Genomic DNA, 144,179 nt, shown 5'->3' with positions numbered 1-144,179 from the left:
TCCGGTCGAGGTCACTAGTTATGAAAAGTACTCCTCGATCGTAATGGTTGGGCGGTTCTTTCGAGTATCATTTTATACTTTTTCGGGCTTGAGAGACACAAATCTACGAAAAAGGGCCCCCCTATAGTTTTCTTTTTCGTGTCTTTTTCAAACTCTCTAAACATGAAAAAGACTCTGAGTTTCACCTATGTCAGACTCGTTAAACCATGACAACATTAGACTCGTCACCATGACAAAACTCGAGCTTCTCCTCCCTAGGGCTCCTTAAACAATTACTAGGTTGGATTTGACCAACGGTCGAAATTACATTACAAGCATATGCTATCCCCTTCAAGCTTGTTTTAAAAAATAATAGGGGTACTCGCCAGCAATGGTGGGGAAAATTTGGACATCATCATTGGCGGCTAGTCACTCTTGAACATCGACACTTTTGATTCTTGTCGGGTTGGGACATCCATACATCAACATTTGGTCTTCCGTGCGTTTGGGTTGCCATTTAGCCTCATTCCATCCGATTCATGCCGTCTTCATCAAGCCTCTGATCCCTTGGTACCTGAATGCTGCCACCCTCTGGAGTCATTTCACCGACATGTTCAAAAGTATAATCCTTCTGCAGTTTACATCCTTCCCTTCTCCTCTGATACCCTATTTCGCCATCTACCGCTTGTTCCTTATCTCGTGTCATTGATGGGGGAACATTATGGCCCTCCTGCGATGGGTCGTCTCCTGTCGACATCACCTCATTATCCAGGAGATTGATCTAGGGATCCCCTTTGGTACCTTAGAGCTTTCATGCCTCAATGGCAAGTTCTTCGCACCTGACGGTTGACTTTCATCATTGATCATCGATTGGGTGATTCCACAAGTGTTCGACTTCAACTCCTTTTTCACACTTCGTGGATTGTGCTAGCTAGTACCTTGAGAACCACTGGCATTATTGGTGGTCTCTCTCGTGCTTGTTAATGATTTTCATCATTGACTGGTAATCAAGCGACTTTCTATCAAGCTCGACCTCAGCACATCTATTCGCATGCTAGAATTTGTACTATGATCGAATAGGTTCAAGACCCTGAACTCAGATTACCCATGTTCGGGATGTGTGGATTAGTTTGTGATTACATGACTCAGAGATGGATGGCTGCGACCATACCTGAGTCTTCATGGATGGCTGCGACCATACCTTTATCATTATCATGGTCTTATTAGCTGGATGGCTGCATCCATACCACAGACCTAGTTTGTATGTCTTTTGGATGGCTGCGACCATGCCTAGACTACATGTATTTCACTATCAGAGATATCAGTTGTACTTGCACCTGTAGGTCCCTCCAGATGGTGTTCCGGCTCAGTCAGTTTCGTAAAGCATTTCACCCCTCCCATTTTTGCCGGCTTCATACTTTAGGGGGCATCTGTTACACAGTAATTTGTCACTTTCTTCACTCCAGTCCTTCTACTGTGTCATGTGTCCAATTCAAACATGCTTATATTGAACAAATGCTCTCTTGTGCTGCCAAATGACCCATTTTTCCTAAGTTATCTGCCTCATCACGACTGTGGACTTAATATACGCGCTGAAGGGCACTCATGAACAGTCTAGCTGCGCTGCCATCGCAGAAGTACATCTGATTCCCGTGATGGTCAGATTTCATGATCCAACGCGAGGTTACTTATTATCTTTAGCGATGACCTGACTGGCTACATTGCTTACTAGTGATGTGAGCGCTAAATATCAATTATACCCCGCGATGATCCAGATTAGGCGAATTTGTTCCAACAGTCGGCCTTCTGGATGACTCGAGGCCTAGTTGTTGGAATAGTTTGTATCGCCCTCCTTTCTCGGGCATGGTAGTTCCATCAATTGTGCTACCTTCCTTTGGGATAAGCTCACTCTTCCACCTTTCATGGAGACTCCTTCTCCTATTTAAACACTCACCATTGCTATGCATTGCTATTTTCTGATAGTTGGCTAGTTGAGCAGTGTTGTTAGTGTTTGTGAGTTTGCTAGATAGCTGGTGTCAGTGTGACAAGTGTGGGATTGTTGATAGCTTGTGGAAGGTTATGAAGTGCCCTTGATTTTGTGTAAAACTTATGAGTGAGAAAGACTTATATATTGGGAGATCCATCTTCAAAGAGTGAATGCTTGAGGAACATGCTGGCTGGATCCCTCTGAGAAGGCTTGTGACATTAAGACTTTGGTTGTAAGCTTACTCTTATTTCATTATTAATACAATCAATAATGTTTTCCTATGTCTTGTCTGTAATGTACTTGATAGCTCATGAATTCTTGACTTTGTGAGTAAATATATCATTGTTGTTTTCCTGGTTACATGCTTTTTTTTATTTCCTTTGCGTTGTTTCAGGTTTATCACTCATTAAGGAGAAGGAAGCAGAAGCTGGAGCAACAAAACAGAACTCCATCGACCACCGGTTGAGGTAGGCCTCCAACTATGACTGTTTAAGGAAAGCTATTGTTGATCTGTCCTTGTTTGTGACTAGACGCACTCTAGGGCTAGAGGGGTTGCCTCTGTTCGCAGAGGGAACACTTTCTTGCATCATAATCAGCCAGGTTCATTTGAATTTGTATGGTGCTCTGGGTTTTTGAAAGGGGCCTCCTAATTCCAAATAGATGGGGGAATGGTCAAAGATACCCCTAGATGTAACACATTGATGGTAATTTGTCAGAGTGCCAAGAAAGTCCTCCTTGATGAGAAAATAATCCAATCTCTGATCCAAAGCAGCATCACCAACTCTTCTATTATGCCATGTCGATTACTTTTTGTTCATGGGAACATCAATCATTTGGTGCAACTCCAGAATTTGTTCCATATAATCAGATAAAGGATCCTACTGACCATTATGTCACCAGGATTCTACATGACCAATCGTGAAGTTGAGATCTCCTCCCATGATAAGATTATTGGAATTAGTTAGGGAAAGATGCATTAAATGGTTCTAAAAATTGACCCTATTAAGATAGGGTGCATAGACATGGATGATTCATAAATTCCTGCCCATCTCTAAAGAGTATTATCCATGCCTATAAATCAAGGACCCCCTAGGTTGTGATGAGATTGATAGAGCAAGTATTTATACCAAGAGCTATACCCCCATATTTACCATTGACATCAAGGGAATTAAAACACCAGGCAAGGTTCATCAAGTGCAAAATCTAAGAAAACTTCTCTAACTTCCCTAGGGTTTCTTATAAAAATATGATGTCAGTCGGATTTGAATACAGAATTCTCTTGAGGGATAATTTTTTAGTAGGGCTAGCCAACCCTCTGTAGTTGAAGGACAACCACTTCATGGATGAATACGAGGAAGGGTGTTGTTTCCTCTAGGAACCCTGTCAATAGTGGATTGTCTACCTAGAGCCACATCTGCCCCAGCAAGGAGTCTAACTCTCAAGATCATGGATGGAAACCCCCAAGTGATCTTGGTTGCTTTACGAGGGGGAATGAGACCAATTCTAGAATTATCAGGTGGAAGACATGCCCGAGAACGAATATTATATGGATGAGAAAGACGAGATGATGTGGAGGGATCTGGGGATGAAATGGTGGCTACACCAGTAACCGAGGGAGGGGTAGTAGAGAAAATATAGTAAGGAAGGTCCAGTGGGAAACTGAGAGGGAAAGTAGACATGCATGAAATGGAGGCGAATGCAACATGTAATTGTTGAGTAGTGCACGATAATGAAATAGAGGAGTAGAGAGGAGAAAGTGTACCCGAGGAGAGAGCAGCTGCTGCAACAGTCCGAGATCTCTTCATAAGCAGAGATGGAGAACATGGAGAGACAAAGCGGGTCAGTTTTGTAGCAACCCCATCCATAGCCATCGAACTGGTAGCACGAGGAAGCTATTCACCCACCGGAGATGCCTCAGGATGTGGAGCCTCTGTGCCTTTAGCAGGAGATGATGATGTCGAAGATACTAAGGGTCAGTCTTTATAGAGATACCCAACCTTACGACGCCTTCTGCATCTATAGGGCACCCCTTCGTAATCCAAGATTTGTATACGGGTGAAATTCTTCCAATGAAGTGTGATCTTCTCTTCTAGTCTCTCCTTGGTATCAAGGTGAACCAGGATGCGAGCCAATGATTTATTGCCTAATGAGGAATAGAATTTATCATGATCCAAATAGGCGCCCAGGGCATTACCAATGCGAATACATATATCCTTCGACTAGAAATGTAGTGGAAGCCCAGGTAGGCGGACCGAAATTGGTCTAGCACCGAATCTCTCTCATTTTGGATTGAAGAGAGGGCTCGATCTCTTAAGAAGAACATGGACCATTTCGATATGCCAAAAGCGAGAAAGAATCAATTCAATGTATTCTTCCATGTGGAAACTAAGAGCAAACCAACCTCGTGCCCATGTAGTGATAGTTGGAATTTCCTTAAGTAGATTGCCCATATCTCCAAAGCCTAGAGGCGAAGACGCTCTGTTGAATATTTTTTTCCCCTAACATGACCCACTAGTACCCTATTCGTTGTGTCCACCACTTCACCGATAGTGACTCCTTCCCTAAAATGTAGAGGGAGATCCTTGCATGATGCCTTGAAACACTTATTCTTCTTTGTCTTGCCTGGCCGGGGTGTCGTCAGATGGTCTGAGAAGGGATACCGAGTGCCTTGCAAGTCTGCCTGTGGTGAGAGAGAGTTCTTCCGAGGGTTGACGACCAAAATGTCAAAACAACGTGAGGGGATAGTAGACCACCCTAGAACGGAAGTAGGGTTAGAGATGATATCCAAATTCAAAGGTTGGATGGGGAGGCTTCCAGCTTGTGTAAACTCTAATGAAGAGGGATGGGTGGATGAGGAAGGTTGCAGGGTTGCATCAGGTGATAGGGGATCGAAAGATGGGGAGGGGGTTATGGAGGAAACCAAAAGATTGAGGGTGGCAGGTGAGAGTGGAGGGAAATCGAGCCCTAGAGAGGCACCAAAGAGAATAAAAACTAGATGGTAGGGCATGGAGGGTCCAGGAACCGCACTAACAAACAACGGTCCTATCCATGGTGGAGAAGGCACACATGGTGGTTGAGACCCAGACACTTCTGGCACTGCATGAGGGAGTGACCAAATAGGTTCATAGGAATTCGGGTCAACCGAATATTCGACAACATCAATCTCCATTCCAACAAGCTGCAGATAGAAACGAGGATGAGGGTAACAACTGGTGATGAGGTAGGGCAGCAGACCACAAGGCGTCACGATGATAGAGACTCAATGTAGATTGATGGTAGGTGCAACGACAACGACAAAAAAGGGATGATTGTAACCCTAACCTAAACCCTGAGGTGCTTCAGAGTAGCGTGCCATCTCTTCCTGACTATTACCTTTCATCATACATGAATCATGTCTCTAGTGGCATCCTTTAAAGTGAATCGATATTCATTATTCCAAATAATGGATTTTTTGCACTTACCTAGGATTCCGCTATGCACTCTAATGACACAAGTGGATATCTTGATTTGAATTAATTTAGTACATCTCTTTAGTAATTTTATTGAACTATTAAATCCTTCATGTATTTATCCATAGAGATGACACACCCATCCCATGATAACACTTCCTCCATCTCTTTCATCCTTGTGTTCATCCTCACTTAACTTCAGTTTAAATTCAAAGTAAAATGACTTGCTCTAGTTGATTAGGAAAAATGATAAAATGATTCTCTTGTGTCCCAATATTTAGTTTTAAAACTTAGTATATATTATAGTATTGAATTAATGTGGTATGGTATTTTTTTCTCTGGTTGGGAAAATTCCAATTGTGTGATGATAGTTACAACCTACACGATGTTACATAAGTGGTCAATGACAAATATAAAATATAAACACAAGTTGTTGAAATCAATCATGAATGAATTAGCAATAAGAGAACAAACACAAAAGAATAAGAAAATATAGTTACAAACAAAACTAAGTATTTATCATGTAGTAAGGAAATAGTGGCTTTCAAAACAAGACACTAAGAGGGATGATGTTATGTAAGGTGAGCCTTCTCTAATCCTCCAAAAGAAGGTCATGTTATCTCCTTTTTTTATTTCCTCTCCCCATCTCAAGAAGTCTACAAACACTTTTAATGGTGAGGGTTTGCTAATGGGTACTTTGTATGAGTTTCAAGGCACTCTAACAAGATTTGTTGATCCGAATTGATGAAGGGAATGAAACAATATATAGACTTATAACCAAAAAATAGAGATACAATGAAACTTGACTTATATTAATAAATGGAAAACTTTCACACTGTATAAATGAAAAATGAAAATAAACTAGCTCAAATGGTGGTAGCTTATATCAGAGAAGATATATGGTGGCTACAAACCTTTGCTAAATTACATTATAATGAGGCTCATGTGACTTTGTAACATGAAGAAGCAATGAAGAACCCTAAACATCTAAAAACCTAACCCTAGTATATGAAACACCAAATGCGTTTGGACCCCAATGGAGTAAGTTATAATATCAACTTCCCGGGGTTTGGCATTCGATCTCTATTTGGCATGCATGATAACCTATTGGAAGGTTCTATCTAAGAATTAAATGTTTATACTATTGACAAATTTGATGTTTTATGATGACCCAGTTTCCTAAAAAATGTTGTTTGGGGCCTCAATATAGCTCTAGATGTTCAGGAGCTAAAAATTGTAGAAACAAATAGCCAAAATAGAAAACTATTCTATGAGCCAATGGAATAGGTGGGTGGCCACTAGTACCCACCTAGGTCATTTTGGAAGTTTAACATTACTTCTATTCTCTTCTTCAAATGGTTTTCCAATATCATATTTACAAGATCTCTTAGGACTAGTTCATTTAATGGAGCTTGATTCCATTGTGGGCTTCTTGTGCTTGAGTGAAATATGATGGAACCTTAGACTGTCCAAGTACTCATGATTAAATGTTCAAGGGTGCAAAATAATCATTTTAAAACATAAACCTTTCCCACTGACAATGTATACTTGATTTCCCACACTATTTTTTAAGAAGGTGTCACTTTCTATAGATCTACAAAACTGCCAAAGTGATAATCTAGTACATTATGCAAATATTGAACTATGATTTTGTGCATGTGGAAAAATACCCATTTTGGAAAGTTTTATCAATTAATTCTAGGATGATTTTTCATTTCCTTAAATAATCATTTTCTTAACGAATTAATAAAGTTTTCTACTGGCCACCTGTAATACTATGTGAGAAAATTTTAGGTGGTAACTATTAATATCATCTTTTCTTGACTTATACAATAACTAGTCATAACATGTAGATAATTCTCAATAATTATATTCGGACTTGATTTTCACTTAGATATCAGTTTTAGTGCCTATAGGAATTCCGTCCTTTTGGACACACTTTGGTTTTTTGAATTCCTTGGTGTTGTTTTTGGGATTTGAAATCAAAACCCTCTTAGGCCCTAACACTTTCTATCCACATTCTTTGGACACTATGACCAAGCATGTCTACAATACCTTACCATGTGTCCATATTGACAAGTAATAGGACCTCACGACTATGTACTCAACCCTTTTCATTATCATGATTTCACTAATTTGAATGGACATATGCACGCCTGTATAGGCACCATTATGGGATATCTGTATCCCTTTTCATTTAATAATTAAGTTTATGTGTACCTTTCACATCCGGAAATACTTCACCAGTATTTGTTTTGTTTTGGAAAACTTCTTTACATGGTTCAATGAGTCCAACTTTTCGATTCATTTGCCTCATCATGATTTTACTCTAATATTTCTATGTCTTAATTCTACCATGGCATACAATAGTTCTATTAGATATAGTAGAAATCAAATAAAACTTATTTTTTATCACGGGCATTTTCTACTTGTATATTCCACCAAAATCCTTCTTTTGATTTCCTAAGAAACTGCATTGCTCAATTGAAAATTATGGGCTGAAAAATGGATTCTCCTACCTCATAGGCTTCCATTGACTACTAATTTTAGTAAATCTAAGTTCTAGGGTGGAAGTTATAACTTGTAGAAGCTTAGTCTATTTTTCCATTTTTCCCCTATAATGATACAAACACATTTCTATTATCTCCTTGAGGACGTGGATCACTAGATCCTAATTCTGACTCCATGGCTATTTTATACCATCAAAGAACTCTCCATTGAGAATGGTCATGATATAATGCTCCAAATTTGTTTCAAAGATAAAGGTGCGTAGTGGATAATGTAGTATCTCTACAACAAATGATCTAGAAATGGGCAATGATCATGATCTAATGACCTATATCTTTTAGTCTTAATGATAACCATTAATAGTGATCCTCAATTTTAAAAAATGTAATTGTAGAAATTCATCCAATCCAATGGCTCATATTAAATTGGGGCTTCAATGAATTGGACTAATAATAAGGTTTTTATAACCCAACTTAATCTCGTGCAAACACATGTCCACCACTTGTAAAACCAATTACCACTTGGTGTCCCCATGCCTTTTACTAATGTCATGGTATGAAAAGTTGTGATTTTTTGCAAATTTCCCATTTTTCACAAATTTTCTTAATAAGGCCATTTTCTAGAAATTCCCTCCACATGAAATTTGTAGCTCCACTCTATAATTCACCCTTTATTTTTATTGAATTCAAGCCTGAATTATAAATTTTATTGTTATACCTATCAACATGTTATTCTAAGTGAAATTCACCTTTCAATTCTCACCTAGAATTGGAGAATTTCACCTAATTTTGAAACATTCCTTCATGGTTAACACTATAGTTCCATAGACTATAGACTATTCCAGTAACACTAACTTTGAGGATATTAATTTAAAATCCATTCCTCTTATTTCTGATTTTCTATTTCTATTTGATATTTTTCTATATGTTGTTGAATTTCATATTGTCTCCATTTCCAAATTCACACCCATGTCCACTTAGGATTCATATGGTGATTGTACCACAAGGCCAAACCTTCCTAAAGAAAGTATCAATTTTTTCACAGTGTTAGCAATGAATGAGTATAGTGGAACAAATCATGGGAATTACACTAAACTCCCACTTTTTATATGTGTGTGTCTTTTTTGACAAGTGGCAGCTTAGGAAGTTAGTTCCCCACATTTTTGGAAACTTAGGATAAAATTTATATGCATAGTAGACATAAGAATTAATTAATATTTGGTTTAAATGCATTTCATAAGTCCTCATCAATTAATTCATAGCCCCTTTTCGCACTCATGGAGTCCTAGCCCCTCAAGTCTCTTGTTTGACTTGATCTACGATTGTGCGATATTTGTATTAATATGAGTGTGGTTGCATATTACATACTGAGGTTCATTGACCTTTTAGCATGTATTCTCTCTAGCTTAAACCATACAATAACGTTTTCCCTCCATACCCTTAGACATAGGCAAGTAAAACCCAAGGATCCTAACTCAAAAACCTAGTAACAATATGTACACTTACAATATGTAACAATATATACAATACTTGTATGAGCCTCCTTGTTTGATGTCATAGTACCTATTAACCCTGCTATCCCATTTGGCCCACCTGGATTGCATGGTCCTTTATTCTCACCTCACTTGCATCGATCTAACCACAAAAGCTCTTTATATCAACAATAGGATAGGTCAAAAGGTTAGTTATTTGAGGCTGATAAGAGTATGCACACACTTTACTTGTTAGTCCCTCACATAACGTGAAATACTTTTCCACCTTTGTATCTATTATATATTGATGACCAAGCTCTTGAATGCCACCTTCCCATGGATCAAACTTGATAAATATGGGTCCATCGATCCACCAATGGGTAAATGGGACAAGGTCACCAATGACCATAATAAACCTCCTTTGTTGTTGTACATATAATTGCTTAACTTAATGTTTTAGACATCAACCCCTTTTCTATTATGCTCTAAAAGGTCATATTGTGACTTGATTTAACTTCAATCCATTGTGAATTTTCATTTTCTAAAGATGGTAATGAAAATATAACATGGAAACCTATCCTTTTTTTAAGGAAACATGTTAATATTTGCTCCTTAATAAAATTTAAAGTTTACTTTAATGGAAAATATCATAAAAAATAAATTCAATAAATTATTACATAAATATATGTAACTATAGCACACATATATCACATTCTTATATAATATTTACATTGTAAGGTGCTCCCCTTTGAGAACAATTCCTCAATTACCACTATGTACAAATCTATCACATTAGATCAAATGTTAGACGATTGAAAATTTTTACAATAGTTAATAATTGAAACACAATCTAAAAAACTAATAGTTAGAAAGCGTAAATATAATAGTAGGAGAACATAAATACAAAAATTAATAATAAAGCCCTATAACTATTTACAGGCATTCCCTTCTTATTTACTTTAATGGAAAGTTTTCTTGTCCATGTGTAATGTACTGAATCTTTGTTTTTTTGTTTTGCAGTGCTTCTGGTTTGGTTGTGATACGTTTGAAATTCGTCCCTTTTCGGGACATGACACGCCTTATTGTTCCAGGTTTTCTTTTCGTGAGTTTTTCATTCTAATTAAACTCTCAAAATTTTCTTTTCTTATTCTTTAAACTTTACGATTGGGTTAATTTGTTTTCGGTTCATTGTTTCATGGTACAGTTGCTACATGATGAATAGATAAAGGCTATCACCATTTTGCTAGTAATTTCACCATTTTGCTCGTAATGTCACCCTTCTGCTGTCTCCATAGCTTGTGTTTTACTCACGTCGTCCGAACAAACCATAACATAAATGTAGATGTGTTCAGAAGTTTTTATTCTCACAGTGGCTCATCATCCGCTCATCATCAGGATACATCGGTAATTGTGTGGACAGATTTCGTTGAACTTGAATAAACAGAGTTAAAAGATGCACAGGGAATGGAATTCTATCTTGTCATAATTGTTTTGTAATATTTAGATTTAATTTAATTATATACTAATAATAATAAAATAGAATGATTTAAATTGAAATATTTAATTATATAATAAGATAATTAATATTAATGTTAATATTAGTAATGAAAACTAATTTAATTATTTAATTTAAAATTCTTTGTTTTGTTTATTAGTTAAAATGTAAATTAATATTTTTAATATTTAATTATATAATAAGATTTTTAATTAATTACAATTTATTGAGAATGAAAATAAAATAAAATGATCTAGATAGAAATATTTAATTATGTAATAAGATTTTTATTTATTTCCAATTTATTGAGAATAAAATAAAAATACAAATAATATTAAAATAAATTTTTATTTATAATTAATTATATTATGTTTGTTTCTACTTTATTTTATAATTAATTTTATTTTGGTTTTCTTCTTGATTTTAGAGTAAATAATTAGTTTGATTTTCATAATAATCTTAATGTTAATTAGTACTAGTTTTTAATATTAGTGTTTGTTTCTAGATTTTTTGTAATTTGAGTGAAAATTATTAATGTTAATATTAGTAATCTAAGATTCTTAGCTTTTGTTTAAGATGTAAATTAATGTTTTTAATTTTAAGAATCAGAAATTAGGGTAAGTGTTTAATACTAGTGTGAAGTGTAGAGAGAGAAGGTTGGGGAGGGAGGTCAAGCGTAATGGGGGAAGGGTTGAGTTGGGAGAGGGTGTTCTAAGACATTAAAGTAGGAATCCAATAGGGTTTCTGAGGTTGTGTTTGATGCTGGCAAATGTAGGAATGACTGAGGAATCCCTGCAACATTCGAGGAATGTGAGATATGCCTTATTCTTAGCTATCATAGATCTTATATGTTCGAATACCCGAACCTCTTTCAATTTCTCCCTTATGTATAGGGTTAAAATGATTGTTTTGAGGCTTATGTAATTAGTGCTTTGTGTTTAATACTAGTGTGAAGTGTAGAGATAGAAGGTTGGGGAGGGAGGTCAAGCGTAATGGGGGAAGGGTTGAGTTGGGAGAGGCTGTTCTAGGATGTTAAAGTAGGAATCCAATAAGGTTTCTGAGGTTGTGTTTGATGCTGGCGAATGTAGGAATGACTGAGGAATCCTTGCAGAATTGGAGGAATGTAAGATTTTCCTTATTCTTAGCTATCATAGATCTTATATGTTCGATTACCTGAACCTCTTGCAATTTCTCCCTTCCGTATAGGGTTGAAATTATTGTTTTGAGGCCTCTGTGATTAGTGCTTTGTGTTTAATACTAGTGTGAAGTGTAGAGAGAGAAGGATGGGGAGGGAGGTCAAGCGTAATGGGGGAAGGGTTGAGTTCGGAAAGGGTGTTCTAGGACGTTAAAGTATGAATCCAATAGGGTATCTGAGGTTGTGTTTGATACTGGCGAATGTAGGAATGACTGAGGAATCCCTGCAGTGTAAACTATACACAAAGCACTAATCGCGGAAGCCTCAAAACAATAATTAATTTCTTCATTAAGCACATTAAATTATAAATGTAATTAAAATCTAGTCAAACAAATATATTATGTTATTTTAATTTAAAAGCTGTAATATGAATAAAAGAATATTTTATTTTATTATAATTATCTGAAAATTGAGAAATTTTATCTTTAAAATAAACTAGAAATAACATTTTTATAAAATTATCAGAATTTTAAAAAATTTAAAATTTATAGATAATAAATGAGTTCATTAATTAGTGTGAAGTTTATTTAAATTTGTAAATTTTATATCTATCTATATATAGTCAACTATATTATTATATTAAATTCTAAATTATATAATCAAAATCATATATATAAACTATGAAGAATAATGTTTTAAACCAAAAATTGTATTCCATCACGATAAGATGAGGATGTTGGAATGGAAATAAAATATTATCATTGTGTATCAATAAAATAATCAGCTACAAAGAACAATATTGGCACGAGAAATTATAAATACAGAGCTCCAAAATATCAGCACATGCCATAATAAACCACTATAAGCATTTGAGAAATGTGCTTTGTTTCCTTTAAATTAGGATATTTACTTCCTGAGGACATTCACTTCATTAGATGGCATGCCTCCATCATAATAACATGGTTTATTATCACTTCCAAATTTAACTTGTTTCTTTTGGGTGATGTACAATTTTGTGTTTTTTTATAAAGTTTAAATTATCTTTATTATTTTTTTTATGGGTGGTTCACGGTCATTGGGTGGTCGTTACATCCACGGGGAAATCTAGGAAAATCAATCCTGAAGGGAATCTTTTAAAGCCCTTTGGCCAGACTAGCAGGGCCTATCCCCAAGGGCGTCAAGGAGACTTGACCCTATGAGCTCCGGATCGACGAGCTACTTAACAACAAGGACTTGACCAGTTGAGCTAACCCTTGGGGCTTATATTTATTATTTGTTGATTGATTGTTTTATAGAATTTATCTAATTAATAATAATATTAAAAAATATCATATCCACAAGGGTGATTAAACGTCTTTTAGTTTTTATTTACTATTGCTTTATTATGTTTTTCTTATTATATGGTTTTGAAATGTATACATGTTTATCTATATATTATATATTTTAATATTAATAATAATAATAAATTAAAGTTATAATTTAATTTATTTTTGTGATTTGTGTATTATAGAATAAGTGTTTTAATATCTAATATAAGTGATAAATATTATACAAATAACACCATATATTATATAACATATAGTTTCTAATTTCTAATCACTTAAATAAATTAATATATAAAGTAATTAAGTAAAAATGTCATTTAGAAAAAAAAGATATATTAATATAACTATTCCTCAAAACATATTGTTGAAGTTAAAACTCAATTAGATTGTTTAATCTCGAGACACGTCCTTCAAATTCCAAGAACCTAGACAGTTAAAAACCTCAATTTCAAGAAAACACAATGTACCTAGATATACATTATAACGAAGCCTCGTTTGACCTCGTTGAAGGGGTGGAACTCCATTGAGGTTCCTTAGCTCCACCATTGTATGGAAAACTTATCTTCCCTCCCCTCCTCCTTCAATGACATTTCCTTCTTCCATTTCTACAGAGAGAAAAACATGGACGTAAATGCTCTGTCCAAGTGCAGGCTCCCTCTTTGCCCTGGGATAATGTTTTTTAAATTTTTGATTGATGGTTTTATATATTACTTGAGATATTTTGATCTCTAAAATCCCTATTGGATACTCTTTGGATTGTTTTATGTTGAAGGACAAATTACATTTTTAACTATTGTTTAGGCTAGGCCTTCTTTATTGTCCTCTTAGCTCCTATGATGCTCTATATTCAAAATTTGTTTCTATGTTCTTCCTTGGATAGACATAGTTTTGTCACCCTTTCTCTAGTGCAACTTTGTACTTGAATTATGTAACTTCTCATTTCATTAATGAAGAATGTACTTGAATTATGTAACTTCTCATTTCTATAATGAAGAATGTCTCTTTTTTTTTCCTGTGATAAAAAAGAGTTTGACCTGACATGCACTTCATTGGATGACATGCCTCCATCATAATGTCAGGCTTTATGATCACTTGAAAATTTAATTTGTTTCTCTTGGGTGATGTATGCTTTTACATTCCTTCATTTGGTTTAAATTATCTTTATTGTTTGGTTATTGATTGTTATATAGAACTTATCTAATTAATAAAACATAAAAAATGTCATATCCACATGGGTGATTAAAATTTTATTAATATAACTACTCCCCAAAACATATTGTTGAATTATAAACTCAATTGGATTGTTTAATCTCAAGATAGCTCTCTGAAATTACAAGAACCTAGATAGTTAATAACCCCAATTTCAAGAAAACACAATGTGCCCACATATACATTATAAGGAAGCCCCATTTATTGATGATTTTGACCTTGTTGATGGGGCAGAACTCCCTTGAGATTCCTTTGCTCCACCATTGGATGAAAAACATAGCTTCCCTCCCCTCCTACTTCAATGGAATTTCCTCCTTCCATGTGTACAAAGAGTAAAGCATGGATGTGGATGCTCTGTTTAAGAGCGGGCTCCCTCTCTGACTTGGTAGAATGCTTTTAAATTTTTTTTTAATGGTTCTATATATTTCTTGGGATATTTTGAGATCTGAAATCCATGTTGGATACTCTCTTTGTTTTTTTGCGTTCAAGGACAGGTTATCTTTTTGAACTACTGTTTAGGCTAGGAATTGTTTCCTTTCCTCTTAGCTCCTATAATGCTCTATCTTCATAATATGTTTCTTTGTTCTTCCTTAGATAGACATAGTTTTGCCACCCTTTCTCTAGAGAAACTGCAGGCTGTACTTGAATTATATAACTTCTCATTTCATTAATGAAGAATGTCTATTTTTTTCTTCTGATAAAAAAGAGTTTGACCTTGTTGAAATTGTTAATGCGGCTTGTTGCTTGAGGACATGCACTTCATAAATGACATGCCTCCATCATAATGTCATGGTTGATGATCACTTTAAAATTGAATTTGTTTCTTTTGGGTGATGTAGAATTTTGTGTTCTTTCATTTCGTTTAAATTATCTTTATTATTTTCTCATCAATTGTTATATATAATTTATCCAATTAATAATAATATTAAAAAATGTCATATCCACAAGGGTAATTAAACTTTTTCTTACTTCCTACTTACTATTTCTTTATTATGTTTTTCTTGTTACAAGTTTTTTTAAATGTATACATGTTTATCCATATATTATATTTTTTAATATTAATAATAATAAAAAGTAAAGTTATAATTTAATATATTTTTCTAGCTAAGAAAATGGTGAACATATAAAATGTTATAAAATAAGTGTTTTAATATCTAATATAAGTGGTAAATATTATAAAAAGAACATCATATATTATATAAAATATAATTTCTAACTTCTAATCTCTAATCACTTAAATAAATGAATATATAAAGTAATTAAGTAATTAGAAAAAAAAGATATATTAATATAACTACTCCCAAAACATATTGTTGAAGTTGAAACTCAATTTGTTTGTTTAATCTCAAGACACCCGTATGCAATTCCAAGAACCCAAATAGTTAAAAACGTCAATTTCAAGAAAACACAATGTGTCGAGATATACATTATAGTGAAACCTCGTGATGAGTTTGGCCTTATTGAAGGGGTAGAACTGCCTTGAGGTTCCTTTGCTCCACCATTGGATGGAAAACATACATTTCCTCCCATCCTCCTTAAATGAAATTTCCTTCTTTCATGTGTATAGAGAGAAAAGCATGGATGCAGATTCTCTTTCCAACCACGAGCTCCCTTTCTTCACTCGAAGAATGTTTTTAATTTTTTTTATTGATGATTCTAGATATTACTTGGGATCTTTTGATCTCTGAAATCCCTATTAGATACTCTCTAGAATCTTTTGTGTTCAAGGAAATATTATCTTTTTGAACTATTGTTTAGGCTAGGCCTTGTTTCCTTGCGTGTTAGCTCCTATGATGCTCTATCTTCATAATATGTTTCTACGTTCTTCCTCGGATAGACATGGTTTTGTCACTCTTTCTCTAGGGAAACTGTAGACCATACTTGAATTATGTAACTTCTCATTTCCTTAATGAAGAATTTCTAATTTCTTCTTTTGATAAAAATGAGTTTGACCTCATTGAAATTATTAATGGTGGCCTGATTTCTTGAATCTCCACATTGTCTCCATGTTTGGGTTTTTGGTACCGATTGATATTTTCTCAAATTCCCCAACAAATGGCTAGTTCAATTTCCTTTTCAATTTCACCTTGTTTTATCCCTTTTCCGATTGCGTTTACGAGGATCTAGTGATTTTATGATTTGCAATGGTATGAATTTGGTGATTTTCACTCACCATAATTCGATGATCTAATCTTTTCTCAAATGGTAATTTTAGCTAGAGAGTGATTTAGGGTCATAATATTTTACCTCTTGTTACTTCAATGACATTCCGGTAATTCACATTCATGGATACATTCCCTAGAACTGAGAGAACGATTTCATGATTTTCACTATTGGATTTTGGTGATCTAGTGTCTGCTGAAATTCACCACTAGCAAGATTCTCATGAATTATGTTGATGAGAATGGGATAATCCAATTTTTACTGAAATTCACAATCAAATGGCTAACCCAATATTTTTATTTAAATCCTCTATCCTTAACCCTATATATATATATATATATACTCCAAAATCTAATGATCCAAGGCTTTATAAAATTCAGTATCAGATGGTTCATTTATTTTGACTAACCATTTAATTTTGCACTCATGGAAGAGAGTGTAGGTGAGTGGGAAGAGATTGCATAAGAGAGAGGGAATGAAGGGGTGGATAGTGAGAGTAAGAGGGGAAGAAGGAGAGAGATATAGAGGGAGAGAGAAGGGGGTGAAGGAGAGCAAGAGAAAGAGAGGGTGAGACGGGGAGAATTTGCATTAAAAGAGAGGGAGTCAAGGGGTGGATAGTAAGAGTAAGAGGGGCAGAGGGAGAGAAAATTGGTGAAGGAGAGAAATAGAAAGAGAGGGAGAGATGGGGAGAGAGGGAGAGTGAGAGAGGGAGGTAGCAAATAGGGAGAGTGGAAGAAAGAGAAATGGGGGAGAGGGTTAGGGGAGAGAGATGGGAAGAGGGGGGGGGGAGAGAAAGTAAGGGAAAGTGAACGAGGTACAAAGAGAGTAGGGAGGGAGAGAGGGGTAGATAGAAAGAGAGAGAGCTTGGGTGGAGAGAGAGTAGGGTGTGAGAGAGGTAGATGTGGAGAGAGAGAGAGAGGAGCGAGGGTGGAAAGGGTAGGTTGGGAGAGGCAAAGTCAGGTGGGGGGAGAGAGGGATTTGGCTGAGGGGGGATGGGAAAGGGAGAGAGTAGGGGGGGGAGAGAGAGAGAGAGGAAGACGGAGAGAGGAGATGGGGAGAGGAGGGATAGATAATGAGAGAGAGTATTATGAGAGGGATGAGGGAGTGAGAATAAAAGGGAGGGGACACAGAGAGAGTAGCTATGACGGAGATGGGGAGTGAGAGCAAGGGTGGGGAGGAAGAAAGAGAAGAGGGGAGGAAGAGGAACGAAGTAGAGGGGGAGGGAGAATGATTGTAGGTATGAGGGGGCTAGGGGGAGTTAGAGAGGAGAGAGGGAGAAGAGGGGAGGGAGAGAGAGAGGAGGGGGGGAGGGGATTGGAATGAGAGAGATGGGAGAGAGAGATTGAGAGAGGGAAAGAGAGATAGGAGGTGGGAGGGAGAGAGGTAGAGGGAAGGAGAAGAAGAGGGATAGAAAGAGTAGGGAAGAGGGGTCTTAGGGGAGTGAGATTTAATGGGGGAGATAGAGTGGCAGGGTGTGGGGGAGAAGGGAGACAGAGAGAGAGTGAGCAAAGGTTATTAATTACAAAACTTCATCAAATGAAAAAGAAATACCATTTAAATTTCATTGATGATCCTTATCCTATTTTTGTTTTTCCTAATAGAACTTTCCCTATTGTTAAGTTACATCACGAGGAATTAAGAAGAGGATGTGTAGAAAACACAATTCTAGGTAAATGTAATATAAGTAAGGTAGAGTTTGATAAAGGGTTACATTATACTAGAGGAAATAAACAACCTGCAAACATTAAGATGAACAATAATGGTGTTCCACCTAAACAATGGACTAGCATCTATTACAACCACTATGGTATATGTAAGTTTGGATCGACATGCAAGCTTAATCATCCAATGGCATGATACCATTGGCTTCATATTCACTTTTTTCTTCTATGCTACCCTTTCCTATGCTCTTGCCTTATGACGTTTCGTTTCCTTTGCAACAGAGAGTACAATTGCTAGTTATGTTTACGCAATTTCATGGATCTTTAAGAAATGGTGTATGTTATTGTCAATGGGACACCATCCGACTCATCCTTAATGAAACATTCAATTCTTTATGCTTGAAAATAAAACAAGTTTACCACATAAAAGATACATAATAACCATAAATATTTTGGAAATTCCATTCTCGGCTTCTTGCTATTTTCTAGGAAATCATAGAATAAATATTTTGGAAATTCCATTCTGAGCTTCTTGCTATTTTCTAGGAAATCATAGAATTCACGATGGACACAGGAATATTTTTCAAAACATACAAGTAACTTTTTAGCAAATTTTATGAAGCTATTGTAGTTTCTGAGATTCTCTGAGAATTGACACTGTTCGTATTTCGGATCTAACTCATTCAGTGCCCGTAGTCGCAATATAATCTACCAAATGTTGCATGTTAATGCAAGAGGATCCTCCTTCACTTGCTGCTTGCCTTATATTTTCTCTAATTTCTTTACTCTTCCTCCTCATATCTTCCCCTTCTTTGCTTCCCACCAGAAATTTGACCGCTCTTGCAATCTCTCCCCGCTCTATCACTCCATCGTCCCTACATGTCTCTAACCCTAATCCAATCTTTCACTGGTTAACCACAGACATTCCATTGGTGTATTGATCAATCTCATGTGGAAAAACTAACATGGGAACACCAAAACTCATGCTTTCCATTGTTGAATTCCACCCCCCCGTGGGTGAAGAAACCCCCAATAGAAGGATGAGATAAAAATAATAATTGCGTACACCACGGAACCACCAAACCTTGATTTTTCGTTTTCTCCAAAAACCCCTCTGGTAGAAAACCGCGATCACCATCAGAATGTAATATACCTGGACGGACTACCCACAGGAAATTCTTCCCACTTTCCAATAATCCCATAGCTATCTCTGCTATTTGACTTTTGCACATGCGAGCTCTGCTTTCGAAGGAAACGTAGAGAACAGAGGATCTGGCATTCGAATCCAGCCAAAGTGAACAATCCATTTCCTCCCACAGACTTAATGACGTGAGATTCATTGGCATCTCCTTGTAAACTGATGGAATAAATGGACCGAGTGAGTAGATTGGAGCTGTTGTTTCTCGAATTAAATCACTTGCTTCTATTTCGAGTTCGTACACTGTATTTCCGATAACCCATTCTCTATCCTCTCCATAATCAATTTATGGTATATATGATACACGTCTCTCATCTGGGTATCTTGGGGCAGATCTTTAGGCTGCAATGGAGGAAGACCAGGAATGTAGTCAATTATGTCCTTGGGATGTGTAAAAAGAAAGGCGTTGCTCTTTATATATTTCAAAACACCTAAATCTATCTTTCAATTCAGAAGAAGGGAGAATGAGTGCACCTTCTCTTTTAGGTGGATAGTGACCGTTGGATTTAATCACGGAGTGATGTCTATAGATGGTATATACGCTCACAGACTGCGACCAGAATGCGACGAAAGGAACCTCAAATTTCTTGGCCACATGAAACGCCCAGGTAAGAAAGGAGCTGCCGATAATACACGACAAGGGCTTGCCCGTTTCTGCAACGAGTTGACTTTGTATAACATCTTCCACAGAGTCTCTCATTTTGTCCCTTACACATCGGTGAAATTCCTAAGAATTGGCCTCTCGGTCAAAATCTAGCAGTAGACCGTCTGAAACCTATGCGAAGCGAATGTTTGAATTCTGTTAGGAATTTTTCTGCTAAAATTCCAAAAACAAAATCACAGAACAGAGAACAATGCTCTGTTTTTCACACACATGATCTTAACACAGCGGAAACTTAAAATTTATTTGCAGGGGATAGAGTTTTCACACACCAAAGATTTCTATTCATTAATAAAAGAAAGAAACTGCTGTTACAAAAATATGATCTTCCTCTCTCACAGAGGGATTTACAAAAACAAAGATTCTGCTGCGTCTGTTGTATATTCTATTTCGCTGTTGTGTGTTATAGATGCACTGTTGTGCTTCTCTTTTCAATTACATAGTCTACAACAAAAACATTACATATATATATGACAACCAAAAGAAATTACTTCGCGTTTTCAATCACCATGCTTCCGTAAAAGAAACAATAAAATTAAATGGTTTTACCAAATTTTATTTGTGCCCATACTCTCGCTAATAGAAAATAATAAAATTAAAATCTTTACCAAAACTTACCAGCCCACAGTAAATTGCATTTACTGTTTTACTGACAAAAACGGCAGTCAAAAATGTAACTTTCACTTCACGTAAAATTCATGCTGCAGCCCTGTACTTCAACCATTGAAATTATGTGATTTGCGATTTGCGATTTGATCGCATCACGAAATCGCATTCGGTGCAAAACAAGGTGAGGCATGACATATATAGGTGCGATCTGCGATATGCGATCGGATTGCATCGCAATCGCAGAAAACACAAGTTGTAACAAAAGGAAATCAGGCTGAGGATGCGATTTGAGATATGCGATAAGATCGCATCGCAAAAGAAGGAAAATTATGCAGTTGAAATTATTATTTCAACACTCCCCTTTAATTTCAACTGCTGGGTTATCAATCATACCCAGACATTTCCTCAGAAATTCAAAGCTTTTCTGGTCCAATGGTTTTGTCAGAATGTCTGCAACATGTTCTTGAGTGCTGCAATATTGTAAAACAATTTCTCCGTTGCTCACCAATTCTCTGATGTAGTGAAACCTTGTATCAATGTGTTTCGTTTGCTTGTGAAACACAGAATTCTTCGACAACGCAATAGCTGAGCTATTGTCACAAAAAATCACCGTTGTTGTTGCTTACTCTTGGCATAAACATCTTAGCATCCTTCTCATCCAAACCGCTTGACACACTGCTGTTGTAGCTGCCACGTACTATGCTTCTGCTGTAGACAACACCACAATTGGTTGTTTCTTGGAAGTCCATGAAATTGCTCCTGAACCCATGTGGAAAAGATAACCGTATGTGCTTTTCCGATCATCCACACTTCCAGCGCAATCGCTATCAGTATAGTCAACTAAGTCTGAACTTTCTGAAAAAGTATATAAAATGCCAAATCTTTTTGTGCCTTTGACATACCTTAGTATTCTTTTTGCTGCTTGCTAATGTGCTTCTTTTGGCTTCTCCATGAATCTGGAAATCAAACTAACATCAAACATTATGTTAGGCCTAGTTGTAGTTAAATACATAAGGCTGCCAACTATGCTCTTATATAAGCTAGGATCAAAATCCTTGCTGCTGTCCTCTTTGCTGAGTTTTAATCCCATTGTCCTGGGAGTGATTGCTGCCTTGCACTCTTGCATATTAAATCTGCCCAACACTTCATTTACATATTTTTCCCGTGAGATAAAAAATCCCGTTTTCATTTTGATCTACTTCTATTCCCAAGAAGTATCTCAGCAAACCCATGTAAGTCATCTCAAATTCTTCTTTCATGACTGATTTAAAATTTTCAATGAGGTAGTCATCATTACGTGTAAAAATCACATCATCAACATACAATACTACAATTAAAATCTTACCATCCTTTTCTTTGATGTAGACTGTGGGTTCTCCCTCACACTTTGCAAATTCATTTTCCAGTAGATAGGAATCTATCCTACTGCACCATGCTGTTGGCGCTTGCTTCAGCCCATAAAGAGCTTTCTTCAATCTGCACACTTCGTGCTCTTCGCTTTTCTTCTCATAGCCTAGAGGTTTCTCAATGTAAACCTCTTCCATTAACACTCCATTTAGGAATGCTAACTTCACATCCATTTGGTAAACTTTCCACTTGTTTTGTGCTGCTATGGAAAGCACTGCTCTCACCGTTTCCATTTTTGCAACCGGTGCGAAAGTCTCCTCATTGTCTCTCCCATATTGCTGCTTGTATCCCTTGACCACAAGTCTTGCCTTGTGCCTTTCTATCTTTCCTTCAGCATTACTCTTGGTCTTATAGACCCATTTAACTCCAATGACTTCTTTACCTTTTGGTAGCTCAACCAAATCCCATGTCTTGTTTCTTTCTATGGCATTCATCTCATCATCCATAGCTTCTATCCATTTCTTATCTTTAATTGCATCTTCGAAATGAATAGGGTCATCAACATGACAATACAAGGCAAATAAGGAATTCATTCCTTCATTATAAATGTGACTTAAGTTTCTGAACTTCTTACCTCGTTCATTCGGTGTGCAAGTGCTTGAAGATGCACTTGAATCTCGTCCTTGTGGTGTGCTTGGAGAAGCACTCTCATTTCTCCTCAAGGGTGTTCCTTGCTGTCCTTGTGTTGGCGCTGCTGTTTGGGGATGTATTTCAGCGATCTCCTCATCATCTTCATCATGAGACAAACAGTTTTTAACATTAACTGTTTTCTCTATGCTTCCATCCCAAGCTTCCTCCTCAATGAATTGAACATCTCTGCTCACAAAAAACTTCTTGGTAGATGGGATATACAACCTGTAAGCTTTGGATTCCTCACTGTATCCAATGAAGATACATTTCTCCCCTTTGTTGTCCAACTTCCTCCTTAGCTGATCAGGAATGTGTGCATAGGCCACACATCCAAAAACTTTCATGTGGGTGACTCCTTGCTTTCTCCCACTCCATGCTTCTTCCGGCACTTTGTTCATCACAGCTTTTGTAGGACACCTATAAAAAATATATACTACACAGTTTACAGCTTCAGCCCAATAATCATTTGGCAAACGCTTTGATTTCAGCATGCTCCTCGCCATATCCATAATGGTCCTGTTCTTCCTTTCAACAACTCCATTTTGCTGTGGGGTGTACCTTGCTATAAATTGCTTATGAATTCCATTTTCTCTACAAAACCGTAGGAATTCCTTTGAGATATACTCACCTCCTCTATCAGTTATCAAAACTTTGATGCGCAGCCCACTTTGATTTTCCACAAGTGCTTTGAAATTTCAAAATTTTTCAAACACTTCAATTTTGTTCTTCAAGAAATAAGCCCAAGTCTTTCTTGTAAAATCATCAATGAATGTTAGAAAATATTGGCTGCCAGCTAAAGATGGATTTTGCATCGGTCCACATAAATCTGAGTGGACTATTTCTAAGGGTGCTTTTTCCCTTATGCTTTTCCCTAATGGAAAACTTTCTCTGTGTTGTTTCCCCAATATGCAACCTTCACAAAGGCTGTCCGGTTTCTCTATCAATGGTAATCCTCTTACCATCCCTTTCTACTCAACAAGTTAAGACCTCCAAAGTTGAGATGTCCAAATCTCAAGTGCCACAACTAGTTTTCATCCTTTGGCACACTTTGGAAAGCCTCTTGGGAAACTGCTGCAATTACTTCTTTGTTTTTCAAATCTGCTCTTATTCTAAGAGGGAACATTCTATTCCTTTTCATCTTCACTTCAGCAATGCATCTTTTGCTGGGTGCTCTATCCATGATGGTGCATACATCATTTACAAAGAAAACATTGTAACCCTTTTGAACAAGCTGTCCAATACATAATAGGTTACATCTCATTCCTGGAACATAATAGACATCTGCTATGGTTTTCTTTTCACCTTGCTTTGTAAATATTTTAACTTCTCCTTTACCCATAACAGAAATTTTGCTATCGGTCCCAAGTGTGACTTGTGACTGCACACTTTGATCTAAAGCAGAAAACAAAGCTATGTTTCCTATCATATGGTTGCTGCAACCGGAGTCTAGAAACTATATGTCTTCACTGTTTGTTTCAGCCATGTTACAAGCTAGAAGCACATTATCTTGGCTAATATTTTCTCTAGTGATATTTGCACTAGATCTATTGTTCATATCATGTTGCTTCTTCCTACATTCATTGACATAATGCCCATATTTTTTACAGTAATAACATTGGACATTGGATTTTTCATACCTTTGTCCTTGAGCATGATGTTGTCTGCTTTGCTGGCTATTGCCTTCGCCTTGGTTCTGATTTGGATTGCTGCCTCTTCCTTGAGTGTTTGCTGGACTGTTCCTTCCACCTCGGTTTTGGCTTCTGCCTCTTCCTTTCTTGTTTCCTCTACCTTGACCTCTTCCTCTTCCAAAAGAGATGAGTTTTCATTTCTACTCAACCTCTGCTCATGTGTTATCAGTGATGCATGAAGTTCATCAACTGAAAAGTTTGAGAGATCCTTTGTCTCTTCTATGGTGGTGACAATCGCATCAAACTTTGAGGGTAGGACCCTCAATATTTTCTCCACAATCCTCCTTTCTTCAAGAACTTCTCCATGAGTCCTTGTTTGTGTGACCAAACCAATTACATGTGTGAAGAATGAGTCAATATTGTCTGACTCCTTCATGCACAGATTCTCAAAATCTTTCCTCAGCAACTGTAGTTTTACTGTCTTCACTCTCTCCATGCCTTGATAGGCTGTCTTGAGGGTTTGCCATGCTTCTTTGGATGTCTTGGCTGCTGCTATCCTTGGAAACACACTCTGGTCCACTGCTTGATATAAAAATAAAAGGGCTTTTGAATCCTTCTTCCTATTGCTCTTCAACAAGTCTTTCTCTGGCTGAGTTAAACTGTTAAACTGATTTTCATTTGCTGGTTCTTCAAAGCCATATTCAACAAGTTCCCATAAATCTTGTGAGGCAAACAGGGCTCTCATGGTTATTGCCCAGTAGTCATAGTTTTTCCCATTAAATGGTGGGAGCTGGGTATTAAACATACCCATGCTAGTGCTTTTGTTGGCCATTCTTGCACTCTAAACTATGCTTCAAATATATAGTCAAGTATTTAAATAACTGGCTTGAGGAATACCTTGGATTCTTTTGCGTGAGTCTTCACACTGCTGGAGAAGTTACTGCAGTAAGAATCCTTCCTTCAACTTCTTTGACTCCTTCAAAGAGCCTGGACAAGCTCTGATACCACTGTTAGGAATTTTTCTGCTAAAATTCCAAAAACAAAATCACAGAACAGAGAACAATGCTCTGTTTTTCACACACAGGATCTTAACACAGCGGAAACTTAAAATTTATTTGCAGGGGACAGAGTTTTCACACACCAAAGATTTCTATTCATTAATAAAAGAAAGAAACTGTTGTTACAAAAATATGATCTTCCTCTCTCACAGAGGGATTTACAAAAACAAAGATTCAGACTGCTGTGTCTGCTGTATATTCTATTTCGCTGCTGCGTGTTACAGATGCACTGTTGTGCTTCTCTTTTCAATTACATAGTCTACAACAAAAACATTACGTATATATATGACAACCAAAAGAAATTACTTCGCGTTTTCACTTGCCATGCTTCCGTAAAAGAAACAATAAAAATTAAATGGTTTTACCAACTTTTACTTGTGCCCATACTCCCGCTGATAGAAAATAATAAAATTAAAATCTTTACCAAAACTTACCAACCCACAGTAAATTGCATTTACTGTTTTACTGACAAAAACGACGGTAAAAAATGTAACTTTCACTTCACGTAAAATTCATGCTGCAGCCCTATACTTCAACCATTGAAATTATGTGATTTGTGATTTGCGATTTGATCGCATCGCGAAATCGCATTCGGTGCAAAACAAGGTGAGGCATGACATATATGGGTGCGATCTGCGATATGCGATCGGATCGCATCGCACCATCGCAATCGCAGAAAACACAGGTTGTAACAAAAGGCAATCAGGCTGAGGATGCGATTTGCGATATGCGATAAGATCGCATCGCAAAAGAAGGAAAATTCTGCAGTTGAAATTATTATTTCAACAAATTCGGACCAACTGAAATCCCATCGTGATAATTGCAGGCTTTCATCATTTTGGAATGATTGGATTCCATGTTGATGAAGGTGACAACAATACCTTTGGAAGAAAGCATCTCAGAGAGTTGTATCAACGGACTTATGTGGCCCTGAATTGGGTATGGTATAACCAAAACATGGGGAGCCATAGTTAACAAGAGATGGGAATTAGCTCTTTGCTTGTCAAATTAGCACAGGGCAGCAGCACGCACTCTTCCCTCTCGGACGAAGCCTTAATAGAGTGCTTACAGTAAGAGTACGTCGAAAAATCTCACAAAATCCAAAATAAAACAAAACATTCTTGAGCTATAATGCTTAACCCCACTGTAAGTGTAGGAATCTCATGCGCGAATACTGGGTACTTCTCATTTATGATGTCATTGCATATGCATGTGAAGAGCAGATGCAGGGTTTGCCACAGATTTGCCGCGTCTTTGATTCACTAATGTATTTTCTCTTCTTAGAAGAGTATAATATCACATGCAAGGAACATTGTTACTTAGCGCATCTCCGTGATTATCGTTGAATAGTGAATGAAGTTGAGGGTAAAATTGTAAGATGGATATTGTTAAGCTAGTTTAAATATCAAGTACCATGCAACACATAATGGGTTAGTAAAAGAAAACGGAAAAAACAAACTAAAAATTTAACTCAGTGGAACAGATTTAAGTGAAAAATTTAACTCAAACTCACCACACAAGATTTATTTGAAAAATCCCTTAGATAAACCAAGGAGAATATAGCAGGTCTTTTATTCATATTTCTTTCTCACTCACACTTTCTTTTTTACTGGCGTCCTTATTAAAAAAAATCATTAGAATATTATTGTATTTTTAGAATACCACATGACAATATTATGGGTTGCCAATACCATATATGCTAACAACTTTGACCTTGATTTGATCTCATGCTTAACAATTTAATGCCTAACAATTTCCCACTTTACACCAAATAGAAGCTTGAGTGAATGTTTTTGACATTTTTTTCTCTTCTCCCTCATAACTCTTTCCCACAATGCCTTTTCATCACATTTGCATTACTTTAGTGAAGGTTCTACAAAGTTCTTATCTACCTTCACGTAGTGTATAGTTTCTCCAATTGTAGTAGTCTATTCTTTAACACTTCACGAATCGAATGTGCTTTGTCTTAGAATGCTATGTTGGATATTTTTCTAAATGAATAACACTCTAATTATCACAATTCAACACATTTTTATCTAGTTTTATTCCCAACTCTCCTAAAAATCATTGCATCCATAAAATTTATTTGCAAGATTCAGTGGTAGCTATGTATTTCATCTTTGTTGTGGAGAGGGTTACCAATTTCTACAATCTAGACATTCAAGATAATGTAACACCTGCAAAAGTAAATAAATAACCAGTGGTGGACTTTCTTGTATCTGCATCTCCATCCATACTTGCATCTGTGTAACCTTGTTATTACCAAAAAGAACATTGTTTTACCAAAACATAAACAATAATTACTAGTACTCTTCAGATACCTTAAAATCCACTTTATTGTTTGCTAATGTTGGTTGTTTGGATTTGCAAGAAATTTGCTCACTACTCACACTAAATGTGAAATATCTAGATGGGTAAATACCATGGCATACATCAACCTACTAATCATTGAAGAATAAGAGTTTTTACTCATTTCTTCCTTCTTATCATCATAAGGGAACAAATCAAAACTAAGTTTGAAGTTTGATGCTAGGGGTATACCAATTGGTTTTCCATCCTTCATATTAAACCTCTCTAACACCTTTTCAATGTATTTTTCTTGTGATAGTCACAAGTTTTTGTTCATCCTGTCATGTATAATCTCCCTGCCCAATATTTTTTGTGTTGGACCTATATATTTCATTGTAAATTAACTACCCAAATCTTTCTTCAACCTATTAATCATGTTCTTATGATGTCCCACAATTAGCATATCATCCACATACAACAATAGTATAGTATACCTTTCTTGGTCATATCTCTTGATGTGGACACAATGATCAGCCTCTAGTCTTTTGATGCCATTCTCTAGCATAAATGAATCAAATTCTTGTACCATTTACGAGATGTTTGTTTCAACGCATAAAGTATATTATTCAACCTACATACAAGCTTCTCTTTACCTTTTAACTTGAATCCTTTTGGTTGTTCCATATAAATTTCCTCCTTTGAATCCCCGTGAATAAAAGTTGTATTCACATCTAATTGTTCACAATCGATGTCTAAAACAACTGATAAAACCAAATATCACTTCTATAGATGATATTTTAACAATAGGTGAATTTTTTTTTATGTAAAGTCAATACCTACTTTTTGGGAAAATCCCTTCGCCACTAGCCTTGCTTTGTATCTTTCCTTCCTCTCATCACTCTCATGTTTAATCTTGTATACCCATTTGTTTTGTAGAGAATTGTTTCTTTTGGAATCTTCACTAACTCATAAGTTTTATTTTCCAACAAATAGTCCATTCCTTCATTCCTTTCTTCCACTTTTTAGTAGTTTTTACTTCACAAGCTTCTTGAAAACGATAAGGTTCACCTTCGTAAATTAGAAAAATATAATTTGAGGGTGGATAACTTTGTGAGGGTTTATAAGGCCTATTATACATACGAACCAATTGTGGTGGTGTGTTTTCCACTTGAATCTCTTGTAATTGCTATGATAACTTTCCCTCTTCTTGTCCACCATTATCCACTTGATGTCCATCTTGTTCTTGAATTTGTTGTCCATATTCTTCGAATGGTGGGATATTTTCTGGTTGTTTCAAAAACCTGTGATCAATTTTATTAACCTCCATTTCACCTATAGTCCTTTTATCCATCTCAAATTCATTAGATATTATATCCTTGCTTTTATCAATTTTGTGATTAAATAGATCCCATAGATAGTAACAAAAATTGCCATCCACATATCCCAGAAATTTTTCTTTTCCTTGATTATATCGTCTAATTTGGTTGTGTTCTCTTTGAGAATATGCATAAATTATTCACATCCAATTTTTTTTAAATGAGAATAATTTCTCATTTTACTGGTCCCAACTTTTTTAGGAACACCAATGTCTATGATTGTAGAAGGTGAGTGATTGATGATATAATAATTTGTTCTTACTTCTTCCCATAAATGATTTTCCAGTCCGGAATTTGACAACATACTCCTCACCTTCTCCATAATAGTGCAGTGCATCTTTTTTGAAGTACCATTCTGGTCGGAAATACCAAACAAATTCTTCTCATGTTTAATGCCAAACTTATTACAATAATTATTGTATGCATTGGAGCAATAGTCTCCACCATTATCTGTCCTCAATCACGATAATCACATAGTTATGATTTGGTCGACGTTTCAAACCAGCTAATGTGGTTCATCCTCATGACAATGTGAGAAATCCATAGATCAGAAGGAATAAATAGTAAGGATGCAATATTGCCCAGAGTTAGCCATTAAAAATTAGCTGTTGGTGGATTAGTTAGAAGGTAAAGAAAATAATTATTTAGGGACTAGAGTTTAGGAAAAATATTCTATATTTAGTTAAAAATAGTTGTTAAATAAAAATAGTAATTAAATATTATCTTGTTTATTATGGGTTGACTTGTGGATATTAGAAAACTAGCTGTTACGAAAATAAATTTAATCAAAAGTGGTTCAAAAACTATTAATGATATTAATTTAATATTATTAACATGCTTAAAATTATCTAATAGAGGGACCCTTAAATCAATCAAAAAAGAATCTAAAACAAATTAAAACAAATCAGAGTAATATATATATATATATATATATATATATATATATATATATATATATATATATATATATATATATATATATATATATATATATATATCAGAATATAAAATAGAGCTGTTAAAGAAATATAAAATATAAAATAAAATAGAATAGAATAGAATAGGGGAGAATAAAAAAAATAAAAATAATAATAAATTAAAATTAATAAAAATATAGAGAATAAAGGGATTTTTTTTGAAAAATAAATAAATAAATAAAATATATAAATAAATAAAATATATAAATATATATATCTATATATATATATATATATATATATATATAAAAAGGGGAACCAGGCAGAAACCAAAGAAAATAAACTAAAAAGAAAAGAAGAGGAGAGAGGAAAAGAAAAATGATGAGTTATGATGAGAGAGTTGGAATCTAGCTCTTACTCAATTTCCAACCATCATCCTTGTTAAGAATTCTCACATGCCTTTCGATTTCAAATGCCTCCCTAAGCTTCGTGTGGTGGTAATGATCCATTTTAGTGATAACTTTGTCTTCTTCAATGCAAACAGGTGCTCCAATTTTTCTGCATGCTCAGCTAAGGCTGATGAGTGGGAGCGATTATGCCTGATCTCTGTTACATGCTCATTGGTCCTTTGTTTAATAGATCTACATGTTTCTCCAATGTAGAGGATACCAGAGGAGTAGGGAACAAGGTAGATCCATTTTGAGTCCTTAGTGTCAATAGGGTCTTTAAAAGATATAACAGGAGCAGGGAACAAGGTAGAACCTATTGACCCTAAGGAACAAAAGGGGTCTACCTTGTTCCTTGCTCTTGTGGTATCCCCTACATTGGAGAAACAGGTAGATCTATTAAACAGAGGGTCAATGAGCATGCAACAGACATCAGACACAATCTCTCCCACTCATCAGCCTTAGCTAAGCATGCAGAAAAATCGAAGCACCTTGTTTACATTAGAGAATCCAAAGTTATTGCTAAAATAGATCATTACCACCACAAGAAGCTTAGGGAGGCGATTGAGATCGAAAGGCATGCCAAAAATATTAGTAGGGATGATGGTTGGAAATTGAGTAAGAGTTGGATTCTAGCTCTCTCATCATAACTCATCATTCTTCTTTTCCTCTCTCCTCTTCTTGTCTTTTTGGTTTATTTTCTTCTGTTTTTGCCTGGTTCTCCTTTTTATTTATTTTTATTTTTGTCATATTATATATATATATATATATAATTATTTTTATTTTTTTAATTTTTAATTTTATTTAATATTTTTTTTTCAAAAGGTTTTCCCTTTATTCTCTATCTTTTTATTAATTTATTAATTTTTATTAATTTATTTATTATTATTGTTATTTTATCCCCTATTCTATTCTATTGTATATTTTTTATATTTTTACTTTTATATCTTTATTTTTTTTTAACTGATCTATTTTATATTCTCTCTCTCTCTCTCTCTCTCTCTCTCTCTCTCTCTCTCTCTGATTTGTTTTAATTTATTTTAGATTCTTTTTTGATTGATTTAAGGGTCCCTCTATTAGATAATTTTATTTTTTTGTGAACTGCGTTAATTCTATTATCTACAAACATTTATAAAAGTACATAGCTTAGGGGGCTCAGTCTGCCCCGAAGGGAAAACAGAGCTGAGGCTCCTATACTTCCAACAGACAAAAAGATATCAAACTGGACTACAGGAAACTAGAAAGAGAAGACTACCCACCACGCAGGGCGGCAAGAACCACAAGACCCCTCTATTAGATAATTTTAAACATGTTAATATTATTAAATTAATATCATTAATAATTTTGGAACCACTTTTAATTAATTTATTTTCCTAACAGCTAGTTTTCTAATATCCATAAGTCAACCCATAACAGACAAGATAATATTTAATTATTATTTTTATTTAAAAACTATTTTTAACTAAATATAAAATATTTTTCCTTAACTCTAGTCCCTAAATAATTATTTTCTTTACCTTCTAACTAATCCACCAACAACTAATTTTTAACGGCTAACTCTGGGCAATACTGCATCCTTACTATTTATTCCTTTTGATCTATGGATTTCATACCTTGTCCTGAGGCTGGACCACATTAGTTGGTTCGAAATGTTGACGAAATCCTAACTATGTGAAATCCAAAAGAATTTCTTCTACATTATGGATCACAAAAGTCTTAGATCTAACTTGAGCAATTTATTAGTCTCCATTTTAACAACAACATGAAATTTCTAAAATATCTCAGAAACCTCACCATTACTTTTCATATGATAGGCTCAAACCTTCATAGATGCATCATTTGTGAATGTAATAAAATATGAGGCTCCTCTTAAAGACTTAGCATTCAATGACCCAAATACATCAAAGTGTATTAATTCCAATAATATTGTTTTTAATTCACAACCACCTCTCATAAAATAAACTTTTCATTTCCAACCATAAATAAAATTCTCACAAATATCAAGCTCACAATATTTCAAACCTGGAAGTATATTTTTACCAATAAGAACTTCTAGGCCCTTTTCACTCATGTGGCCCAAACGCGTATGCTATAACTTCATTGAGTATCCTTCATTTGTAATAGTAGCTAAATCTGATATCTTTGTTGTAACCCTCATTGTGTACAAGGTTCTTTTCTTCAATCTTTTAGCGAACACCGCTGAAACTTTAGTGATTTTCCAACCACCTATCCCAAAGGTTTTGGAGCATCGTTTATCTTCCAATCGTCCCATAGAGATCAAGATCATATGCATCTTTGCGAAATTCCTAACATGTTATAGCAAGATACCTTTTCCATCCTTTGCCTTTATTAAGATACCTTACACTCCAACAATATTACAAAAATAATTATTTCCTAAATGTACTCTACCATGATCAACTTCGTCATATGTAACAAAATTATTTTTGCATGGGGTCACATGGAGAGTTGCCTTAGAGTCAAGCACCTAATCAATGTTATGGCTAGATGTATATAAATGTGATTCTTTTACTCAAACGATAAATAAGACATCACTTTAAGAACCTATAACAATGGTCTCACCTTCATTTATATTGCATGATTTTTTATTTTTGCTGATTGATTTTTGTTCCTTCAGCTCCTTCTGTTCCTTCCTCCAAAACCAACAATTATTTTTCTTGTGTCCTTCTCTTCCACAATGAAAATAGGTAAGTCTTCGAGTTCTTGATTTCGATCTTCCTCTTGATTTTGAATGCCCATGTATCTTGTGCTAAATTTGCCTTCCATGATCAACTAAGGTTAGAGCTTCTCCTCTTTAGTTTTCCACTATTGATTTGTGTTGCAACTCCTCATTCATTAAATAACTACTAACATCATCAAACTTCAGGGTCTTAGAGGTGTTGATGTCCTCATAGCAATTATCAGATTCTTTGAGTTGTTTGTCGTGGAACACATAAGTAAAATAACTTTAGGAGAGTTGACAGGTAATTATATCAAATTGGTTAAAATTCTCTGCAACTAAAGCACCATCCTTCACTTTCAGGTTATATAACTTCTTCATCAAGAAGACTTTATTTGAAGCATTATTGTTTTCATACAAATCATGTAATTTGTTTCATAGCACTTATATTGTCTTCTCAACGGCTACATTAAACTAGCCACTCTCTGCTAGACACTACCAAATTGTAGCAATGACATTCCTCTCCAAAGACATCCAAGCTTTATCTATCATTGTTGAGGGTTTCTTTTCCACTCCTTCAACTGGAAAACACTAATCTTTCAGAATCAAAATATCCTCCATTTTTCCATAGGGAAAAATTTGCCACATTCAACTTTTCCATATCGCTCAGTATGTTACTCTCGAGACTTCCTAGCTTACATGATCTAAAGCTCTAATACCAGCTATTAGTAAAACACAACAGAAAAATTAAACTGAAAAATAAAATTTTCAACTTAATAGACACAATATTTAACTATAAAATTTAACTCAAATTTTAAACACAAAATTTAAGTGGAAAAGCCATTAGGGGAAAAACCATGAGAAAAGGTTTAGTAGATTTCTAACAATAATGAAAAATCATATTACGTTTCACTCTCTTCATATTTCTTTGTCACGTATACTCCTTTTTAACTCACAGCCTTATTTAAAAATATTTCATTACAATACCATGAACCCAATAACATAAAACAATACCATGAGTGGAGAACGTTAACAACAATAACTTTAATTAAATTTCACCCTCAATAAAACAAAAATTGACTTATTCTCTTTTCATATTATCTCGCTTTTTCAATATTATATTATTTAAAAAAAACAAAGATAAAAATACAATGCTTAATATTTGTTTATTTAAAAATCATTTAATTATATCTTTCAACGAACAAATTTTAATTCATGTTAAAAACATCAATTGATTGGCCACGTCAACATACACATTTAATACAAATTCATTCCAAGAGAGTTTGTCATATTCATCTTGATTTTGGATATGTTCACTAAAAATTAATATAATTTAATCGCTTAAAAACAACGCAACTTTATATAAAATTATATGTATACCAGTAAAATATGGCTTCTACCTCACCAATCTTACATTTCCATCACATTAACTATTTATTAAAAAAATTGTATTTAATAACATCTCTTTATCCATATTTTGGGGATGCAATAACATATCTACGTAAATAAATTAGTTGGAGGCTACAAATGGATTATATTCCATTCACACAACATTATTCAAATAAGTTACAAAAAATCATAGAAATATTTATTTTAATGAATTACGTGGTTTAAATGAGAGCGATAATCATGGTAGTAGTTAGTTTGATGAGTGTCTTTTATATATATATATATATTTTATTAACAATGAAATTTCTAATATTAAATTTACATTACTCAATTCACACAACATTATTTAAATAAATTACACAAAAATGAGAATTATTAGAGCGATACTAATGTTAATAATTATTTCGATGTGTTTTTTCTATGGAAAGATGTTTATATATATAAATATATAAAATGAAATTTCTAACATTAAACCTATATTATAATACCAAATATCAAATCTATAAATCATAACATTATAAACCTTATATTATAAACCAAATGTTATAACCTTAATATTATGGTCATAATAGTTAGCCAATATTATTAATCATAATGGTTAGCTATAGTTGAGTATATCTAATGAGGTTTCAACATAGTTCAAAATGGTCCAAGTGGTCCAAGCCTCACTCGATGAGGCTTTGAAGCTTTCTGAAAGTGCCCTAATATACCGGTTTAATGGTTTTTGGCCGCGGCTGACAGCTCTCCACAATTGGATCTCAGAGGTATGGAAGCCTGTCATTTCTGATGAACTTAATATCTACCCCTGTGCTAGGGGTTTCTTTATAGTAGATTTTGAAAATCCTAAAAGCAGACAATGTATTCTAGATTCTGGCCCTTGGTTTTGGGAAAACTCAAGCCTATTCATGAAACCATAGAACCATCATTTGATCTCTCAACAACAGCCATAACCTCAGCACCAGTTTGGGTGAGATTGCCAAGCCTTCCCTTTCATCTTTGGAATCTCTCCTTGCTAAAAGCCATTGGAAATGCAATTGGGAAATTTTACTGCAGGTGCCCAGAAACAGAGGAATATGCCAGAACCACCTATGCACGCATCTGTGTGGAAATGGACTTCAGCGCTAGATTCCCAGTAGAAATAAACCTAACAAGTAAAGACTATGTGTGGAACAAGAAGCTCGACTATGAAAGTGTCCTCTTCCAATGTCGATCTTGCTTTGAGACAGGCCATCTAGCAAAAAATTTCCCAAAAGCCTCCCAGAAAAATTCTGCTAGAAAAAACCACCACAGATCTACATGATGGGAAGGAGCACAAAAAGAACACTACATTGTCATCAAAGAAGAATACTCTAGAGAAAACTTTGAATCACAAGAAATCGGGCAAGAAAGAAACAACTCTCAACACAAGTAGGGAGAAAGCCCCGCCCAACAACAAAAAAGTGAACTCGACAACCCCTCAAGCATCAACAGTTACAAGGATTCGAATACTGCACAAAATAAATCTTCATTTAACAGCAAAGCAGATTTCCTAGAACAAAATTCTTCTCTGATTATCTTCAAAATGACGAACAAAATAGATCGCGAAGCTAAGACACCAATGTCCCAAGAACTAGAAGAGATGAAGGAGATGCAAGATAAAGGAAGTTGGTAGACTGTAGAGAAAAAAAAAGAAAGCTACAACATCAATCTCACCAAGAAAGACGAGAAGCCAGATAATTAAAAACTAAGAAAACTATAGGTATGATAGACCAATTTGGTCTCAATGGACGGTAACCACTATCATCATCATCATCATCATCATTATCAATATTAAAATGTCATTATGTTTGATAGATGTTGAAGAATGTTGTCATTGAATAAATTGCAACATAATGTAGCATTCTAGCCATGGTTGATCATGGTAATTAAGGGGATGCCTATCGTGGTTGATCATAGTTGATCATGGTAGTCCATGGTCGACCATGGTTGGTCATGGTTGACCTTCATTGACCTTTCTTGACCATGTTTGACCATTCTAATCATATTGATCTTAGCTGACCTTGAACGACCATGGTCAACCATGGTCGATCATGGTTGACCATGGTAGACCATAGTTTATCATGGTTGACCATTGTTGACTATAATGGATAATGGCTGACTTTGGCTTATCGTTGTTGACCGTGTTTGACCATTCTAACCATGTTGACTTTCGTTGACCATGGTCGATCGTAGTTGACCTTAGTTGATCATGGTTTACCATTGTTGATTATTGTCAACCATGGGTGACCATGGTTGATCATAATCGGCCTTGATTGATCTTGGTTGACCATGTTCGAACATTTTAATTATAAAGATCTTGATTGACCAACATGGTTGATCGATATTTACCATGGTTGACCATGAATATTATTATTACATATATAATATCTTATGTTATAATTGTACATCATTGATCATTCTAACCATATATATTAAGACCTATATTATAAACCCTAATATTAAACCCTATATTATAAACCAAATGTTATGGTCATAATGGTTGGCCAATATTGTTGACCATAATGGTTGACCATGGATGGTCATATTCAATCACATTTCACCATGGTTTAAAATGGTTCATAAAGGTTGATTGTGGTTGATAACAGTTGATTAATGTGATTGACTATGCTTGATTGATCTTGAAGATTGTTTTCATTGAATAAATTGCAATGTAACATAACATTATAACCATGGTTGATCATGGTAATAGGTAATATTAGAAGCACTTACATTAAACCTTAATATTATAAGACATATATATTAAACACCCTATATAAGACACTCGATATTATAAACACAATATTAAACCCGAAAGGTTATAAACCCAAACAGCAGAACCACATTAGTAAATGTGCTTATATAATTTTATAATGTCGCATTCTCACAGTGGAAGAATTGCAATGTAATGTAACATTGCAACAATCTCTGTCACATTGTGATGCTAGATAAATTTGTGTACCACTTCAACATCATAACATGTTTGACTATTAATATTAATCAATAATATTCATATGTGATTAAGTTTGAATGAACTTTAAGAGTGTTGATTGTCAAAGATAGTCAAAGATAGTCAACCACACTAGTAAATATGGTTGACTAATTTGTAATGCCACATTGCGTTGTTGAGAAATTTTTTATGATTATCAACTATTAATATTATATTATAAATTGTAAATATTAAGCCCTTATATTATACCATGATATTACAAACCATATATATTGAACTCTACATATTAAACACCTTATATTAAAAACCCAAAATAAAACCCTAATATTCAACCATATTATAAACCCAAAGATTACAGCTATGTATCGTAAACCAAAATATTATAAACCCTAATATTAAACCCTATATTATAAACCAATCGTTATAAGCCTTATATTATAAACCAAAGGTTATCACCCTTTCTCTAATGAATGCAGGAGATGTGAGATCATCCAGAAAATGTTTCTTCCTTGCTTCTACAATCTTCTTATGAAGTTCATGGTATGTTAGATTCTACATGTCCATGATCAAATCCTCATCAAGAGGAACAACTTCTTGTTCCTCTCTTGGAGCATTCTTTGTTATCGGAGGAGGCAAAGAATGAATGGTGACCTACTTAGTGCTCTGGATCAGATCAACATCTTGGTTCAACAGTTCTAGTTCCACCTCCATGTCTTTAATAATAATCAACTCCTCAATTTCTTGAGCGAGATCCTTGTCCTACAATTGTTTGCTCTCCTCTTCTAGTAGGTGGTTCTCCTCATATTCCTCAACTTATTTCTGTGATGCTTCTTCTTCTTCTTCTATTTTACAACTTTCTTCTTCTTATCTCTACCTTTATTCTTCCAATCTCCTCTTCTCTTGTTCTTCCTTCTACTTCTTTTTTTCCTCCCGCTTCCTCTACTTCCTCTGCTTCCTCGTCTTTTCTACTTGTATGGCCACTTTCAATATGATTGGATCTAATTTCATCTTGAGATTTTGTTCTTCCACTAGACTGTGTGCAAATTTCCTCTTGCCATTTTTGCGGATTGGGTTGTGCCTTCCTTCTCGTAATTCCTTTGGAGTGATTTCCTTATGTGGAGTAACTTGTGATGTTCCTACGAAGCTGATTGGTTTGCGGGACTTGACGACATTATAACAATTATTCACCTCCTCCTCCTCGGGACTTGTGAAATATCCTGCTTGTCCATTGAAAATCAATCCTTTCATAGTGGTCTTTACAAGCATTCTTTGGATCATATGGATTCAAGTCCAAATGACCGAATGTGAATTTCTCTATGTCCTTACCTTCATTGTATGAAAATTTCAGATTCTTGATTTCATACAATCCGATTTGCAAAGGAAGAGTAGACAAAGGTTCCTTATTCTTCCCATGCAAAATTGGTGATAAACATGAGGAAAGATGGTAAGAAACTTATTGCATGAATAACTTATTGGTGGCATACCTCAGTAGAAGATGTAGAACTTCTGTATGCTAAACACTCTGAGGAAAGTTCCATCTGGTGACGCAAACAAATCTGCTATTTTTGATACTGCTTCCATTGCCCCACATGACATGCAAGGTGGTTCTTCCTCAAAGATTAATTTGTACAATGGAATGAGGAAGTGATCATTCAAATTTTCCATTACTCCTTTGTGGTTTCCCTCTGAAATAATCTTGCAGTAAATGTGGACAATAGGCTCTCTTGGTGACTAGGTTCGATTCATGCCACGAAAGGAATTATGAGCACATATTTCATCTAGTAGGTAAACCGACCTGCAGAATCTGACTTGCTTTCCCTTGGAAGGATTTTGGGCATTGGGTACATGGATATTCAATTATTGATCCAATAATTTTGACCTGTTGAATGGTTTTACTTCCTTCACAATCTAATTTGGAAAGAACGCTCACCCTTTGAGGAAGGTCTCGGTACTTTGTTGACCATAAATCCTACAACATAGAACTATCAAGTAATGGTAAACCTTCTTGAGATATTTTTTCTTATAGGTGTTGGTGGGTGTCTAACACAACTTTGCTAGCTCTTTCACCTATCCTTTGAAAACCTCCTTTTTGATCAAGTAGTTGGTGGGTGTCGGTGAGCCCTAATATTGCACCAGGTATGTTGCAACTCCCAAGGTCAACTCAACTCAAATTATGAACCCAAGGTTCATACAAACTTCTAGGTGACAGTGATATATGCATAGCAGATAGGATTCCACTCAGGTCACCCTCAATCATGACATTAGATCAAAAAGTGCTTACATACCCTTCCTTCTACTGAATTAGAATGAAATCTTGATAAAAGGACAAATTGAAAATTTCTTGTAAGTATGAAAATAGAAATTCCATTGACTCAACTCGTAATACCCTAATTACTCAATTCATGAAAAGGTAAAGGCTAACCTACTTGCAGAAATGAAGCTATGTTATCTTACAGAATTCATCACTGGTTGAATTGAGGCTTATGCGCTCATGTTCCTGAGCTTTGGGCTCCCTCTCAGCAAGTTGACAGGTACGCAGATCATTCCTTGGCTCGCAGCGTTGGTGATGATAACCCAAGCAATGGTGCAGTCTCTCCTTTGCGTGGTCAGACTTCACAGCGTAGCGTGCCCTGGCTTGATAAATTGTTGGCCGGTGATAAGAATTATGTTTCGGTTAACTTTGATAATTTTAATAATATTAATATTAATAATTTTAATAATGTTATTAATAATATTAATATTAATAATAAAGATTTATGTAGTAATAATAATAATAATAATAATTTACGTAATTTTAATAATTTTATTAATAATAATAATAATAATCAATATTATCATTATTTTGATAACAATAATCATTTTAATAATAATTTATGTAATCTTAATAATAATATTAATAATAATGGTAGTAATAATAGTTTATATGTTAATAACCATGTTAGTATTAGTAATATTATGAATAAACAAAGCGAGGACATAGAATCTATTAACATTAATGATTCAGACCTGATTGCTCGTCCCCCTCCCTCCCGGAATAATAGAGTTGTTAACTTATCGAGTTTTTCTTTTTCCCCTTCTGTTTTTAGACTTTTAAGCAAAGGCATGAACTTTTCCCTTGCCCCTAGAAAAATCCCGGTGGATGACATTATTTGCGACATGGAACACGAGATTAGAGATCTTCCGGATAATATAAAGGACACCATCAGGCAGGATTGTGTTGTCATCCTTAGAAAAGCTAAGCCCCCTCGGAAGAACCTTAGCAATGAGGAATTCATTGCCCTTAAATCCTTAAACCAGAACAATGATATCGTCGTTCTAAGTGCTGACAAAGGAGGGGCTGCAGTCATTCTTAACAAGGATGATTACCGCAAGAAGATGTTAGATCATCTTTACAATAGTGGCAGATATAAAAAATTGCCCAAGAAACCTCTTAAGAAGATTTCTAGGACGGTGGCTCTCGCCATCGAGTCCAGTAACTCTGTGAGTTCCCTTTGCCATAAACTCATTGAGAGCAGTCCAATTACCCCTAGGATTTATGGGCTACCTAAGATTCACAAAGAAGGGGCCCCCCTGAGGCCTATCGTCAACACCATTGGTGGTCCGACCTACCTTCTAGCTAAGTTCCTTGCCCTTAAGCTCAAACCCCTGGTTGGCCATACATAGTCCTTCATAAAAGACTCTGCTTCCTTCGTTAAAGAGCTTAAGGACATAAAGCTTGACCCTGAGGACATTCTAGTCAGCTTTGATTTGGTCTCCCTTTATATGTACATCCCTATAAAGGAGGCCATGGAAGTGATCTATCGCCTAACAGATCCTGATACCGCGCATCTAGTTGAGATCTGTCTCACTTCCACTTTCTTCTGTTTCGAGGGTGAGTTCTTTGAACAGACATGTGGTGTTGCCATGGGCTCACCCCTATCCCCTATTGTTGCGAATCTGTTTATGGAAGATTTCGAAGCCAAGGCTTTAGCCTTAGCTCGTCTCCTTCCCAAGCTGTGGAAAAGGTATGTAGATGACACTAATGTCATCTGGCCCCATGGCCAAGAGGAGTTGGATCTCTTCTTCAATCACCTCAACTGTCAGTCCTCTGCCATTAAGTTCACTATGGAAAAAGAGGTCAATGATTGCCTCCCTTTCTTGGATATTCTTATATCTAAGAATATGGACAGTTCACTCTCCCACTCAGTGTTCCGGAAGAGAACGTATACTGAGCAGTATCTTCATGCCGATTCCCATCATTTCCCTGCTCAAAAGTTGGGTGTTCTTAACACCCTCGCTACTCGTGCCCTGAGGATTTCTGATAGGGAGAGCTTCGATAGGGAGAAATCCCATCTCCTTAATGTCTTTGTGGAGAATGGCTATAGTAGGCGCCTAGGTCAGAAGGCTTTCCTTAAAGCCTCTAGAAAGTCGTTAATTAAAAAAGAACCTAAAGAGGGCCGACTAGGTGTCCATCTTCCCTATGTCCAGGGAACCATGGACAAGATTGATCGGATTCTTAAGAAGTATAATATTCCCTCAACCTTTAGGCCCCTCAACACTATTCGCAAATCGCTCCGATCGGTGAAAGATCCCATTGACCCTAGAGACATGAAGGGTGTCTACTTGATCCCTTGTTCTTGTGGAACCCCCTATATCGGGGAAACAGGGTGCTCCATCCATCAAAGGATCAATGAACATGTAGCTGACCTAAGACATGGGAGAACCAAGTCTTCAGCGTTAGCAGAGTATGCAGAAAAGACCAAGCATCAGGTTTTTATTGAGGAGGCCAAGGTTCTTGCCAAGGTTGCGCAGTTCCATCACCATAAATTTAGGGAAGCTATTGAAATTGAAAAAGGACTGAACAATCTCAATAGAGATGACGGCTAGAAGATCAGTAGCTGCTGGATCCCTGCCCTTTCATCCTAGTCTTGCTTTTTCTAGCTTTCGATGTTTCCCTTAATTTCGTGGATCTTTTTCCTTGGAGCCTTGTCTTTTCCTTCCTCCTAGGGTTTCTCTTTTTAGCTCTGTAGTTTTCTCTTGATCCTGTTCTTATCCTTCTTCTTTTTAGAATGTGTCGCTCGTTTTTTTTTAAGTTAACTTGATAGTATTTTCTCGTTATTTATTTATTTATTTCGTTATTTATTTATTTATTTTATTTTATTTTAATATTATATATATCTGCATATTTATTTATTTTATTTTTATTTTAATTTAATTTAATTAATTAATTAATTTATTATTTTTTTTAAACCTTCTACTTTCTTAATATATTTATTTAATTGGTTTTTATTTTTTATTTTAGTTTTTATTCATTTATTTATTTTTATTTTTATTTTTACATTTTTATTTTTATTATTATTATTATTATTATTATTATTATTATTATGATATTTGAGTTGACTTAATTTTCTCGTTCCTATGTTTTCATCGATTCTAAATAACTTTTATCTTGACGACCTATGAATATTACTTTTTATTTATCTATATCTATCTATCTATCTATCTATCTATCTATCTATCTATCTATATATATATATATATATATATATATATATATATAATTTATACATATATTATAAGATAGGTCCTTTACATAACTAATTCCCATGTATATACTATATAACTTATAATTTTTAATTATTAATACCTTTTTAAGTAACCATTAACACCATTTTAAATTATTTTAAATATTTACCGGGTACCTAATATAACTAATTTCCATAATAATTTTTATGACCCTGGTCCTAAAGTCAAAATTAGTCGTTGGTCAAGTTAGCTGTTGGAGTCTCTGCTCAGACTATTTAACATGCTAAGCTGGATCTATTTCTTCAACTTGTCGTGACGATGAACTACACTAGTTGGTTCGAAACACGTCGACAGATATTTTCTGCATGTGATTTACGCCGAAATATTTCTTATAAAAGAATTCATCACACTACTTCATCTACTTACAGAAAAGAAACTAATCAATCTTTGATAATTCAACAAACTTCCAATTAGAATCATAGGTACCATCTACCTAGTTCATACTTGTCTATAAATCAATAACCTATTTGCATGCTAAATAAACTAAGTCTACTCTATTTTCGCAGTGAAGGAAAGGAAGGTTTGGAGTAGATTAGGAGCTCTTCCTGATCATATTATCATAGATGGATGTCATTATTCATCTATGATAGGTCAAATTTGTAGTGTGGGTCAAAACTGATGAAGAAAATGGCTGCTACAGGTGGTTGCTATAGGCAGGCCTGTAATGCTACAAGAGGGCATCCGAGTGGATTTTGAAGGTGAAAACGTTAACTTGAGGGTATGGAGAGGTGAATAGTAGTTGAAGCAAATGAAAGAAGGTTGTTTTGCCCCCCTAGCCAGACTCAGAAGCTTTCAGAGGCATTTCTTTCATTAGGATTAATGCTCTGGGTGACCTAGATAGAATAGCTTATAAAATAGGGTTTTGGGACAAAGCTTTGAGGTGGAAGGAAAAGGTGAAAGATCTAAATATGGAAGTAATGAAGGTTCCCTTCACAACAGATCAATCAACCCTGCAATCAATCACATGCATGCATCCATTTATCATTTGCAAAATGAAATAACTTATGATGGAAAAAATGAGTTGAATTTAAATGACATATAATTCATGCAAACCACTAGTCTACTAAGTGAACTAACTTCTAAACCATAGAAATAATATGTAAAACAGGAGAACCAATACTAATCTATTTCCAAGAAATCATAAACACAATTTTTTTGGGTTGTGGTTGTGAATCCTTCCACTCATTCTCCCATAAGAGAGGTGATGTAGAGGATGCAACCATAGGATTTTTATAAGTTAAGTTCTACTGAAATGCAATAAACTATGAACTGATTGGAATCAAGAAGAAAAATAAGTACAAGAAGAGGGACCAAAGCCTCTGGGTTGGACCCAAATCCAAGGGTCTCGACCCTATGAAACTAACTGCAGCTTGAAATCCAAATTCTCATTATCAAAAATTGCAGGTCTAATACATCACATTAAAGTTGAAAATATCAGTGTCAATGCTTGGACTTCAATAGCTACACTGAACTAAACAAACAATTTAAATCCTAATGAGCTCTTCCTCTATTTTATTTATATAAAAGGGAAGTTGAAGAAACTCCATTGAAAATAGGAATGGTTCCCTCCTTGATCTCAAAAATGGTGGTTATTGTCCTCCATTATCTTCAGTTGGACTAGGAGTCACTCAGCTACTGATGAAATTGAATTGGTGACAGAGGTTATCGTGATCCCAAGCCGAGTTTATGGAGTTAAGGAGGTGGAAAAACCCCCTAGATTCTCTCCAAGTTGTCTCCATTGAGTCCCTACATAATAATAGCCTCAAAAATGCCTCATTGTCCTATAATTAAACCACATTAGGCCACATACTATGGAAAACACCTTTGACTCCTCTTACTATGCATAATATAATGAAAAATGTGAATTAATGCAAGAGAAGGGTAGTCTTAAGGCTAGAGGATGGTATATTAATCTTCAAAATGTACCTATTAATGAGACTCATCATCACCCCCCTGCTAAAGGTGTTTCTTATCCTCTGAGCAACTCATTCATCCATGTGCAGCTCCTTCATGGCCTTGGTGGCCTCCTTGACATCCCAAGGCTCCTCAGATGGTTTTCCCTCTTGGGGGTAAAAACCCACATTCTTCTCTATTTATGTCCATTCCTTTTGCTTTCATGTTTCATCTCTTCCTTCTTGTAAGCCTAGCAGCAAGGGTGGATTGAGCTTGAGTCCTATCCACCTGACTTTAATTCTCTGCATGATCCTCTTGTATAATGGTGTTCTCTGTAAGACATTCCTTAGCCTTTTAGGACAATGATATTCTCTAATTTGTAGAATGTGGGGTAAGGCATGCCATCTCCTTTGGAAAGCTTGCACGCTTTCTATTATCAGCAACATAAATGTGTCGTCAAGGTGTATGATGACTTGCTTGTGGTTGGAAAGGTATTTAGGTGCTAAAACATCATCATTAGAGATGAGGGCATGATTACTGATGACAATCCTTGGGCTCACTAGCTCTTCCCTAATATACAACGGTTCATTTTCTTCCTTTGTCATTACCCTTTTTACATGCTCAGCTCGTGTCTCCTCATGAGTCATCCAGGATGCTAAGGTCATCAACTTCATATTTGCCAATATTGCATTGGATCCCAAAAATTCATATTTGTCAAAGTGAGGTTGTGCATGTAAAATTCAACCAAATTTTCTTTGTCTTCCATGTTAGCTTGGATCCAAAATTCAATGAATTGTTTGTAATCTTGAAAGGGAACAAATCATTGTTGTTCTAAGTTTTTTATTTGGAATTGCAACCATTGTTCTTTGAGAAATAGGGCATAAGACTTTGATGGTTGTCTGCATTGCAATGTTTCCATGGAGAGGCTTTCAATGGTGTAAAGTTGTGTTCCTTTCTCTTTCATACTCTCTCTCAACCTCATATTTTATGCCTATAGCCGCTCCTTGATTATATACTCTCTAATTCTTAGCTCACTCAACTCTTTTATAATTTCAATGACCTTTTCTTCCATGATTCTTACATCCTATACCTTCTTAGATTTAGTAATTTGCATCCACCTGTGGGTTCTTCCTCTTTCTATCTCTAGCTCATAAAGGAGTGGAACTGCAAATGTTTCGGGGATAATCCTCCATCCTTCAATGAATTTGTAGTAGGAACTCAAGCTAGTTTGTGGGTTAGGTTCTTGGAGCTCTTGTATGTATTTTCCAATAGTTTTTGAGGTGGTGGCTACCTCTTGTGAATCTTTCTTGGCTCCTATAGCTTCCCTTGTTCTTGCTATAAAAATAATTCCTCTCCTGTAGCAAACCCTATCTCTCTTGTGCTTACGTTCTTCCTCTTCCTGAAATGCAGATTGTGTCCTTGGCTTCTTGAAGGTAACAAACCTAGTAGTAGGCCTACTCACAAGTTCTATGGTTGACTTGTTTTTGGTTCTAGGAGGAGTGACCTCCTCCGTTTGTCCCTCACTAGGTCTTATTTCTTCTTGTTTTCTTGGTGAGTTATCAATAATTATAAGAACCCTAGTAAAAGTTTGTGGCTTTCCTTGACTAATTCTAGTTCTCTTACGAGTTTTGAAATACATTTGACTTGTCTTTTATTACTTCCTTTTTGGATTGACAAGAGTGGATAATGCAACTAAGGTTGCAACACCTTCCTCTTCAGTTTCTTTTTTTCCTTAGGGTGGAGAAGTCTTCTCAGGGCTCATTTTTTCATCTCATTTCTTCTCTTCCTCTTCTCCTTTCGTCTCTGCTTCTCCTTCATCTTTATCTTCTGCCTCTTCCTCTTCTTCCTTTGTTTCTTCTCCTTCTATTCTTGCTACATCCTCCTCTTATGTCTCTCTTTCCTCTTCTTTTGACCTTACCACCTCTTCCTCTTTTGTCTTTCCCCCTTCTTATTCCTCTTCTCTTCCCTCAATTCCTCCAAAACTAGAGGCTTGTGTTTCTCCTAGTGTGGGGGATTATGTTTCTATGAAAGTCTCCCTATCCATGTCTACGAATTTTTTCCATAGGACAAGGATTCGCAAATGGTTCAGAGCATCTACCACTATCAATTTGATGAGGCCATGGTGAGCTAAATGTTGATATTTTCCTTCCATTACCTTCTGATTCATCTCAATTATTGAATTCATAGGAAAATGAGGGACACTAAGTCTTTGAGAAAGGGGTAATTCTGCCTTCAATCTCAACTCTTGGAGCAACATGAATTGGCAGGCATAAACTACACCTAATTTCCCTTCATAAGATATGTATTTAAGGATATTATAGGATACCTCATCCCAAGGGTAAGGCAAACTTTCTCTTCTCAATTGATTCTTGTCTTCTATAGGCTTCACTTTTGAAAGGAGGAAGTTTTTCCTAGCTGTGACACTTGCTTGTCTTGTTTACTCCAACTCATTCCTAGAGGCAAGGTGGATACTCTGCTGATAATTTCTAGACTGATAGAAATGGCCAACCCTCTCAGAATAGTTGTGGAACTATCTTCCCCTTAAGTGTGTAATGTTGTGGAAAACTCATGGGAAATTTCATCATCATACCAATTTAATAGCTCAAAGAAGCCCAACCACTGATGGTTTCTGAAGATGTCAACTACAGGAGGGTGTTGGTGATTTCTCTTGGTATTTGAGGGCTCCCTTTTGTTAAATCCTCCCCCCATTTCTTCTCTATTACTCCTTGATGGTATGTAGGTGTGGAATTTAAAAAATTTAGGCGGTCTCAGTGGTGAAACAGTGGTATAAACAATGGCACAATTATTGGTGATAGTGAGGAAGAAGGGTTCTCAAAGATTCACCAAGATATTTCTTGTATCTTTAGCAAAACAACCTCCAAAAGGATACCCTACTGATCAATTGAATGCTATATGCTCTTAATTTCAAGTAGACTATTCATGAAATTGGGTGTAGAACCAAAGGAGGAGGGTATCACTTACTTCTTATTAGAGAAATTATGGGTCTTCATGATTATTTTGAGAGAAACACAATGTGAATCCCTTTTCTCCTACCAATTCATCATGTATCTCCTCTCGGCCCTCCTATAACAATTGCATGCCTTCCTATAGCTTTCTCCTGTAGCACTATTCAGGTAGGGTTCGAAACTCCTCAGTGGGAATCTAGTTGCTCGATGCACTAGATCACCTTTCCTCCACCGGTTTTTGGAATGAGTGATGGTGTAAATGCAGTCGAACCAACACATAATATATTTTTTTGTTTAAAATATTAGAGCATTGTGGTGACTTGGCATTAACACGAGTTTCTTCTTTTGGACCATTGTCCCCACTAATTGTCGTCATCTCTCCCTCCTCATGATTATCTCCCCACTCTTCGAGGACAAAATTTTGTTTTGAGTTGAAATTTCCACACTACATGCACAGCTTAACTCACACTTGAGTTGACTAGTCGAGGGTGGCCAACTTCACTAGACACCTCCAGCCTATTAAAATACCTTTGCTCACTTAAAACACATTTTTGTTATTTTTATGCAGAGGGAGGAGGTTAGGGTTTCCATACCCAAACCTACCTTTGGATTGATCTACTATAGAGGCTTGCATGCTGGAACTAGTCCATTCATCATTATGAACAAGGGAGTTGACCTATTTGACTTATTTCCTTGTGCATGTCTTCATTTTTTTATGTTGCCTTTATTGTTATTGTTTTTTTGTGTTTGTAGGTTCTTCTTCTAATATTCAAGCTATTGTTGTTGGTCAAAAGCCTCCCTAAGAATGAGGTGTCTCGTCATGGCTATAAATCAAGCTTCATCATCCCTTTTGTTGGTGAAAAAAACTTAATATCCGTGTTTGTTGTGTAGTTGTACAGGTTGCTACACGAGGAGTTTATTCTTGTAGCAATCCCTTGTTCTCCCCATTAAATCTTTATTTGGCATGAGGGAGATGATGACGAGTGATGGGGATAGCGTTAGAATCATGGAGGAGTAGTGTAGGCACTATAGAATTGATATAAAGTGATAGTTTCTATGTTTTTTAAGCAAGGACAGAGTGGAGAAGTTTGAGCAAAAGTTTGGTGAAATGAGTGGATGGATGATGGATGAGTGATGGAAAAGTCATAGGAGGACCCTATTTAGCCTTTCTTACAGTTAGGATGGTATTTTGGATCAGTTTCCTCCATGGATATATTGGCGTAGCCCAACTTGGCCTAAATTTTGGTAAAAGTCTCCAAATTTTGAGGAGCGAAATACATAAAAGAGATTGCAGTAGAGCGCGAAGTGGACTGTGCAGTAGAGAAGAAAAGATCTAAGTGGACCACACATCGAAGCGGTTGGAATATACTATGTAGTATAAGGGCATCGGAGTGGGTCGAAGCCCCTCCTTTTTGTAAAAAGCATGTAATTTTGAAAAATATGAATGGTTTTTGGACCATCGTTGATTGTTTTAGGGAGTCCATGGTATTTTGATGATATATACCTCAATGTAACAGTGTATATAGGAATCAATAATGAAGAAGAGAAATTTCACATCTTGAATTCAAATTTTGTATTCTTGTGATCTGTGGTTTGGAAATGAAGGTGAGGCTCTGCAGCTAAGTGCGCAGAGGAATGCGTTTGTAGTTGAGTGCGCAGACAACTTGCAACTGCGTGCATAGGACAAGGACTATTTTGTGTACAAATATATTTTTATAAGCAATAGTTATTGTGGATGCAGCCCCACATTTGGGTGAACCATGGTAAAATTGGTGTCTTCATGTGTATATTTCCTTACTATCTATTGTAGCACAACAATTTATTATAATTGCACTTTATTCTTGTACAGGGATGATTTAAGGCTTTATATGGTATGTTTAAGTGATTAGATGAATGCAATGAAGTGATTTATGAATGTTAAGAATAAAAGATAATATAAAACACCACTTTGAATTATCCTTCGAGGCTACAGAAACCTATTTCTCCATCCTCCCATATTCACTTCGAGTGAGACTATGATTTGCTTGCAAGTTGTTGCCGAAAGGGCCAATGATTGAGGGTTTTGTTAGTGCAAAATATAGATCGAACTTGGGTCAAGCCCTATCATAACCAACAAATGGTTCTATTGTTGAGATCGGGATCTATTTGAAGGATATATTTGTGTGGAACCCGTCGAAGAAGGAGACTCAAGATTGGCTAGAATTGAAGGAGCGAGAATTTGCATATCAAGAGAACATAAGCCCTCATCTGAAGTCTGAATCTTAGTTGCAGAGACATATTCTCTTAGATTAATATGAAATTCTCTTCGCACCATTTCCTGTTAACTTGTATGAGTGGATATCAAGGTTGAATTAAAGAAAAACCTATTTTAAAGGTGGAGAACCTATGACGTGGACTACTACACTAATACAATGACTCAAGAGCACTGATAATAGGATTTCAAGGGCTATCGATTTCGTGATTGATAACTTCTTGGGAGAGTTCATTATTGAGTTTGCAGTAGACTCGATTGTGTCCTATAGTGAAGTAGAAGGACGATTCTTTAGAGGACCGCAAGGTAAGTATTTAAAGTATTTAAAACTTTGGATTAAGATGCTTCTATGTGAAAACGGAGTTTTATGGATGTAGCCAGATTTCTAGTTTACTTATGTTTAGAATAAAAGAGAATAAATTTGAGCAAGAGATTGGAACGATGCGAAGTGGAAAAGGATATAGAGTAGATACGAGAAAAAGAGCTCGTGGAAAATAACCGAAGACCTTTGTATAGACTAAGTATAGTTCTCTTTTGAGTGAATTTTTTTTTTTAATATTTAGAAGGAAAAATAAGTATTTATGGAAGCAAAGAAAAGCTTTATGGTTGTTGGAGCTTCGATCTTCAGTGGGAAGCCAAAGCAGGAAACTAGTTGTGACATGTAATCAACGTCGACACAAAATCAAGCTTCGACATAGAACTGAGCTTCGACACATGATTGAGCTCTGACACAAGACCAAGATTCAGCAAATCAAGAAGGTATTTTAAAGTCTTTTTTGTAGATGTCCACGAAATTATTAAGAGATCAAAAGGTGGTAGAAGGGATTTAGGAGTTTCTAGATTCTTGTGCATCCAAATAAGCACTACGAAGTGAGATGTGCACATTAAATAATTTGCATCAACAAGAGAGATAAGGCTTAGTGAACAGATAGGAGTATATGAGATTGAACAAGTTATCCTGGATCTGGGATCTGATGCTAATGTATTAACGAAGCAGACATGGGAATTAATGGGTAAGTTGAACCTATAGTGGTCACATATTCAGTTAAGGATGGAAAATCAACAAAATATCTTCCCCTTAGGAAGACTATTAGGTGTAACAGTGGACATTGAAGGAGTTCACACTACTACTAATTTTGAAGTAATAGAGATTGTTGATGACAATAACCCCTATCCAACATTGCTTGGACTTGACTGGGTGTTTGACAATATGGCTATAATTAATTTGAAGAAGAGACATATGATATTTGAAGGGAATAATATGAGAGTAATTGTTCCCTTGGATCCATGAGAAGGAGTAAGATATATAGAACCAGTTAGAGAATAATAATGCATAGCTAATATAGATAAAATCTATCAGATAACAACAAAGGAATAGGATTAGGTTAACCCTACTGCAAAAATAAAGTTGACTTGGGAGCATGATAGTTCTTGTACTTCATATTTAGAGGAAGAGTTGGAAAATTGGCAGAATAGGCAGCATGAAGTATGCACAAGGCGTTGTCCAAGAATTACCAAATCAATTCATTGTATGATATCTGATGTATGTATTCTACCTTCTTATGATGGATTGGGTGATATAAATACTTTTTTTGATGATTATGAAGAACATGTTCTAGAGAATCAAAGTTTGTTAGCATTTCATTTCGCACTAAAAGATACCCCTACTAGATGGTGGGGTGCACACAAAAAGAATATGGAATGCTAGTAGGAATTTCAAGGATTGATGTGGATAATGTTTGGATAGATAGATATAGAAATAGAGATAAAATATGATGGTGAAACTAATCCTAGAAAGCATATCCAACTATCCACTATTTCATGGAAGGACATTCCACAACAAGAATGGATACATGGATTCATTCATACATTAGAGACAATCCCTAAGAATTGGTACTTAAAAACATATCTTCGACGTGGTACAATAAATTGGGCAGACATGGTTGATGGCTTCATATTAACATTCAACTTTGAGGATGATTTCCCATAAATAGATTTGTCCCTTCTAACAGTTAAGGAGAAGATCTTTGAGAATGCAACCCTAGTGACATGGAAACAACCTAATTGGGTTGTACAGAAAGAATATATGCTAGAATGTTATAACCTTACTACAGAAGAAGAAGAATATCCTCGCAACATTGACATAGTAGAATCAAAAGGATATCGTGAAGTAAATGAACTTGAGTTAGAGATACTAGATATAACGAAGCCACTGAAGACAAAGAAGGTGAATATAGGATCAGAGAAGGAACCTATGTTTGAAAATATAGGAGACTATTGGGATGAAGAGACAGTCAATAATGTTACAGAGTTACTTCATGAATACCAAGAACTATTTCCCACTAAGTTTTCGGAGATGAAGGGTATAATAAGAGATCTAGGAGTAATGAAGATTCCCCTTAAGCATGATGTGAAGCCAGTTAAGAAAAGACCTTATAGGTTGAACCCGAAGTATAAGGAGAATGTAAAGATAGAGCTTGATAAGATGATAACAGTAGGAATTATTGAAACAGTAGAAGAATTAGAATGGGTAAGTCTTATGGTGGTGCAAGAAAAGAAGACTCAAGGAGAAATCATGATTTGTGTTGATTTGAGAAAGTTAAATGATTCATGTTTACACGATCCCTTCCCCACCCCTTTCATAGAGGAAGTTCTATAAAATGTAGGAGGTCAGGAAGCTTACTCATTTTTAGATGGATTTTCAGGTTATCATCAGATTAGGATTGCACCTGAAGATTGGCATAAGATTATATTTTCTATAGAATGGGGCTGATATCAATACACGGTAATGCCTTTTGGATTAAGAATGCTCCAACTATATTTTCTAGAGTGGTGGATGCATATTTTATGGAATACATCCATAAGTTTTTAGAAGTATACTTTGATGATTAGACAATGTTTTGGCTTGTTGAGAAAGCATATAGGAAGTTTAACACTTATGCTTGACAAATGTAGACAATATCAGATCTCTTTGAAATTAAAGAAGTGCACATTTTGTGTACCTTTAGGCATATTGTTGGGACATATTGTTTGCAAGAAAGGGATAATGGTGGACCCTACTAATATTTATATCATGTGATTTTTCCTCCACCTAAGACAGTAACACAACTTCGCACTACAATAGGACATAGTGCGTATTACAGGAAATTCATTAGGGGATATGTGTCGATCACTGTGCCTATGGAAAAATTGTTAAAGAAGGAGCTAACGTTTTGGTGGAATGAATAATGTCAAAAGAGCCTCGACATATTGAAAGAAAAAATGGTAGATGCACCTATATTAGTGTTCCCTAACTAGAATAAGGAATTCCATGTCCATGTGGATGCCTCTTTCATAGATTTGGGATTAGTATTGGCACAAATTTGTGCAGGAGAATTTCTCATCATATAGATTTTGCAAGTAGAAATTTATCTAAAGAATAAAATAATTACACCACTACAGAAAGGGAAGGACTGAAAATGGTGTATGGTTTGCATAAATTTAGACACTATTTGCTAGGATCACACTCTAAAATGTTTATAGATCATTCTGCACTGATTATTTGGTTAATAAGCTTGTCTTAGGAGGAAATATTTGTATATGGTTACTGTTAGTCTAGGAATATGACTTTGAAATCATCGTTAAACCAGGAAGAATGAATGTAGGACATGACCATCTATCAAGATTGGAAATAGGGGAAGAACCAACTAACATAAAGGATAATCTCCCTGATGTGAAATTATTTAAAATTAGAGTTAGAGATGACCATTTTGCATATATCATTCAGTTTTTTACCATAGGGATGGCTCCTATAGAGTATACTACGCAACAAAAGAAATAATTAATGGTTAAGGCAATAGAGTTTTCATTAATAGTAGGATATTTATATAAGATGGGACGAGATGAAATATTGCACATATATGTTTATGAACATGAAAGATAGATGATCCTAGTAGAAGCTCATGGTGGCACAGATGGTGGACATTATTTAGGAAAATCTATTGCACATAAGATTTTGAGAGTAGGATTGTGGTGGCCTACACCACACAAGGAGCAAAGGAATATTGTAGAGCATGTGATGTGCGTAAGAGAATAGGAAAACCTTCAAAAAGAGATGCAATGCCATTGGTACCACAAGTTACATTGAAAGCCTCTGATAAGTGGGCTATTGATTTGATTGGACCCATTAACCCACCTAGAAAGAGGATTGGTGCAAGATACATAATTATAGAAACTAATTACTTGAAAAGATGGGCCAAAGCACAACCAATAAGGGACTACAACACAGATACTGCTGCAAAGTTTACTTTTGAGTATATATTGTCTAGATTGGGATATCCAAATATTTGTATGAGTGACCAAGGTTCTCACTTCTAGAATAAAACTATTGAAGCATTGACTCAAGAATTCCAAGTTTATCATCAAAAGAGTACCGCTTATCACCTTCAAGCCAATGGAATAGTAGAAGCATTTAATAATACTTTTGGGAATGCACTCACTGAGTTATGTAATGTGAAAAAAGATGATTGGGACCTTATAAGTCCAGCAGTTTTATGGAATTATAGGACCACAAGTAAAACGTTGACAGGTCAGACACCCTTCAGGTTAGTTTATGGGAAAGAAGTTGTGATGCCCATGTAGTACATCATGCCTATCTTAAGGATTGCATCTTTTATAGATATGGGAGACCTTGACATAATGAAGGAAAGAATGTCGCAGTTGCTTTGGAAGAAGATAGATCCATAGGAGGATTCCATCAGCATATACAAAAATCAAGAAAAAAGGCTTGGCATGATAGACATTTTAAGAAGAAGAAGTTCCATATAGGAGATCTTGTTCTCCTATATGATAGTAAGTTTGTAAAATTTCTAGGAAAATTCAAGATGCATTGGTTGGGCCCCTACATTATCAAGTATGTTACTGATGGAGGCACAGTTCAATTAGCAAAGCTAGATGGATAATTGATCCAAGGAAGAGTAAATGGTAGTAGGTTGAAGCTGTATAGGGATAACCATGTACCTACAAGCTCACTCTAAAGAATAAAGGGGAAAAATATTAGTGCCACCTACAGTTGAAAGTGGGCGCTAAACTATAAACTATGTTGTAGAGAGCTTCGACGTAGGGAGTTACTTTGCCACAATCTGGATTATGTCAATGTACATAGGATCTACGACAAAAGAAGGGTTGTTCACTACAATATGGATGTGTTGAAGTTCGTTAGAAAAATATGACTGTTAAAAGGGAAAATTTAACGTTAAAATACCTAGAAATTTGCATTTATGAGGACAAATTGGCAAGATTTAACGATAGATATGCAATTAATGAACACAATCTGGATAAAATATAAGCTAACGATGAGGTTAGAAACTAAAAAAATTCTATCAAAATCCGTGTCCCACCCTGATTTGGAACTTTGTTGAATTGAGATTTCGACTGTTGATAGTGCAAATAAGTTACATAAATTCTCCCTGTTGTATGTCATCTAAGCGTTCTTGGGAAGAAATTGTTCAGAGTTTTCATTAGAAGGGCTTATCTAGAATCATGGAAGCTGGTACACCTGTAGCACCATCAACCACAACATGATAATCACAAAAACAATAGAGATCCCCACAGAAGAAACCAACCAAGGAAGAGAGAACAAAGAAATAAACGAGACAACAAACCTCTCGAACCTCAACAACAACATGAGCAAGTCAGAGATATTGAGGAAGAAGCAGAGCATGGAGAGTAGATGGAAATAGAGGGCACAACATTTCCATCACCTCTACAACCATACATGCGATAGAGAAAAATGAATACTAAACCAATAAAAGACTCTAAGGATCCAAAATTTGGCACCTTCACATCCCTACTATGAGAGGAAGTACCATTTACGGGGTAATTATTGACAAAATACTGCAACTGAAGTTCGTAGACTGTGACTTCAATGACACGAAGAAATAACTATAGTTTGCACCAGAACAATATTTGAAACAATTAAATTACACAAAGAGTGGTGTGACAAGGTTAGGGCCACAATAGTCGGAAAATGGATTGGCACAGTTAGAATTGATGAACATGATGAATGTGTTGCACTTCAGCAGAATTCTAGGGACCACGGCTTGTGTTTGACAGTTGCTCATGCTAGTGCCTGATGGATGGTTATGGATGGGAAATAATATACCTATAGATCCAATGTTGATATGGAGAATCACCATACTACCATATCAGTGGTGGAACCCCGTGGAAGAATTCTTTGGAAAAGATCATGATCACACCATAGCTAAGGGCATGAAGAAAATGTTCGGTCTGACAAAAGGAAAGACGAGACATGATATAAACTCAATCAGTGACCAGATAGTTCACTTTGTGACACACATATTGGCTGGGAAGATCATGAGAAAGTGTCAGGCTAATTAAGTCCCTGCAGCAATGGTTTGATTAGCTGCATAGTGCGCCAATGGGGTACAATACAACTGGGTTGAATAACTTTGCAAAGAATCTTTGGACGACCGCTGCGAGGTCTAGGAAAAAGGTACAACATTTCATTACACTTGGCTAATTTAATAATTGCAATGTTGGCATGGAGAGAGCCAGAGGATTCGTAGTTCCCTCCAGTAGCTTCAAATGCATGTGAAGGAGTGTGGTATGCCTCGCTGTGGCATACCACCCAACCATCATGAGCAATGAAGAACATGATGCTTTTCATGTTATATCACATGGGTTTTCATATGTTAGTGAACTAGAATCCTCGCCTTTCATCGAATCTATATGAACAATATAGTGTTGTTGCAAAGTTTAAGACCAATTTCCATAAAGTTTATATACAGGCTCATACGGATACAATGAAGAAATGGCATCCCCTTCTATACTTATTCATAGAAGATGATATTCTCACACTAGTACAACAGTGGCATGTGGAATGGATGAATGCATTGGAGGCAGAGGCAGAAGATAGTGCGACAAAATAGGACACCTCGCCGCGCGGTGAAGCAAGTGGAAAGGACAAAGATAAGGATGATAAAGAATTAGAGGAAGAGGAGAAACATGATGAGGGTCACCAAGATCCTCTTGAAGGAGATGAACAAAATAAGGAGTCTAAGAAGATAGAGACAGAACAAGCTATCGCAGAAAAAAGGAAGGCACAAACTGAAGCTTCCATGAAGATCAAGAAGGTGAAAAAGGCAAATAAGACAAAGGATATCACACCAACGGTACTTATTGATGGGGACCTAGAGGAGATTAGGGATAGAATTCAGTTGGTGAGAACAAAGTTGTGGAGTAGATGGGAAGATCGCTACGACATACTTCTCATAGGTTGGCACAGATAGTTAGGCAACCCACGCAGATAGAGGAGAAGATTGGAGAAGAAAGGAAAGTATAGCCTACACTTGTGGCGAGGTTAGCGCCAATACCAACTCGAGCACTATAGTTTGACTCCACCAAAGTACAACAACAAGAAAAAGGGTGGAAGCATGTCAACATGAACATCGTAGTGGTACCATTGCAAAGACTACACAAGCTACACATGGAGATAACACAAGAGTTGAAGTTGCACGAACAACATAACTCATAGCTAAACATTCAGGTAGAAAATAGAGGGCTTCGCTACAATAGAATCTTAATGAGGTGATCTAGGAAAGGGATCAAGCAGTTCAAAAGCAACAGAAGATCATGGTAGTAATTGAAGCAACATGTAAATAGATTCTGGACCTTGATTTCCATGACAAAGCGCTAGTAGAGGACAAGGTTGCAAAGCTTAGGCTTTCAGGGAAAGGATACAAGCAGACGATTATAGATGTGCAGTTCAAATATGGAATGTAGATCAGTGAGCTGCAAATGAAGCTGTAGCCAACTACATCGCAGGAAGTAAGAGAGTGGAGGGAGAGTGACCTCAAGCCTGCAATGGCCAGCATCTCTGCAGTAGTGCCAAACTGTGGAAAGATGTTAGATGAGAGTTTACAGATTTGGAATTTGTTGTAGGAAGATCCAAATGTACAACAACTACAAGAAGAAATTCAACAAAAGCAATAGTAGTGGGAAGAGATTTGGCCATTTGTGAAGACCTTACCAATCTTGTAGAAGCTTTCCAAAATCAATGAGGGAAAGTCCCTCCAAAAGAATATTGAGGAACTGAAGAAGGAAGAACATATTTTAGTATAGAAGACTCAGCCATGGCAAGATGAGGCTCTCCCACTTTCGCAGATAGTAGATGAGAAGCTTCAAGAGCTTCGACAGAGGGAGACAACGATGGTGCAAGAGGCTGCAGGACATCTAATGGAGACACTACTGATGGAATCACATAGCAAAGAGAAGAAGGTCACATATATTCTATATAATTTCAACGAGGCCTACAACATCATCGCAACAAAAATCATAGGAAAAGTAGTTGAGTGACTCGGGATGAGTGACATGTGAGTGTTGGGGGAATGGTGTGCGCAACCTAACCTGGCCTAGTTTTTGGTATAAGACTATGCATTTTGAGGAGCAAAGTGCGCAGTGGAGAGTGCACTAGAGCGTGAAGTGGACTGCACAATAGAGTATCGGAGCACCAAGTGGACTACGCAACGAAGTAGTTGGAATATAATGGACGGTATAATGGCATCGAAGTGGGCCGAAGCCCCTCCTTTTTGTAAAAAGCATTTAATGCTGAAAAATATGAATGGTTTTTGGACCATCCTAGATTGTTTTAGTCAGTCCATGGTATATGGACCATGGTATTTTGATGATATATCCCTCTATGTAATAGTATATATAGAGATCAATAATAAAGAAGAGAAACATCACATATTGAATTGAATGGTTGTATTATTTTTATCTGTTGTTTGGAAAAGAATGTGAGGCTCTGCAACTGAGTGCGCAGAGCCCTGAGTCTGTAGTTGAGTGCGCAGACAGCTTGTAGCTGAGTGTGCAAAACACAGACTGTTTGTTTTATAAATTGATTATTATAAGCAATAGTTCTTGTGGACGTAGCCCCACATTGGGGTGAACCATAGTAAATTTAGTGTCTTGATGTGTATATTTTCTTACTATATATTGTAGCATAGTGGTTTATTACAGGTGCACTTTATTCACTACAATGATGATTTATGGCTTTATATGGTATGTTTAAGTTATTAAATGAATGTAGGGAAGTTATTTATGAATTTTAGTAATAAAATATAATATAAAACACCACATCACATTATACATCAAGGATGCAAAAACTTGGTTCTGCATCCTCCCATAGTCATTTCGAGTGAGATTGTGATATGCTTTCAGGTCATTGCTGAAAGGGCCAGTGATTAGGGGTTTTATTTGTGCACTGTATAGATCAAACATAGGTAAACCCAAATCATAACCAACATGATCTCCCTCCTGTAGCTCCACAAACTCCTTCTGTAGCATTACAGGACCTTCCTGTAGCAACACAGGTCCTTCCTGTAGCATTACAGAGAGGAGGTCAATTTTGGATTTATTGATGATAGGATGGTGGAAAGAGATAGAAATTTGAATGGAGAGGATGGATATGGGATGTATGGATAAAGGAATGGATGATAGCCTATAGGTCTTGTCCTATAAGCATGAAATTTTCCACTATTTACAACTTTGAAAAACCAAAGAAAGGTTAGAAACTAGGATATAAGCTTCTTTGTTTTCTTGTTTTCTTTTCTCTCTTTTGTTTTTTTGTTTTTCTTGAGACACATAGGATGCCTTAGAGGATTTTTTCAACCTGCATGCGTAGCCTAGGTGTCTCAAGAGAGGTTTTCACCTAGGTATCTTTATTATTTTTTCTTTTTCTTTTTTCTCCTGGGTTGCCTTAGAAAGGTTTTCAACTCAGGAGTTGGCCTCAGATTGCTCATAGAGGTTTACATCCAGGAATTTTATTTTTACCTCTCCTTTTTTCTTAAACAACTTTTTAAAAAGCGTTGTGGACTGGAAATAATGAAACTCCCAATCATATTTCATTCCTTGTTAACTGAACTGGTAAATTAATCCTTGGATAGAGGTCTTCTATATAACTTCAACCTATAAACATTTACAAGCAAGGGGATTCCTTTCTCATCAATGGTTCTGATCTGGAAAAATTCATTTTCATGACATTTTTCCACTAGCTATGGGCCCAACCATCTTGTCATTATATTCCCTTTAAAATATTTGAACCTAGAATCATATAAAAAGGTCCAATTCCCTTCTTGAAAATTATTTTCCTTGATATTCTTGTCATGACAGAGCTTCCATTGTAGTTTTATGACCTCAATGTGTAAGAGAGCTTGCATTATGAACTCGTCTAAGCCATTTAGTTGGAGTATCATTTCTTGCTGTGTTGTGAGTCCAACTGAGCTTCCATTCTCAAAGTATTATATTCAAACTCAATAGAAAGCAAAGATTTCTTCAAATAAACCAAATCATATAGAATAAATCCGATGGTGGTTTTCCAAGTGGTATTGTAGGCCCATTTGGCCTCTACTAGTCTCTCTACCCAATCTTTCCTACCATTTTTAACAACTTTGGTGAGTGTTGCAGTGTTTTCTTCTCAAATATGTACGAAAAGAACCCACTTAAGAATGTGGATGACAAAAAATCTCAACAATATAAATGGCTACTAAACATTGTATATCTACAGCAACTCATAGAAACAAAACCTGCCAAAATTATGATCTATGTCACAATCATAGTTAAACAGCAAAAGGAAAGAGCAATAACACCATTCGTCCAATGGAAACCAGATATGTAAAGAATAATTTTATTATAACACATGTGAAGAGAACAGATAAATGTTACCAGTCCCCCTCAATGGGGTGGGTTCTTGGCTATCCTCAAACATCTTCAGCTTATGTAGAGTCTCTCTCCTCTATAATGCATAAACCCAGCGAAAATATGATGTGCGACAATGAAAATTATCAGAGTTACAACAATGAGTGCAACAATGAAAATAATCAAAAGTGAATAATGAATGGAAAACCCTTCTATTTATAACAAAATATTGAGTTATCCTTGAATAATGAGCAATAATAAAATATTAATGATCACAGTATTTGAATAACTGCTTGGAATATTTTATTATATTTGTTTATGATGGAAAAAACATTTAAACTTTCATTTATAAATAATAAATAAATAAATGATTTATTTATTATCTCAAGGAATTAGTTAAGGAATAATAAACAAATAAGGATTTATTTAATTATTCCTAAGGGATTTAGTCAAATTTAACAAAGAATAATAATTAATTAGTGATTAATTAGTTATTCTTAGAGAAAAATAATATAAATAATTATTTATGTGCTTATTTTTCATGATTGGGTAAAATTTGACAAGGAATAATAATAAAACAAGGATTTAATTAATTATTTCTAGAAGAAAATCAAATAAATAGTGATTAATTTAGTTATTTATTCTTCATGGGTTTAGCTATAAATTACTTAACAAAGGTGGTTTATTAAGTGTTTCCTCACAGTGAAAGCAATTTTACTATTGTAAAATTGACTTTACACGGTGTACTTTGATCTGTCTAGTAAATTAGGCTAGATGATCAATTTTTTGGTGATAACAGATTTCCCCCCCCGTCGTATGAGTGTTAGGAGTAAAACGTATGACTGAAGTATGTTGTAAAGACACAATCACTTAAACAACACAAGGGGAGTCAAGGAGAGAGAGAGAGAGAGACCAATGAAGTTGAATTGAAAGAGGATAGGGACAGATAGGGCGAGACTAATGCAAGTTGCCTTTTATGTTGTGGTACCAGACCTTAATGAGGCGGGGGAGGCATATCCATACCCTACGAGATAACTTAGTACAAAAATAATGGCTTTCCCAAAAGCATGAAACTGGGCAATGAAGTACATGCTGAATGGTACATGACATGCACGGGGGCTTCACTGATGGAGCAATACCATACCACGTGAGTTTATATTGGGGGATATATATTGAGGAAAAAATGACATAATATATTGGGGGATATATAGGGGTAAAGGGTTTTTATATTGGAAGGCATAAAAAATGAAGCTCAAAGCTAATGAAAAAATATAAAGGGGTATTAAAAATTTTAATGGAAAAATGGACACCTACAATATCTCATGAAAGTAGGGTTTTTTTAAATTGGGAAGGTGTATTGGGTTCATATTGTTAGGGGGTTAAATAATGTAATTTTTAGAGGTATTTTCCAAAATGTAGTCAAATTAAGGGTATTTTATAATATGTCACGAATGCACATGATATGTCAGAGGTTCATTGAGTGAAGCCCTTATGATGACATGATGGCATAACAAAGCTAGAAAATAATACAATGCGTACCATATACATAATTCACTTGGTAAAAACATGAGTGAGGATTGAATACAATAATATCTGAGTACATGAGATACAAAGGCCCTTCCCTCAAGAAATGGGTGGGAGGGAGGGTATAACAACTGAAGAAGCCCTGCTCAACAAGGAAGGGCTCTGCAAAATTGAACAGATCATCTGAGGGATACCTGCATGTTATGGACATTGTGATCGGTAGGAACCAAACCCATCAACTCTGTAGAATTGCATCTAAGGCTATAGCATAGTATGTATGCATCCGGTCATGTGGGGGGCTACCTAAAGTGCCACCCCCTCATGAGGTCTGAAATATCTCACACATACCTGGGAATCACTGGACAATCAAGTGTATGGACCATGAACATGAAAAGACCAAGTCAAAGGGAAATAATTAGACCCTCTGCTTGATCCAAAGCACCGAACAAGAATGGAAATTGGAACCAAGATACACCGCCCTTTAGGTCGTTCTTCTAGAATAAATGAGCTGACGTCAACAGAATAGGGCCTGCGATAGATGAAGCAATGAGGATCCTCAACTAAAGCACGATGGAAAATAGTAATCTGACTAATGAACTGACACTAGGAATAATGAAAATATGGGATTGAGGGAAAAATGAAGGACTTCCCTTGTCAGAGAATAAAGTGCATGGTTGACCTGACAGCGACTGACTCAACTCCGGAGGGGATGGGGATTGTATGACTGGAGGCCAAAATGGGCAACACGAGATGAATGATATACAAATATGGATGGAATATTACGACATGATAGGATGGGACATGAAATAGACTCCAAGAATTCAAGGGTGACTCATCACGGATGCTTTGAACAAGGGTGACTCGAAGACGCTGCCACACAGACGAGGCCTGGTGGGGACCTTGAAAACATGAGTAAATGATGGTTACTCATGACGAAAATTGACATATGATATGAAAAGTATTAGGCAAAGGTGGACCTCCAAGTACAGGTGTTGCTTTGTGATGAAATTGGATTTTGAGAGATGACAAAGCGACCTTCCTGGAAAAATGGCTTCCGGGTGAAGTGTCGAATCCTCAAAAACTGAAGAAGACCCATTTTAGAGGTCGGTGAGAGCTTTCCAACAGTGCCAATGATTCATCCAACTAAGGTACAGTCTAGTCGCATTGGGCGATAGAAAAATTGGGGATTTTTCTATAAAAGGATGTTTTCCCTCCAATTTGGATTCATTTTTCTAAGTGAGCTGTGGTGCATTTGGAGAGGAGGAAAAGTCCCTAAATCTTGTGGAGATCGTAGCAGACAAATTAACTGTTGAAATCAGGATTTTTTACTTTTAGGTACATTTCATTACTCATCTCTTCAATTTCAGTGGTTTATTTCATTATTTTTGGCACATGGCAACTCCCAGAGAGACCCTTATCATTTCTCATGGTTGCATCGCACTTTATGGGTCTAGAAGTGCGTTCTGGCTCACAGGAAACAACTGGAAACTTGCGAGCTCACACTTTCTGGGCTGAAAACTACAATATGTGGTTGGAGGAAGGGTTGGTCTACTGACTTGGTGGGGGCTGTAGGCTGATCAATACAAACCATTTTTTTCTTCTCTGTACTGACAAGACATGTGGTGTTTTGCAAATATGGAAGAGCTGAAAATCAACTGGCATGAACAACACTTGGATACTCTTTAATCCAAGATCTAGGGGGATCAGGTGGCTCGAGGGGAATTAGCTCATTATGGGGTTCTCAAGTTAGTAGAGAACTCAGTCATTAGGGCAGGTGAGCCCTTGTTATCGGGAATTGTGAGCTATTAGGATCCATACTAGAAGGTCTTTGTCATGTAGGGGCACAATATCAAGCTCACATTACAAGATATTTACTTCTTGACCGAACTACCTCCCCTCAAAGTAGTGGGGGATATTCATACGGTGTTACCTCGTGGGAGGAACATTACTGAGTTCATGGAGCACCATTATCGATGAGGTGTTCATATCAATGGAACGACTATCCCGCTTGTTGATCTAGAGAGGCTAGACACACAGGCTATTTCCGCAACTGTGCTACAGGCCTTGGGAAGCCAAGTGTTCCACCACATCACTTGTGGGTAGATAATGTTAGTTGAGAGTGTTTTGGCTAGGACCTACTATGTGTGGGCCCAGATGATGTTGTTGTCAATGAAACAATGGTTTAGTCTTTGTAAGAGGTAGGTGAATCGTGATTGGGATTTTTTTACAATACTATGTGCGTTCTTCTTTGAGAAGATACTCATTATCCGTCCTCATGTATAGATCTGAGATGAGGGCCCATAGGAGCCCAAGATGCATTGCTGGGGGCAGCTAATGCAGAGAGGAGGAGGAGGGGGAGTCGGATCGGTGTTCTGACCCAAGATTTTCATGCAGTGGGATTAGAAGCCCCTTTACATTGATGATTACCCTTATAGCAAGATGAACTATCAGAGAGATCCTCACTTGCCACTTCCGCCTGGGCGAGCATGGGGACTAGACGGTAAGTATGAAGTTGATATGTTTTATGGTGCATTTTATATTTCTATCACATGTATATGGTACTGAGTGTAAAATATATTGTAAGTAGACATAGCACTGGTAAAGTTCGCATGATATGTAGGCCGAGATGGAGTGCTTGGGGTTGCAGATTGGGAGACATCATCATCACATCAAGGTCTAGAGGATACTGTACTGCTTGATTATTTGCATCGTAGGTTTGATGTACTCTTGACTGGGGTTTCAGAGCACATATGGCATGAATTAGAGGAGTGCTACATGGATGAGTGGACCGGTCTTCCCTTAGAGTGGCAAGGTATCATGCGGCATGTGGTGATGGTCGAACAAGCAGTACATGATCTACGTGCTGTGGATCAGAGCCTTTGGTGTGAGATCTACCAGAAAATGATTAGATGTAGGGACATGTGGGTCCCTTTGATTTTTATTTTTGTAACATGATATGGGCATGTCACATGTATTTAGATCTGTGGCTCCAAACATTCTTATGATACACAATATGATTATGCATTTTATATGACAATGATGGTTCGCCATTTGTTGTGTTACCTTTTCTAGTATACATGTGATAAATTCCAATCTAGAATGTTGTTTGCAATGGTATCTACGTAGTGATTTTGCGCTCTAGGTACATGATACACACCATTCAATTGCATGACAAGTAGCAGGGAATCTAAACGAACATGAATATGAAGGATGCGATGAGCAAGGGAATCGACTAACAAACCTATCACTACATCATATGCAGCCTGATTATTGGTGGCAGATCTAATGCACATTCCATTTGAAAGGACTAACTTATGGAAGGGGATAAAAATGGACTAGGTTATCGAGGCTAGGTTCCAGGAAAAGTGACTTTCACCATCGGCATGACTGATATATGGAGTGGATGATGTATCCATATGAAAGGTGTAAAAGACAACGAATGAGATGATGCAATCTACCTAACTTCATGGCAAAAATAAAGACATGCATATCAAAGGGATGTGCTATGAGAGAAATGTATTGAGGTAGAGCACATTGAGATAATTAGGAAGGAAATCGCCTTCAAAATACTATAAAGAAATGTCCCCTTACTTCAGGGTATGGGTAATCAAGGGTAGGAATAGCTTCCATGATGTCCTCATCAGGTTCGGAGATGGGCAGACGGGAGGAGGACTGACTACATGACGCGGCGGCATTACCTGGTGCATCAACCTGAGAAATAAGGTTCACATATGCAGCATTTGGAATGGTAGATGATGGGATAGTAGATGAAGGATCTAGAGATGTTGAGACTTGGGATTCTATCGAAGGAGTGTTGGGAACAAATCACCTAGGGTCAATTTTGGGGTTAAAAGCCCAAGTTTTGGGGCTAAAGGCACAAGTTTTGTATAAAGAATGTAAAGTCTCCTCATTTTGTGGTTGTGGAGCATCAAGATGTAAACAGTCAAAAAGGGTTTCCTCCCTTAGTTTAGATAGCTCGTGTCGGCTTGATAAGATCCTCCCTTGGTTTGTGGGCCATACGAATGTATAAAAAGGGAGTATTAAAAGAGTCTAAGGTAGTTTTTTAGTAGAGTTATAAGTAAGTTTTTGGGAAATCAAGAGATAAGAGCAAAGAGTCCTAGCATAGGAAGAGGCTCTGCAACTGAGTGCACAAAGGCCTAGGGTAGGAGTCTGCAACTTAGTGCACGGACCCCTGCAACTATATGCGTAGGGTAGTTAGAGTCTGTATTGAAGATCTAAACCATCAATAAAGAGAATTATTTTGAAGATATCTATGTATGAGCTATTTTACTTCTGTTATGAATGTTTGTGGTTATGTTATATTGAAGGTTGGGTTTATGATTTAATGGTATATTGATGTGCGAATCTTCATGTTTTACTTTGTCATATGAACGCAAGTAAGAATATTTGTTTACACGAAGATAATCATAATGCATGTTGAAGTTAATCAATACTTAAGCTAATCTAGGCAGACACAGAAGTAAGGGTAATTACAAAGGCACATAAGCATCTGAATTGACAATTTAGGGTCCGCAAAGGATGATTGGAGACTTTCGCGAAGGTTTCAAAGCCGAATAAGGGAAGTACTTTGATAATCCCTAAAGGGCTTATAGGTATACGTGAAGGAAGGGTTAGGGTATAAAACGACATCACAACCATCTCAAGGTGTCAAAAATTTGTTCTTGCATCCCCCCATACTACTTCAGGTGAGACTTCAATTTGTGCTATGTGGATTGATGCCGAAAGGGCCAGTAGTGTAGGGATTCGCTTGGCTAATTAACACTGAACCTGGGTTAGGGCCCATCGAGCCAACAAATGGTTCTATTGCTGGGACCAAGATCTGCATAATGAGATGTGTGCTATTGCATCATTGGAATCCAACTAAGAAAGAGATCGAAGACTGGTTGGATAGAAATATCCACGAATTCACGGTGCAAGAAAACAGAATCCGCAATTGACAAAAGAACAGTGGTTGGATAGATACCTGTACACATAAATACATGAGACCTTCTTCTGTTCCCTCCTAGTTGATTTGTACGAGTGGAACTTGAAATTTCCAGATGGCCAAGGAAGGTGGAGGCTTGGAGGCTCAATAATCTAGACGTCGGAATTAGTGTTGGTTCCATGATAGAGTTTGCGGTTGATACCTCGGTCAGTTACAGTGAAGCAAAGCTCCGCTTCTTCAAGGGGTCGTGAGGTAAGTATTTAAAATCATTAAATACTTGTATTAAGATGTTATTGTGTGAAAAGTGGGTGTCGTGGCGGAAAAAGTCGTTTGTGCGGACACAACTGACCTCCCTAGGAGTCTAAACTCTCTAGCGACAAACAAGACAAAATGGAGCGATCTTTCTCTAAATACACCTTTTAAAACATGAAAACTACAAGTGTTTAGGCTTACCTTATTCCAAAACGCTGTTGTTGTAGTCCGTCCTTGCCGATCCGGATGAGCTCCTCCTTCACATCAATTCCTGCAACCACAAACAATCAAACAATTACCAAGCACTTGCATCTCATATAATAAAACATATATTCAACATGCAGACCAAGGAACACATGAAATAACTCATTATCACAAGCTATTGAGAAAAATGAACCAGTTTGTATTAATAACGAAACAAAGAAACTCTTACAACCTGGCCTTGGTGTTGTGCAAGTTCCTCCCAGGGTCCATCAAGGGTTTTCCTCTACTTTGACAAAGCTCACCCACTTCCAAGTAGAATCAAGCAAAGACAATCTCTCCTCACAAGGTTCTAAATGGGAGTCCTAATTCCTGCAGCATTTACCCAAAGAAAATGTATAGCTTCAACCTCCCCTCCCTCTGGCTCAATGCCTTTATTTATAGTGCTGTAAAGAGGTTATTCAGGTCCACCATCAATGGGATAATCCCCCTCTTTGGGTGGGATAGCTCCCTTATTGATGGGATAAGTTCCTCCTTAATAGGGATACATGAACCAACTGGAGGCGCATCCATTTCATCAAACCGACCTCTAGAAAGTTCTAGAAGTAACCACAAGTAACTTTTTTAAGATGAAACTTGCGCATTTTGCCTTTTACAGAAGGACGCACCTATCCCTTAACATACAGAGCGTCCAAGGACGCAGCCTTTGTGAACATTGTGAGCGTCCCCGCAGGTAAGGCTTGAGAGAACCTGCGTCCCCAGAGATAAACACATTTTTTACAAGACTTTCTCTTTTCTTTGAGTTTGAGATGGATAGCAGAGGCATAAGACTTGCCTAAGAGGGTAGCATGACTGTTGATTGAGCCATACTAACTGTAAATAGTCATGGTGACATTTTTTTAGTGTAACAGATTGCCCCCTAAAGTGCGAAGCCTGGAATAGATTAGGGTTTTGTAATTCTAGGAAGGGTGAAGCGTTTTATCATTTCAAGGATTGTCTTGTGGATGACCTGGTTGGAACCTGCAATTTTCAACACAAAATACATGTATAAGATTATATCATCACTGAGGTAGGCATTCCCATACTCAGATTCAAAATTTTAACTAATGGACTAACTACTCTGATACAGGAATGATCTTGCAGTACATCATTTTTATAGACTTTTGTAGACACAGTATGGATGCAGCCATCTGTTTATGATTAGTCTACATAGATAATGAATACAAAACTCCTCGCAGCCTGGATGGTAGAAACTAGATCCAGGGTCTTCACTTCTACTTCCCGAATTGGTACGATTCTAGCCATGCGATTAAATGATTTGATGTCGAACATGTTAGAAACCACTTGATTACCAGTCGATGATGTAAACTGTTAACAAGCGTGAGAGAGACCACCAGTAATGTCAATGGTTCTCAAAGTACCAAGCACAACCCGTGAAATGTGAATAGATGTTTTGATGTCGAACACTTCACGAAATCCTTTGATCGAAAGTCAATGATGTAAACTGACATCAAAGGCGAGAAGCCTGCCATTGATGCATGCAGACTTCAAGGTACTGTCGATTCCTAAGTCATCTTTCTAGATAATGTGTCGATGTCGATAGAAAGCGACCCGTTGCAGGCAAGCCCGCAACACGAAATCATTGTTCAAGTTGAAGAAATGTTGCTGTAAGGACCGACTCAAGGATGGTCAAATGGATGACAAGTATTTTGCAGATGAAAGTTTTGCTTGCAGACCTCTTGAACACATAACGACACGACAGATGGCTTGGTGACGAATAACTCAAAGTTAATCCCGGAACCCGGTTAAAGACTTTCAAAGTGGTTTGATCAACTGTGAGGTAAAAGATTTCCCAACCCAGGTGAATGAAAAAGTGTCGTGTTCAAGAGTGGTAATAAAGTTTCTTTTGAGACAAAAGGTAACAAACAGGTTCATTCTTCCCTCTTTTCCCCCACCATTTCTGGCAAGTACCTCTTTATTTTTAACAAGCTTGAGGAGGATAACATATGCTTGATTATAAGCTCATCCTTCGGACGAGTCCAACCTAGTTTAAATTCGAACCCTAGGAAGGAGTGGTTCGTTCCTGTTTGTAATTGAACAGGTCCTCTACTGTAAAAGTTTAATGAGCCCAGTATAGGAGAAACTCGGCGTTTTTCAATTTTAGAGAGTCTGAAAAAACTAAAGGAGACTCCACGTTGAACTTTTTCGTACATTTGTGTCCCTCAAGCCCGAAAAAGTATAAAATAATACCTGGGGGAACCGCTTGATCTTGCGACCAAGGAGTACTTTCATAATAGTGTCGTTGACCTGAAAAGTAAAAAGCGATCAAGGACACGTCGTTTTATTTCCTTATCGAGTTTGAAACGACAAAAACCCGGCAATCTTTTCCTGATTTTGCGGTCAGAAAAGAGCTAAAAGGGGACCGTCTTTTAATTTCGTTTTAACGAGTGTAAAAGAAACGCTCGGCGATCTTTTCATGTTTTAGGAGTCAGAAAAGGGCTTAAAAGATGACTCTGATATTTTTGTTTGTGAAAAATGACAATTTCCCTCGAAATCCCTTTGTCCTGCACAAAAGCAACACATTACTCATACCTGTTTAAAATAGGCAAAAATACATCGAAAAACATCTTTTCATGGTAAAAAATGAACTAATTCATCCAAAAAACCTATAAAAAGACCTTTTACCATGTCATTTTTACCGTTTGACTGTTGAGGTTGAAAAAGGAGCTTTTGACAAGAAACTTCTCGTGGTCGCTGCGGAAAATCCGACCGTCGGAATCGAACGCCGTCTTATCCAGGTATTTTACACACCCTACTCTGCATTTCTATCCGTTTAGAATTAATTTTTAGGTCTTAGTTTCATTTTTTGGGGGGGTTTTGGTTTTGGAATGCGCCTCTCGGCGGACGCGGGTGCCCTTCGGGTGACCCGCGTCCCCCGACTTTTTCCTATACAGGAAAATGGTCGGAAGATGCAGTCCACCTTCAGGCCAGCCGCGTCCGGGCGCCCTGTGCTGTAAAGGCGGGGTGCGTCTTCCGTGAAACGCGCATTTCAAAACCCCAACCCCCTCAAATAACTATCTAAAAATTCCCAAATCAATTTCTAATGACTATTTCTGGTGTGCAGGGCATTAACCATGTTAGATTGGAGAGAAAGAGAGCATGTAGAGGATGATGAAGCTGCAATAGAACACCAACCTTCCCTGGATGCCCTAAAAGCATGCGGGTTATACAAATACTGGACCATACCGGGCATGAGGGGCCAGGTAAGATTCTTGGAATGGCTGGTTGAGCGATGGAACGTTCAAGAACAATGCTTTTACATAGGAGGGCACCAGCTCGAGATAGAGCCCTCGGATGTATACTTTCTCACTGGCTTGCCGAACAGAGGCGAGCAACTTAGTCTTGCGAGGACTAGGCCGGGTGGCCAATCCCTTGATAGTCTCCGCGACGAGTGGTGCACACCTGGGGCTCACCATTCGAAAGGCATAGAGATAAAACACATCACTCTGCGTGAACTCAAAGTCATAGTGTTCACGGTTACCAGAATTTGCGGCGCGGCCGCTTTACACATTGCTTCCGGATCCCAAATGCGGATGGCAATTGACTGTTACCAAGGCACCATTTTCAACTGGTGTGAAGCTGTGTCGGCTCATATGAAGAGCCAACTGACCAAGGCAAAGAACGGACGACTAAAGACTTTTGGATATGGGCCTCTAGTCGTGAGCTTTGCCTTGGAGAGAGTTCCAATGCTGATCCCTCAGCAGCTCACTGCTGATATCTTGGGTCCTCGGGAGCTAAAGCTGATATGATGGGTTGCGGTGATGGCCCGGCATCCTGACGAGGGCACGGCGGTGGTTCGATTCTCAGATAGTTATTTTCACTGGTTAGAGGGCCAGGTTTTTTCGATATAGGACTTTCCGTATGCCGGAGTGGATTTTAGAGGTGATCCGGACATGGTTCTTCCACCAGGAGAACAATGGGATGACAGAGGTACTTTATTTTTCACAAGTTTTCTAATTATGTATTTTTTTATTTTTCATATATATCGTCTCAAAACTAACAGTAAAATTTTCAAAATGCAGATGTTGGTCCACAGCGTCCAGCCAACCTCCGGCCTTTTGATAGACTACATCCAGCTGCACCGGTACCGGCCCCACAGGACGCGGCTGCAGAAGTACTAGCTGAGTTGGAGCATGATCTAGAGCGTCTCACGGCAGATATACCTGAGACTACTATGGATGACATTCCTACCAGGCTTCAGCGCTTCGTAGTCGCGGTCCCTGGACCGTTTAGGAGATTTTTGCGTAAGGTAGCCCGCGCAGTGGTGTCATACAGAGAGCACCACCAGTGATTGACTAGTCACTTTTGTAGTCACATGTGACATTTTGACTTTTTGTACTATCATTTTGCCGATCATAAGGTGTTTTCAACCTATGATCGAAGACGATGTATATATTTCTTGACACACTTCTATCTATATATATCACTATTACCGGCTTATCCTGTTTAACATATGTGATGAAATGTTTTTAAATTTACTTGCATGATTATCGTAAATGTCTGTCCAACATTCGAGAAGCAATTGCATCTGCTAATGTATTCAAAGACCTTGGAATATGTTGATATTCAATGTAATCAAATTCACGTTCCAAGAGACGCACTCTCAAAAACAACCTTAATAACACAGGATTTCTAATGGCATAAACTCTATTAAGCTGTAATACAACAAGTTCAGAATCTAACCTCACTATCAAACGTCGAATTCCAAATGAAATAGATTCGGATAATAATTCGATCACTGCACTGTATTCTGCAATGTTGTTCGTTGTTTGACCGAGGCTTACCCCATGCATAGAAACTAACTCGTCAGAGGGCGAATAGATAACCCAAGCTGCGGAAGAGATATTCCGTGTACTACGACAAGCACCATCAGCAAATCCAATGTATGTTTGGAGAGGCGTCGACATCTGCAATATCAAGAGTAAAACCAAGATAAGCCAGAATAACGACGAAAAACCACACTCTCTAAGCTAAGCACACTGACTAAACTAACACACTCGCTAGCTAGAAAGAAAATCTAACCTATCTAAAAATTTCTCCATACCCATCATTTAAGCATAATACCTCTTTAGGTAAAGTCCATTTCTGGGTTTACCCAAAGAGTCCCCATCAAAGTCAACTAGCTCATAAGCCCCTTTTGCTAGCTTTCGCTTTACAATGTAGGGCCCATGCCACATGGGAACGAATTTTCCGGCACCTAGCTTATCGTTAGCTTGATCATATAATAGTACTAGGTCTCCTTCCGAAAAACTTCGAGGGGTTACATTTTTATCATACTGAGCTTTCATTCGTTTCGCGTGAGTCTCGATAGCTAATGTAGCGTCACGTCGAGTCTCATCTAATTTAGCCAAGTACAATAACCGTTTCTCCTCTTCGGAAGTAGCTGGAAGTAATTCGACAGCCATTTGAAGTGATGGGATTTCGCATTCAATGGGTAACACAGCTTCCAAGCCATAAACTAGCTGGAAAGGAGTGAACCCTGTTGAATTTTTTACTGAGGTTCGATATGCCCATAGCGCCGAAAATAACATGTTGTGCCAATTCGTTCGATGGATACCAATGATCCGTCGAATCATGATGACTAGAACTTTGTTGATAGACTCAACCAAACCGTTGGCTTGCGGATAATAAGGAGTAGAGCTATCGTGGCGCAAACCAAGCTGGCTTGTAAGCTCAGTCATCATGACGTTTCGAAAATGGCTCCCATGGTCAGTAATGATTGCTTGTGGGACACCAAACCTAGTTATGATATGATTGAATACGAAAACTGCAGCTGTCTTGCCGCTTGCGTCGAATGTAGGCATCGCCTCGGCCCATTTAGTAAAATAATCAACCGCGAGGATGATATACGCATGCCCCCCGGCCGAGTGAGGGTTACAAGTAATAAAGTCAATACCCCATTTGGCGAATGGACCAGCGGCAATTATAGGGTGGAGAGGAGCAGGTGGAGCGCGCATCTTGCGATCAAACACTTGACAGTTGTGGCATTTCCTGACGGCAATGATACAATCCTTAAACATAGACGGCCAGAAATAGCCAGCGCGCAACACCTTCTGAGTTGTGGCATACCCAGACATATGACCGCCACATGCTCCAGAGTGACAATCATTCAAAACTCTCTCAGCCTCTTCGTGAGTTAAACAACGTCGAAAAACTAAGTCTGCCCCCCGGCGATAAAGTGTATCTCCAATAATTTTAAATTGCTGGGATTGAAACCGAATTTTTCGACGTTCTTCTTTGGAAGCTTCAGGCCGAAAGGTTTGGGTTTGGAGATAGATGATTATATCCCCGTACCACGGATCTAAAGTACTGATAAGAAACAAAGATTCGTCCGCAATGGACTCCTCTGCCACAGTTTCTGTGTCAGCACTCGGGAAATCACACATCAATTCCGCAAAAACTAAGGATTTCTTAGACTTAGACTTCTCGAACTCCAAGTCGAACTCTTGCAGGATGACAATCCATTTAGAGTACTTGCCCCCTAGCAATTGTTTTGTCAAGATATAAATCATAGGGTTGCAATCCGAAATAACTGTAGTTTTACGGAGGAGAATGTAGTGACGAAATCGCTGGACAGCTTGAACGGCTGCCAGGGCCAATTTCTCCACATGCGAATATTTTAACTCAGTGGGATTTAAGGTCCTACTAAGATAATATATCACATGTTCTGCTCCGAATTCATCTTCTTGAACTAACACCATTCCAATGGTGGAATGCGAAGCTGCGAGGTATAAGAAGTAGTCCTGGTTGTAGTTGGGAGGATGCAACAACGGTGCATGGGTCAACGCGTGTTTAAGTGCATCAAAAGATTGTTGGGCAATCTCGTCCCAAAAGAATTGTGCATTCTGTTTCAACAACCGTGTAAAACCTTTAGTGACCTCGGCGTAGTTTGGAATGAATCGGCGTAAAAAGTTCGCTTTCCCTTGCAAACTTTGGAGTTGGCGCAAACTCGAAGGAGGAGGCAATTTGATGATAGCTTCGACCTTTGAGGGATCGACGCGAATGCCGGTTTTTGAAACAACAAATCCTAGCAATCGACCTGTTTCTATACAGAAAACACACTTGTGGGGATTCAACCGAATTCGATAATGCCTACACCTCATAAAGATTGCTCGTAAATGGACAAGGTGATCAGCTCGATGTAAAGAATGAGCAGGCAAATCATCGAGATAGGGTTGCACAATGTGCTTGATGTCATGAAATGCATAAGACATCGCCCGTTGAAAAGTGGCCCCGGCATTCTTAAGCCCAAAAGGTAACTTGCAATAAGCAAATGTCCCCCATGGACAAATGAATGCCATTTTTGGTTGGTCGGCAGGTAGAATATTGATTTGATTATAGCCTGAAAAGCCATCCATAAAGGAAAACAGTTCACTTCCGGCACAATCATCAATAATTTGATCGATATAAGGCGTAGGATAGTTGTCTTTTGGACAAGCTCGATTTATATCCCTATAGTCGATACAGATTCTTATTGTTCCTTGTTTCTTGTTAACCGGAACAATATTCGATACCCAATCCGTTAACGGGATCGGATAAATGAAACCTGCTTTCAACAGCTTTTTGACTTCTGCTTTAATTGCAGCCGCTTTTCGAGGGTGAATCTGACGCAACGGTTGCCGGACGGGTTTAGCATCCGGGTAGGTCTTTATTTCATTAACAACAATGGCAGGATCAATTCCCGGCATTTCCTCATAAGACCAGGCAAACACATCGCGGAATTCTTGGAATAGGGCCTTGTAAGTTTGGATTTCATCTTCTGTACAAGCGGCACCTATATGAATGTTTTCCTCGATTCCGGGCTTCACTGAAATATCAATGGGAATAGTACGAGAAATATTCCCCAAATTCAACTCTGAATCAGAATGTTTCGTTGGATCCTGAGCGTCTTTGACATATTCAGCGGTAAAGATAGATGAAAAATCATTTTCAAATGCATCATCCTTAGGTAAAAACGAAGATCTGTGATGGAGATCCTCCCATGGTAGATCATCTACACTTAGGATTTCGCGAAGTTGTTTGTCAGATGACACGACTTCGGGAAACGCTATCCGTTCTAAGGTTGAGGTGAAAAGTGATTCTTCACTGACCACATTCATTTGGTCGATTTCGGTTGAATGCGAGTCGGTAAAAGACATGACAGCTTCATAAGCAACTTCATATGGACTCAAAGGCATAGCATCACCGAATGAGTCTATCTCAGAGTCAGATGGGACAATCCAAGGATCGTCATAAATAATGTTTTCTGATGTAATCATATGAATTGTCGCAAATGAAGGGTCTACGTTGAGTGGAGGGAGAGGAAAAGTTCCCAGTAAACCGGAATCCTTAACTAAACCTACACCAACGTCCCTATAAGGGATTGTCGTCTTACCGACATGCTGGATACTCTCTGAAGAGGCTGGGTCGGATGAAAAGTATGTCAGCTGATCAATAGTCACGATCTTACCGTTATATGGAAACTTAATTACTCTGAAGACCGATGAAACGACCGTTGTCATAGCATATGACCAACTTCGACCCAAAAGAAGGTTGTAGTCTAGAGGGGCATCAACCACCTCCACATCCAGACTAACGGTTTTACCTTCTACCCCTATAGGCAATTCTTGTAGAATACCAAACGGACGGAACCCACGGCCATCAAAGGCCTTAAGGATGGTGGGGGATTGGTTCAACGAAGGAGAACCAAGCGATCTCCAACATTGAATCGACATAATACACGTAGAAGCTCCCTCATCAATCACAGTCCGATGAATAGGCCTGTTTTTGACTATCATTGGAATTTGGAAAGCCATTTGATGGGGGAGACGTGGCGTACTATTTTCTAGATCAAAGATCATTAGGTTCGGGTCCTGAACATCGACAGCTCCGATAGCCGACAAAAGCAATTTCCGTTGTGCTGGGCATGATTGCAGCACTTCGAGTGCCGACATTGCTGAAGGTGAAACAGCTAAGTCCTCAACAATGTTGTAATTCTGGGCTGCTCTCGCATGTGGATTGAAAGCAGACTTTCGAAGTACACCCTTGGCGGGCGGCTTAATCACTAAGTCTGGGTTAGGTTTTTCGATCTGTAGTGGATCGGAACCAGGAGCTGAGGTTGATGGGTTAGAGTGAGAAGATTCTGCTTCCTTACCATCAACAGGAGCCTTACTACCATAATCTTGCGATCGAGTCGCAATCCTCACATGAGACATCATCAAAATGGGTTCTTCACTAGCATTCGAAGAAGAACCTATCATCTTATTCTCCTGCTCTGGAAATGGATTCTTTAACACAGCAGGAGTGGGAGAACCTTTGACTATTTTCACAACCTCGGCCCGATGAGGGCAATCTCTCGTAAAATGATCCTCTTCACAAATAAGACAAGGATATCGAGGTTTGCGTTTTTCGTCATTGGTTTCCGACTTTTCAGTTTTCTCCTTTGGAGCCTTGTCTGCTTTAGCCTTCTTCTTTCCTTTCTTCTTTCCACCGTTTTTTTATTTGGCCGTAGATGACTCTACAGCGTGAATGTCGGCGGTAAGTTCAGGAGGAGAAGACTCTCCTGTCGGAGAATCAGGAAAAGTGATAATTGGAGTATTTGAAGCCTTGGAAGACTTCTTCTTGCTCTTCGTAGTCACGATACCAATCATACCATCAGTGGCATGAGATCCCGAAGGAGCAGCAGCGATTTGATTCGACTTTGGAAGATCCGGAATCTTCTCGTGTAACGTACCCGACTGAGTGTAAACTAAGTCAAGGTATTGTGCCTGAGCAATGACTTGCTCCTCAGTAACTACTCCAGCCTTAGCTACATCTTCAGTAATATTCGGTAATAATGATTTGACAAACCATTCAGCTAAGATTTGGTCCGGGATAAAAACTTTCACTAATCTCCTTCGACGTCTCCACTCATGAATGTGATCAGAAATATACGTGGACGTCGATTGTTTTAGTGAAGTTAATAACTCCGTGCCATTATCGTATCTGACCGGCAACTGAAAGTGAGTTAAGAATGAGGTAGCTAACTGGCTAAAGTCGTAAAAAGAGGCCCGTGGTAACTGTTGTAGGGAAAAGTATCCGACTCGGATGACCCTATCCCACTCTAAGGGTGACAGTTCCTTAGCAACAACTGTAAAACAAACTACTTAAGGTTTACTTCTTTATGAAAGCAAAAGAGAATGGAGAAAGCACTAACCGTTGCCTTGCGCTTAATGTCGAATCCAAACTCTTCTCTTTGGCCGCTTGCTCCTAGCTCTTTGTTCTTCTGCTCGCCCAGCTATGATGAGATCCTGCAAAATAACAAAGAAGGAAACTACAAGAGGCATGCAATCATAACTGGTTCATGGATTAGTGTAAACCAAACATGCAATCATCACAATATATAATTGAAACAAGAACACATAGAAGAACCTCAATAGCTTTTATTAATGAAGAAATAAAGGTTCTGAGAGTATTACAACCATTGAAGGCTCCAACCCAGCAACACCTCCCAGCAGAAAGAATTGCTCTTCTTCACCTCTCTCAAACAATCACCCAATAACTCAATAATGAAACCAACAGCATATCATTACTTTGCACAAAATTCCAGCCTCCTGAGCTCATAGGAGAGAGCTCAATATATAGATGAATTGAGAAAGGATGAGTCAGCTTGCAACTGATGTGTAGCTGCCTTGTGTCCTCTCTCTCTTCAGTTAATCTTTAGTTGATCTTCAGTTCTTGAGTCCACTTGGAGAACTTTGCTTCCACTTGGAGAAACAGAGCCTCTGACTCATCACAAGGCGAAATACCTGATCCAAGTGTCATTTTTGGAAGATTCCAAAGCAATGACTCACTATGCCACTTGTCCCTTCTCGCTCAGCGCAGGTGGCCTTTGTCCCACTTGCTTTGCAACGCAGGTACACCATGGAGTAACTGAGTTTCAGCGCAGAAACCTAGTGGAGCACCTGCTTTGATTTCAGGATTGCTTGTTTTTGAGTGTTTTCAGGTGGAGAACTGATCTGAGAGCTGTTGGTTTGCTGACCTTGTTCCTCTAGGGGTAGGAACATCATGTTTAGGGAACTTTGGATCCCTTGGATTATTGACAATTCATGCTTGTTGCTGTAAGGCACAAAATTGTCTATAACAGATGCCCCCTAAAGTATGAGGTCGTTTATCGGGTGAAATGCTTTATTGAGAGGATCCGAAGTTCATTCAATCTGCTGAGAAGTGTCCTGTAATAAGATACAATACAATACATTATTTTTCATACATTTTTCATGATCTAGCTGAGGCGGGCATTCCCATGCTCAGCTTTATAAATACATTTTGGTACATAGAACAGACGATCGTCTGATTGTAGACTGATAATTCTCTGCTGAAATTATCATCCTTTGAGAAGGATGATCATCTGCTGTAATGGTGTACATATCAAATGTCTTTATGTCCTGAATATATATCGCAGCCCGGATGGATGAAACTAGATCCGGGGTCTTCAATCTCTTCCGATATTCACTCGATGTACAAGTCGATCCATGTGAGAATTTCTTGAAGTCGAACATGGAAAGACATCGCTTGATTACCGGTCAATGATGTAAACCGTTAACAAGCGCGAGAGGAGTCACCGATAAGGATGATGACCCTCAAGGTACGGCAGTACAATCCACATGGTGGGAATAAAGGACTTGGCGTCGACCACCATGCAAAATCTTCTGGTCGAAGGTCATTGATGTATACCTGTCGCCGGAAGTGAGAAACTTGCCATTGAGGCATGCAAGCTTCAAAGTACTGAGGGGGGTGTTCCTAGATCAACTCCTTGGATAATGAGCTAATGTCGAGAAGGAGCGATCCGTCAAAGGAGGGCCTTAATGAATCCCACATCAGTGACACGGAACGGAGCTAGTGATTGTGATGAGGTGAAAACAAACTGTGATGTATGATTCAGGGTGGCGGTCATGAAGTGGATGAAGGATAATGTATGGTAGTGGGTGGAACACGGTTGACTCTTTAGAGAACCACATCTCTTGAACATATAACGACACTGATGTGATGGATTGGTAGCATTACCCCAATTGTGGATGGTGTGGCGAAGACCATGGTTATGAGACCGGTGAATGAAACAACCCAACCCGATGTGATACGGAGGACAAAGTGTCATGTTCAAGAGCGACTTGCTACCATTAATGCTGTGAGGTTCTCCCAATTTTTCCCCAGTCATTGCTGACCAGTACCTCTTTATTTTTGTCAAGCTTGAGGAGGATAACATATGCTTGTTCTATAACCTGCCCTTCGGGCAAGCCCATCTCTATGTTTTAACGAGCCTAGCGATAGGGAAACTCGTTCTCGTCTAAAGACAAGTTTGTCGCTATTTAATCATTTTAACGAGTCTAACGACAAAGAAAACTCGGTCCTTTCCATTTTTAGAGAGTCTGAAAAGGTACGAAAAGTTAACTCCAAAATTCCTTTTTCGTCTTCTAATCCCTTAAGTCCGAAAAAGTATAAAACAATACAGAAGGGATGAGTTTTCGATTTCTTTAACGAGCCGAACAAAACAAGCGCTCGATCTTTTTGTGTAATAATCCCTCAGGTCCAAAAAGATTAAAATCTAGAGGAGGGATAGCTCTTCTTGTCCTTTAACGAGCTGGAAGGCCAAAACATGGCAAACTTTTCATATTTTACGAGTCAGTGAAAAGAGCTCAAAGAAGACTCGTCTTTTGAGGAACGAGTGATGAACAGGGATAGCAGCAGATTCCAGGTACAGGTTGGAATTCTCCAATCACAGCAGTGTCACAAGGATGGCTAAGTGAAATCACTCTTCGCAGTTGTTCCTCAAAATGGGTAAACAAACATATGGAGGTGAACGATTGGCCAAATGAACGGATGGAGGTGATGGCATATAAACACGACCAAGGGCTTTTAATATGGCTTTCAAAGGTTACATTTCTCGAGGTTGTTTACCGGTTCATTTTTTCTGGATGAGCTTGAACTGTAGGGAAAGATTGCTCACAACTTGTGTTTATTTTTTAACGAGCATGAACTCTGTACAAAACTGCTCGATTCTTGCGTTTATTTTTTAACGAGCATGCACATTGCTAAAACTGCTCGATTCTGATGCCCCCAGCATAAAAACGCGAGCGAGGCATATGTCCTCTAATTCTTAAGGGGACATTTCATTTTTTAATGAGGTTGACATCGTGAAGAACTATCCTCTTTACTCTTTATTTCATTTTTTAAACGAGGTTGACTTGAGATAGGAACTATCCTCGAAATTTTTAGATCCATTAAAAATAGAAGGCTTCATATTCCGTTGCACCCATCTCTGAAAGATTACTTGGCGGTGGGGGGGAAAAAGTGCCCATTAAAGACGGGCCTTTTAGGAAAATTACTCCTATATATTGGAGAGGATGATTGCCTCCATGGATCGTTGGAATGCTTCTTGTATTGGATGGCGGCACAGCTTCTGTCGAAGTTGTTGTCGAACTGCCTGATCGACCTTTTCTTTCGCTATTCAACGGCTGTAGATTCCCATGGCTTTTGTTTAATGTTGCAATTAAGGCATCATCTTGGCGCTTAAAACTTGACAACATCATAACTTGTGATGGGGAAGCATTTCCACTGTCAACCAGATTCTGACTTGGGTCGGGAAATGGATCAGTCAATACGGTTGGAGTGTGCGGATTCTTTACGAATCTCTTAAACTCAGCTTTGTATGGGCAATCTGACGTCCAATGATCATCGTCACATATGTGACATCTCCTAGGTGTTTTCTCCTTTCCACGGGGATTTTTTCGAGGAGATGACTTTCTTTGATCTTTCTTCCCTTCGTTTTGATTCTTCTTGCTTCCTGGTTGATTGGTTTCTTTTCCCTTATCTGTCGATACGGCATTTACTTCCGAAGCAAGAACTTCTTCATGCGCATTTAGATTCGAATCCTTACGGGCCTTCTTCGGATTCGTGTTTGCCGTGCCAATCACGCCATCACCGGCATGAGAGTCACTGTTTGATTTAGGAGGAGGAGGGATTGAAAACTCTGGTCTAGGGGCGTCTGGTATTTTGTCATAGAGCGTGCCGGACTGAGTATATACTAAATCCAAGTATTGTGCACGAGCGATAACTTTCTCTTCTGTCACGACTCCTCCCTTTGCTACATCTTCCGTTATGGCCGGAAGTAACGACTTTATAAACCACTCAGCTAAAAGCTGATCAGGAACGTATGTTTTAACCATTCTTCGTCGACGTCGCCACTCATGTATATGATCTGATATATGAGTTGCGGTTGTCTGTTTGAAGTTAGTCAATATCTCTGTTCCTGTTTCATACCTTATTGGTAATTGAAAGTGGGTCAAGAATGTCGTGGCAAGGGAGCCAAAATTGTCGAACGAAGCTCTAGGCAATTCTATATACCATTTCGCTGCTGGACCTGTCAATGTCCTCTGAAAGAGGCGAAGCCTTATCGAATCGTCATTTAAAGTGTTCGACGAACACCATAGATGAAATGTCATCACATGATTCGACGGGTCTTCGCCTGGATTTCCATTGAATTTAGGAATGTCGGATGGAAGTTTGTGTGGAATCACTGGCCACCAAGGGGCGTAAGCAATTGGATCGTTGGTTAACCGATGTAAATCAGGCAACTCTAAAGTCGCCACGAATGGTAACTGCTGGTTCAAGTTAGGTGAAGCGTAACCAGGATACGATGGAATCGTCTGAACAGTCGGTCTTTGCATACCAGCATAATGGAGTTGATGTTGGTATGATGAATACAGTTGATGGACTAGACCACTATAAAGTGGTTGATTTTGACCATTTTGAATATATGGTTGTCCAGTATTCACAAATATTTGTTGTTCAGAACCTTGGTACACTTGTTGGAATTGCGGCTGTTGGTATTGCATTATCCATGGTTGCGACACCATGGGTTGTTGCGCTACACTAACTATTGGACCAAGATGTGGGGTAGTTGTACCCAACTGTACTTGTGTTGCCCCACCAGTAGGTGATTGTGGTTGGGTCGCAGGGTCAAGGGGCTGTTGCATGAGAACCTGAGAAATCTGAGGTTGACACACAACAGGCATTGTTTGAACTTGCGACACGGTCACAATAGCCGGTGTAGTTGGGATGTTTGTCGCAGGTACACACTGTTGCATAGAATATACAACTCTTGGTGGCTGGGATAGTATAGGTACCCAACTACTCGTTGCAATTCCACCATAACTTGAATAAGGTTGAGAACTCCCGTATGGGTACCCTCCCGGAGGGGGTAATGAAAGGGCATACTGCCCCCCATACGGTAGCAATCCAGAACTCAAGGCAATTGATTGTCCTGGAGGACTGGATGGCCTAATTAGATTCCCAAAAGGGTCAATTTGATGAGTCTCACCATGAGAGTTACCAGACATTACTCCGGAACAAACAGGAACAGACCATACTGTCGAGATAGTCTCTTGGTGGACTCCTTCTAGCGATTGAGAGCTAGTTGGGACAGATGGTATGCCGGCGAACATTGTTGGATTTGTGGCAGGTAATTCTGCCGTCGCCGTGTCATTTGACACATTCCTAGATGTCGACGGTTGTTCAGACATTTTTAGTCTATCCAATTGATCGCCTAGTGATTCTACAGGAACTTCCACTGGTGATGGACAAACTTCTGTTGTAGCAGGAAATAGAGTGACCCCTACTCCAAATTGAATTGGAGTGGATACTTGCGGTTCCTCTATAATTTCCTCTATCGCAATCAGACCAGGTGGAAGGGGAAGACCGTCAGGTCCGTAAAAGATTTCCGGTGCCGAAGAAGGGGTTGTATCGACAGCGACAGATGTTTGAGGAACAAAACTCTCTGGACCGGTTACAGATGGAACTGGTTCAGTCATACAAGTATTTGCCCCCAGACTAGGATCAGTGTTACTGTCCCTCTGTGGCGGTTGAACTTCTTCTATGGAGGCAGGGTTTCCGGAAATGTTTGGAGTGACTAGAATCTCAGATGTTGTTGGAACACTTGTTCTAACTTTTAAAGGAGATTTTGAACTGGTTCGACGAGCTCGCTTTGTCCGGATTGTTTTCGATTCCGGAGAAAAAGACGGTTGACTCGCAAGCCTCCGAGAACGACGGATATTCAATTGACTTTCTTCCACGATTGCGGATTACTCGATCAACTAAAATATAAAGGGGAAAATTTGTGTTTCCGATTTGAATGAATTTTATTAGACACTTTTAAACATAACTTTGCTTTTTCATGTTTTAAGAGTCGAGAAAAAGCTAAAGATGACTCTAGTCTCCTTCGATGTATTAACGAGCCCGAAGTGACAAATGCTCGGTTGGACCTTTTCAGTTATAGAGTTTGAAAAGGGCCAAAAGAAACTGCTCTGGAGATCTAGGCAGAGGGTGTGCCAAACTTTTCGTGAAACCACAGAATACGTTTTACGGTACGGGTGGTCGATCTTCGTGAATGCTGTGTTCACTGCATCGCGATCAGTAGGGCGGCCGACACGGCTTCCTATGGATAAAGGATAATTGCCTATAGTGGTCTCCCAATATATACGCGACGGTACGTGGGAGCACAAGTCCATATTAGTGCCACCGACTCTCAGGAGGAATCACCCACCTTCGTAGAGATCGACAGTCACTATGTTTAACGACGCCAGAACACGTCTCTACCTAGACCTCTAGATGTTTGCGTTATGTTTCAAATGCGTTGTTAGGTTCATTCAGTATATTTTAAGTTGATCTTTTTAAAGTTTGCCTTTCAAGGTTCACCACGAGATGTATATGACAAATTCCTAAATGCAGCCTAAGATGAGAAGCAAGCTTTTTCAAATCTTTTTGACTGATGAAAATCTTAACTACTGAGGGAGAAGAAAGGCAAATTCTTTTCACACAGTTCATACAGCACAAACTAATGCACTTTCTCCTAAATCATCATGCAAACTTTTTCAAATGCAAAATGCACAATGCATGTATTTTCTTTTCCCTTTCTTAATGTGGATGGATTACAAAAAGAAAGTGGTTATATAACTTTGATTTCGATTTAAAGCGAAAGTAAACAAGTTTGTCCAAAATCAAAAGACACCTTAAGATTCACTTGCTTAATCACTGGAAATACATGAAATCTAACCATACTAACGAAAGTAAAATGTCTAATCAGCTATGGACAACAAACAAGCTAACTCTTTAGACCAGCAAAATGCCTAACACAGGTTCAGATCTAAAAGGCCAAAAGCATGACTAGTTTACTTTTCGTTATGGGAAATTGTAAATGAGTAAGAAATACAAAGAGCAAGTACAATTTCGTTATATAACAGAGGCAGAATGATGGCAAGTAATATTGGTTTCAAAACAGGCACAAGACTGACACCTAGCAGCAAAACTAAGTGAAAACAGGCAAGAGAAAGGAGGAAACCCCAAATGCACTAGGAAAATTTGGGCCAACGTAGGCTCTGCACAGCCAAACTGGCTCTCAGCGCAGGTAGCCCCTTCGGGACCTGCGTTGCAAAGCAGGTAGCCTGTGTACTACCTGCTTTGGAAAACGAGAATTGCGTTTTCACAGTTTCCGGGTCATAATTTTCTAAAAAATGCACGGTTTTTGCTCAAATCAGAAGCAATCAGTCAAGCACACTCAAAGGGATGATTAGGAAGGTGCAAAGCTATCACTAAGAGCTTACAAGGATCCTTGTAGATCAGCTCTTCAAATCATGAATTCGCTCAGAAAATGAGCAAGAGTAGCTGCCCTCTACTTCGCTTTTGATATAGTCAAAAGCTTTTCGATTTGGTACTCTTTTGTTCAGGAAATGAATAGCAAAATACTACAAACACAATCAAACGGATACGATCCCCAGCGGAGTCGCCAGTTTGTTGTAGGGAAAAGTATCCGACTCGGATGACCCTATCCCACTCTAAGGGTGACAGTTCCTTAGCAACAACTGTAAAACAAACTACTTAAGGTTTACTTCTTTATGAAAGCAAAAGAGAATGGAGAAACCACTAACCGTTGCCTTGCGCTTAATGTCGAATCCAAACTCTTCTCTTTGGCCGCTTGCTCCTAGCTCTTTGTTCTTCTGCTCGCCCAGCTACGATGAGATCCTGCAAAATAACAAAGAAGGAAACTACAAGAGGCATGCAATCATAACTGGTTCATGGATTAGTGTAAACCAAACATGCAATCATCACAATATATAATTGAAACAAGAGCACATAGAAGAACCTCAATAGCTTTTATTAATGAAGAAATAAAGGTTCTGAGAGTATTACAACCATTGAAGGCTCCAACCCAGCAACACCTACCAGCAGAAAGAATTGCTCTTCTTCACCTCTCTCAAACAATCACCCAATAACTCAATAATGAAACCAATAGCATATCATTACTTTGCACAAAATTCCAGCCTCCTGAGCTCATAGGAGAGAGCTCAATATATAGATGAATTGAGAAAGGATGAGTCAGCTTGCAACTGATGTGTAGCTGCCTTGTGTCCTCTCTCTCTTCAGTTAATCTTTAGTTGATCTTCAGTTCTTGAGTCCACTTGGAGAACTTTGCTTCCACTTGGAGAAACAGAGCCTCTGACTCATCACAAGGCGAAATACCTGATCCAAGTGTCATTTTTGGAAGATTCCAAAGCAATGACTCACTGTGCCACTTGTCCCTTCTCGCTCAGCGCAGGTGGCCTTTGTCCCACTTGCTTTGCAACGCAGGTACACCATGGAGTAACTGAGTTTCAGCGCAGAAACCTAGTGGAGCACCTGCTTTGATTTCAGGATTGCTTGTTTTTGAGTGTTTTCAGGTGGAGAACTGATCTGAGAGCTGTTGGTTTGCTGACCTTGTTCCTCTAGGGGTAGGAACATCATGTTTAGGGAACTTTGGATCCCTTGGATTATTGACAATTCATGCTTGTTGCTGTAAGGCACAAAATTGTCTATAACAGTAACTCAATGTACCACTTGGCCGCGAGACCAATGAGTGTACGCTGGAAAAGACGTAAGCAGATCGAATCATCCGAAATAGAATTCGAAGCACACTAGAGGTGGTAAGTCATCACATGATTGGACGGATCCTCTCCAGACTTACCTTCGAACTTGGGTATGTCGTTGGGCAACTTATTTGGCATTGGCGGCCAGAACTGAAGATATTGAATTGGATCATTAGTTAGGCGCGTCAAGTCGGGTAAATCCAAAGTTGCAATAAATGGTAACTGCCGGTTAGGATCTCTAAAACTCTGGGTCACAATACCAGCCCCAGGAGGAGGATATCCAGGATAACTAGGAACAGGAGTCGCATTTGGGATATTATATCCTCCTGGAAAACCAGGATTAACCGGACCGTACTGGGGTTGTTGAGGTTGTTGATAAGTGTACCCAGGATACGGTTGATACTGGTAAACCGGTTGTTGGACATCTTGCCCATGTTGGTACTGTCCTTGGTACAGAGGTTGAACAAATTGAGGTTGAGTAGTGACAACCGTACTTATACCAAGCTGACCTACAGGCATCTGGACCGTGGTTTGAATCGTAGATCCAGACAACGGTAAAGATGTCTGAGGTGTGGTAACAGGGACAGTAGAAACTGGAGCCGTCGACACTCCAGAAGTAAGTATGGTAGATGTAGCGGTAGTTGCAGCAGCCGTTTGAGATGGAGTACTAGGTGCAATTGACGGCTGAGTAACTACCGAAGTTACAGAAGTTTGAACATTTGGCTGGACAGGTTGCGGTTGCTGGGTTGGACCAGAAACTACGGGTTGTCCAGCTTGAGGAACCATCTGTACACTTGGCTGCAACACCTGTTGACCCTGTGATGGATCCCACACTAACATCCCAGGGTATTGACCCGTAACAGGTTGAGGATACTGAGATCCATAACCAGATTGAGGGTAGGATTGATAATTGTAAGGTGTAGTTCCAATACTTGGAACATATGACTGACCTTGAGGCGGTTGATAACCTTGACTCGAGTATTGACCTTGGGGTTGATAACCTTGGGGTGAATACTGATACTGGGGTTGACCTTGACCTTGAGGTTGGTACCCTTGAGGTTGATAACCTTGGGGTTGATACCCTTGAGGTTGCCATCCTTGAGGTTGCCATCCTTGAGGTTGATATTGATACTGAGGTTGACCTTGGGGTACATATTGAGGCTGAGGTTGACCTTGAGGCACGTATTGCACCATAGGTACATACTGACTTTGAGGTTGCCCCCCAGACACGATTTGTGTACCTTGAGGTTGCCCCCCAGGCGTTAACTGCGGTTGCCCCCCAGGCGGTAATTGGCCACCTTGAGGTTGGGAAACGGGAACTGAACCTGACATCATGTAAATGTCTCCTACACCCAATGGTATATTACCACTGTTTCCAGCAAATAACCCATGATCAACGGGTTGAGGAGATGCCCCCGCAAAGGTACCAGAAAGTGACTGATACCCAATGGGAACAGAAGGACCGCCGTGTAAAAAAGATTCAGGACTTTGAGTAAACACGGACGACTGACCAGACATATTTACAGGAGTATGAATACCTCCAGGTGGAAAAGGAGTACGAGGTGTAGAAAAACCTACTGAGTTGTCTAAAAAATTGGTTAACGCAAGGTACCAAGAAGTACTTCTAGGAGGACTGTAAAAGATGGATTCACGCACCCTTAGATCAATAGTAAGTTGACCTTCAAGGTGAGAGACACCTATATCCTCTTCTGGAGCAAGTTCTTCTATAGCAATCAAACCAGAAGGTAGATTTTCGGTGATAATTCTTTCTATTCTTGGTGAATCTGGAACACTAGAAGTTGGAGTAACAGGTTCAGATATTTCCGGTTCTTCGCCTGTATCACTAGCAGACGAAAAACTACCAACAAGCTCAGAAACTGAAACAGCTTCGGGATTATAACCTGTCTCTAAACTTTGGTAATCTGGATGGACTACCAAGGAAGATTCTCCTTCTTCAGGTGAACCTACTCTACTGTCACTAGGAGGAGTTACAAGGACCTTTAACCCTTCATACTGACCCGGAATGTCTTCAGAAGATTCACCCCGCGATTTACGGAGTTTTCTTAACAAATCTATTCCGGTAACAATCTCAGGAGACTTGCCCCGAAGTCGACGGGACTGTCTCGGTAATTCCGCCACAATTAAAGATTTTTAACTACAACACACGAAAACAAAGTAAAAATTTCAAATCAAACCACCTAAAGTGTTCTAAAGAAGCAAACAAATTTGAAGCACACGCCTAAAGAATCTAGAGCGTCAAACCAAACACAAACAGTAGTCTTCCGGACCAAAAGCGCTAGTTGGTGATTAGGCCCAACCTCGCAGGATTCAGTACAGAAATGGCGGGTGGAACAGTTACCCCGACAACCTGCTTAATGAATAGACCGGCACAAGTTCCTCCACTTTAACCGTCTCGAAGTGAAGTGAACCCCCCGGAAAATCCAAGTGAGTATAACCGACGTCTGCTCCAGGTACAGTGGGACCTTCCCTCCACCGTCACCTCGGTAGAACCCTAAAGATTATGGTCACTAAAGTTACCAATCACAACAATTACACCTGGGGGAACAGTCTAAACTCCGACAGCATGCAAGGGCAGAGTAACAAGCTCAATCCCCTTACCGGCTCCTTGACAGTAATCCAAGGTTTACCGATAAGTGACCCCTGGCTCCTCGACAATGGTTAATCCGAGGTTTACCGTTTGTAATACGTACTGTCTGGCGTCGTTCCCAACGAGGGGGGAATGATCCCCTCACTGGTTCGGACACGAGCTCGTGCTTCTCCTTTAATAGGAGCTTTCCCAGAGTGCAATTGAAACAATTGGATTTATTCTACTCAAGATAAACTATCTGTTTGGTTTTGTAGTCTTGGAGAGTTAAGTACTCACCTACTCCAAGACCCTAGCCTAAGCTATGTTGGTGTTTCGGAGCCCTAGAAAAATAAAAATTACTAGATTGATTTTAATTTAAGCGTTACTTTTAAGGTTGTTTCTTAAGTCAAAAGGTGATGGAAGTGAAACCAGTGGTGTGTTGACTCGACTCGAAACCACTACAAAATGCACCTAGGATGATTTACCCACTACTTTACTTTTTCGATGAATTGCTTAACTAAAAAGTTGAGAGAATGCAATTTTTTTAAAAGCAACTTCTTAATTAAAGACAATCAAAGAAACAATTCGTTTGTCTTTTCCAAGCATAAAAACATGACCGCTCTTTACTTGCACGAAAAAACTCTTTTTCTTCCAAAAACTTTAAATGCTACTTGAAACAAAACTTTTAAAAGGAGATGTTTTTGTATTTTTCTTATTTAACGAAAAACATAAATCTATTTTAATAAAAATCAATTGCAAACTATGAAATCTATGAAAATTCACTCAAAAAATAAAAACAAACAAATCAAAAGGAAATTACCCTAATTAAACCTAATGAGGCAAAGCCAACAATGATTATTCTAAGGTGTTTTACTTGATCACAATCAAATCAAGGACTAGCTTATTGCAGAACCAAAAACTAGTCAAAACAAAACTCTAATCTTTTTGTTCTTTTGTAAAATGGAAATCAACACTTTATAAACAAGTAATTCGAAATTTGACCCAAAAGACAACTTAAATGGCAAGCTGCTCACACAAGGAGACTTTACGACAGGCCCGACTTCTAAGAAGGCTGACAAACCAAAGAGATCTAAGGCTGGACAACTTTCTACCGTCAAAGTCACTCCAGGACCTATTCAAAAATCAAACCCTAGGCCTAAACTTCGTTTAAATCCACTAAAACACTCAAAGCTCACAAAACAAGTTCAGGTGAAAATTTTTGACAGGGTACTAAAGGATCTGGGCAGAAAACACTAAGAAAAAACAAAATCTAAAAGCAATTAAAGCAAAAATGGAGTTTTCCTAAATTTTTACAGGAAGACGCAGGCAACCCGTTAGAACAGGCGCGGGCCCGCTCTGTGCAAACGGCAACAGCGCGTCCAAAGACGCACTGTGCAGAACTCAGAGGGTGCGTCCTTATGGAAAAGTTAAGAAAAACCAAATCTAACTAAATCTAAAGCTAAGCCACCCAAATACTAATTCTCACAGTCAAAAACCAGAAAATAAAAATGATTTTCTCAGAGCAAAGTTCACACAAAGGAAAAGACTTTCACATTAATGGCTTCCCCAGTGGAGTCGCCAATTTGTCGTGGCGGAAAAAGTCGTTTGTGAGGACACAACTGACCTCCCTAGGATTCTAAACTCTCTAGCGACAAACAAGATAAAATGGAGCGATCTTTCTCTAAATACACCTTTTAAAACATGAAAACTACAAGTGTTTAGGCTTACCTTATTCCAAAACGCTGTTGTTGTAGTCCGTCCTTGCTGATCCGGATGAGCTCCTCCTTCACATCAATTCCTGCAACCACAAACAATCAAACAATTACCAAGCACTTGCATCTCATATAATAAAACATATATTCAACATGCAGACCAAGGAACACATGAAATAACTCATTAACACAAGCTATTGAGAAAAATGAACCAGTTTATATTAATAACGAAACAAAGAAACTCTTACAACCTAGCCTTGGTGTTGTGCAAGTTCCTCCCAGGGTCCATCAAGGGTTTTCCTCTACTTTGACAAAGCTCACCCACTTCCAAGTAGAATCAAGCAAAGACAATCTCTCCTCACAAGGTTCTAAATGGGAGTCCTAATTCCTGCAGCATTTACCCAAAGAAAATGTATAGCTTCAACCTCCCCTCCCTCTGGCTCAATGCCTTTATTTATAGTGTTGTAAAGAGGTTATTCAGGTCCACCATCAATGGGATAATCCCCCTCTTTGGGTGGGATAGCTCCCTTATTGATGGGATAAGTTCCTCCTTAATAGGGATACATGAACCAACTGGAGGCGCATCCATTTCATCAAACCGACCTCTAGAAAGTTCTAGAAGTAACCACAAGTAACTTTTTTAAGATGAAACTTGCGCATTTTGCCTTTTACAGAAGGACGCACCTGTCCCTTAACATACAGAGCGTCCAAGGACGTAGCCTTTGTGAACATTGTGAGCGTCCCCGCAGGTAAGGCTTGAGAGAACCTGCGTCCCCAGAGATAAACACATTTTTTACAAGACTTTCTCTCTTCTTTGAGTTTGAGATGGATAGCAGAGGCATAAGACTTGCCTAAGAGGGTAGCATGACTGTTGATTGAGCCATACTAACTGTAAATAGTCATGGTGACATTTTTTTAGTGTAACAGTGGGTTATGCAACTACCTTGATGTTTTGGGATACGCAAAGCAGGAGGACATTCAGGAACAAGGGAAGAACAGGCCTTGAATATATCCCGCTAATTGAACCCCCTCTGAGTGACGATGAGGAAGAAACACATGCATCTCTACAGAGGGTTATTGAGTTGATAAAGCAAGGGTTCCCATGAATACCCCATCCACCCACACCACCTCCACCTTCACCCCCGTCACATACGCCTTTGCCTACGCCACTGCCACCTGTGCCACCATTCAATATGGCGAACTCCGTAAATCTACCTATGTTCAAGGGTGCATCGTTAAGGCTATATGGGAAGCTGAGGGTATCATGGATGATCAAATGAGGAAAGAAACATTAGTTGGTGCTTTGTAGGACCATGTATTAACATGGTACATTAAGTACAGCACTGATACTCTGATGTCCGCGTTCGTAAATATCCAAATCGCGCTGAATAAGGAATTGAGTAGACCAAAGTCTGAAGTGCAATCAATTGTGGGATTCAAAGAGATCATGATGAAGCCTGGTGAGACACCCTAGGATCTATATTAGAGATTCAAGTGTATGATCGGCGAGGCTACCATGAATCTGATTGATGGGCAACACCACGAATGGTTTGTGGCTTCCCTCATGCCTCATCTAAGGGTTGCGCTATCACAACAGAAGATTGGGACTGAGGCAGAAGCTCTGGAAATTACGATGAGATTGCATGAGAGACCAATGCAAGATGCTAATCTGGGAGTTCAACAGATTCATGCACAGTTGTAGAACCTTTGCCTAGAAATGCAGAGCCTGAAGAAAGATAGAACAACTTAGCCCGAAGCGTGTGAAGAAGTTTGGTGCGTGAAGTACAAAACCAAGGGGCATGACAAAGATCACTCTCCAGTTTTCATAAATTATGTTTTAGCAGGGGGACCAATGCCTCTGAGGCTAGAAGCTCTAGCAAGGCCAAGTACAAGGCCTTCACTATGGTGTGCTATTTGTCAGGTAGCTGGAAAACCTGTGACAAACAATTTCCATTTGCTGCGGAAATTCATACAGACACCGCAGAAACTCTTCTACAACTTCTATCAACCAGTGGGTCATGATGAGCGCTATTTTCATAGTTATGAATTAATCATGGATAGAACACCTGCATATAGGGTGCACGTAGAAACTTGGCCTATGGACCAAGCCGCTGGAGGAGCATGAGGCAAGTATCAGGGGCGCGAATGAGGCCGAGGTGGAGGAGGACCTGGTAGAGGTTGAGGGCAGGTCATTTGTTACAACTATGGGGGACCAGGGGACTACGCGCGAGACTTCCCAAATCCGGCGATGCTTTCATGCCCCTATTGTACTCGGTTTGACCATGTGAGGGAGGATTGCCCTATATTTTTAGCTAAGATAAGCGAGAAGGGCGCGCAACCTCAGCAGCCGACTCATAACCTGTAGATGATGAGGGCTGAGCCTCATGAGGAAGATCCTAAGGTAAATATTGTGCTGCGGAGTGGAGTGATGACTAGTGAAGATAAGGGGAAGCAGCCTAAAGAAGGTTAGTGGGTCCACAAAGCGCCTGAAAAGGAGACGAATTTTGATCTAGAATATGTGAAAGAAATGTTTATGGAAGTGAAGAAAAGATTCACCGACGCCTCTACCTAAGGGATTCAGGAGAAGCTAGCTAAAGAAATGGAACCGTCCATCATTACCACGTTCTTGGAGACCTGCATGAAACTTCTGCACAATAGCAAGGCTATGAAAGGACTGCAGGAGATAATCAATAGGTATGCTGTGAAGGAAAATGCTAGTAACAGACCGTGCGTAGTCAGAAAGATTGGCGGGCATAAGACAAGAATGGGGCGTGAGATGAGGCTTACTGCACAGATAGGAGAATGTTATATGGGTCCAGTTATTTAATATTTGGGGTTGGACGTGAATGTTTTGCCGAAACAAACATGGGAGAGAATGGGGAGACCTACCCTACAGTGGCCTCTGATTCAGTTAAGGATGGTGAATTAGCAAAAGATCATCCCAATGGGGAGGTTACATGGGGTAACGGTTGATATTGAAGGTGTGAGCCCACTAGATGATTTTGAAGTGATAGAGATTGTGGATGACAAAAATCCCTACCCCACCCCTTGGGATCGATTGGGCCACTGAAATGAATGGGGTAATCAATTTGAAGAAGCGAAAGATGATATTTGAGAAGAAATCACTCTGCGTAGTAGTGCCCCTGGACCCTGCAGAAGGACCACGCTATACTGAACTAGTTTGCGATTATGAAAGTGATGATGATTTGGACCAGATTTATAAGATAACGACGCGAGATCAGGATTGGGTGAATCCGACAGTAGATGGACATATTTCATGGGACCGCAAAAGTTCCTGCACATCAAATTTAGATGAAGAACTGGAGCACTGGCAGAATTGACTGCATGAAGTATCTACACTGCATTGTAATATGATGACCAAGTCATTGCATTGTGTATCATTAGAGGTAAGAAATATGCCTTACTATGGTGGTTTAACTGATGTTGATCACTTTTTTGATGCATTTGAGAGAGAAGTGCCAGAGAAGCATCATTTCCAAGCCCTAGACTAGGCATTGCGTGCTATGCCTGTGATATGGTGGGGCACACACAAGGACAGTTTTGATGATTGGCGCGTATACAGAAAATTGGTGAGTATGGTTTGGTCACCCACAAGTGTGGCTAACATAAACGTATGATGGGAGGAATGGTCCGTGCGACCATTTGGCCAAATGGACTCAAGTGTATGGAGCCAAGCCTCATTCGGAGTGGGTCCATCTGTTTTGTCATACCTTGGATGTTATAACAATGAATTGGTATCTGGAGATAGAACTCCGCCGTGGCACTGAAGAATGGAATGTTTTGCGCCAAGGATTTTTTATGATGTTCATCTTTGAGGATGGGTTTGAATGTATCGACAAAGCATTGCAGGAAGTTAAGGCAATGAAATTCGGGATACTACAGGATCCTATATATTTGATTCAACCTGATTGGACTACCCAACTGAGCCACGCGCTGGAGTGCTACAATGTAACAACAGAAGAAGAAGACGAAGACCTGAGGAAGATTAAAATTCTAGAGACTGAAGGTCACCATGAAGTTGAGGGACCACAACTAGAGAACCCAGACATAACCGAGCCACTCAAAACTAGACAAGTGAACATTTGTTATGAAACCAGCTCAAGAAAAGATAGAAAAGAGAGATCAACGCCTTAGAATTCAGCCTCTTCGAGGGGGAAACCTCCTTTACATTACATAAATGAACAATTCTTGGATGATACAAATGACAAAACCTCCTTTCTATATATAGGAGTCTAAGGAGTCACAATATAATCCAGCCGACCTAACAATAATAATATAAAGCCACAAAAATAACAATAGAGGGATTCTATGGGGCACAGAAATAACAATATGGGGGTAATAGGGGCACAACAATATAAATAAGGGGTATAACTACAATAGTAATGGGGTAATCACTAGTATTATAGGGACCCAACATGCCCCTCTCCTTCAAAAAAGTGTTGTCCTCAACGCTTGAGTAGTTCTGGATACTTCTGCATAAAATTCTCATCCTCCCATGTGGAATCTTCAGCGGATAAGTTCTTCCACTTGATAAGATACTCTGAAATTGATCGATTTCGTAGCTGTCGAGTTCTTGTTTCTGTGACTGCTTCCGGTTCCAATATAATTTTTCCTTCCTCGTCAAGTTCTGGCAATATTGTTTGAACTGGGAGCTTGTCGCCTATAACCTTCTTTAAACATGAAACATGGAAAACTGGGTGCAATCGAGAAGCTGCAGGAAGCTCCAATTTGTATGCCATAGTACCAATCTTTTGCAACACCTTGTACGGACCATAATACTTTGGTGATAATTTATTATCCTTCTTAGCTTGCTTTAGGGACATTTGCTTATATGGTTGTAGCCGTAGGAATACCCAATCACCTACATCAAAACTTCTTTCACTGCGATGTTGATCTGCCTGTTGTTTCATTCTATTTTGTGCCAACACGAGGTTATCCTTTAAGAGTTGGAGGACTTGTTGTTGATGTTCGATGTGATGTTCCACTGCCTGAACCTTAGAATTTTCTCTTAAATATGATGTGATGGATGGTGGTTGATACCCATAAAGTGCCATAAATGGGGTCATTTTTGTTGCTGTATGGAAGGAAGTGTTATACCACCATTCAGCCAGAGGCAACCATTTGACCCATTGTGTCTGTTTATCAGATACAAAGCAACGAAGATATCCTTCCAAACATTTGTTTACTATCTCAGTTTTCCCATCAGATTGAGGATGATAAGATGAGCTATGAGCTAACTGAGTACCAAGACAAGAAAATAATTCTGTCCAAAAATTTCCAGTGAAAATGGGATCTCTGTCACTTACAATAATCTTTGGGTTTCCATGTAGCTTTTGAACTGTTTCCATAAATGCAGTAGAAACTGTACTGGCTTTAAATGGATGTGATAATGCACAAAAGTGTGCATACTTGGTAAGTCTGTCAACTACCACCATGATGACACTCTTTCCCTCAGACTTGGGTAAACCTGTGATAAAATCCATTGAAACCTCCTCCCAACGTTGGCTTGGAATGGATAAAGGTTGTAATAGACCCGGTGTCTTAATTGTTTCAACTTTATTTTGTTGGCAAACCAAACATTCCGCCACAAACTTTTGAATATCTGATTTAAGGCCATCCCAAAAAAATTCCTTCTTAACCCTGTGGTAAGTTTTTAAAAATCCTGAGTGCCCTCCTAAGGGAGAAGTGTGCAATTCCATAAGAATCTTTTGTTTTAGCTGGGAATTCTTACAGAGGTATAAGCGATCTTTGTACCATAACGAATCATTTTTCCAGCTAAATGTATCAGAAGTACTGGAATCTTGTTGTAGCTTTCGAATAAGTGCCCACACTTCTTCGTCATTCTTCCATTCCTCCCTTGCTTCGTTTATCCAATCTGGTTGGATAATAGAAATGGCACACAACAATGCTTCCACATCCTCATCCTTTCTTGAGAGTGCATCTGCCACCACATTTTGCTTCCCTTTTTTGTAGATGATTTCAAAGTCATAACCCAACATCTTTGTGACCCACTTTTGTTGCTCTTCAGAGGATAATCTTTGTTCTAAAAAGTATTTAAGGCTATCATGATCCGTTTTTACCTTGAAGTGTCTTCCCATTAGGTAGGGTCGCCATTTCTTAAGTGCATGGAGTATTGCCAACATTTCCTTCTCATAAATAGCTTTGCTTAAAAACTTTCCCTTGATTGGACGACTTTCAAAAGCAATGGGTCTTTCATCTTGCATTAGAACAGCACCAATTCCATTTCCTGAAGCATCACATTCCACAATAAAGGTTTTTGTGAAGTCCGGTGTAGCTAAGACCGGTGCTTGGCACATTGCCTCTTTAAGATGTTCAAAGGCCTTTGTTGCTTCCGGAGTCCATGAAAATGAATCTTTCTTCAATAATATTGTTAGAGGTGCTGCTATTCTCCCATAATTCTTAACAAACTTGCGATAATACCCTGTCAACCCAAGAAATCCTCGCAGATGCTTTATGGATGTGGGGATTTTCCATTCCTTAATGGCTTTAATTTTGCTAGGGTCTACCTTAACTCCTTCATGAGATACAATATGACCCAAATATTCCACCTCCTGGACTCCAAAGAAACATTTGGATCTTTTTGCATATAATTGTTTCTCCTCCAATAGTTGTAGCACCCTGTCAACATGTTCAACATGATCCTTCCAAGACTTGCTGTAGATTAGTATATCATCAAAAAATACTAACACAAATTTTCTAAGGAATGGTTTGAAAATTGAATTCATCAAACCTTGAAATGTTGAAGGTGCATTGGTAAGGCCAAAAGGCATGACCAAAAATTCATAATGACCCTCATGAGTTCTAAATGCCGTTTTCGGAATGTCTTCAATCTTCATTCTGATTTGATGATATCCCGAACGAAGATCCAACTTGGTGAAGTAAATTGATCCATGCAATTCATCCAGTAATTCATCAATGACAGGAATGGGGAACTTATCTTTAATAGTGAGCTTGTTGAGCTCCCTATAATCTGGACACATGCGCCATGATCCATCCTTCTTGTGCACCAATACTACTGGAGCTGAGAAAGAACTTTGACTCGGTTGAATTATACCAGCCTCTAGCATTTCTGCAACCATACGTTCAATTTCACTTTTTTGGACATAGGGATATCTGTACGGCCTGATGTTTGGAGGAACACTTCCTGGAATCAGATGAATAGCATGATCATGATCACGCATAGGTGGGAGACCTTTGGGAGTCTCAAATACCTTGGAATGATTGTCCAGGACTTTTTGGAGATCTGGAGAAATAGATGATTCCAATGTGGAAACATCTAGCGAACATAATTGTGCAATTACACCTCTTTGCTCCTTTTTTAGAAGCTTTGTCATGCCATTAGAGCTGATTATCTTTCCTGGTTTCCCTGCAATACCCCTTAATTCAACTTCCTTTCCTTCCACAGAAAATTTCATGAAAAGTTCTTGAAAATTAAAAGCTATTGTACCCAAGGATTGTAGCCATTGGACTCCTAGTACAACATCAGCACCTCCCATTGGAATGGAAAGCATTGGGCTAGTCAATACATATTCTCCCATGGATAGCTTGATATTATGGCACTTTCCAGAACAATTTATTGTTCCTCCATTTGCAATCATCACTTGACACTCTGGTGCTGGATATAGGAAGCAATTCAATTCTTTTGCTACCCTACAATGAATAAAATTGTGGGTGCTTCCTGAATCAATCAACACTATTACCTTTTTCTTCTTGATTTGTCCTTCTATCTTGATGGTTTGAGGAGTGGTAATTCCCGCCAATGCATTACAAGATATGGTCGGATTTATTTGTTCTTCATCTAGGCTTTGTTCCTGGAATATATCCTCTTCTTTTGACCTTTCTTGCTCCTTTTCTTCTTCCTCTTCACAATCTATGTAGAATAATTTCTTCTCAGCACACTTATGACCTTTGTGTATTTGCTATCACAATTGTAACAAAGCCCTTTTGCTCTTTTTTCTTCCAATTGTTGTGGTGTCAACCTTGTAGGTTGTGGAAGACTATGGGCAACAACACTTCCGTCTTTATAGTTGTGAATGGTATGCTTCCTAGTTGCCATAATTTTGCTTTCCATTTTTCTTGCTAACCTGAATGCCTTCTCTAATGAATCAGGTTCCCAAAGGCGCACATCATGTTGGATATTATCCTTTAAAGACCCTATGAACACATCAATCCTATGCTCCTCTGGAATATCTTTTACCCTTATGTTCAATTTTTGGAACTCCTCAATGTGCTCCATTATTGAACCCTTTTGTTTGAGACTTATCAATTGGCTAAAAAAAGTGTTGCTTTTTGTATCCTCATAATGTGCTATCAATTCTTCCGTAAAAATTGCCCAAGTGATAAATTGTTTACGAGAACAAAGCCATTGATACCATACAAACTGATTTGGTTCCAAATATAAAGTTGCCATACGTACCTTTTGTGTGTTTTGCACATTATTGAGATCGAAGAATTGCTCCATCTGTAATATCCATGTGGCGGGATCCTTGCCATCAAACTTCCTCATATCGATTTTTGGAACATGGTGAGTCTTCGATCCAACATTAGAGTCTATGGAATCATGATTAACATTTCTTTTGTTCTCATCATGAGTTTCCTTTAGTACTCTTTCACCCTTAGTGACCATTTCTTGTAGCAACTTATTCATATTTATCTTCAATTCTTCCATCTTATCATCCATGCCATCAATTTTAGCGTCCATGCCATTCACTGAGCTTCCATGCCCTTTATCTTAGATTCCACGCCATTTATCTTAGCATCTGTTAGCTTTTGTGAGCGTGACATTTGTTGCACTTGTTCTTGTAATTTTGATATATCATGTAGCATTTCTTCCTCTTCTTCATGAGTCATGCTAGAGCTTTCAGGTTCCTTACTAGGTGTTTGCATTTTCTTTCCTCGGGGCATCAGTTACCAATAATAATGCTTTACTATGCCCTTTGAATTCCTTCAAACCAAGCTTATGCAAAAATTAAAAATTAAAACTACACACCTTTTTTTTACTTTGTAGAAGCCTGATATTGAATCTGATGTATCTCTGTAATTTCGAATCATCCAGTTCTGAAATTGTGACCTGTAGTATCCTTCTATGTCCTCTTTCCAATGCCACTAGTCTGATCCAAATTGGATTCTCCAAGAAAGCGTTATGCACAATCTCCCGCAGTGACCTTCTTACGAAATTTCAATCCGATGCTCAGAAAGAAAGTTATGACGATTTTCCCGAGGTCACTTGTTTTAAGTGTAATTCAGGAGTCTGCAAAAAGACTAACTTCCTCAGATCATATCTCCGAAAATATCACGCAAAAAGCTCTGAAATTCGGACCTAAGGTTCAGCGCGATTTCTTCTAAAATGGGTTTTTTTTGCGACTTCTGAAACGTCACAGAAAAAAAAGTTATAGCGAAAATGCCACGATGACCTGTTTGGAGCAGCGAAACCCTAGAATCCAAAGCTCTGATACCAAATGTTATGAAACCAGCTCAAGAAAAGATAGAAAAGAGAGATCAACGCCTTAGAATTCAGCCTCTTCGAGGGGGCAACCTCCTTTACATTACATAAATGAACAATTCTTGGATGATACAAATGACAAAACATCCTTTCTATATATAGGAGTCTAAGGAGTCACAATATAATCCAACTGACCTAACAATAATAATATAAAGCCACAAAAATAACAATAGAGGGATTCTATGGGGCACAGAAATAAGAATATGGGGGTAATAGGGCCACAACAATATAAATAAGGGGTATAACTACAATAGTAATGGGGTAATTACTAGTATTATAGGGACCCAACAACATTGGCATGGAGGCAGAGTCGAATTTTCCAAATATTGGGGACTACTTGGACGACGTGATAGTAGATAAAGTCACGGAATGACTCCACGAATATAATGATCTATTCCCCACGAAGTTTTCAAATCTGAAAGGGATAATAGGAGACTTGGGTGTCATGGAGATCACTCTAAAACTAGACGTGAAGCTAGTTAAGAAAAAGCCTTACTGCCTCAATATGAAGTATAAAGAAAGGGTCCATTTGGAGTTGGATAAAATGCTTGGAGAATGTATCATTGAACCAGTTTAGGAGTCTGATTGGGTAAGCCCAATGGTAGTTCAGGACAAGAAACAGAAGGATGAGATAAGGATATGTGGAGATCTTAGGAAGTTGAATGACGCCTACGTGCATGATCCCTTCCCAACTCCATTCATCGATGAGGTGCTGGATAATGTTGGCGGCCAAGAAGCATATTAGTTTACTAATGGGTTCTCAGGGTACCATCAAATCAAGATCGCGTCGGAGGATAGGAGTAAGACGACCTTCGCGACTGAATGGGGATGCTTTTGGTATACTGTGATGCCTTTTGGGCTGAAGAATGCACTGGCAATCTTCTCGCGTGTAGTCATCGCAAAGTTCAAAGATTTCATTCACAATTTTATGGAGGTATACTTTGACGATTGGGCAATGTTTGGACTGGTAAAGCGCGATGTAGCAAGTTTGCACTTGATGCTAGATACATGTCGGAGGTACCAGATCGCACTCAATCTAAAGAAATGTTTGTTCTACATCCCTTTTGGGATATTTCTAGGTCACATAGTATGCAGACAACGCTTGATGGTATACCCTGTGAAGATCATGGCTATAATCAATTTGGAGGTACCAAGAAGTGTGAAACAGGTGTGCACAACGTTAGGGCATATAGGGTAATATGGAAAGTTCATCAAAAGTTATGCCCAGATCACCATGCCAATGGAGAAACTGTTAAAAAAGGATGCTACATTTTGTTGGAATGAGGAATGTGAGAAGAGCTTGGATGTGCTCAAGGAGAAAATTGTTATCGCGTCGATCGTAGTCTTCCCGGATTAGAAGAAGGAATTTCATGTGCATGTGGACGCGTCATGTATTGCGCTAGGAGTAGTACTGACACAGGCATGTGAGGAAGAATTGGATCATCCCATAGCATTCGCAACTACGAAGCTATCTAAAGCTGAGAAGAATTATTCAACGATAGAGCACGAAGGTTTGGCCATGGTATACGCGCTCCGAAAGTTTAGGCACTACTTGCTAGGTGGATAGTTTAAGATGTATACAGAACATTCTACATTGAAGTACTTGGTGAAAAATCCTATGTTGGGGGGAGGGGGAATATGTAGATGGTTGTTGTTGTTTCAAGAATATGATTTTGAAGTTATTGTGAAACTAGGATGATTGAATGCTGGACTAGCTCATCTGTCGCGCATTGAAACAAGAGAGGAGCCTACTAATTTGCAGGAAGGACTACCTGATGCGTAATGCTTTGCAGTGCGCGTCACGGATAGTCACTTTGACGATATTATACACTTCATGATGATGGAAATGGCTCTAGAAGGATATAATAACCAACAAAACAAGGAATTGGTGGTGCACGTGACATAATTTTTTGTCATTGCAGGACACTTGTATAAAATGGGATCAGATGAAATATTGCAACGTTATGTGCCATAATTTGAATGAAACAGTATCCTCACTGAGGCTCATCGAGGAGTCACAGGAGGAAATTATGAAGGAAAAGCAAAAGTGCATAAGATTCTATGCGCTGGGTTGTGGCGGCCAACATTGCATAAGGATTCAAAGGCATATGGTAGGGCATGCGATGCATACCAAAGGACTGGTAGACCCTCGTAGAGGGATGGGCTATTGCTGAATCTTCAGGTATCGTTACAACCCTTCGAGAAGTGGGTGATTGACTTTGTGGGACCAATTCACCCTCCAAGAAAGAAAACGGGTGCATGGTACATCATCACTATGATTGAGTATTTAACCAGATGGGTGGAGGCACAACCTGTGAAGGACTGTACAAGCACTATAGCAACAATGTTCATATTTGAGTACATGCCAACAAGGTTTGGTTGTCCAAAATTCTTAATAAGCGATCGTGGTACGCATTTTCTTAATGAGACGATCAACGTGATGATGGAGGAATTTCAGGTTTACCATCAGAAGAGCACGCCATATCACCCACACGATAATGTAATGATAGAAGAGTTTAATAAGATTTTAGAGAGTGCGTTGATGAAGGTTTGCAATACACAATGAAATGACTGGGATGTGTGCGTAACCACTGTGCTATGGGCTTATAGAACAACTTTTAAGAAGCTGACTAGACAAACGCCTTTCAGGTTGGTTTATGACGTTGAAGCTGTGATGCCAATGAAATACATTGTACCTAGTCTGCACATAAAGCCGTTCATGAGAATGGAAGATCGTGGAGCCATGGAATAAAGGATCACGCAGGTGACAGAACTGGAAGAAGATAGGTTTCTATCTAGATTCCATCAACAAGTTCAAAAGGAATGTAAAAAGACATGACACGATCAAAACATCCAACTACGCACCTTCAAGGTAAATGATTTAGTATTGTTATATGACAACAAGTTTGATAAATTTCCAAGAAAATTTCAAATGCATTGGTTGGGGCCCTATGTCATCAAGGAGATTATTGATGGTGGAGTAGTTCAATTGGTAAAATTTAATGGAGAGCCATTCCCAGGATGGGTGAATGGTAACCAATTGAAGCCATACACTGGGGATCTAGCTAGATGGCTACATGGTGGAAGCACGGTCTTAGCGTTCCAGGCAGCTAAAAGGAGGTGCGGGACTATAAACTACACTGCCTCGGTTGTAGAGTTGGGTAATTGGAGTACTGTATGGAATGGAGGATTTGCACAGTGTCAGAAGAAGCATGAGGGGAGCCGCATTATTGAAGAAGAGACCATGCAGGGCAGTCGAAAAGTGATTGTTATGGTCACTGTTCATGACTTGATAGTGGGAAAATGCTTAAATGGAGTGAGGGGTGGCAATTTAGTCGAAATTTAAAAGCAAGATATTTGAAAAATTGCCACCACTCTCACATTTATGAACCAATTTTCGGGGGAATGGTTGGATTCAAGTTTGAAATTGCCTATAAATTACAGATGGCTGACCAACGAAAAACACTTGGAATTTTGAGAATTGAGGTGTTGAGCTATCAGGCGCGCATCAATATTGATTATTTTGAGGCTTTAGTAGTGAGTTCAGTGTTTGAGAAATTGCTGAAGGAAACTCAATAGCTTTTAACTGGCATTATGTCGACACCCATGGAGACTGCAAGTGTTGGCGAAGAAATGGCAGCTGAAGGAGCTTCCCTAGAGTTAGTGAGTGTAGAGGTACCTATCGAAGTACCCAAGTTGCCGAGGTCACTCAAGCTGAGGCCTACACCGCCCAACGAAGGACCTAATATGAAGAAGGATAAACAGAAAGTAACACAGCCCGTGCGTGAGTTGTCAAGGAAACACCAGAAGAAGGAAAATCCTATTGCACAGGAGAAGGCCTAGGTAGTAGACCTAGAACCTGACAAGGACATCGAGGACGTTAGTGTGGGCATAGAAGATGTTGACATGGGGACAGAAGACGTGGATGTTGAGGGGGAAGACCTTATTTCCAAGCTGCCACCATATATCCCTCCATGCCGAGGTAAGGCGAAGGTACCAAAGGACATCGACGAGAACAAAATCACACTTTTCACCCCATTGCTGCCAGACAAAATCACATTCGAAGGACCGCGCTAGGCGCATATCCTCCTTTTGAAGCTAGAGGACTGGGATCTAGCAGATATAGAGCGCTTTCCCCACTTAGCGACTAAAACATTCAAGCACTGCATCTTCTATAAATACTCTCGTGTGACTGCGCTGGAGCCAAGAAAGTGGATAAAAGGGGTCGAGAAGATAGGATTGTTGAACCTACTATGGGTGCCGCTTTAAAACCACGCACCCATAACTTTGATAGTGATCAAGTAGCTGTTATGCTTGGTGCACGATGCGTGCCTGTGGAGACTCGATACCAATCACTAACATGCTAATCCATAGGATCACCTTACTCCTGCACTCAGGTTTGAATCTGGCCATGGCTTTTGGCAGAAAGTCGGGTGAGCACTACCTCGCCGAATGAATGAAGGACAAGTTCAAGCTTTCCAAGAAGTAGCATGACTACTCCATCTCTAGCGTAACCAATCCCGTGATTAAAGTAGCCACTTAGATTTTGGCGGGGAATATTATGAGGAAGTGTCGCACAAATGAAGTGCCAGCACTGGTGGTTTCTTTAGTAGTCCATTGTGCAAAGGGCATCCAATTTAACTAGGTGCAATACCTCTGCAGTGAGTTCCTTGCAAACTGTAGAGAAGAGTAAGATCAAAGAAATACTTCCCACTATGCATGGCTTCTGTTGTCAATTGTATTGGTTGCATGGGACTTGCCAGAGGATAGTCAGTTTCCCTCAATTTCACCAAAGATACTGGAAGCAACGAAGTTTGCTTTGCTCTAGGTCACTGTTGGGAATGGGTTCCCCCAAGAGCCATTTTTGGGGCTAAAAGTCCATGTTGGGGGTACAAGGCCCAAATTTTTTAATAAAGATGTAAAGTCTCCACATTTTGTGGTTGCACAGTGCAAAGAGGTCAAAGGGTTGTCCACCCTTGTTTTGTGAAGTATCATGTCAGCTGTAAAGATCTACCCATGGCCCGCGGACCATGGGATTGTATAAAAATGTAGTCTTAGAAGAGTCTAAGAGGAGGTAGTAACAATAAGAAGGATTTTGGGTAAGAAGTTCTAAGTGTTCTCGAGTCTTAGCGTAGGCAGAGGCTCTGCAGCTAAGTGCACAGAGGCCTAGGGTGGAAGTCCGTAGTTGAGTGCGCAGACCCCTACAGCTATGTGCATAGGGCGGATAGAGTTTGTATTGAACTTGAGATATCAATAAAGGGAAGTATTCTACAACCACTATGTATTTTGACTTTGTTTAATTCATATGATTATATCTGTTAATTGAACGCAAACAAGAGTAAAGTTTTATGCGAAGTTAACTTAAATGCATGGTATATTAGGGAAACACTTAAGATAACTTGGGAACTTATACAGTAACACAGTCACGGAGGTGCGTATGTTCCTGGACCTTAGGTTAGGGCTATGCGAATATCAGTCAAGTACCTTTGCTGAGCTATTGAAGGACGAAAGAGAAGGAGTATCGATAAGCCCTAAAGGCTTGTTGATCTACAAGAAGGCAGTATCAGGAAGTATAAACCGACATCACGACCATCTCAGGGTGTGGAAACTTGGTTCCTGCATCACCCCATACTGCTTCGGGTGAGACTTCGGTCCACGCTCCACGGGTTGATTCCAAAAGGGTGAATAGTGTAGGGATTTTCTTGGTTGACTAATTCTAAACCTAGGTCAGGGCCCATCAAGCCAAAAAATGGTTCCGTTGTCGGGACCAGGATATTTGTAACGAGATGTGTGATGTCGTATGATTAGAATCCAATGAAGAAAGAAATTGAAACCTGGTTGGATAGAAAGATCCACAAATTCGCGGCGCAAGAAAACACGAACCTGCGACTGACAAAAGAATAATGGTTGGATAGATACATGTACACAGAAATACATGAAATCTTCTTCTATTCCTTCCCGGGTGAGTTATATGAGTGGATCACGAATTTGGCTGATGGTCAAGGAAGGTGGAGGCTTGACAAGCCGATTGTTTGGACACCAGAGCTAGTAAGGAGGTTAGAAGCTTCTGAAGATAAGATCACGCATGTGGTCGAAAATTGGCTCGACCGCATCAAAGGAGGATTTGTGACCAAGTTCGTTGTTGATACCTCTGTTAGTTACAGCAAATTAGAGCACTGCTTCTTCAAAGGACCACGAGGTAAGTATTTAAAATCACTGAGTACATGGATTAAGATGCTCCTGTCTGAACAACAGGTTATGTGGTTACCTTGATGTTTGGAGCTACGTAAGTGGAAAACCTTTCAGGGATGGAGGAAGAAAGGGTCCTTAGTATAGTCCACTGATTGGACGCCCTTTAAGTGACGACGAAGGGACACCACAGATTTCTCCCCTAAGCACTATTCAGTTGATAATACGAGGGTTCCCGTGAATACCTACACTGCCTCCACCCTCATCACATACATCCACACCACCTCCATCCTCACCTCCACCGCTCACCCCATCACCCACACCACCACCACCTCCACTGGTCAATATGGCAAACTTCGTAAAACTACCTATTCAAGGGAATATAGAATGATGACCTAGACCAGTTTTTATTCATCATAAAGGTTGTGTGGGAAGCTCAAGGCATTTCAGATGATCACATGAAGAAGGTGACGTTGGTTAGTGCTTTGCAGGATCGCATACTAACCTGGTACATCAAGTACTCTAATGACAATGAGGCAGCTACACTGGCATAGATCTAGATCTCGCTGAATAAAGAATTCACTAGGCCCAAGTCTTAATCGCAGTCGATTGTGGGATTCAAGGAAATCATGATGAAACCAGGTGAGACCCCTTGGGAGTTAGATTAGAGATTGAAGTGTAAAATCCATGAAGCCAATATGAATTTGGTGGACGGGCAGCACCGCAAGTGGTTCATGGCTTTGCTCCTGCCTCACTTAAGGGTTGCACTGTCAGAACAGAAGATTACGACTCAGGCTGAAGTGTTGGAAATCGTAATGAGGTTGCACGAAATGCCGATGCAAGATCCGAATTTGGCAGTTCAGCAAATTCATGCATAGTTGCAAAACATTTGTCTCGAAATGCAAAGTTTGAAGCAGGACATAACTACTCGGCCGGAGGCACGCGAAGAGGTTTGGTGCATAAAATGCAAGGGTCAAGGGCATGACAAGGATCACTGCCCAGTGTTCGCAAACTACATTGTAGCAGGCGGACCAATGCCTCTACGACCGGAGGCTGCAGTAGGGCTAAGTGCAAGGCTTGCATTATGGTGTGCTATATGCCAGGTAGCAATGAAACACATGACTGATAATTTCCATTTGCTATAGAAATTTGTACAAACACTGCAACAACTATTCTGCAATTTCTTTCAATCAGTAGACCATGATGAGTGCAATTTCCAAAGTTACAAACTGATGACGGATAGGAAACCCGCATACCCAATGCAGACAAAAATGTGGCCTCCAGACCAAAGCGTTGGGGGAATGCGAGGTGAATATTAGGGGCACGACTGGGGCCAAGGTGGTGGAGGGCCTGGGAGAAGCCGAGGATAGCTAATTTGTTATAATTGTGGAGGCCCAGGACTCTACGTGAGGGACCATCCGAATCTGATGCGATTGTCATGATGCTACTGTACTAAGTGGTGAGCTCCAGTATTGTAGCAATAATGCTACAACTCCTGGGGCTTCCTGTCTCTCATTTTTTCAACCCGGTAGTTCGTACAAACTTGGAAGCGACGGTGCTATATGCACAAGTACTAGCTCTTGTCGCAGCTGTCACTTGGTCAGCTGGCACAAGTCCGCTAGGGCTCAAGCCAACTTCTATAGGCTCTCAGAAGAAGCTTGCTAATTGATGGACGAAAGCTAATGTCAAAGGAAAGCTACTCTACTTGACAAAAATGAACTGAAAGCAAATCAAAGCATGTAAACCTAGGAAACCCTAATTTTAACTAGTCTAACCTCTACAATGCAAGAAATGTGAATGAAACTTCTACCAATGCTACTGTTACCTCTAATAGGTGCAAATGCATGGATCTAAACTACTTGCATCATGAAAGATATGTTTTTGTATTTTTCCTTCAAGTGTGTGGAATGATGGTGATCTTGTGCTAACTAGGGTTTGGTTGTGCAGATGGGATGAAGAAGGAAGGAAAGCGTGGGACCGGTTGGGAAGGCTAGGAGAGGTCCCTAGGGATCCTTAGCATCCATCCACAGAGGTTCCTCGCATTCAGATGCTCAGCAACCGAGAGAGTGGCCTTCTACAGGATGGCTGTGGAGGATCCTACAGGATACTCTGTTTTCTACAGGATGTCTACAAATGGCTACAGGATGACCTACCGTGAGTGTTTGGAGTGATGGAATGGTAGGGGGAGATGTGTAAGGTAGGAATGAGGCTGGTGATGGCTGTAGAAGTGGAGGAATAGGATAGGGAGTGAATGTAGGGAGTAGGTTGGAAGATAGAGGGCTAGGTCAATGAAAGGGCTAGAGAATGGGAGTACGTGAGGAGTGAAAGACTTTGGGAGATAACAGAGCGGAGCAGGGGTCAAAGATATGGTTGCATGCGTGATCAAGATGGAGGACGAAGTGATGGAACGAGGGAGAGCAGTGTAAGTGAAACAAATGCTTATGCCTGTCACTCAACCAAAAATGCATCAACCTAAACTACCTATGCTTGTGAATTCAATGAACAACAATCTAAACGCGAAGGAGAATGTGCATGAAATTGTGATGAAGGTGTGTGGTGCAGGTGTGAATGGCAAGGAAGCATCTAACGTGACTGTGACTATATTGCAGCAATCATCAAATAAAGAAATGCGTGTTTTTGGTGGTTAGTCATGGACTTCACTCCAATCCCAGATGAGACGGTAGTGAGCCTTAACAACCTTTTTGTTGGAGCTCCAATCGATTATATCTATCCTCTGCTACACTAAGCAAGTGGAAACAAATTCAACGTAAGCAACTCCTATCTAACTCATGAAAAAGACCAACTTAACAACCTGTAATTCGAATTGCATGTGTAAATGAAAAGCTCAAAGTGCTGAAATGAAATGGAAACAACACTACAGCAGAGGGGACCTATGGCTCTCAGGTTGGGCCCTAACCTGAGAGCTATAGTCTCCTTAAGAAAAACTCAGAACTAGATCACAAACTGCCTTCTTTATTCATAACTGATATCATGCCAAATTGGCTTACAAAAAGGAACGAAAACTGAACTGTGCTTCAAAATTACAATAGCAATATGAGAGTTTCAACAACCTATCTAAGGCTAAGGCCTTCATGCTTATACAAAAACGATGATCCAACAAGTGTCCTACATTTTAGGAGCTCGGCTGTCCAACTAGAGTTTAACTGCTGATCCTGTAGGATGGTCATAATTGTTGTTCCTGTAGAGCAGTTTATAACTGTTGTTCCTGTAGAACAGCTGGCCGTTTTTTTAAGCTCGGAGGGGAGATGGATTAGAGCTCAGAGTTCTTGATGGGAATCACGAGGGATGTCCCTAGAACTGTGGACATCCTCTCCCAAAACCCGCAGTGCCACCTCGTTGTCTCCTTAACTCCTTTTTCGTTGTCTTTTGCTCCCTTTTAATGCCAAAACCTGGAATCAAAATGCATTAGTCACGTAGAGAGAGTGCCTACCCTTCTTCCTACAAACAACATGAATAAACTAAGAAATGCATGCATAAGCAATAAAAATGAATGGTTTGAGCAAGTAGAATAGGCCAAAATGAGCCCAAATTGTACCAAAATTGGGGCTCATCATCACCCCCCAGCTGAACCATTTGCTCATCCTTGAGCAACCTTGCTCCTACTCCTTGTCCTTGGTCGAGGACTCGGGACCGGAACAGGCTCTTTCTTTTCTGCTTTTGATGGCCCTGCCTTCTCTGCCCCTGGTGGTGATGAGGGTGATGTTTCCTTCCCCTTTTCTATTTCCTTGAGTCGGGCTTCGGAAGGCGACTGGCCTATCTTTCGTGTCCAGGAAGTTACTTTTGGGCTCCCCTTTTCGGGGGTGGCTGATGTTTTAGAGGGGGTCCTTGTACTGGGTGAAGTAGGGACATCCCCTGAAGTGGTTTGGCTACTGGGTGGAGGCTGTGGCTTGCCCGTGGTCATCCTCTTGCTTCTCCTGGCTTCAGGTGGTAGAGGGGTCTCCCTCTCCCTTTTCTCTTTCGGGTTTGGAGGTGTGCTGAGGGCAGCCAGTGCCCCTGCTGCCTCCTTCTCAAGAATTCCAGCCTTCTCTCTCTTGCGTTTTGCTCTCTCGGAGCTCCTTGTAGAGGGCCTCTCCTTTTTAGATTTCGGGCTTCCTGTAGAAGATTCTTTCTTTGTCTTCGAACTCTCTATAGGAGGCTGTTTCTCAATGACCTTTGTGCCTCTTGTAGAAGCCCCTCTTTCCAATCTCGGGCTTCTTGTAGAAGCCCCTGTCTCTGTCTTCGGGCTTCCTGTAGAAGCCTGTGGTTGCACTTTCGGGCTTCCTGTAGAAGCCTCTTTCTCCGTTTTTGGGCCTCCTGTAGAAGCCTGTCCTCCAATGATTTTTGGGCTTCCTGTAGAAGCCTTGGTTGTTGCTCTTGGGCTTCCTGTAGAAGCCTGCTCCTTACTGATCTTCGGGCTTCCTGTAGAAGCCTTTGTCTTTGTTTCCGGGCTTCCTGTAGAAGCCTGTTTTTGTGTTTTCGGGCTTCCTGTAGAAGCCTGTGCTTGCGTTCCTACAGATGCAACTCTCGCCACCTTTTCTTGCTTGGCTGCATGGATTTTGCTTTTGGGTTTGACTGCAGGAGCTGACGAGGTGCTTGGGCTGGCAGGGACCACCTCAGTCTTGACTGCCCTGCTTTTCAACCTCTGTTCCCTTGCTGACAGGATGGGGGTGTCCTCTTTTACTCTATCATCCTTTCCCTCCTCCTTCTCCTTTCGTTCTTTCTTCTGTGTGGGAGTCGGGACCTTTTTGCTTTTCCCTTTCTTACTCTTGGCTACGGGCTCTTCTTCTTCACTGCTAGAGGACCCCGTTTCTTCAAGCAACATCTTTATGTCCCCTTCTCTTGCTAAGTTCCTAAATGATTCCCATGTGAGGGGGACTTTATATGAGTGGAGAGCATCCTCCACAAGCAATTTTATCAACCCATGATGGGCTATCTGATCAGGGATTCCGTCCTTGAGCTTTGTAGAGCACTCCATCAAGGACTGCAGTAAAAAGTAAGGAATGCTCAGCCTCTGTGCTGCAGGGAGGTCAATCTGGTGTCTTAGTTCATTGAGCAGCCTGAAGTGATACGCATATATGATGCTGTAACGACCCTCACAGGTGATATATTTCATAATCTGCAAACTGACTTCGTTCCACGGTGGCAACAGGCTTGTCCTTTTCACCCCATTTTTGTCCTCTGTGAATGATTCTTCAGGCGGGAAGAATTCCTTCTTTGCTTGCTGGCTCTGCTTCCGCTCTTCTTTATCCCACGGCAGACCCATGGGCAGTTCTGTGATTCGACTTATATGCTCTGGGGTGAGTTGGAGGTTGAGACCCCTGAAGCTTACCGTGGCCAGTGTCAGGGATTTAGGCTTCAAGGCCTGTAAGAATTCCTCGGCTACTTCATCATCGTAGCCCTGTAGCTTATCACAAAAAGGCATCCACTGTGCTCTAGTGAAGAGCTCAACCACTGCCGGGTTTCTCCTTAATGTATTTGAATCAGTGGGCTCTCGCCTGATAAACCCACCAGGCATGACGAACACAGTGGTTTTGACCAAAGGCGGTAGATACAAAGGAAATTCGGTCTTAGAGACAGAGCATGCAATGAATTCATATACCACAGTCTAATTATACTGCTATCCTGTAGAAGCGATAGTATAGGCACGGAAATCCAATATCTTTTATGACCAGACTGTGAATAATGACCTTGCCACCTTTGAAAACCAATTGCGGAAGGAGTTTCAGGGTTACCTCTTTTCCGCCACCTTTTTTTACGTGAAGACTTCACCTTCCTGTAGATACTGCTTTCCTGTAGGACTGCGTTCCTGTAGAAACTGTTCCTGTAGGAGCAGTGCGCAGACTTCGGGGGGAGCTATAGTTGGACAGTGGTCGAGAGGTGCCTTACCAGCGTTCAGGTAGCCGAGAGCTTGGCGTATCAACATGCAGAGGTAATCAGAGGAGCTACTCGAGTCTTGAAGTGAGGTTGATGGATATACACGCTTAATGGAGCCGATTAGATTTTGAATCGGCGCAGCCCGTGGCGCGGGGGGTGAGTTGTCCCCGCCGGACCGTTGGGTGACGTCACCCATCATCCGCCTGCACATTCGCTTGCTGCCGCATTCATTCCCACAGATCTGCTGCCGCCCTTTTCGGTTAAACTCGTTTCACGGTTGAGGGGACTGATCTTCACGTGCGTGCTGCGTGTGTCCTTTGTTGTGGCTGCCACCTCATCATCCTACTATCCCTTCACTAGTCGATGTGGCCAGTCAACTGGCCTTATGGCCGCTCAACCATTCACCTTTATGCCATGCAAAACAAATCAAAGTAATATCCATGCGATTTGATGGAGAGAAGGATTAGAACACTTACCTGTGCGCGTCTGCATATGATTTTCAGGTTTTTGGACGACGGATCTACCTGCTGCATGTGGCTTACACAGTCCGGAGGCTCGTGGTCACGGGATGCTGGCGCTGTGGTGGACGTTCTGGTTGCATGCGCCCGCGTTTTGCTTGCAGATGGCTGGCCGATGAATGGCATCCACTCCTGCAGGTTTGACTGCTACAGGATTCCCGCGGGAGCCTTGCAACAGTCTCACCTCCTTGGGTGCATGCTGCATGATGGCGGTTCTGGCTTCTCGATCACGATCCCAGCGCTTCTGATGCATAACGTGGATGTGGTATGGCTCTCGGTGCTTGGTTTTTCTTTGACAGATGTTTTTTCACGAGAACTCATTGCTTTGTTGTGCTGCTGCAGGGATCTTGGTTGCATGGCGACGAGGATGGTGGAGCAAGATAATAGCAATGTTCAGGGGTGCCATCAGTGGCATGCATGCATTCAATCCACTCCTCAGTCGCTAGATCTTCATTTGAAACACATTTCGGCCGTCGCAACCTTCTACAGGAAGTTTCCTGTAGAACACAAAGCTTCCTGTAGAAATTTTGCACTTTCCTGTAGAAGATCCGCGTCTTCCTGTAGGAAGACTGTCTGTTCCTGTAGAAAACTGTATCTTCCTGTAGAAGATCCAAATCATGATAAAAATTGCACATACCTTGAAAAACATTGTTATTCTTGGAGGAGGTGTTGATGACATCCTTTGATAGCATGATGAAGGCCCCTGGCTTGGAGTGGAGAGGCTTCTTCTCCTCCATAGAACATCTGCATGCAAAACTTTTATTGTGCTTATTGTTTTTTTTTTTTTTTTTTTTTTTTGAAAAGATAGCAGGGGCGCCCCAAAGAGGTTTTCACCCTTGCTACCTGCCGTGAGCGCCTCAAAGAGGTTTTCACTCAAGGATCTTTTTTAAACTTTCTTCTTTTTTTTTTTTTTTGAAAGACAATAGGAGCGCCTCAATGAGGTTTTCATCCCTACTGCCTGCCTTGGGCGCCTCAGAGAGGTTTTCACCCAAAGATCTTTATTTTTCTCTCTTTTTTTTTTTTTTCTCTTCAAGGTATGCCCAAAGTGGAGGCAGAACCCTTCTCTATGACCAAAACAGATTTCTCCATAGTGCTGATAAACTCTTGTCTTGAGGGAGGCTTCCTGTAGATCTTCAATCAGTGCCCATTGACAAGCATGGGAATGGCTTCCTCATCAATGGTTCGAATGAGGACAGATCCATTGTCATGGCACTGCTCCACTACATATGGTCCTAGCCATCTGGTTCTCAACTTCCCCTTGAAATCTTTGAATCTGGAGTCATACAACAAAGCCCAATCTCCCAGCTGAAATTGCTTGTCATGGAGATGTTGGTCATGCCACACCTTCCTCTGAAGTTGAACCACTTCTGAGTGAAGGAGGGCCTACATGCGGTGCTCATCCAGCCCATTCAGCTGCAACAACCTTTCTTGCTGTGCATGGCTGAGATCTAGGTCCAGCTGAGCTGCCATCCTCAAAGTGTTATACTCAAACTCAATGGACAGCAAAGCTTTCTTCCCATAGACCAGCTCATAAGGTGTGAAGCCGGTGGTGGTCTTCCAAGTGGTGTTGTAAGCCCATGTGGCCTCAACCAGGCGATCTGCCCAGTCCTTTCTACTGCTGCTCACCACTTTGGTCAAGATCCCCTCTAATGCTCTATTGGTGACCTCCACCTGCTCATTTGCTTGAGGATGATAGGGAGTGGAGGTTCTATGCTTGATCTTGTGATGAGCTAGGAGATCTTCAACCAAGTGGGAGGTGAACTGGCTCCCTTGATCGTTGACCAGCTCTCTTGGATAGCCAAACTTATAGAAGATGTTCTCTCTCAAGAACTCGGCCACTTTTTCTTATGTTGCTGCTTTGATGGCTTTGGTCCCTGCCCACTTCGTCAGGTAGTCAGTGCACACAATGATGTAGGATCTTTGCCTCGAAGAGGGATTGATTGGACCCACAAAGACCATGCCCAGGGATTGAGGGGATTGATGGAGTCACTTGAGGTTGGAGAGGCATCTCATCCTTTTGGGTCGGTTTCCCCATTCTTTGGCATTGGTCACACTGGCTGACATATCTTCTGACATCTTGATGCGGTGTGGGCCAATAGTAGCCTGCCTGCAGAATCTTGAAGGCAGTTCTCTTTGCTGCAAAATGTCCTCCACAAGGCCCATCGTGACAGGTGAGGAGGATGTCAAAGACTTCCTCTTCCCTTACACAATTCCTTAAGATCTGATCGGGGCCAAGCTTGAACAGATTGCCCCCAATCCATGTAAATGAGGCACTCTTTCTGATGATTTTGCTCTTCTCTTTTGAAGAGAGGTGCAGAGGGAACTGAGCTGAAACAAGGTAGTTTGCTATATCAGCAAACCATGGAGAGAGTACTGATATAGCAAACATATGCTCATCAGGCATCTGGTCATCCACCGTCCCATCTTCATCTGCAGACAAATCCAATCTAGACAAGAAGTCAGCAACAACATTTTCTCTCCCCGGTTTATCAACAATGGTTAGATCAAACTGCTGCAATAAAAGTAACCATCTAATAATACGAGCATTCACATCTGGTTTATTCATCAAATATCTAATAGCAGCATGGTCAGTATGTACAAAAGTCTGGTAACCGGTAATATAATGTCGGAACTTGTTCAGTGCGTGGACCACAGCTAAGAATTCCTTCTCGGTTACAGTGTAGTTCAGCTCGGCTTTGGACAAGTTTTTGCTAACAAAGTAAATGGCATATGGAATTTTTTCCTCAACTTGTCCTAAGGCTGCACCTATGGCTTTGTTTGAGGCATCAGTGTGGATGTGGAAAGGTAGGGCCCAGTTTGGACCTCTCAAGATTGGTGCTGACACCAGCTTGTCCTTTATCTCATTCAAACTCCTCTGACAATCGTCAGTCCACTTAAACTCCACATCTTTTGCCAACAGACCAAAAAATGGTGAGGCTAACTTGCTGAAGTCCTTAATGAATCTCCGGTAGTATCCTGCTAATCCCAAGAAACTCCGGACATCCCTTACTTTTTGAGGAGGTGGAACCCTCTTGATGAGAGCAATTTTGTTGGGATCCACCTGCAATCCTTGGGAAGAAATAGTATGGCCTAGCACGGTCCCCTCAGGCATTAGGAATTCACATTTTTCAGGACTAAGGGACAAGTTCATCTCAGTGCACTTGGTTAGGACCTTTCCCAAGTTGGACAATGCTTCCTGGAAGTTGGCCCCATAAGGGGTAAAGTCATCCATGTATATTTCCACTGCATCATGGGCCAACTCCGAGAAGATGCTCAAGACAGCTCTTTGAAAAGTAGCAGGAGCATTGCATATCCCAAAGGGAAGGACTCTGTAGGCAAAGGTACCCCAAGGACAGGTGAAGGTGGTCTTATCTTGGTCTTCCGGGCTGATTTGGATTTGATTGTACCCGCTAAACCCATCCAGGAAAGAGAAGAACTTCTTTCCTGCCAGTCCATCGAACACTTGATCTATGAAAGGTAGGGGGAAATGGTCTTTCTTGGTAGCTTTGTTCAGCTCACGGTAATCTACATAGATCCTCCACTTCCCATTCTTCTTGGGAACCAACACTAGAGGGGACACCCATTCACTATCTGAGATGGGGTAGATGAATCCGACATCCAACAGTTTTTGCAATTCTTCCTTGACAATGTCTTTAAGGGCCGGATTCATTCTCCTCTGGGGTTGCCTAACTGGTTTACAATCCTCTTTGATGTATATATGATGGGTACAGACCGAGGGATGGACTCCTTTCATCTCCTTATAGCTCCAAGCAAAGGCATCTAAGTGGCTGGCCAATAGGCTACACAACTCCTTCTCCTGGGAAGGAGATAGGGAGGAGCTGATCTTTAATGCTCTCTCAGGGCCAAACTCCACACTTTTGACTCTGGGAGTGACAGGGCCGGTTGTACAAAGGTCCACTGAGGTGCTAGCTTGGGCATCCTCCACCAACTTCTCTAAAGATAGTGCACTGGAAGGTGGATTCTGGATCAGAGTCTCAATCAGATCATCCTCGGTAGGAGGGTCTCTTCTATTGGTATCTAGGGTGCACAGAGGTGCAGAGTACGCCTCGTCTTCCTCTCCTTCCTCCAACCAGAGTGGTAAATCATGCTCTAAAGAAGGTTGGGCAGGAGGGTATAGGACTAGCTGCTTGGACATGGGACCATTCTTGATGGTCATGTTTCCTGCCCGACAACTTATGTAAGCATCTGCAGTAGCTAACCAAGGCCTTCCCAAGATGAGAGGATATCCAGTAAGCTTGGCCTTTGGTTGCAGAACCAGGAAGTCTGCAGGGTATTCCCAAGAATCAATAGAGACCAAGACATCCTCCACAATCCCTTCGGGAGTCACGGTGGAGCGATCTGCTAATTGCAGTATTGTCGAGGTCTTCCTCAAGGAACCCTGAAGATTGAGTTTAAGCATGGTATCTCTGGTCATCACATTGATGGCTGCCCCCAGATCAATCAAGGTGTGGGGGATAATGGTGCCATTGATGTGAACATCTACTACAGGGCTTCCAGGATCTAGGTACTTTGGGCAGATGACTTGTCCTAGCATAAGGTCAGACAGTTGTCCTATGACATTGATAGTTGAGGCATCTTTCTTCCGTCTGCCTGGGTGTTTGAAACACTTCTCCTTAACCAGCTTGTTATATATAGGCACATCCTTGATGGCTTGGAGAAGTGGGATTTTTACACACAACTGCTTGAGCTCACCCACAAGCTCATCTTCTTCGGGGTTAGGTTGTGTGGTGGCTGTTAGTCTCTCAGGAAGGGGTGGAATAGGCTTTGGTTCACTCTCCTGATGGTTTTCCTCATCCTCTGGGGGAGGAGTTTGGTGATCTGGAAGAGTCTTTCCAGATCTAAGATTGATCTCCTGGATCTCCACAGCATAGGTAGGGCATGAGGTCTCCCAAGTATATACCTGCTGAGCCTGTCTATTGTTGGGGTTCGGGTTCGGTTGAGCAGGCATCTGAGGTTGCCTAGGAGGAGCAGGAGGTAAAGGCTGAGGTTGAACTGGTGGTGGAGGCAAAATGGCAGGAGGAGTGTTGTATTGGGGCCTCCACCCCAACTGAGGAGCACTCCATTGAGGCTGCAACTGGGTATGTGAGTGATAGGATGAGAGGGAGGTTGAGTAGGATACTGAGGTGGATAAGACCATGGAGGAGGCATGGACCAAGAAGGATGAGCAGGGGGACCCCAGGAAGGCATAGGAGTCGATTGGTTGGGGTTGTAATAAGCTTGAGATGCCCCTTGCATCCCCTGCTGATAAGGTCTAGATCCTTGAGGCCTCCGTTGGTTGATGAAGTAGAGAGGTTCAGTGGGGGCTTCAGTCCCTTGGTACATGGCTTTAAATCCAGGTAAGGTTGGACACTGATTTGTTGGGTGATCCTCCTCACAAACGAAACACACTTCAACCGAATGCAATGGACATTCGTTCTTAGGGTGTCTTCTGGTGCACCTAGGACAGAAGATAGCCAAGGCTCTCTCAGCTTCTTCTTTCTTCTGCTGGATCTTGAATGTGTCCAGCTGCATGGCAATGGTCTATCTCACCTCACTCTTAAGATCTTCTAATTGGTTTGTAAACTCATGTTTGGAGAAAGGGACACCAGTGGAGAGGAGATTTCCTCTACCTCTTTTCCTAGCTGCCCTAGAATGATTTCTGAACACAGTCTTGATGTCCTCATAAGGCAGTTGGTAAATGTCCCCCCCAGCTAACATGTGAAGGGTGTCTAAGAGATCTTCAGGGACTCCTCGGAGTAGAACCAACTTGAGGGATTCCGGGTCAAGTGTGCACCTGGCCCGTTTATAGCTAAGTTGGAACCTCTCCTCATAATCCTCTAAAGACTCATCATTCCCCATGGTCATTCGAAATATCTCTCCCTTAGTTTCCTTGGACCTACAATAATCCCTATACTTGGTATTGAAGGCTTGCTGCATCTGAGCCCAAGTAGCTATGCTATTCCCAGGTAATCCCATGAACCAGCGTAGGGCTGCATCCTTAAGGGTGGAAGGAAAAAGCTTCAGCTTTTGCTCATCTTCAGTATAGTCATAGGTTCTACAAAGGACATCAAACTCAAACAAGAAGGTATCAGGATCCTCAGTGGTCAGTCCATGAAAGTGAGGCAAAGCAGAGGGGCTAATGTTTTTCATTTTCATCCCTCCATTGGTCTCTCGGATGGGGAAAGCTCCTTCTATTCTCTCATCTTCTCTCCTATTATCAGCCATGGCTACAGATGGAGTGGTCTCTAACTCTTCTTCTTCTATAGGGTCTTGGTATATCTTCGGATGTTCACCTATAGGTTCCTCTGGGTCACGGTCACCAAAGAAGAGTGAAGGGTGACTCAGTGATGTGATGGGGGTGTTTGGTAGGAATTTGCCTGATCTATCACGGTTCCTACGAGGCATGAAATGGAAAGGACTTTTCTTTCTTTTGTTTTGAGTGCTTTTGTTTTTTCTTTGGTACCTGCAAAACTGAAACAAAGTGATCTACAACTAACTATATTGCTCAAATGAAATTGTAAAATTGGAAAGCTAATCTAGGAAAGCAAGAAATATTAATCTAGGAAAGCAGGAAATGCTAATCTAGGAAAGCAAGAAATGCTAAGCTACTTTTGCAAAAAGGGAAATGAAGTAAACTACTGAGCAGAAGTAAGAGTATGGAAGTAGAAGAAAAGCAACAATTACTAATACTCTGACGCTTCCCCGGCAACGGCGCCAAAAAGATGGTGAGCTCCAGTATTGTAGCAATAATGCTACAACTCCTGGGGCTTCCTGTCTCTCATTTTATCAACCCGGTAGTTCGTACAAACTTGGAAGCGACGGTGCTATATGCACAAGTACTAGCTCTTGTCGCAGCTGTCACTTGGTCAGCTGGCACAAGTCCGCTAGGGCTCAAGCCAACTTCTATAGGCTCTCAGAAGAAGCTTTCTAATTGATGGACGAAAGCTAATCTCAAAGGAAAGCTACTCTACTTGACAAAAATGAACTGAAAGCAAATCAAAGCATGTAAACCTAGGAAACCCTAATTTTAACTAGTCTAACCTCTACAATGCAAGAAATGTGAATGAAACTTCTACCAATGCTGCTGTTACCTCTAATAGGTGCAAATGCATGGATCTAAACTACTTGCATCATGAAAGATATGTTTTTGTATTTTTCCTTCAAGTGTGTGGAATGATGGTGATCTTGTGCTAACTAGGGTTTGGTTGTGCAGATGGGATGAAGAAGGAAGGAAAGCGTGGGACCGGTTGGGAAGGCTAGGAGAGGTCCCTAGGGATCCTTAGCATCCATCCACAGAGGTTCCTCACATTCAGATGCTCAGCAACCGAGAGAGTGGCCTTCTACAGGATGGCTGTGGAGGATCCTACAGGATACTCTGTTTTGTACAGGATGTCTACAAATGGCTACAGGATGACCTACCGTGAGTGTTTGGAGTGATGGAGGAGTGATGGAATGGTAGGGGGAGATGTGTAAGGTAGGAATGAGGCTGGTGATGGCTGTAGAAGTGGAGGAATAGGATAGGGAGTGAATGTAGGGAGTAGGTTGGAAGATAGAGGGCTAGGTCAATGAAAGGGCTAGAGAATGGGAGTACGTGAGGAGTGAAAGACTTTGGGAGATAACATAGCGGAGCAGGGGTCAAAGATATGGTTGCATGCGTGATCAAGATGGAGGACGAAGTGATGGAACGAGGGAGAGCAGTGTAATTGAAACAAATGCTTATGCCTGTCACTCAACCAAAAATGCATCAACCTAAACTACCTATGCTTGTGAATTCAATGAACAGCAATCTAAACGCGAAGGAGAATGTGCATGAAATTGTGATGAAGGTGTGTGGTGCAGGTGTGAATGGCAAGGAAGCATCTAACGTGACTGTGACTATATTGCAGCAATCATCAAATAAAGAAATGCGTGTTTTTGGTGGTTAGTCATGGACTTCACTCCAATCCCAGATGAGACGGCAGTGACCCTTAAAAACCTTTTTGTTGGAGCTCCAATCGATTATATCTATCCTCTGCTACACTAAGCAAGTGGAAACAAATTCAACGTAAGCAACTCCTATCTAACTCATGAAAAAGACCAACTTAACAACCTGTAATTCGAATTGCATGTGTAAATGAAAAGCTCAAAGTGCTGAAATGAAATGGAAACAACACTACAACAGAGGGGACCTATGGCTCTCAGGTTGGGCCCTAACCTGAGAGCTATAGTCTCCTTAAGAAAAACTCAGAACTAGATCACAAACTGCCTTCTTTATTCATAACTGATATCATGCCAAATTGGCTTACAAAAAGGAACGAAAACTGAACTGTGCTTCAAAATTACAATAGCAATACGAGAGTTTCAACAACCTATCTAAGGCTAAGGCCTTCATGCTTATACAAAAACGATGATCCAACAAGTGTCCTACATTTTAGGAGCTCGGCTGTCCAACTAGAGTTTAACTGCTGATCCTGTAGGATGGTCATAATTGTTGTTCCTGTAGAGCAGTTTATAACTGCTGTTCCTGTAGAACAGCTGGCCGTTTTTTTAAGCTCGGAGGGGAGATGGATTAGAGCTCGGAGTTCTTGATGGGAATCACGAGGGATGTCCCTAGAACCGTGGACATCCTCTCCCAAAACCCGCAGTGCCACCTCGTTGTCTCCTTAACTCCTTTTTCGTTGTCTTTTGCTCCCTTTTAATGCCAAAACCTGGAATCAAAATGCATTAGTCACGTAGAGAGAGTGCCTACCCTTCTTCCTACAAACAACATGAATAAACTAAGAAATGCATGCATAAGCAATAAAAATGAATGGTTTGAGCAAGTAGAATAGGCCAAAATGAGCCCAAATTGTACCAAAATTGGGGCTCATCACTAAGTTTGACCATGTGACTAAGGATGGCCCAATATTGTTGGCTAAGATTCACGAAAAGGGGTCGCAATCTCTACAACCAATGCAGAACCTCCTTATCATGAGGGTTGAGCCTCGCTAGGAAGACCCTAACGTAAACATTATGCTACAGAGTGGAACCATGACTAGGGAGGATAAAGCGAAGTAGGCTGCAGAAGGTGCATGGGTCTGCAAAGCACTAGAAAAGGAGACCAAGTTTGATTTGGATCGCACAAAAGAAACATTTATGGAAGCAATGAAAAGCTTCGCTGAGGACTCTACCTCTGGAAGTCAGGAGAAACCAGTTGAGGAAATGGACCCTCCCATGCTTACCATGTTGTTAGAGACCTACATGAAGCTGCTCCCTAACAGTAAGGCTATGAAGGGCCTGTAGAAATTGATCAATTGGTGCGCTGGTAAGGATAGTGCTACTAGTGAGCCGTGCATGGACAAGAATATTGGCAAGAACAATGTAAGGACTAGACAGGAGATGAGACTCATTGCAAAGATAAGGGAACATTCCCACTCGTCATCATCTTGCACAAATCCCTAAGCATTCCTCTTTCGTTCCCTAGAGTTTCTGCCTCAAGCTACATCATATGAGCCAGTTCATTAGGGGAATTTTGAGGTCTAAAATGGGCCCCTAAGGAATTATAAAATAATAGTGGAAATAACAAAATAAGATTAGATTACATCATCAAATTTTAGAAGGAAAAAAGAAAAAACTATTTTTTCAACTCGTATTTTCAACTTATCTCCCTATGGGTTTATTCGAATTTCGCGCAGAAACACTTGTTGAATGAAAAATTTGATTCCTCATCCAAGGAGTACCCATGTTACATACTTTCGATGGACCCTGCTACACGAAAAATGAGGAATACATAGAAAACATTATTTCAATCACATTTTTTCATGTATTTCTCATTTTTCGTGTAGTATGGTCGATTGAAAGTATGCAACATGGGTACTCCTTGGACGAGGAATTAAATTTTTCATCCAACAAGTACTCCTGCTCGAAATTTGAGTAAAACCTTAAGGAGATAAGTTAAAAATACGAGTTGGAAAAGCAATTTTATTATTTTATTATTTTTTAATATTTTTACTTTTTTACTCCCAAAATGGTGAATCATCCCCCTTGCTTGACATCATCATCTTGAATATTATTGGTTCTTATAAAGTTTATTTTGGTTGTACATTTCTCTTTGGATGCCCATTTTAGACCTCAAAAGTCTCCTAATTCTAGGACAAATGCTCCCTAGCCTCTCGATGGACAACGTTCACTTACATGATGCTCCACTGTGGCCTATGTTGATCACCTAAAAGTTTCTCCCCTTTTCACCTACATTAGTTCTACAAATTCGGGAAAAAAGAGAGAAATTTTGGAAGCTTCCTCTTCCGGAAGCTTCGCAAATTTGTTACAACCATTTACCTCAACTAAAAAATTCAAATCCTATCCTACCCTACTTTGGAGATCCATCCCTTATCCTTTGATCTCATCCTCCAATCCAAGGTGGATCTAAAGCATTATATTGGTAATTGGATAAGAACTCCCAACTTACCCAATTCCTCCATATATTTACAACCTTCCATGTGCAAAGGGTTAGATTTTGGAGAGTCCTTCTACCCTTATGTTGTTGTTGTGAGAGGTTTCATTTCATTCATTAAGGGTGATTGGAGGTGCACACTGTGACTAAGAAATGATAAGTCAACCTGGAGGAGCTCTTCTACAAGATCAACATCTATTTATGGTTGTAACTCCTTCCATTTATATTAATGAAAATAATTCTCTATTTTCCTATATGTGACGTTGTTATTTCATGTATTTCAATACCGCGTTGATCTATTGAATAGAGTATTTAGATGATACTACATAAATCTCGTAGTTTCTTGGCTTGTGTTATCTCACTATGGAGGTTCTAATTTTGGCAATCAGAGTTGTAATTGGAGCATTCAAGCTAAAGAAGACTGAAGCATGTGATGAATTCTAGGTAGGCTTCATTCCTTCATATATTTACTTTAAGGAAAGCATTGAGTTCTTGTTAGGATATTCCGACACATAGGAAATAGTTAAGTATAACTTGGTCTAGTGTAGAGCTAGGTAAAGTGTGTTTCTTTACTATGTACTTTTGTAACTTACAATCTAATGGTCACAATATGTTCTAGACATGAAGTGATATAACGGTTCATTCTCTCCTCAATATTACTCACACTTGATCTATGGTTTAACACTCGATTGGTCCATGATCTCTATTTAAAGAGCATGGAGGGTCATTTGTAGGGTAACCGTTCATGAGAGAAGCTTATGTAAATTTTCATTATTTGATTAATAAATTGCCTGAAGTGGCCGTGTTCGATCAGGTCGGTGAGTATTTCCCTCTTTGACGGTTTTAACCACATCAAGAATACTAGTGTATTGATCTGTGATCTGTTTGTGAGTGGTGTCCTTTGTTGTTATGTCTGATGAACTTACCCTACAAATTCCTACATGGTATCAAAGCTATTTAAGGGCCGCATCCATTGGTGATCCAAATCTGAAGCCAGTACAACTGCATTTGACTGTCATTTCCTAGATCTATTGTTTCTGACTGCTTTCAGGCTGAGTGGACTGCTCTATTGTGTTAGGAGCATCTGTTCTAGTGAGGAACCCTTTTCGTTTCATGTGAAAAGGTTTCTGGTAGCCCTAGCTACATCATTTTTAAGATCTAGAGGTATGCAGTCTTTATTTGTAGTTCTAGCTATTCATCTCTCTGTTTATTTCAGTTTATTTAGCTCTTTGTTTTTTATTACCAGAACTATAGCTTTCATTTCTACGTATTCTCTTCGTCTTGCGACTCTGTGTGATCTGGGAAAATTAGAAATAGAAAGGAAGGATATTTCTCATGCATATGCTCTTTTCCGTTGTGCCTTAGTGTGATCTCAAAAAATCAGAAACATTGAGGAAAATATTTAGTGTCTGGCTAAAGCTAACTTCAAGCCATAAGGTTTCTTTTTTTTGCATGTCTGTGTTGGGTATTGTGGTTTTTGTTTTGTAGGAAAAAAAGATCTTTTTCAATTAAGCACGCACCCCAAAGCTTCAGCGACTAAAAAAAAAAATCCTTCCTCTTTTCCAAAAACTACTAACCTTTTAAACTAGCTCACTTGGTCCAAAGTTACTTTATGAGAGTAGACATCTTGAGTTCAAGTCTTTCTTTTTGTTGAGTTACTTTTTCAAAAAGCACATGTAACTTATGTTTTAAAGTTACTTTATTTAAAAGTGTTCTCAACCATTATGAAAAGTGAGTCACTTATATTTCTAAAGTCTCTTTATCTTTTATTTAAGTTACAATTTAGTGGGTAGTTCATAAAGTACCATTGTAAAAGTGACTTTCACTTATTTATAAAAGTGAGTCACATAAAATATTTATTTTAAAGTGAGCTAATTAGATTAAGTTTGGAAAGGGGGAGGGATATTTTTTAAATATAACATTACCATTCATTTCCACAAATTCATGCACTTCGTCGGCATCTTCAACCGCTTTTCTTCAAAAAGCCATAACTTATTCATCCAGAAGCTGTTTTCAGAGCCATTTTTTTTTTAATTAGCCTAATTTTTCGAGATTCTTTCCATTGGAACACTTAGTCTCAGTATCTCCAGCTACAACTTTTGTTCAAATAGAAAGTCCATGCTAAGTTATTCTTGACAGCACCAACTACTTCCAATGGTGGTCCTACATTGTGGATTTACTTAGAATTAAAGGTCTTTACAGAATAGCTTCGCGCCAAGAAACCAAACCTCAAGATGAAGATAAGGCAGCCAAATGGAAAGATATAAAAGATCAAGCACGTGGGTTGATAGGGATGTCTATTTCTCCAGACCTTAGATTCCATATCACAAAACTTGATACTCCTAATGAAGCAATGAAATAGCTCAGTAAAATTTTTGGAATTAAAAATGGAATTAGAGCCCATCAACTCAAAAATGAGTTGCTTACACTGGACCCCAATACTTTTTCTTGCATTGAAGATTTTTTGTCCAAGTTCAAGACCCTTAGACTTCTCTTGGAAGGTGTTAAGGTTAAGAAAGAAGATGGTAGCCTTATCTATTCCATTCTTACTAATTTGGGACCAGCCTACTCTGTGTTTGTTTCAACCTTCCATTCTACTAGAGAAGCCTTTATTTCTCAAGGACAAGACTACAAATCCCCCTCTTTTGATGCCTTTTATGATTCTTTAATAAGAGAACAGGAAAAGCTCTTATATCTTAGTCTTCTTAATCTTGGAAACTCTTCTAAGAAATACTTAGCCACCTAGAAGCAACCAAATTCAAAGAATCCTAAGAAGCAGTATCCTAAAAAGAATGGTCCTAAACCAAACAAGGGTCCTAAGAAATTTCAGTCTCAAAATGAAAAATCATTTCAACAAAATGATAAGGCAAATAGAAACATATGGCAGAAGACTGATAGCCATTGCCACTTTTGTAATCGAGATGAGCACTTAGAATCCAAATGCTTTAAGAAGATGGAAGCCTTGGAAGCAGTAATGAAGAAGCATAACATCCATTTGGAGCACTCTTCAACTTCAACTTCATCTTCAAGAATAACACTTTCTGCATGTGGTTGTCAAGCATCTCGGTATGGTTATGCACTAAATGTATCTTCTTCTTCTCATTCTCATGAGTGGCTCATTGATTATGGAGCTTCTTATCACATGGCCAGAAACAAAACCATGTTTTCTTCTTTAAATGATTGTAACACCAAAAATATATATGTTGGTGATGATAGATCTCTTAGTGTTGTAGGGATTGGATCTGTTCATCTAGACAATGGTCAATTTAATGATGTATTATGTGTTCCAACCTTATCCCGTAACCTTCTATTTGTATATCAGATAACTCATTCAGTTGAAGGTAAAATGTTGAATTTTCACCTCAAGATGTTGTAATTAAGGACCTAAGAGATCCTAGACATATTTTAGCTACTAGGATTGTTGATGATTATGCAAGGTTGTATAAGTTTAACAACTTTGGGTCATCAAATCTTCCCTCAGTATTTGTTGCTCATAATGATGAAGTGAGCAAACTTTGGCATGATCGATTTGGTCACTTAAACTATCACTCCCTTCAGAATCTATGTAAAGAAAATATGGTGACAGCTCTTCCAATGGTATCTTGCAGAGATGGTGTTTGTTTTGGATGTGTACTTGGAAAACATCATCGAGGTAGTTTTGAAAAATGTGCCTCTTGGCACGCCTCAGTCCCTTTACAACTTGTGCATAGTGATTTATGTGGTCCACATCTAGTTGTTTCATTCTCTGGCTACAAGTATTTCTTAACTTTCATTGATGATTTCTCGAGATGCACTTGGGTATACTTCTTACAACTCAAGAGTGAAGTATTTAACATTTTCTTGGTCTTTAAGGTCTTTGTTGAAAAAAAATCTGGACATCAAATTCTTAAGCTAAGATTTGATAATGGCGAAGAATAAGTTAACAACAAATTCATCAACGTTTTCACTGAGAATGGAATTCAAATGCAACATACTGTTCCATATACTCCACAACAAAATGGTGTAGCTGAAAGGAAGAATCACACCTTAAAGGAAATGGCTAATTGTATGCTTCAATCTAAAGGACTTAGTCTTAATTTTTGGGAAGAAACAATTAACTGTGCAAATTACATAGTAAATCGCACTCCTACTAAGGTTTTAAAGAATATCACTCTAGAAGAAGCATGAAGCTCAATTAAACCAGATGTAAGTCACTTTTGTGCTTTTGGAAGTGAAGCATGGGCCCATATTCTAGATGAGAAACATAAAGATTTAGAACCTAAGAGTGAAAAATGTATTTTGTTGGATATTCTGAATATGTCAAAGGATATAGACTTATTCTGCTTAAGTCCAAAAATGTTATCATTAGAAGAGATGTAAAGTTTGCTGAAAATATATCGGCTTATGGGACTAGTTTGGCAGATGTGCCACCTATCTCTCTCCCTTCTACTTCTGAAAATATTTCTTTTTCAGATGATGACAGCGAGGATGACAATCCTCCCCCACATTCTCAGGATCCTCCTTCAGCTCCTCAGCTTCCAAAATGGGTTTGTGCTACTCGGGATGTAGCAGGTGCTCTTGCCGGTGACCCTATAGATCACCAATGTACACGTTCTCAGTTCGATAGAGCCTCTTCTTTACTAGCTCAAGCTTCAATGAATTATGATCCTGAAATCTTTGCAGAAGCTTCAGGACATCTAGATTGGGATGTAGCTATGAATGAAGAATATTGTTCATTATTGGCAAATGATACATGGGTATTGTTCCTCCTTCCAAAGGGACGAAAACTTGTTAGATGAAAATGGGTTTACAGAACCAAGTATGGACCAGATGGAAAAGTTGATAAACATAAATCTCGTCTTGTTGCTAAGGGATTTTCACACGTTGAAGGCAATTACTAATTGAAACCTTCTCCCCTATTGCCAAAATGAACTCTATCCGCCTTTTTATTTCCCTTTCTTCCTCTTTCAAATGGGAAGTCCATCAAATGGATGTTAAATCTTCCTTCTTGCATGGGGACTTCCGTGAAGAAATCTATATGGAACAACCTCTTGGCTATATACAAACAGACTCTAGCCTTGTATGTTAGCTTAAGAAATCGCTTTATGGTCTCACGCAAGCCCCTCGGGCTTGGTATACCAAAATGGATAGCTTTCTTTTAGATATTGGCTTTTCTAGTTGTCATTCTAACAATATTGTCTACACCAAGAAAGCGGGTAAGTCTCTTATCATTCTTGTTCTTTATGTTGATGATCTTAGCCTTACTGGTAGTGATCCCAACCTTATAAACCATGTGAAGTCCAACCTTAAAAAGAATTTTGAAATGACAGACTTAGGACACTTCCATTATTTTCTTAGTCTTCAAGTCTTGCAAACCAAGGAAGCTATTTCCCTTTCGCAGTCAAAGTATGCATGTGATATTCTATGCCACTTTCACATGGAATACTGTAAGAAAGCCCCTCTCCCTTTCAGCCTGGAGCCAAACTTTCAGTCACTTGTACTTCCCCTGAAGTTGATGCTACTTTATACCATTATCTTGTAGGAAAAATTTTGTATCTGACCCATACTCGTCCTGACATTTCCTTTATTGTTGGCCTTATTTCTTGGTTTATGAAAAACACACATGAAAGTCATTGGAAAGAAGCTAAAAGAATACTTCATTATATTTGAGGTACAGTTTGGTTTGGGATTCATTACAGTGCAAAGCATCTCCTCTATTGGTTGGTTTCACTGATTCCGATTGGGTCGGTGACCCTGATGATAAAAAAGGCTACTACAGGTTATTTGTTCACTCTTGGTTCAGGACCTATTACATGGGCTTGTAAGAAACAAAGTGCCATTTCTCTTTCTTCAACAGAAGCAGAGTATCGTGGCGCCGTAGAAGCTAGTAAGGAATCCCTGTGGATTTGTTAGATCCTATCAGAGTTTGGCTTTCAACAGTAGCATCCGACTACACTTTGGTGTGATAATCAAAGTGCCATTCAACTATGCAAAGATCCAGTCCAACATCATCACATAAAACACATTGAACTACACATGCACTTCATCAGAAAGCTCATTCATGACCATGTTTTTGAAGTGCAATATTGTTCAACCAATGATCAAGTTGTAGACGTATTTACAATTATGGTTGGAGTTCAAGAAGTTGTCACTAAGGGGGGGTAGGCTCTAATGCCTCCTTCCTTCTCCTATTATGTCATATTTGTACATCCTTCAATCCTATCCCAAGTTGTTTTTAAGGGGGGACGTTAGGATATTCTGACACATAGGAAATAGTTAAGTATAACTTGGTCTAGTGTAGAGTTAGGTAAAGTGTGTTTCTTTACTATGTACTTTTGTAACTTACAATTCGATGGTCATGATATGTTCTAGACATGAAGTGATCTGACAGTTCATTCTCTCCTCAGTATTACGGACACTTGATCCAATATGGATTAACACCCAATTGGTCCATGATCTCTATTTAAAGAGCATGAAGGGTCATTTGTAGGGTAACTATTCATAAGAGAAACTTATGTAAATTTTAATTCTTTTATTAATAAACTATCTGAAGTGGTCGTGTTGGCTCAAGCCATGGACAGTTTCCCTCTTTCAGGGTTACTATGTCAATAATATTGGTGTATTGATCTGTGATCTATTTGTGAGCGATGTCCTTTGGTGTTCTGTCTGAGGAACTTACCCTGTAAATTCCTACATTTCCTTGTCTCTCTGTTGTTCTTGTTGGAAATAATACTGAGGGGGGGGGGTGAATCAGTGTTAGTCAAATCAATAATATTTTTCTTTTCATACTCAAATTTATATATGCTACTTCAATGAAGGTAACTCACATTTACATGCAACTGTATTTAAGGCAACCAAAGTATATCCAACAAACTTATGATTCAGTTAGTTGATATTTAATCAGTGTATCACTACTTCATTAACCATATAAATAGTAACCATGTGCAGTAATATCAAAGAAAACCATCACACATAAGAAACACACATTAACATGAAGATTTAAGGTGGAAACCCTATCAGTACTTCATTAACCATATAAATAGTAACCATGTGCAGTAATATCAGAGAAAACCATCACACATAAGAAACACAAATGAACATGAAGATTTAAGGTGGAAACCCAATGTGGGAAAAAACCACCTACTGCTCTCTTCTTTTAATATAAGAAAAACATGTTTACAATCTTGTACTGGTGCAGGCTCATACTAGTACACAAGCACCCACCTGCAGAAGGCTACAACCTTCTCTCATTCTCCAGCTTCTACTGGAATGGAGCTACAACCCCCTAGCTCTTGTACTCGCTGATATGTTTACTAGTACGTAGGTGCCAGCCTACAAAAAAACTTCACTCTTCCACCAGGGACCACGTTTCATAAATTTTTAGACTAGATGCTATTGGTTGATAAAAGGTGTCTTCTAAAAATCCTAATTACCCGACATTAATCATCAACCTGGGCAAGTCCTTTTATTCCAATAGTGTACACAATGTGTGCATGCTACAAATCAGAGAGTAATGTTTCTTAAAATGAATTATAGGCTTTTGATACAAGAGTAAACGGATGCATCTAACAAACTCAAATTGCAATCATTAAAGGGAATATAACATCTAAACTTCAAGACTCAATCCTCTACTGAAATTGTAATCAATTCTCACACAAGAAATTCAACTAACAATAGCATCAACTGAGAGTACAGTACCAATAACTCATCTCTTCTTAGCTGATTCAATCTAAATCATACTCAATCTCTAGTAAACAATCCAAATAGCAATGATATCAATTTGAAAGTTCAATAGCGATAACCAAACTCTTATAGTTGATTAAATCAATTTGAATAATTATCTAAGTAACTTAAACTGCAATGAAGGTAAACTGAATCAAACACAGTACTGTAAATCTTATAAAGCAAAGATATTCCTTCAATACAAGAAAACAGTAAATAGCGAATAAGATAAAATCACAGAATGCAGGAAAATTATCAAACTAATCACACTTGTGAGAATTGGAAATGTATAACAAAAAGAAGCAATTTAATCCACTAGAGGCTGAGCCCTTAGCCACCAACGAACACTGCTGAGCTAATTCAAAGAATACGAGTGAACAACAACTCAATTATATATTAATCATTGAACTTGAGTAACATTACAATATGATCACGTTCTCTCGACAACTGAGTCTGTAAATTAAAATTACAATATGAAATAACAGAGACCCCCCTTTCTTCCTACAATTGTCTTCTTTTATAACCAGAAAGCGTAAAAGATAAATGCAATCCCTCAGGATCTCCCGATCCTGAGGGATTCGCAACTAATTGCTAACTTCAGACACCTTTCCTTTTTCACGCTGATCCTCCTGATTCGCCCTCAGCCCTGTCTGCAACCGACACGTTCTGCCCTCCATTTATTGGTTTATGTTGTTCCATCATTAGGGAACAACAACTGTTTCTTTTGTCATTTTTCTGCATAAAAAAGAGTAAAAGTCAGTTACTATGGCTAGATCTTAAGTGCGAGTATTTCAGCCATTTCTTATCATAATCAATCAATATATTAGTGCATTAAGAGATGAAAAAGATAGGAAACAAGGAAAAAGGTGGTGAAATTAATGGTAAATACATACTCATTTCATAGCTCAACATACTCCCCCACTTACCATGTTTCATGCCCTCATGAAAAGTAAGTAATTCATATGCAATGCAGTTAAAGAGTATGCTAGAGAAGGAGCATCAAAAAGTGGTCTACAGCCATGATTCTAGGCCAAGAGTGCAAAGGCAGGCCCTTCCTTCCCTTCAAGAAATTCGTATATAGCCCGATAACCTTCAGGAGGATACCAAATGATGGGGCTACGAAACCGACATCCTAACCAATAAGGTCCTTCTCTCAAAATAAGATTGCTATAAGTGACAAAACAGTCTGCAGCTACTTTAAAATTTATGGAATTAAATGACTCTCTATCCTACACACTACTAGTGGAGACTGTCCACCTGAGTTTGGACGCATCTAGAGAACTTTCTTGAATGGAGAGGAAGTATGATACTCCTATCTGTACAATATCCTTCTGAATAGGCCCTAAAATTTTAATCACCCCTTCTCATGTCATCAGATTCTTATGGTTAGCAAGCATTTGTAAAGGGTGCTTGGGTTCACTCCTTAACCAAAGATCCAATCCATGCTCTTGTCGTTGGAATGCGTTATGAGATTTAAACCATTTAAGTTGGTTAACTGCAAATGAGATAAAGGCCTGGAATTGAACATTTCCCACAAAAGGGTTAGGGTGCTTTTCCACCTTGTTCTCTAATACAAAATTGTGGAGGTAAAATTCACAAAGAAGTCTTTGAACCTTTACACCATGTTGTTTGCAGCAATTTATAAAATCTTCAGTTGTTTTTAATTCAATTGGTTTTCTAGCTCTCACGGCTTTAATTTTCAACAACAAGTATTGTTCTAACAAAAACAAGGCATAATTATTGGAGGGAAACCTGCATGCCAAGGCATCTGCATATAGTGAGTAGATGGTGTTTGTATAATTGATGACCCTGTCTAGCTTGAGCTTGATCTTCTCCATTTTCTCTTCTGCCTTTTTGCATCTGACGAAAGTCTCACTCTCTGTTGCATTCATTTTTTGAAGCTGTCTTTGCAGCTCTTGATATTTCTGCTAGGAAACGGTTTCTTGTTCAAGCCGTTCTAACACAAGTCAAGCTTGTGCTAATTCTTCCTAAAGATTTATTATAATGGGGTCATTGTGTGTCATGACATCTTTAGCTTAAATTCTTGTTTGAGTACTTCTTCTATGAGAAGGGATGCTTTTTGTCTGTATTTCTTTATTATGGGAGGTCCAAACCTTTGTCTGAGTAGCCATGTTGTAGGAGGGTACATCCTCTGTCTGAGTAGTTATGCTGTAAGAGGGTACATCATCTGTCTGAGTAGCTACGTCTACTAGAATTACATGTTGTTCCTTTTGAGTGATAACTGGTTGAGTAGGTATGGGCTTGGTTTGGGTACCTGTAGCCCTTCCTACATATAACTATGTTTGTACATCTGCATTTACTGTCTCTGGGGTATTGTTCGGAACTTTTCTCACTGTGATTTCTCTTATTTTTCTTCTGAGCCTTTTGACTGTTTTGTGGAGCTTCTACTGTTATTTTCTTAGCTTTTTCAATTTGGCTCTATACCTTTTCGGAGGCGAGACTGTTCTTCTGATAGTCTCGTTAATGGCTTCTACTTCTAAAGAGCCTGGTTTCTCACCCTAGCTCTGTTATAATAAGACAGTGTCTCCAGATTGGTTATCGACTTCCCGAATTATTTTTGTCTCGACTTCTTCTTCTTGGCCTATGTTTTCTGTGCTTAGGCCCACTTGGTTGGTTTCCACTGGGAGCGTGTCACCAGATTGGTTCTCTTCTTCTTGAATGGCCCCTGCATCTATTTCTATTTCGCAGCTTACATCTTTTGAGGGAGATAGAATTCTAGTATGGCCAAAATTCCCAGGAGATTGGGTTTCTCCTGAGTTGAGATTGAGTAGTCCTTCAGGCTGCATGTAAACATTCAAGTTGGCCAGGACCTGGGCCATCTCGAAATCGTGCAACAAATTTCCTTGGGGGCTCATATTTGGTGTTGAGGGAAGTCCTAATTCACTTCTCTATTCATCTATAGATTGCCATGTTCCTTCCTTATGGTCTAATTCAGGGTTATCATGTCCTTCACTTATTAGGCTAGATAATTTTATAGATTGACTAGCACTGCCTTGGGGATTTTCGGACGCTCCCTGTTTTGACCTCAACCTTGTGGATCATCTGTGCTTGTGAGGTATGTTCCCTGAAAGGGCAGTCCTCTTTCTTTTTGGCAGAGGGTTAGGTGATGGCAGGGCTATACCTCCTTCGAGGGCTAGTATTAGATCATCCCAGGTTGATTGTTGCTAGGCAAGGTTATAGCTAAATATTAACTTGATCAAACAATGGTGTCTGACTACTATTTCTATGTGTTGGAACTGTCTCAACCTCTCGGCAGTGTCATGCAGTAATGAATTCAATAATGCAGCTAAATTAACAGAGAATTTTCATTTTAGAACTACTAAAAGTTTGAGTTGTCATGGCCTTACCATGTCTTTACGCTCGTCACAGGTAATGTAGTTCTAGAAGATTCGTGCCAATTCTCCCCATGGCTCTCCAAGAGATGATGGCCGAGTGCCTTTAACCTTGGTGATTAGCTCTTGTCCTTCGTCCTTAAAGGCCTTGAGAGCATCATGCAACTTTAATCGCTTTCTATCCCATACTGGTCCTTCTACCAACAACCCAGACACTTCTGCTATCATAGCATTTGTTACAGTAATTTGCCTACCTCTTACTAGACATTGTCCATTCTGTAGATTCTGTAAAAATTCGATGGCAATTTCCTTGTTGGGGGGATGAAATCTTGTAAAATATGCTATCCATCCTACATAAGCTAGAATTTCCCTGGCTTCATCAGTGATAGCCAGTGTTAAATGTTCTCGACGCGCTATTCTTCCTCCCATGGTGCTTGAATTCTACAAACAATTAGTGTAGCAAAGATAGCACAACAACAAACAGAGCCGAGTGATGGAACAAAAAATGGTTGTAATGACTATATCGAGTGATACTTTATAAGCATAAATACCATTATCAAGGACTGTTATAATGCCACATGCTCTGTGATCATGGGATGCCATACTTCTCTGCAAAATCAAATAAAAACATGACAATGCATGCGTAAGTACACTGGAGGTCCTAGACCCCCTTCTAAATAATAGATCGCCTACAACTGAATGAGTGAAAGGATAGCGCGCTAGCGACGAAGTACAGGGGTCATGAAAGTGGCAAGGTATGCATGTTAATGAAAGGATCATAAAGGATATCAGAGTGATGAAAACAAGGCATATAATGAGAATTATCAATAAGTGATAAGATTCCATGAGGTGATACAAAAAAGAAAAAGGACAACTTACGCAGGGAATAATACTTTACTGCCATTATTCCATTTAAAATTGTTGTGATTTATTTTAAAAGATAACGCATGCATAAAGGATCAAGGTAAGTTATGAACATAATCTCTCTGTTGTAAAGATAAAACATAAGAAGAGGGCATTATAATAACTATTGATGTAGAAAATAAAACTTCAATACCATCAGCAGAGCTTCTGTGGCCTGCAGGCATCTATAGACTCGACAGAGTTGCTTTCTAACCCTTTGGAACCATGGTCCTCTATGTATAATTGGGGAAGTGCATTATGATATCTAGAGTAGAGACCAATGTGCTGGCATGGTAACCAGATGAACACATTGCCATTCACTGGGAAGTAGCGAAAAGTGGTCAGGTCGGCTCATAATGAGACCTCCTGTTCCAAGGAATTTATTTCTTGATGCATCCATTGGATCATATCCCTGGTGTGGTGGCCATAGTGGGAATGCCACTTCACTGCTTCCTTATGATCATGGTAGGCTGGCTTGTGATGAGACCCCCTATCCTCCAACTATGGAAAAAAATCATACAGTTGTTAGTGAATATATATATATATATATATATATTATTTTTTTTATTTTTATTTTTGAGCAACACTTCCTATTTATATATAGAGGGTGGCTCAGCACTCCTTAAGAGTAGGGATGGCGGAAGAAGTTTGAACATATCAATAGAGAAAAAAAAAGTATGCCCATAATCTTATTGATAATAAACAGAGAGAGTTATAGGGGACAGGGGAGAACCAGCATGGTACAGATAATCAATCAGTTTGATTTATAGTGGAAATGAGGACAATGAAGTGATATAGATAGTTATGTCCTTTCTTTTTTGATCAATACAGAGAAATCTTGTTAAAGATGATAATATTCAAGATATTTGCCTGTTCGAGTAAACTCCATACTTGTTGTCCTTAAATATGTAATTTTACTTTTGTGCCATAAAGAGGATCATAAAGAGTGAACTGGGATGGTCTAGGGATGATCATGCAAAGGAAAGAAAGGGTGTTCTTAAAAAAATAATCACAAGGTGCTACTTCTTGAAGGGAACATCAAAAGAAAACTCACACAAAAAGTGATGTTCCATATAGGGATCAACAAAGAAAAACACGCAAAAAAAAGTGTTGTTCCTTAGAGAGAACAATAGTTGTTCCCTATAAGGAACAACAAAGGGAAAATACACGCAAAAGGTGTTGTTCCTTATAGGGAATAGCAGTTGTTCCCTGTAGGGAACAACAAAGAAATCTTATAGCAGCAATTTTAATATAGCAGCAATCTTATGGCCTACAAATTGTGGCCCTCCATCCATAATTATTTCTCTAGGCAAGCCATACCGCACGAAAATTTGGAAAAGAATGTGGATTATCGTGTCCTCTGTTGCCCTAGGTAATGCTTCTGCCTCCACCCATTTAGTCACATACTATGTTACAACCAATATATATGTCTTTTGATTAGATGATGGGTTTATTGGGCCAATGAAATCTAATGCCCAACGTTCAAAAGGCTCGATGACTAACTGTGGATGCAGGGGCATCTCATCAGACTAGCCAGGGCATCCCATTCTTTGGAAACTATCGCATGCCTCGACAAATTTCTTGGCATCCTTAAAAATGGTGGGCCAATAATAGCCCATATGTAAGGCTTTATGTCCAATCCTACGGTCTGTGAAGTGTCCACTGCATGGTCCATCGTGGCAGGCTTTGAGGATGTTGTAGATTTCATCTTCCCTGACACACCTGCGGATATGCATATTGGCTCCTGTGTGAAAGAGGTATCCTCCGATCCTGGAGAACCGAGTGCTGCGTTGCACTATTAATTTTCTTTGTCTAAGCGTTAGGTGCTTGGGTAATTTCCCCACTGCTAGGTAATTCGCGACATCTACGTACCATGGTGTTTTCACAGTTACAACAAATAGGTTCTCATTGGGAAACTGGTCTTCTACTACTACTATGTTTTCTGTTTTTGGCACACGTGAGAGGAAGTCTTCCACCAGATTTTCCTTTCCTAGTCGATCCTTGATTGTTATGTCAAATTCCTGCAAAAGAATCAACCATCGTGTCACTCTTCCATTCGTAATAGGTTTATTAGCTAAATATTTGATAGCAGAGTGATCAATATACAAAACCACAGGGTATCCTATTATATAATATCTGATTTTGTTAATAGCATAGATTATAGCTAAAAATTCTTTCTTGGTGACGGTGTAATTCAACTCTGCAGGAGTTAAATTTTCACTGATGTAGTATATTGCATACGGTTTCTTATCTTCCTGCTGGTCGAGAACTGCTCCAATTGCCGTATCTGATGCACCAGATGAAATCTGGAATGGTAAATCCCAGTTCGGGGCCCGTAATACTGGGGCTGTTGATACTAGCTGTTTTAATTCTTCAAAGGTAATGTCACATTTGTCAGTCCATATAAAATCAATATTTCCTGTCAAAGCATATAATGGTGCAACAATTTTGGAGAAGTTATTTATAAATCTCCGATAATATCCAAAAAATCCCAAAAAACTACGTACCTCAATTTGAGTGCAAGGGGTAGGTATTAAGAAAATTTTCTGAATTTTTGCTGGATCTACCTAGATTCCAGCTGCTGAGATATTGTGACCCAAGATGAGGTATTAGGTCATCATCATGTGGCATTTCTCATGGCTTAAATAGATCCTAGTAGCAATGCATCTTTGTAGGACTTTCCCTAGCGTTTATAATGCCGACTCGAAGTCATCTCCATAGGGTGTAAAATCGTCCATGTACACCTCAAGTACCTCGTTTATCAAGTCTGTAAAAATGCTGAGTATGGCTCTCTGGAATGTGGCAAGTGCATTGCATAGTATGAAAGGTAATACCCTGTAAGTGAACATCCCCCAGGGGAAGGTGAAGGTAGTCTTATCTTAGTCTTAAGGGGAAATTTGGACTTGGTTATAGCCACTGAAGCCATCTAAGAAAGATAAGAAATTTTTACCTGCCAATGTGTCTAGAACCTGGTCGATGAAAGGGAGTGGAAAATGATCTTTTTGCGTTGCTTTATTAAGCTCCCTGTAATCGACACATATACACCACTTCCCATTCTTTTTAGGAACCACAACTAATGGAGAAACCCATTTGCTATCAGAAATAAGATAGATGAAATTTACATCTAACAGTTTTTGTAGTTCATCTTTAACAATATCCTTTAGGTGAGGGTTTAATCTTCGTTGAGGTTGTTGAATGGGTCTCACATCTTTATCAGTATAGATGTGGTGCATACATAATTTGGGATCAATCCCTTTCATATATGGTTAATCCCAAGTGAAAGCCTCTTTATATTTTCTAAGGAGTTGAATAAGCCTTTGTTGCTGGTCATCAATCAGGTTTTCGTTAATTTTTAGGACTTTCCCTAGCTCAATTTCAATGGGTTTGCTATTATAAATAGTTTTTGTTGGTATTGTTTGTTCATTGATATCTTTTAATATGTCTTCTTCAATTTCTTTATCCAGGGTTGCTTCAATCATGTGACATTTTAGGTGAGATATGGTAGTTGGTTCGTTAATGTAAGTGTCAATGATGCCACCTTTAGTTTGATTCTTAAATTTAAGAGCATCTGCTACAGTTAGTGGTGATCAAATATTTTCAGTTAAATATGTTACAGGTTGTTTCCTAGTTTTTATTATAGTTAGGCTTGGTTGAGCTGGAGGATAAAAAGCTAGGTTCTTCACATTACTTCCTCTTGCTATAGTCATACTGCCAGTTCAACATCTTATATAAGAATATATTGTCGCTAGCCAAGGTCTTCCTAATATTAGAGGATTTCCATCTAGTCCGTTTTTAGGATTAATAATCAAGAAATCTGCTGGGTATTTCCAAGAATCTATAGACACCATTAAGTCTTCTAATGTCCCTTCTGGTTTGACAACTGATCGGTCAGCAAGTTCCAATAAGGTCTTCATTGGATCTAAGGCTTCGATGCCAAGTTTTTGACAGGTTGTTGTTGTGAGAATATTAATGGCAGCCCCTAGATCAACCGATGCATTGGGAAAGGAACATCCATTTATTTGTAATGTGACTATAGGGTTTCCTGGGTACTCATATTTCACTGATGTTTCTCTACCTGGTAATAAATCAAACAAAGTTACAACTACATGGATAGTTGGTGTTGCTTTTATTTTCCTCGTAGGCTTCTTGGTACACAATTTCTTAATGGTTTCTGCATAGATTGGAATGTCTTGAATAGCCTGGAGGAGGGGTATTTTTACATAGAGATTTTTTAATTCTCCCAGGAGATCGAAATTAGGATATTCAATTGGGCTAGGTATAATCAATCTTTCTAGGAATGGCGGAGAAGAGGAAATAGTTTGACCATGGCTTTTCTATTTAACTGTATTCTCCGTTTGAGGTGTTTCTTCTACAGATAGTGGTTCTTCTAATTGTATATTTTTATCACCCTCTGACTCAATTATTCATCCAGACCTCAATTTAAGTTCATTACACTCTCTCAACTCAGTTTCCTGATCCAGCCCTTCAATAATTTGTACAAAATGGACTGGTCTATTGTTGGGATTCAGGTTGGGCTAGGCTGGGAGTTGTGGTCGTAAATTGGGTTGAGGATTCTGTTGCAATGTGTAAGGTGTTAGTAATGTAGGTTGAGGCAGGGGGATTGTTCTTGCTAGCTGGTGTGTAGGTCTTTGCCAGCTTGACTACCAATTTTGGTTTTGTGAAGTGGAGGGTGGCCATTGCGATGGATATGGATTGTTCTGCTAGAATGGTGCAAAGTAAGAGGAATTTGGCCAACTAGTGTTTGGACTTGATTGATTGGATCAAGGTGGCATAGAAAATTCTTGTGGAGACAAATTAGGAAAAGGTGGTTGGTTCTGCCATGTAGCTTTTGTGTACTGCTGAGAATTATATTGTGAGGGATAAAATAATGACGATTGTTCAGTAGGCATACATGTTTGTCGTGCTTGCCATTGGCAATGCTGATTTAACAGGTAGACTAGTTCCGTTTCTTCCTCTGCCTCTTTGAAGACCACTTTTAATCCTAGGAGCAATGGGAAGCTTTCTATGGCATGATCTTTAGTGCATATGGCACAGGTCTGTACCATATCCAGTGGACATTCTTTATGACTATGTTTCTTCCTGCATCGAGGGCAAAAAATAACCAGGTTCTGTTCTGCTTTGGCCTACTTCTGCTTGGCTTGCATGATGTCTAATTGTGTTGTCAAGGTTCCCAGGATATCCATTTTGAAATCTTCCAGTAGGTTGTCAATTTCAGTACAAGTAATGCTTCTGCCAGAGATTTTTTTGTCCCTGGTGATCATATCGCGTTCTGTTGGTTTCATTCTTGTACTACCCCTCGAGCATCTGATACACAAATCAATAATGTTAGCATAGTCTTCTTGATAGATATCACCTTTACCCATAATATTTAATGTCTCTATCCACTGGTCTTTCATTCCCTTAATCAGTGTGGTTTTTAGCACATTATCAGGCAGAGGTAGATTTGCGTAGGGAGACCTTTGGAGGTTATATTGGAAACGCTCCACATACTCTTCCAAAGTTTCACTAGGTCTTGCTACCATTTGGAATATCTCATCTTTTAGTTCTCTAGATCTACAATAATCCTGATATTTTTTAAGGAAAGCAGTTTTCATTTGATCCCAATCATTTATAGTACCCCCACCCAATCCCATAAACCAACGCTGAGCTGCTCCCTTTAAAATGGAGGGAAACAACTTTAGCTTCTGGGGATCGGTGGTGTAATCATAACCCCAACATAGGACATCAAATTCAAACAGGAACGCATCCAGATCTTCTAAAGTGAGTCCATGAAAGGTGGGAATATTTGTAGAGGGATAGCTTTCATGGGGGCATTGACAGCTATGTCGGCAATAGGATATTGTAATGTAGAAGTCTGGAGTGCTTGTGGATTATTGACCATTTGGTCAAAGATATGCCAATACCCTTCCGGGATTTCTGGAGCTAGAGAGTTATCCCTAGGTTGTCTAGAAGAGGTGGAAATGATCCTAACAACACTCCCTTGATCTGGGACACTGGGTGTCCTCTGTTCAATTACTAGCTAAGGGGATCTTGGTTCCTCTGTTTCCCCTGTTTCTCCTCCTCCTTCACGAATGTTACAAGAATTCCCTTCTTGTGACGGAATTGGTCGCGAATTTTCAATGTCCTGAAAACTCTGCTCAGTCCCTTCAGTTTTACTGTGAACCTCAGCATAGGCTACAGATGGTGAGCTTGTGGCCTAAAGGGAGATAGTAGGTTGTCTGGAAGCAACGGTTTAGGGACCTACAGATGGCTGAGATTCGGATTTTCTTAAGATGTCATCGATAAAATTTGATCATCCAAGGGTCACCGGTCCCTTAGATTTTTTAGGTTTGGGATGTGGAATTGTATTGTTTTCTGGTTTTCTCCTCTTAGTCATTCATGCAAAAAAAATTCAAATGTTTACTTCTACCTTAAGTTCCTAGCAATTATGCTGGAAAGCGAGTGGGGGAGAAGGCATTTTACTTGCACCTTACACAGGTTCTTACCTTCCATTTTTAATACCCAGTTCTCTCTCAATAGTCAAACATCAAACACCTACTTCACTTTTCTGTAATTGTGCGGAAAAGCAGGTGGAGGAGCAAGCACTTTACTTTATCGTTATGTAGGTTCTTACCTTCCGTTTTCAATACCCAATTATCAAATATACATCAATCTTTGATAAATGGCGACACTCTCCCCAGCAACGGCACCAAAATGTTGGTTAATAAAAGGTGTCTTCTAAAACTCCTAATTACCCCACATTAATCATCAACCCGAGCAAGTCCTTTTATTCCAAGAGTGTACACAATGTGTGCACGCTACAAATCATAGAGTAATGTTTCTTAAAATGAAGTATAGGATTTTAATACATGAGTAAACGGATGCATCTAATAAACTCAAATTGCAATCATTAAAGGTAATATAACATCTAAACTTCAAGATTCAATCCTCTACTGAAATTGTAATCAATTCTCACACAAGCAATTCAACTAACAATAGCATCAGCTGAGAGTACAGTAGGAATAACTCATCTCTCCTTAGCTGATTCAATCTAAATCATACTCAATCTCCAGTAAACAATCCAAATAGCAATGATATCAATCTGAGAGTTCAATAACGATAACCAAACTCTTACAGTTGATTAAATCAATCCGAATAATTATCTAAGTAACTTAATCTGCAATGAAGGTAAACTGAATCAAATGACAGTGCTGTAAATCATATAATGCAAAGATATTCCTTCAATATAGGAAAACAGTGAATAGAGATAAGATAAAATCACAGAAAGCAGGAAAATTATCAAACTAATCACACTTGCAAGAATCATAATTGTATAACACAAATAAGAAATTTAATCCACCAAAGGTTGGGCCCTTAGCCACCAACGAACACTGCTGAGCTAATTCAGAGAATACGAGTGAACAACAACTCAATTATATATTAAATATTGAACTTGAGTAACATTACAATATGATCGCATTCTCTCAACAGCCAAGTCTGTAAATTAAAATTACAATATGAAATAACAGAGACCCCCCCCCTTTCTTCCTACAATCGTCTTCTTTTATAATCAGAAAGGGTAAAAGATAAATGCGATCCCTCATGATCTCCGAATCCTGAGGGATTCGCAACTGATTGCTAACTTCAGACACCTTTCCTTTTTTGCGCTGATCTTCCTGATTTTCCCTCAGCCCTATCTGTAACCGACGCATTTCTCCCTCCATTTGTTGCTTTATGTTGTTCCATCGTTAGGGAACAACAACTGTTCCTTTTGTCATTTTTCTGCATAAAAAAGAGTAGAGGTCAGTTACTATGGCTAGATCTTAACTACAAGTAGTTTAGCCATTTCTTATCATAATCAATCAATATATTAGTGCATTAAGATATGAAAAAGATAATAAACAAGGAAAAATGTGATGAAAATAATGGTAAATACATACCCATTTCATAACTCAACAGATACTCCTATTACACAACAATACACATGAAGGCCTCGTTTCATTCAATTCTCATATTGGACCCATCAACAACATTGAAGCTCAAAATCAATTACCACTGCAATACAACTATTAAATACATCTGCATCAACTAATCACTGAAACTCGATCATCAATCTCTGAATCACCCATAACTAAATCACTGAAAGCCCATCGTCACTGAAGCAAATCAAAATCAGTCAATCTGAACATTCAGAATATTGTCATTAAAACACAGCCACCAGAACATTGAGCAAAACCCAGAACTCTGCAACAACAACCAGATCCAACTACAACTTCAAATATCATATTTCATAATGTATATGCTACTTAGATGTGTTGAACCAGTGTGTATATGTGCTTTTATCAAAGCCAACCAGTGTACATATTTGCAAATATTAACTCATAACTTTCAAACTATTCTAGACCTTAGTCATACCCAAATCATAACATTTACAGAATAGAACATGCGTCAGTAATTTAGATATAGACTATACATGATCAAACCACATAATG

Source organism: Pinus tabuliformis, chromosome 2_2 (genome assembly GCF_031772625.1).
Source record: "Pinus tabuliformis cultivar Carrire ecotype Pingquan chromosome 2_2, CPIR1, whole genome shotgun sequence".
Classification (NCBI taxonomy): Eukaryota; Viridiplantae; Streptophyta; class Pinopsida; order Pinales; family Pinaceae; genus Pinus; species Pinus tabuliformis.
Note: the sequence above shows the minus strand (reverse complement) of the source record.